The sequence below is a fragment of the Loxodonta africana genome, chromosome 9 (genome assembly GCF_030014295.1).
Source record: "Loxodonta africana isolate mLoxAfr1 chromosome 9, mLoxAfr1.hap2, whole genome shotgun sequence".
NCBI lineage: Eukaryota > Metazoa > Chordata > Mammalia > Proboscidea > Elephantidae > Loxodonta > Loxodonta africana.
This window is the reverse complement of record NC_087350.1, coordinates 12,140,628-12,284,806: the sequence shown is the minus strand read 5'-3', so window position 1 is coordinate 12,284,806 and position 144,179 is coordinate 12,140,628. Positions and strand designations below refer to the sequence as shown.

Sequence of the window (144,179 nt, the reverse complement as noted above, 5' to 3'; positions counted from 1 at the left end):
AATTTGGAGCTTCCTTCAAAGGTAGAAATAGAACTGCCATTTGACCCACCAATTCCACTCCTTGGAATACGTCCTAGAGAAATAAGAGCTCTCACACAGAGACACATGCACACTCATGTTCATGGCAGCAAAAACATGGAAATGGCACAGAGGTAGGGTCAAGATGGCGAAAGAGCCAGATGCTTCTGGTGATCCCTCTTACAACAAAGACCTGAAAAATCTAGTGAAATGAGTATATTTATCAGAAGCTAGGAGCCCTGAACATCAAAGGCAAAGTTAGAAAATGGACTAAGTGGCACGGGAAGAGTGAGACCATTCAGAAACAGAGAGAAGTTGCAGGACTTGAATCGCTGAGATTCCTCAGGCACAATTCCTGGAAGTGGCTGCAGCGGGCTGGTGGTAGCGTTTGGCCACGGTTTTCTTAGGGAGAAGCAGCCAGCCACAAAACCTGCTCACACCTCTGAAATCAGAGAAGAACAGCACTCTCGGCAAAGGCTAAATACTTGTGTATATTTTACCACGGCCTCTGACCCCAAGCCGGCTTCAGTGGCTGTAAATTTCCCTGGGCCTGATATAGGCCCATTTGAGTACTCTGAGCCATATTCCCGGTTTTGAAAAAAAAAAAAAAGGAAGAAGGTATATATTCACAACAGGCGGAAAAGATAATTTGCCAGCTCTGCTAACCTGGGGAGCTCAGGACAGAAGCAGCTCCTGTCCAGGAGTATATAGTCCGTGGACTTTGAACACCTTTCCCCCCTGCATGGGCCAGTCTGGGCCTATTCCAGAAGAATATGCCCTTGTTGGCAGACAGCGGCTGTTTAAGCTGTGCAGTGGAAAAGTGGGTGTTTGATATTTGACACAGCTTTGCACATTAAACAGAGTCCTCATGTACCCACATTAGGGACCTAAGCACTGGTGGCTCCTCTCAGGACACACAGCCCCCAAAACAGGGGTCCAAGGATAACTGATACCTTCCAGTCCTTACTACTGAAAGCACTGGGTGCCCATGGTCTATCTGCAGAACCCACCCACCTGCACGCTCTAGGGAACAGGGTCACGCTTTCCTCAGATACGTTTGGAGGATGGTTCTCAACCCTCTGCCTTATTCACAGAGTGACCCCCTGCTGCAACCAGATACTGGCACCTACACCAAACACCCCTGCCCTTCTCAGACTATAGCACAGAACCTGTATCACACACTTGATGTCCTGGACACCTGAGCAGACTATAGCACAGAACCTGTATCACACACTTGATGTCCTGGACACCTGAGCTGAATCCACACAAGAAAAATTAATGGACTCATAAGCTCATATACATGACAACAGCTCTAGCCATCTGGTGACAGGACGTCAGAGGACCAAAGGCAAAAACAATCAAGCTAGCTCACTCAAACAACCCATTTGGGCATATCAAAACAAAACAAAGCCAGAAACTAGGATATAGTGAGCAAACATAAAATAAACTAACACAGTAACTTAGAGATGGCTGGGAGAAAACAGTCAATATCAAACCACATAAAGAAACAGACCATGACTATCTCAACAAGCTCTCAACACAAAGAATCAAAGGATCCTCTGGATGAAAGTGTCTTCATGAAATTACCAGATGCAGAATTCAAAAGATTAATATACAGAATTCTTCAAGACATAAGGAAGGAGATCAGGCAATACGCAGAACAAGCCAAGGAACACACAGGTAAAACACTTGAAGAAATAAAAAAGGTTCTTCAGAAACATAATGAAAAATTTAATAAGCTGTGAGGATCCATAGAAAGACACCAATCAGGAATTCAGAAGATTAACAATAAAATTACGGAATTAGACAACTGAGTAGAGTCAGAGGAGCAGAATCGAGCAAGTGGAAGGCAGAACTGGGGACCATGAAGACAAAGCACTTGGCACCACTACATTTGAAGAAAAATCAGATAAAAGAATTAAAAAAAAATGAACGAACCTTAAGAATCATGTGGGACTTTATCAGGAGAAATAACCTACGAGTGATCGGTGTACCAGAACAGGGAGGGATAACAGAGAATACAGAGAGAATTGTTGGAGATTTGTTGGCAGAAAACTTCCCTGATGTCGTGAAAGATGAGAAGATATCAATCCAAGTTGCTCATCAAACTGCATATAAGATAGATTTTAAAAGAATGTCACCAAGACATATTATAATCCAACTTGCGAAAACCAAAGATAAAGAGAGAAATTTAGAGCAGCTAAGGATAAATGAAACGTCACATACAAAGAAGAGTCAATGAGAATAAGCTCAGACTACTTGGCAGAAACCATGCAGGCAAGAAGGCAATGGCATGACTTATATAAAGTTTGGAAGAAAAAAAATTGCCAGCCAAGAATATATCCAGCAATACTGTCTCTCAAATATGAAGGTGAAATTAGGACATTTCCAGATAAATAGAAGTTTAGGGATTTCGTAAAAACCAAACCAAAACTACAAGAAACACCAAAGGGAGTTCTTTGGTTAGAAAATCAATAATATCAGGTATCAACCCAAGACTAGAACACTGGACAGAGCAGTCAGATATTAACCCAGACAGGGAAATCACAAAAATAAATCAAGATAAAAAATGCTCACAATGGGGAAACAGCAATGTCATTATGTAAAAGAAGACAACATAGAAATAATAAAGAGGGAAAAGGAAATGTTGTCATAGCTCTTTCATATGAAGAGGAAGAAAAGGCAATAAGAGGAAATAAAAGTAATGACAAAGGAGACTAACTATCCTTCTCATAAAACTAAAATACAAGAAAAAAATAGAGACTCAGCAGAAAAAAAATCAACAACAACAAATAAGAGGAAAAGACAACGTATAAAGATCAACTGCTCAGCACAAAAACCTAAGTAGGAAAAAGAAACTGTCAATAACACACAAAAAAATACATCAAAGTGACAGCACTACGCTCATACCTATCCATAATTACGCCGAATGTTAATGGACTAAACATACTTATAAAGAGACAGAGTGGCAGAATGGTTAAAAAAACACAATTCATCTATATGCTGCCTACAAGAGACACACCTTACACTTAAGCGACACAAATAAACTAAAACTCAAACAATGGAAAAAAAATATAACAAGCAAAAAACAATCAAGAAAGAGCGGGAGTGGCAATATTAATTTCTGACAAAATAGACTTCAAAGTTAAATCCACCACAGAGGATAAGGAAGGACACTATCTACTGATTAAAGGGACAATATACCAGGAGGACATAAATATATTAAATATTGATGCACCCAATGACAGGGCTGCAAGATACATAAAACAAACTCTAAAAGCATTGAAAACTGAGACAGACAGCTCCACAATTATAATAGGAAACTGCAACACACCACTTTCGGTGAAGGACAGGACATCCAGAAAGAAGCTCAATAAAGACAGGGAACATCTATGTGTCACAATCAACCAACTCGACCTTATACACATATACAGAACACTCCACCCAACAGCAGCCAAGTATACTTTCTTTTCTAGTGCACATGGAACATTCTCTAGAATAGACCACATATGAGGTCATAAAGCAAGTCTTAGCAGAATCCAAAACATCGAAATATTACAAAGCATCTTCTCTGACGATAATGCCATGAAAGCAGAAATCAACAACAGAAAAAGGAGGGAAAAGAAATCAAACACTTGCCATCGGAACAAGAACCTGCTCAAAAAGGACTGGGTTATAGAAGAAATTAAGGATGGAATAAAGAAATTCATAGAATACAATGAGAATGAAAACGCTTCCTATCAGAACCTTTGGGACACAGCGAAAGCAGTGCTCAGAGGTCAACTGATAACAAGAAATGCACGCATCCAAAAAGAAGAAAGGGCCAAAATCAAAGAATTATCCCTACAACTTGAACAAACAAAGAGAGCAACAAAAGAAACCTTCAAGCTCTAGAAGAAAGGAAATAATAAAAATTAGAGCAGAACTAAATGAAATAGAAAACAGAAAAACAATTGAAAGAATTAACAAGACCAAAAGCTGATTCTTTGAAAAAATTAACAAAATTGATTGACCATTGCCAAAACCAACAAAAGAAAAACAGGAAAGGAAGCAAATAACCCGAATAAGAAATGAGATGGGCCATATTACAACAAACCCAACTGAAATTAAAAGAATCATATCCGATTGCCATGAAAAATTGTACTCTAACAAACTTGAAAACCTAGAAAAAAGGAACGAATTCCTAGAAACACACTACCTACCTAAACTAACACAAACAGAGGTAGAACAACTAAATAGACCCATAGAAAAAGAAGAGACTGAAAAAGTATTCAAAAAACTCCCAGTACAAAAAAAAAAAACCAAGCCGGGACGGCTTTACCGCAGAGGTCTAAAAACTTTCAGAGATGCATTGACACCACTACTACTAGAGGCATTTCAGAGCACAGAAAAGGACGGAATACTCCCAGACTTATTTTATGAAGCCAGAATATTCCTGATACCAAAAAGGGTAAAGCCACCACAAAAAAAGAAAATTAAAGACCTATATCCCTCATGAACTTAGATGCAAAGATCCTCACCAAAATTCTAGCCAATAGAATTCAACAACATATCAAAAATAATTCACCATGAGCAAGTGGGATTCATACCAGGTATGCAGTGATGGTTCAACACTAGAAAAAGCATTAATGTAATCCATCATATAACTAAAACAGAAGACAAAAACCACATAATTTTATCAATCGATGGAGAAAAGGCATTTGACAAAGTTCAACACCCATTCATGATAAGAAAAAAAAAAACTCTCAGCAAAATAGGAAAGAAGGAAAAATCCCTCAACAAAATAAAGGGCATTTACACAAAGCCAACAGCAACATCATCCTAAATTGACAGAGTGTGAAAGCATTCCCCTTGAGATCAGGAACCAGACAAGGACACCCTTCATCGCCACTTTTATTCAACATTCTGCTGGAGGTCCTAGCCAGAGCAATTAGGCTAGATGAAGATTAAAGAGCATCCAGATTGATAAGGACGAAGTAAAAGTATCTGTACTTGCAAATGACATGATCTTGTACACAGAACACCCAAAAGAATCCTCAAGAAAACTACTGAAACTAGTAGAAGAGTTCAGCAGAGGATCAGGATACAAGAAAAACACACAAAAATCAGTTGGATTCCTCCACACCAACAAAAACAGCATCGAAGAGGAAATCACCAAGTCAATACTATTTACAGTAGCCCCCAAGAACATAAAATACTTAGGAATAAATCTTACCAGAGATGTAAAAGAGTTATACAACAAAAACTACAAGACACTACCATAAAAAACCAAAAGAGACCTACATAAGGGGAAAAACATACCTCTATATTTTTTATCATGGATACCCAGAAACCCAGTGCCGTCGAGTTGATTCTGACTCATAGCGACCCTATAGCACAAAGTAGAACTGCCCCATAGCATTTCCAAGGAGCACCTAGTGGATTCGAACTGCCAACCCTTTGGTTAGCAGCCGTAGCACTTGACCACTATGCCACCAGGGCTTCCTGCTCATGCATAGGAAGACTTAACATTGTAAAAATGTCTGTTCTACCAAAAGCCATCTATACATTCAATGCAATACCCATCCAAATTCCAATGACATTTTTTGATGAGATGGAGAAAGAAATCACCAACTTCATATGGAGGGAAAGAACTGCCAGATAAGTAAACCATTACTGAAAAAGAAGGACAAAGTCTCGGAGCCCTCACCCCATCTGATTTTAGAACCTATTATACCACCACAGTAGGTAAAACAGCCTGATACTGATACAACAGCAGATACATAGATCAATGGAACAGAATTGAAAATCCAGACATAAATCCATCCACATATGAGCAGCTGATATTTAACAAAGGCCCGAAGTCAGTTAAATGGGGAAAAGGCAGTCTTTTTAACAAATGGTGCTGGCATAACTGGATATCCATTTCTAAAAAAATTAAACAAGACCCATACCTCACACCATGCACAAAACTAACTCAAAGTGGATCAAAGACGACCTAAATATAAAATCTAAAGGATAAAGATCACGGAAGAAAAAATAGGGACAGTGCCAGGAACCCTAATACATGGCAGAAACAGTATACAAAACATCACTAACAATGCAGAAAAGAAACTAGATAACTGGGAGTTCCTAAAAATCAAACACCTATGCTCATCCAAAGACTCCACCAAAAGAGCAAAAAGGCTACCCTCCCCACTGGGAAAAAGTTTTTAGCTTTGACATTTCAGATCAGCACCAGATCTCTAAAATCTACGTGATGCTACAAAAACTACAAAAATATTCTGAAGGGTTATTTTGTAATAAAATATGTTTTAAGTCATAATAAAAAGAAACAAAGACAAAACTTTCTCATCTCCTCAAGGACACACACTGACCCCGACGGCCTGATAATATACACACGTACCTCACATTCCAAATGCACCCACTGACACTCCCTCCACTCCTCCAGGATAGAAACACACATAAGCACCTTACAGCCTCAAGTGCACACGCAGTTGTGAGCTGGCAAAGGATTACACACCCACACTGGCTTTCTGCAGAATTAGAAATACATGTAAAATGTCCCAGATACAAATGGAGGAGTGGCACACAAGTTAATGATCTCGTTCAAACATGTAATACTCGTGACTGGAAATTGTATATACACACAGATCATTAGCAGGATGGTTCTGTAGATCTTGGCAAATCTCTTGCATCCTCAACCTATCATGCTTGCAAATCAATCATGATTTCATGACAGGACACTACAAATAAACGGTTGGTTTTTAGTCAATTCAGCAAAGTCACTCACTTCCTGGACGAATGAGTGCCATTGCAACTTGAATGTTGGTTGACATGTTTCTTATGTTAACAAGGAGGACCTAAGAGAAGCGAGCTCGGAGGTTGGAACTTGACTGAATTTTCCTTGACAGGAGATCTTTCTGTGCTTAAACGGAGAGTACTTTTCAAATTCTTAAGAATCGTTCAGAATTAGGTATTATTCAGAATGTAACAGATAATGACTTGACACACTTGTCAGTTTAAGGTGGCGTTATTGAAATTTCCCCCCTCATTTTAAGTCCACCAGTTAGGAAAACAGTCAGTGCAGTCCTGAGATGCAGCCTTTGCCATTTCCCGTGGTATAAATACTGCCAGCACAGGACAGGCTAGCAACCTGAGGGCACTGAATTCTACACCATGAAAGGGGATCTCCCAAAACAAAACCCACGCCTGCAAATAACCCAGGTTTTTCTATAGGAGGGTGAAGCACAGCAGCAACATTACTAAGGATGAGTGTGCGCGTCCATTACCTTCCTTTGTAATAGACCTGATCTATGAGAAAGAAAAGCGCTGCTCTCTGTGCTCAGGGTCTGAGGCCTCGCCCTGGCACAGCCCAGCACAGCCGCGAGACCTACCCTCAGGGACCCCGCCTTCCCTGCTCCTGCCCGCGCGCCTGCCTAAAGGGGACCTTCCACAACTGATGCCTGAAGCCGTTAGAGGGCGTCAGTTCGCGCGCCTGAGAGCCCTTTCCCGGGAGTTTGTGCGCATGCGTGAGCTCCTAAAGCAGGGCGGGAATAGAGTTCCCTGGGCCATGGCTGCAGAGTGGTTAAGAGTTGCTGCCTGCAAACCAAAAGGCCAGTTGTTCGAATCTACCATGCGCTCCTTGTAAAGTCCTATGGGGCAGTTCTACTCTGTCCTACAGGCTCATTACGGGTCAGAATTTACTGTAATGGGTTTAAGAAGAGCACTGCAGGAGCAGAAAACAAACCATCTGGGGTGAATTCTGAGGCTTCTTGGAAAGCAGGTGACACCTCCTCACCCAGAACCTCCACATCAGCCCTTCTGCCAAAAGAGTGGTCTGAAGCCACCACTCATGATTTGCAAAAATTGTGGTCATTGTTCTTTTGTGCCATGGAGTCAATCTCCCCTCATGGAGACCCTATATGACACAGGAGAACTGCCCCGTAGCGTTTCCTAGGCTGTAATCTTTATGGTGGCAGATTCCCTGCTGTTTTTCCTCTGCAGCCAGAGCCTTAGTCGCTGGGCCCAGTGCTTAACCTCGCACGGTCAGGGCTCCTTCCCTAAGCTTACCCTTTGCTATTGAGTGGATTCTGACTCACAGGGACCCTACCAGTCAGAGTAGAACTTACCCACAGGGCTTCCAAGGAGTGGTTGGTGGATTTAAACTGCCACCTTTTGGTTAGCAGCAGGGCTCTTAACCACTTTGCAACCAGGGCTCCACTTAAAATACAGTATCCTGGAATGGGGAAGAGTGCTTTTCCACATTTAGATACACTTTGGACCACATTCATTTCTTCTTATGAATAGGCTTTCAAAAAATACTGTTTCTTTTTTCTATTCACTTTGAAAGTTCCATGACAGAACTGCACAACCAAGGAATTTTAGACCTGGAAATGCTGTAAGACATACTTTCTCCTGATGCCATTCCAAAAGTTTTCCGTACTATATTTACTGTCATACAGTGTTTCTTGCTGCATTTATTTAATATATAGACATTTCACAATAAATGTTGAGGCACCAATGTTTTGTCTCGAATTTACTTGTTCGCTTGACCAGGACAGTTGAGAACCAGGTCACAGAAAGTAGCTCCTTGCTGTCCCTAGGTTCTTGCTCCACACAGGTGGAATGGCTTAAGCTGCACCCTTAGAATTTATGAAATCGAATAAAAATTTACGAAATTTTTATTCCAAAATTAATATTTATGGAAGGAAAGCAAGTCCTTTTACAATACCATTTAAGAAAATAAAACATATAGGAATAAATGTACCCATTGATACGAAAGCCTTATACAACGAAAATTATAAAACCCTACTGAAAGATCTTAAAGAAGACCTAGATAGATGGAAAGAAATTCTGTGGTCATGGATTGGAAGACTTAATATAGTCAAGATGTCAATAATACACAAAGTGACCTACAGATAGAACACAATCCTAATCAAAATTCCTATAGTATTCATTACAAAAATGGAAAAAGAATCCTTCTTTTTCTATGGGAAGACGAGAGAACTGAAATAGTTAAAGCAATTTGAAAAATAACAAAGTAGCAGGCCTCATACTTCCTCACTTCAAAACAGATTACACAGCTACAGTAAATCAAAAGAGCCTAGTACTTGTTTAAGTGCAGACACACAGGCCAATGGAACAGAATTGAAAATCCAGCAATAAATCCAAACATCTATGGTCAATTGGTTTTCAATAAGGGAGCCAAATTCATTCACTGGCAAAAGAATAGTCTCTCCAACAAATGGTGCAGGCTAAATTGGATTTCCAGAAACAGAAAGATGAAACAAGATCCATGCCTCACACCATACACAAAAACTAAATCAATATGGATCCAGGAGCTAAATTTAAATTTAGAATCATGCAGTTCTATGAAAAAAATAGAGGAGCAAACCTTTCGGACCTAATTAGTTTTCAAATGATAGATTATCAAACACAATAATGAATGCACAAGCTGATGAAAGCAAAATAGATAACTCGGACCTCATAAGATTTAAATACTTAATAAAAATAGGGAAGAGACAGCCTACAGACTGGGAAAAATTCTTTGGCAATTATATAAGTGATTAGAGTCTAATATCTAAAATGTATAAAACTTCTACAGCTTAATAACCAAAAAAAAATTATATCAAGAAGTGGGCAAAGAACGTAAACAGACATTTCACCAATAAGAATATTCACATGGCCAACGGACACGTGAAGAGATGCTCAACGTCATTAGGCACCAGGGAAATGCAAACCAATATCAACTTGAGAAACAATTTCACTCCCACTGTGATGGCTACAATAAAAAAAAACAAAAACTAAAAAAAAGGGAAAGTAACAAGCATTGGAGAGGATTTGAATAAATTGGAACCCTCATCCGCTGCTGGTAAAAACTCAAAATGATATAGCCATTTTCAAAACAGTCTGGTGGTTCCTCAAAAAACTGCTGGCACAGCTGCCATATACCCCAGCAATTCCACTCAGCTATTTGCCCTAGGGATCTGACAGAAGTGACAGGAACTGACATATGCACACCTATTTTCATCACAGCACTATTCACAAGACCAAAAACATGGGAACAACCTAACTGCCCATCAATCGATGAATGGATAAGTAAAATGTGGTGCATACATACAATGAGATACTACTCAGCAATAGAGAAATATGAGTTCCCTAAGCTCCCTGGAACATGAAAGAACCTGGAGGACATTATCTCGAGCGAAATAAGTCTGTCACAATAAAAGAAATATTCTATGTTATCACATTTATGAAATGATACGAACTAATAAAAATACACAGAAAATAATGGGTGTGCCAGAGTCGGGGTGGAGTGAAACAGAAATTCACTCTCTAGAGAGTACACACTGGTTACTTTTGGTGATGGCAAAGGCAATGCCAAATGCGAGTGAAGTGCACATAGTTTGATGAAGGCAAACCATGTGAGTAAAATGTACACAAGGAAAAAGAACTTGTTGGTAAGAGCAGGATGGCAACATTCATCTCTGACACATTAGACTTTAAAGCAAAATCCACCACAAAGGATAAGAAAGGTCACTGTCTAATGATTAAACGGTCAATACCCCAGGACGACATAACCATAATAAGTATTTACGTACCCAATGACAGAGCTCTAAAATACATAAAACAAACTTTAACAGCATTGAAAAGAGATATAGACAGCTCCACAAGTAGAAGGAGACTTCAACAGACCACTTTCGGTTAAAGGACAGAACATTTAGAAAGAAGTTCAGTAAAGACATGGAAGATCTAAATGCCACAATCAACCAACTTGATCTCATAGACATATACACAGCACTCCACCCAACAGCAGCCAAGTGTACTTTGTTTTCCAATGCACATGGAACATTCTCCAGAATTGACCACATACTAGGCAAAGCAAGCCTTAACAGAATCCAAAGCATAGAAATATTACAAAGCATCTTTTCTGACCATAAAGCCATAAAAGTAGAAATCAATAACAGAAAAGGCAAGGGAAAAAAAAATAACATACATATAAACTAAACAATGCCTTGCTCAAAAATGGCTGAGTTATAGAAGAAGTCAAAGACAGAATAAAGAAAATCATACAGTCAAGTGAAAATTAAAACATATTCTACTGGAATCTTTGGAACACAGCAAAAACAGTGCTCAGAGGTCGATTTATAGCAATAAATGCAGACATCCAAAAAAGAAGAAAGGGCCAAAATCAAAACATTAACCCTACAACTTGAAAAAATAGAAAGAAAGCAAGCAGCAAAAGAAGCCCTTGGAAAGCAAAGAAAAATTAGAGCAGAACTGAAAAAGAAGAAGAAAGTGGGAGGCCTCACTCTACCTGATTTTAGAACATATTATACAGCCACAGTAGTCAAAACAGCCTGGTACTGGTACAACAACAGGCACATAGACCAATGGAACAGAATTGAGAACCCAGATATAAATCCATCCACATATGAGCAGCTGATATTTGACAAAGGCCCAGTGTCAGTTAATTGGGGAAAAGATAGTCTTTTTAACAAATGGTGCTGGCATAACTGGATATCCATTTGCAAAAAAATGAAACAGGACCCATACCTCACACCATGCACAAAAACTAACTCCAAGTGGATCAAAGACCTAAACATAAAGACTAAAACGATAAAGATCATGGAAGAAAAAATACGGACAACATTAGGAGCCCTAATACAAGCCACAAACAGAGTACAAAACATTACTAAAAATCACGAAGAGAAACCAGATAACTGGGAGCTCCTAAAAATCAAACACCTATGCTCATCTAAAGATTTCACCAAAAGAGTAAAAAGACCACCTACAGATTGGGAAAGAATTTTCAGCTATGACATCTCTGACCAGCGCCTGATCTCTAAAATCTATATGATTCTCTTAAAACTCAACCACAAAAAGACAAACAACCCAATCAAAAAGTGGGCAAAGGATATGAACACACACTTCACTAAAGAAGATATTCAGGTAGCTAACAGATACATGAGAAAATGCTCTCGATCATTAGCCATTAGAGAAATGCAAATTAAAACTACGATGAGATTCCATCTCACTCCAACAAGGCTGGCATGAATCCAAAAAACACAAAATAATAAATGTTGGAAAGGCTGCGGAGAGATTGGAACTCTTATACACTGCTGGTGGGAGTGTAAAATGCTACAACCACTTTGGAAATCTATCTGGCGTTTTCTTAAAAAGTCAGAAATAGAATTACCATACAACCCAGAAATCCCACTCCTTGGGATATACCCTAGAGAAATGAAAGCCTTTACACGAAAAGATATATGCACACCCATGTTTATTGCAGCACTGTTTACAATAGCAAAAAGCTGGAAGCAACCAAGGTGTCCATCAAAGGATGAATGGTTAAATAAATTATGGTATATTCACAAAATGGAATACTACGCATCGATAAAGAACAGTGATGAATCTGTGAAAAATGTTATAACATGGAGGAACCTGGAAGGCATTATGCTGAGTGAAATTAGTCAGATGCGAAAGGACAAATATTGTATAAGACAATTATAATAAGATCTTGAGAAATAGTGCAAACTGAGAAAAACACATTCTTTTGTGGTTATGAGAGGGGGGAGGGAGGGGAGGTGGGAGAGGGTTATTTACTGATTAGATAGTAGATAAGAACTACTTTAGCTGACGGGAAGGACAGTACTCAACACAGGGAAGGTCAGCTCAACTGGACTGGACCAAAACCAAAGAAGTTTCCGGGATATACTGAATGCTTCTAAGGTCAGCGGAGCAAGGGCAGGGGTTTGGGGACTATGGCTTAAGGGGACTTCTAAGTCAATTGGCAAAATAAATTCTATTAAGAAAACATTCTGCATCCCAATTTGAAGTGTGGCATCTGGGGTCTTAAATGCTAACAAGCAGCCATCTAAGATGCAGCAATTGGTCTCAACCCATCTGGATCAAAGAGAATGAAGAACACTAAGGTCACACGATAACTATGAACCCAAGAGACACAAAGGGCCACATGAACTAGAGACTTACAACATCCTGAGACCAGAAGAACTAGATGGTGCCCAGCCACAACTGATGACTGCCCTGACAGGGAGCACAACAGAGAACCCCTGAGAGAGCACAACAGTGGGATGCAGACCCCAAATTCTCATAAAAAGACCAGACTTAATGGTCTGACTGAGACTAGAAGAATTCAGGCAGTCATGGTCCCCAAACCTTCCATTGGCCCAGGACAGGAACCATTCCCGAAGTCAACTCATCAGACATGGAAGGGACTGGACAATGGGTTGGAGAGAGATGCTGATGAAGAGTGAGCTACTTGTATCAGGTGGACACTTGAGACTGTATTGGCATCTCCTGTCTGGAGGGGAGATGGGAGGGAAGAGAGGGTTAGAAACTGTCAAAATGGTCATGAAAGGAGAGACTGGAAGGAAGGAGTGGGCTAACTCATTAGCAGGAGAGTACATGGGAGTATGTAGTAAGGTGTATATAACTTCATATGTGACAGACTGACTTGATTTGTAAACTTTCACTTAAAGCACAATAAAAATTATTTTTAAAATTTAGAGCAGAATTAGAGAGCAGAAAAACAATTTAAAGAGTCAACGAGGCCAAAAGCTGGTTCTCTGAAAAGATCGACAAAATCAATAAGCCACTGGCCAGACTGACAAAAGAAAAACACGAGAGGAAGCAAATAACTCAAATAAGAAATGAGACAGGCAATATCACAACAGACCCAACTGAAATTAAAAGAATCATAAGAGAATGTTATCAAAAATTCTACTCCAACAAATTTGAAAACCTAGAGGAAATGGACAAATTTCTAGAAACACACAACCTATGTAAACTAACACAAACTGAGGCAGAAAAACTAAATAAACCTATAACAACAACAAAAAGATTGTAGAGGTAATTAAAAAAAACTCCCAACAAAATAAAGCCCTGGCCCTGACAGCTTCACTGGAGAATTCTACCATACTTTCAGAGAAGAGTTAACACCAGTACTACTAATGGTATTTCAGAGCATAGAAAAGGATGGAATACTACAAAACTCATTCTATGAAGCCAGCATAACCATGATGCCAAAACCAGGTAAAGGCAGTACGAAAAAATTACAGACCCATATACCTCATGAACATAGATGCAAAAATCCTCAACAAAATTTTAGCTAATGGAAATCAACAGTACATCAAATATAGAATTCATCATGATCAAGCGGGATTCATACCAGGAATGCAGAGATGGTTCAACATTAGAAAAACGATCAATGTAATCCACCACATAAATAAAACAAAGGATAAGAACCATGTGTTGTTATCAATCGATTCAGAAAACTCATTTCACAAAGTCCAACACCTGTTACTGATAAAAACTCTCATCAAAATAGCAATAGAAGGGAAGTTCCTTAAAAATAAAGGGCATTTATGCAAAGCCAACAGCCAACATCATTCTAAAGACAGAGAGACTGAAAGCATTCCCCTTGAGATCAGAAAGCAGACAAGGATGCCCTTTATCACCATGCTTATTCAACATTGTCCTGGAGGTCCGAGCCAGAGCACTGAGACAAGAAAAAGAAATAAAGGCATCCAAATGGTAAGAAAGAAGTAAAAGTATCCCTTTGCAGATGGTACGATCTTATACACAGAAGGTCTAAGGAAAAACTACTGGAACTAATAGAAGATTTCAGCAAAGCATCAGGATAGAAGACAAACATACAAAAATCAGTTTGATTCCACTAACCAACAAAGAGAATTTCAAAAAGGAAATCACCAGATCAATACCAGTTAGAATAGCCCCCAAGAAGATAAAATACTTAGGAATAAATCTAAAAGAGATGTAAAAGACCTATATAAAGAAAGCCTACAAAACACTACTGCAAGAGACCAAAAGAGACTTACATAAGTGGGAGAACATACCACATTCATAGATCAGAAGATGAACATGTGAAAATGTCAGTTCCACCCAAAGCGTTCTACAGATACAGTGCAATCCCAACCCAAATTCCAATGACATTTTTTATCAAGATGGAGAAACAAATCATCAACTTCACACGGAAAGGGAAGAGGCCCAGAGTAAGTAAAGCATTACTGAAGAAGAAGGAAGTCAGAACAGCCTGGTACTGATACAACAACAGATACACAGACCAAAGGAACAGAATTGAGAATTCAGATGTAAATTTATCCACCTATGAGCAGCTGGTCTTTGACAAAGGCCCAAAGTCTGTTTGCTGGGTAACAACCCTGTGGCACCTGAACCCAAGGTCTGCGGCATCTCCAAGAGACCGAAGAAAGACTCCAGAACCAGCGATCATGACACATGTATGGTTTATTCGGGAAGCTTACTTACAGGACCGTGGCCCAGGGTGGCGGCTGGACCAGTTTAGTGCTCCGCAACCACCTAGCAAGGGACACAAGCTTATATACCATTCCAGCTGGGACCAATGTTCATTGTTTTTCTCCCACGTCCTTGGGCAGGCAGTGTTCCCAGGGACTTCATGTCCAGTCCCAGATGTTTTCCTTCCTGTTGCTAACAAATTCCTCGGCCTTGGCCACTGACCCAGTCACACCACTCCCGGCCTTGTACCTTAGCCTGAGTCCATGCCAAATTCATCCCCAGCATGCTTTAGGGAAGAGCAAAGCTCATTCCATTAGGAGGGGATGCATATAGCTGAATAGCATTACCCTACACTGTTAAATTGGGAAAAGGTAGTCTCTTTACCAAATGGTGCTGGTATAACTGGATATCCATCTGCAAAAAAAATGAAAAAAGAGCCATACCTCACACCATGTACAAAAACTAACTCAAAATGGATCAACGACCAAAATATAAAATCTAAAGGGATAAAGATCGTGGAAGAAAAAATAGGGACAGTGCTAGGAGCCCTAATATATAGCATAAATAGAATACCAACCATAAGTAATAATGCACAGACACCAGAAGAGAAACTAGATGACTGGAAGCTTCTAAAAATCAAATACTTATGCTCATCAAAAGACTTCACCAAAAGAGTAAAAACACAACCTAAAGATTGAGAAAAAAAATTTTGCTGACGACATATTTGATAAGGGTCTAATCTCTAAAATCTACAAGATACTGCAACACCTCAACAACAAAAAGACAAAATAACCCTAATTAAAAATGGGCAAAGGCTATGAATAAACACTTTGCCAAAGGAGACATTCAGGTGGCTAAGAGACACATGTGAAAATGCTCATGATCATTAGCCATCAGAGAAATGTAAATCAAAACCACAATGAGATACCATCTCCCCCCAACAAAGCTGGCACTAACCCAAAAAACACAAAATAATCAATGTTGGGGAGGTTGTGGAGAGACTGGGACACTTATGCACTGCTGGTGGGAATGTCAAATGGTACAACTGCCTTGGAAATCAATTTGGCGCTTCCTTAAAAAGCTTTTTTTTTAAAAAAAAAAAAAAAAAGCTAGAAATAGAAGTACCATAAGATCCAGTAATCCCACTCCTTGGAATATATCCTAGAGAAATAAAAGCTGTCACAAGAATAGGTATATGTACACCTATGTTCATTGCAGCATTGTTCACAACAGCAAAGAGATGGAAACAACCTAGGTGCCCATCAACAGATGAATGGATAAACAAACGATGGTCCATACACACAATGGAATACTATACAATGATAGAGAACAATGAAGAATCAGGGAAACATCTCACAATATGGATGAATCTGGAGGGCATGATACTGACTGAAACGAGTTGCAAAAGGACAAATATTGTATGAGACCACTATAATTAGAACTCAGGAAAAGGTTTAAACACAGAAGAAAGCATTCTTTGATGGTTCCAAGGGGAGGGAGGGAGGGAGAGGGGACTTCACTAACAAGATGGTAGGTAAGAATCACCTTGTGTAAAGGGAAGGACAACACACAATACAGGGGAAGTCAGCACAGCTGGACTAAACCAAAAGCTAAGATGTTTCCTGAACACAACCAAACAGTTCGAGGGACAGAGCAGCGGGGGCTGGGGTCTGGGCACCACGGTTTCAGGGGACATCTAGGTACTGGCATAACAAAGACTATTAAGAAAATGTTCTGCATCCCACTTTGGTCAGTGGCATCTGTGGTCTTAAAAGCTTATGAGCAGAGAGGCGGAGCCAAGATGGCGGACTAGGCAGACGTTACCTCGGATCCCTCTTACAACAAAGACACGGAAAAACAAGTGAATCGATCACATACATAACAATCTACGAACCCTGAACAACAAACACAGATTTAGAGACGGAGAACGAACTAATACGGGGAAGCAGCGATAGTTTCCAGAGCCTGGAGCCAGAGTACCAGTCAGGTACGGCACAAGCACAGAGACCTGCTCCACCCCCCTGAACTAACCCCGGGAGGGGGACCAGCCGGTTCCACGGGCGGCGTGGGACGCAGCCGGTAGGAGAAGTCCCCGGGAGGCAGTGACTGATCTTGGAGCAGAAAGAGTAGCATCCGAGCCGGAGAACCGTCCCGCAGGCGGCTTCATTAACATCTGAATAGCCTGAGCCAGAGGGAGAACTCTGATAGGGATCTGACTGCAGTTTATTTTTAGCGGATTTTCTGGAAAAACTAGTTTCCCAGTGATGGCTCGGAGACAACAATCCATATCAAACCACTTAAAGAAGCAGACCGTGACAGCTTCTCCAACCCCCCAAACAAAAGAATCAAAATCTTTCCCAAATGAAGATACAATTTTGGAATTATCAGATACAGAATATAAAAAACTAATTTACAGAATGCTTAATGATATCACAAATGAAATTAGGATATCTGCAGAAAAAGCCAAGGAACACACTGATAAAACTGTTGAAGAACTCAAAAAGATTATTCAAGAACATACTGGTAAAATTAATAAGTTGTAAGAATCCATAGAGAGACAACATGTAGAAATCCAAAAGATTAACAATAAAATAACAGAATTAGACAACACACTAGGAAGTCAGAGGAGCAGACTCGAGCAATTAGAATGCAGACTGGGACATCTGGAGGACCAGGGAATCAACACCAACATAGCTGAAAAAAAATCAGATAAAAGAATTTAAAAAAATGAAGAAACCCTAAGAATTATGTGGGACTCTATCAAGAAGGATAACCTGCGGGTGATTGGAGTCCCAGAACAGGGAGGGGGGACAGAAAACACAGAGAAAATAGTTGAAGAACTTCTGACAGAAAACTTCCCTGACATCATGAAAGACGAAAGGATATCTATCCAAGATGCTCATCGAACCCCATTTAAGATTGATACAAAAAGAAAAACACCAAGACATATTATCATCAAACTCACCAAAACCAAAGATAAACAGAAAATTTTAAAAGCAGCCAGGGAGAAAAGAAAGGTTTCCTTCAAGGGAGAATCAATAAGAATATGTTCTGACTACTCAGCAGAAACCCTGCAGGCAAGAAGGGAATGGGACGACATATACAGAACACTGAAGGAGAAAAACTGCCAACCAAGGATCATATATCCAGCAAAACTCTCTCTGAAATATGAAGGCGAAATTAAGATATTTACAGACAAACACAAGTTTAGAGAATTTGCAAAAACCAAACCAAAGCTACAAGAAATACTAAAGGATATTGTTTGGTCACAGAACCAATAATATCAGATATCAGCACAACACAAGGTCACAAAACAGAACGTCCTGATATCAACTCAAATAGGGAAATCACAAAAACAAACAAATTAAGATTAATTAAAAAAAAAAAATACACATAACAGGGAATCATGGAAGTCAATAGGTAAAAGATCACAATAATCAAAAAGAGGGACTAAATACAGGAGGCATTGAACTGCCATATGGAGAGTGATACAAGGCGATATAGAACAATACAAGTTAGGTTTTTACTTAGTAAAATAGGGGTATATAATGAGGTAACCATAAAAAGGTATAACAACTCTATAACTCAAGATAAAAGCCAAGAAAAACGTAACGACTCAACTAACATAAAGTCAAACACTATGAAAATGAGGATCTCACAATTTACTAAGAAAAACGCCTCAGCACAAAAAAGTATGTGGAAAAATGAAATTGTCAACAACACACATAAAAAGGCATCAAAATGACAGCACTAAAAACTTATTTATCTATAATTACCCTGAATGTAAATGGATTAAATGCACCAATAAAGAGACAGAGAGTCACAGACTGGATAAAGAAACACGATCCATCTACATGCTGCCTACAAGAGACACACCTTAGACTTAGAGACACAAACAAACTAAAGCTCAAAGGATGGAAAAAAGTATATCAAGCAAACAATAAGCAAAAAAGAAGAGGAGTAGCAATATTAATTTCTGACAAAATAGACTTTAGACTTAAATCAACCCCAAAGGATAAAGAAGGACACTATATAATGATAAAAGGGACAATTGATCAGGAAGACATAACCATATTAAATATTTACGCACCCAATGACAGGGCTGCAAGATACATAAATCAAATTTTAACAGAACTGAAAAGCGAGATAGATACCTCCACAATTATAGTAGGAGACTTCAACACACCACTGTCGGAGAAGGACAGGACATCCAGTAAGAAGCTCAACAGAGACACGGAAGATCTAATTACAACAATCAACCAACTTGACCTCATTGACTTATACAGAACTCTCCACCCAACTGTTGCAAAATATACTTTTTTTTCCAGCGCACATGGAACATTCTCTAGAATAGACCACATATTAGGTCATAAAACAAACCTTTGCAGAGTCCAAAACATCGAAATATTACAAAGCATCTTCTCAGACCACAAGGCAATAAAACTAGAGATCAATAACAGAAAAACGAGGGAAAAGAAATCAAATACTTGGAAAATGAACAATACCCTCCTGAAAAAAGACTGGGTTATAGAAGACATCAAGGAGGGAATAAGGAAATTCATAGAAAGCAACGAGAATGAAAATACTTCCTATCAAAACCTCTGGGACACAGCAAAAGCAGTACTCAGAGGCCAATTTATATCAATAAATGCACACATACAAAAAGAAGAAAGAGCCAAAATCAGAGAACTGTCCCTACAACTTGAACAAATAGAAAGTGAGCAACAAAAGAATCCATCAGGCACCAGAAGAAAACAAATAATAAAAATTAGAGCTGAACTAAATGAATTAGAGAACAGAAAAACAATCGAAAGAATTAACAAAGCCAAAAGCTGGTTCTTTGAAAAAATTAACAAAATTGATAAACCATTGGCTAGACTGACTAAAGAAATACAGGAAAGGAAACAAATAACCCGAATAAGAAATGAGAAGGACCACATCACAACAGAACCAAATGAAATTAAAAGAATCATTTCAGATTATTATGAAAAATTGTACTCTAACAAATTTGAAAACCTTGAAGAAATGGATGAATTCCTGGAAAAACACTATCTACCTAAACTAACACATTCAGAAGTAGAACAACTAAATAGACCCATAACAAAAAAAGAGATTGAAACGGTAATCAGAAAACTCCCAACAAAAAAAAGTCCTGGCCCGGACGGCTTCACTGCAGAGTTCTACCAAATTTTCAGAGAAGAGTTAACACCACTACTACTAAAGGTATTCCAAAGCATAGAAAATGACGGAATACTACCCAACTCATTCTATGAAGCCACCATCTCCCTGATACCAAAACCAGGTAAAGACATTACAAAAAAAGAAAATTATAGACCTATATCCCTCATGAACATTGATGCAAAAATCCTCAACAAAATTCTAGCCAATAGAATCCAACGACACATCAAAAAAATAATTCACCCTGATCAAGTGGGATTTATACCAGGTATGCAAGGCTGGTTTAATATCAGAAAAACCATTAATGTAATCCATCACATAAATAAATCAAAAGACAAAAACCACATGATCTTATCAATTGATGCAGAAAAGGCATTTGACAAAGTCCAACACCCATTCATGATAAAAACTCTTACCAAAATAGGAATTGAAGGAAAATTCCTCAACATAATAAAGGGCATCTATGCAAAGCCAACAGCCAATATCACTCTAAATGGAGAGAACCTGAAAGCATTTCCCTTGAGAACGGGAACCAGACAAGGATGCCCTTTATCACCGCTCTTATTCAACATCGTGCTGGAAGTCTTAGCCAGGGCAATCAGGCTAGACAAAGAAATAAAAGGTATCCGGATTGGCAAGGAAGAAGTAAAGTTATCACTATTTGCAGATGACATGATTATATACACAGAATACCCTAAGGAATCCTCCAGAAAACTACTGAAACTAATAGAAAAGTTTGGAAGAGTCTCAGGTTATAAAATAAACATACAAAAATCACTTGGATTCCTCTACATCAACAAAAAGAACACCGAAGAGGAAATTACCAAATCAATACCATTCACAATAGCCCCCAAGAAGATAAGATACTTAGGAATAAATCTTACCAAGGATGTAAAAGACCTATACAAAGAAAACTACAAAGCTCTACTACAAGGAATTCAAAAGGACATACTTAAGTGGAAAAACATACCTTGCTCATGGATAGGAAGACTTAACATAGTAAAAATGTCTATTCTACCAAAAGCCATCTATACATTTAACGCACTTCCGATCCAAATTCCAATGTCATATTTTAAGGGGATAGAGAAACAAATCACCAATTTCATATGGAACGGAAAGAAGCCCCGGATAAGCAAAGCACTACTGAAAAAGAAGAAGAAAGTGGGAGGCCTCACCTTACCTGACTTCAGAACCTATTATACAGCCACAGTAGTCAAAACAGCCTGGTATTGGTACAACAACAGACACATAGACCAATGGAACAGAATTGAGAACCCAGACATAGATCCATCCACGTATGAGCAGCTGATATTTGACAAAGGACCAGTGTCAATTAACTGGGGAAAAGATAGTCTTTTTAACAAATGGTGCTGGCATAACTGGATATCCATTTGCAAAAAAATGAAACAGGACCCATACCTCACACCATGCACAAAAACTAACTCCAAGTGGATCAAAGACCTAAACATAAAGACTAAAACGATAAAGATCATGGAAGAAAAAATTGGGACAACCCTAGGAGCCCTAATACAAGGTATAAACAGAATACAAAACATTACCAAAAATGATGAAGAGAAACCCGATAACTGGGAGCTCCTAAAAATCAAACACCTATGCTCATCTAAAGACTTCACCAAAAGAGTAAAAAGACCACCTACAGATTGGGAAAGAATTTTCAGCTATGACATCTCCGACCAGCGCCTGATCTCTAAAATCTACATGATTCTGTCAAAACTCAACCACAAAAAGACAAACAACCCAATCAAGAAGTGGGCAAAGGATATGAACACACATTTCTCTAAAGAAGATATTCAGGCAGCCAACAGATACATGAGAAAATGCTCTCGATCATTAGCCATTAGAGAAATGCAAATTAAAACTACGATGAGATTCCATCTCACACCAGCAAGGCTGGCATTAATCCAAAAAACACAAAATAATAAATGTTGGAGAGGCTGCGGAGAGATTGGAACTCTCATACACTGCTGGTGGGAATGTAAAATGGTACAACCACTTTGGAAATCTATCTGGCGTTATCTTAAACAGTTAGAAATAGAACTACCATACAACCCAGAAATCCCACTCCTAGGAATATACCCTAGAGATACAAGAGCCTTCCTACAAACAGATATATGCACACCCATGTTTATTGCAGCTCTGTTTACAATAGCAAAAAGTTGGAAGCAACCAAGGTGTCCATCAACGGATGAATGGGTAAATAAATTGTGGTATATTCACACAATGGAATACTACGCATCGATAAAGAACAGTGACGAATCTGTGAAACATTTCATAACATGGAGGAACCTGGAAGGCATTATGCTGAGCGAAATTAGTCAGAGGCAAAAGGACAAATATTGTATAAGACCACTATTATAAGATCTTGAGAAATAGTAAACCTGAGAAGAACACATACTTTTGTGGTTACGAGGGGGGGAGGGAGGGAGGGTGGGAGAGGGTTTTTTATTGATTAATCAGTAGATAAGAACTGCTTTAGGTGAAGGGAAAGACAACACTCAATACATGGAAGGTCAGCTCAATTGGACTGGACCAAAAGCAAAGAAGTTTCCGGGATAAAATAAATGCTTCAAAGGTCAGCGGAGCAAGCGCGGGGGTCTGGGGAACATGGTTTGCGGGGACTTCTAAGTCAATTGGCAAAATAATTCTATTATGAAACCATTCTGCATCCCACTTTGAAATGTGGCGTCTGGGGTCTTAAATGCTAACAAGCAGCCATCTAAGATGCAGCAATTGGTCTCAACCCACCTGGAGCAAAGGAAAATGAAGAACACCAAGCCCACATGACAACTAAAAGCCCAAGAGACAGAAAGGGCCACATGAACCAGAGACCTACATCATCCTGAGATCAGAAGAACTAGTTGGTGCCCGGCCACAATCGATGACTGCCCTGACAGGGAGCTCAGCAGAGGACCCCTGAGGGAGCAGGAGATCAGTGGGATGCAGACCCCAAATTCTCATAAGAAGACCAAACTTAATGGTCTGACTGAGACTGGAGGAATCCCGGCAGCCATGCTCCCCAGACCTTCTGTTGACACAGGACAGGAACCATCCCCGAAGACAACTCATCAGAAATGAAAGGGACTGGTCAGCGGGTGGGAGAGAGATGCTGATGAAGAGTGAGCTAATTATATCAGGTGGACACTTTAGATTGTGTTGGCAACTCTTGCCTGGAGGGGGGATGGGAGGATAGAGAGAGAGGGAAGCCGGCAAAATTGTCAAGAAAGGAGAGACTGAAAGGGCTGACTCAAGACGGGGAGAGTAAGTGGGAGTAGGGAGTGAGATGTATGTAAACTTATATGTGACAGACTGATTGGATTTGTAAACGTTCACTTGAAGCTTAATAAAAGTTATTATAAAAAAAAAAAAATTACATATATCCAAAAAAAAAAAAAAAAAGCTTATGAGCAGCTATCTCCTCTGAGCAAAGGAGAATGACAAACACCAGAGACACAAGGAAAATACTAGCCCAAGAGACAAAAGGGCCACATAAACCAGAGACTCCGTCAGCCTGAGACTGAGGAATGGGATGGTGCCTGGCTACCACCAATGACTGCCTGACAGGGAACACAAGAGAGAGTCCCTAAGGGAGCGGGAGCCAAGTGTGGAACAGTACTCAAATTCACGTAAAAAACCAGAGGTAATGGTCTCACTGAAACTGGAGGAACCCCGAAGCCATTGTCCCCAGACACTCTGTTAACCCAGAACTAAAACCATTCCCAAACACCACTCTTCAGGCAAAGATTAGACTGAACTAGAAAACATAAAATACTTGTGAAGAGTGTGCTTCTTAATTTAAGCAGATACGTGAGAGCAAATGGGGGGCTCCTGTCTGCAGGCAGGATGAGAGGGCAGGAAGGGACAGGAGCTGGCTGGATGCACACGGAAAACCTGGGGTAGGAAGCGGGAGTGTGCTGTCACATTGTAGGATTGGATCCAGGGTCACATTACAATACGTACATAAGATTTTGCGTGAGAGATTAATTTGAGGTGTAAACACTCACCTAAAGTACAATTTAAAAAGAAAAGAAACTTAGAAATGAGCAAGAAAAAAAACCAAAACCAAAGCATAATATACCACTTCACACACATACTAGGGTGGCTATTAGCAAACAAAAGGAAAATAAGAAGTGTTGGTGAGGATGTGGAAAAATTGGAACCCTCATGCATTGTTGAGGATTTGAGCAGCCGCTGTGGAAAAAAAGTTTTGTGGTTCCTCAGAAAGCTAAACACAGAGTTACCAACTGACCCAGCAACTCCACTCCTATTTATATACCCAAAAGAACTGAAAGCAGAGACATAAACAGATAGGTGTACACCAATGTTCACTGCATCACTCACAACAGCTGAACGGTGGAAATAGCCCTAGTGTCCACCAACAAATGAATGGATAAATAAAATGTGGTTGTAAAGTACCATGGAATATTACTCTGCCATAAACAAATGAAATTATGGTATGTGCTATGACATGGATGAACCTTGAAAACCTCCTAAGTGAAAAAAAAAAAAAAAAAAACCACTGCCGTCGAGTCGATTCCGACTCAATAAGTCAGAGACAAAAGGAGAAATATTATATGATTTCACTTACATGAAATGCGTAGAATAGGCAAATTCACAGAGACTGATAGTAGATTAGACGTTACTGGGCTGGGGGTGGGGAGAGTAGAGAGTTTTGGGATACAGAATTTCTGTTTAGGGTGATAAAACGTTTTGGAATTGGCACAACATTGTGAATGTAATGAATGGCACTGGGTTGTAAACTTAAAATGGTTACGATGGCAAATTTTATGTTTTAAGCACACACACAAAAATAAATTACACATGTGGTGTTCAGAAGTTGGCCAAACGACTCAGCTGACTGTCAGATCAATATGTCCAGAGCTCTGCACTCCCCCTGTTTTGATACCTGCTGTTCTCTGATGTACAGTGGTAACAGTGACTGAGGCCAGTTAGGCACCTATGTACTGGGCAAAGTCCTCAGTACATTTTCTTCCATCCTCACAACCACCCCATGAAATCAGTATTATTATCCCCACATTTGCACAAGGAAATTAGCACAGAAAAGCCAGGTAACTTGACCAGGGATGCAACGGTAGGAAGGGAGTGTTATGGATTGAATTGTGGCTCCCCAAAATATGTGTCGTAAATCCTAACCTCTCTGCCTGTAGTTATAAGACCATTTGGGAATGGGTTATCTTTGTTATGGTAATGAGGCTGGATGAGTGTAGACTGTATCTTGAGTCAGACTCTTTTGAGATATAAAAGAGATTAAACAAGCAAGTGAGAGAAGCAGACATGGGGAGAGAGATGCCAAACACTTGATTGCCCAGGAACAGAAGCTAAAAGAGACAAGGACCTTCCTCCAGAACCAACAGAAAGAAAGCATTCCCCTAGAGGCAGCACCCTGAATTTGGACTTCGAGCACCCTAAACTGTGAGAAAATAAATTTCAGTTTGTTAAAGCCACCCACTTGTGGTGTTTCTGTTACAGCAGTACGAGATAACCAAGACGGGGGAAGGGAGTGTTTGAATTTAGGTGGTTTGTTTTCGAGTCTATGCTCTCAAAGAACATGATACACAGAAGGCTGTCACAATGAGCTTAGCATTGAAGGGTCAGAGATGAGAGAAAGGGGACACTTTAGGAGATACGACATTGAGCGAAGGCCTTGACTATGCAGATTGGGCCCTGGGGACCTGAATGACTCAGAGGTAACAAGATGCTTTAAAGCTTGGAAAGTGTGGCAAGGGCATGTCGATGTGGGTGGGAGGGTGAGGAGGTGGGTAGAGGAAAAGCTAAATAGACGAGGCATTGGGTCTAGATCATGTGGGAACTTATGGCCTAATGAAGTGTTTTCAAAATGCAGTCAATGACCCAACTGCATGGAGTCAAACTTCAGATTCCAGCCTCACCCAGAACCTACTGGATCCTAAAGAAGTGAAGATTTCAGTGTTCTTGGCCTATACAACTGGAAGGATGGAGTTCCCATTTAATGTATGTACAAGTTTTTGGGTGAGGCAGACATGGGTGGATAGACAAAGCAGGAGAAGTCAAGATTGGTTTGAACATGCTGTTTTGAGATGTCTTTTAGACTAAAGAGAGATGACAAGTGGGCAGCCTGGAGCTCAAGGGGGAGACTGGAGCTGGAGATAAGAATTCAGGAGTGACCATCACAGGCCATGAAATGATAGAATGTCTAGGATATCCTGAGGGGGTATATGAAACAAGATTAGGCATACTTTGGTAACTGTTGACAACTGATACATGCATGATGGGTACTTAGGGGTTTCTGATACTATTCTGTTATAAAGACCTCTGACTTCCATGGTCTATCAAAAATTTATACTGGAGAAAAGAACACAGTGCTTCTGATTTAAGGTTTTCATTCATCAAGAACCTGTACTCATAATTACATATATGTTTCATGGTTCTTCAAGAAAGAACTAAAGTGGAAATTTTGACTACGGATAAATTCACCTTGTGTTGGTCTTTAGGTTTCATATTTATTCACCACAATTCAAAACACTTTGATGGCAACTGCTGCTTGAGAAAATGATCCCAGGGAAGGTGCTGCTGGCTGGGAAGTTGATTGACGCCTGAAATCATATTCAGATTTTTCTCTCAGTTAAAATTGAATAAGCTCATCAAACCTTGTTAAAGCTACTACAGCGACAGAGAAAATGCATACCCTGTGGTCTGCTTGTGCAAATGTCCCAGTTGCACTTGCTATATCAATGAACAAGGCAAGTTCACATTTTCAAAAGATGGCAGGAACAGATAAAAAGTTCCACTGGAGAGCAAGTTATCTTTCAAATCATGGAGAGGGGTCAAGAGTTTTCAGCAGAACAATCAGGAAGATATCTTGAATCACTGCTGCACTTACAGTTTGGGGTCCTTTGACCCGTCAAGTGCTGACATTAAAGAAAAACTGCACCTGATCCTAGCAGGGCAATTTTCACCATACTTGGCTGATCATAGGAAGTGCTCGGAGTTGTTTATGGAAACTGCAGATTTCTGGGGCCCCCGCTAAGTCTGAATCTTCCTGGAAAGGCTTGGTGGTAGTGAGTTGCAGGTGTAGCAGGTTTTGCTTATGAACACTGAAAAAGGACGCAAGTAGCCTGGCTGCCAACCTCCTGAACAGCATCAATACCTGTGTCCACATACTGACAGCCACCTTGTGTGACACAGAGCTCATGCTGACTCTCCTTGTCTTAAATCTTGGAAAGACTGCACATATAGAGCTGTGAGTCAGTCACATCACTCATAATATGTCTGGAAAGGCTAGCAGGCACTTAAGTTTATTTTTCTTGAGGGAGTCTATGTTAGTACGTGAAGGGAAAAGAATCTAAGACTCAGAGAATGTGAACCAGGGCTGGATTACCCAATAAGGAAGGTGCACATGGGCTCAGTTGTGCCTTCCCACCAATTTGCAGTGCACAATTTCACCTGTCCCCCACCACGTCAACGATGTGGCTAAACCTATGTGAAATTGTTCACCACAGGTTAGCAAGTAAATACAATTAAGCCCTTGTGTACCTTGCTGGTTAATCTGCTCTGATGTGAACCCACATGACAAAAAACCAAACAGTTCTGAATTTATCATGACAACACAAAGAGGTGGACTCGCAGTAGGAGCTAGGGTTGTTTGTGTGGGGGGGATATCATCTGTTTCTAACATAAGACCCTTTGCCACTCCATTCAGCCCAGCAACACCTTGCTCAGCCCTGCTCGTTCTATCATATAACCTGAAGTGTCCCGCTCAGCAGTTTCTGGGAGGTAGGGTTGCCAGATAAAATTCAAGATGCCAGTCCAATGTGAATTTGAATGAACATGAATAGGTTTTAGCTTGAGTATGTCCATGTGGTATTTGGGGCATATTTATACTAAAATATATATATTTTTATTCTTTTTTAAGCCAAGTGTGGCAACCCTCCTGTGAGGGAGGGCCTGAGTACAGACTATGGGTCTCATTCTTCGGAGGACCCAGAGCGGCAGGCAACTCTGAAAAGGAAGCTAAAGATTACAGTGGCTCAAATTCTTATTTTCTTAGAAAAATTTAACAGGAGAAGGCTTGAATCACTTTTTAAAGAAAGAGATTTAAAAGCTTAGAGTTTATTTTTTTCATATATCCTGATGGAGTAAATGGAGATGTAACAGACATAAACTGAACTTTAGAAGTTGATCAAGTGCAACACAAGTAAATATAATGTGTGGTCCTTGATTGGACTCTGAAGAGAAACAGAGTGAGGAAGATAGAGGAAAAACTGTCCTAAAGATTGGTGGACTGTACTTTCGATCACAGTATTATAACATTGTTAAATTCTCTGAGTATCACAATGTTATGGGAATTATGGAGGGAAATTAAACAAGTGTTCTCTCTATAACACCAATAAAATTACCATACTGGTAAAAATTAACCAGCTGTTTTTCTGGGGCTGAGAGCCATCCCTTAGGAAGGTAATCATCAAGGAAGATATAACCTCTACTTCCCCTGTCACCGTGGGAATTTAGTCCAGGCAGCCTGTTCTAAGCTGTCACACTTGCTTGTCAAATAGATACATGAAGTTTTATTTCTCCTTTAAATAAAGGCACTTAACGAACACGGTGGCACTCCAATTATCAATTGAACTTAGGATGAGGAATGTATGGCAAAGAGTCCTCTCACATGAAAACGTGTGATCGTTTATCTCGAGAACATGTAAGTAATGGATTGTATCTTCCTGACTACATCAAATGGTGAAATTTCTTTCTTTTTTGCAATCCTTTTTGTGGTGTGGTATGCATCACAGCCTAGTTTAATTCCTATTCAGTAAAAAACTAATTCCTTTCTTTTTCTGCATTCATGGAAGTGATTTTCTGAGTCAGCAGACTTATTTCTTAATTTTCCCGCAATAATATATACAAATATACCTATTTTTGAAGTATAAAAAGGATTTATACCTAAGTATTAACAGTGTTTATCCCAAGGTCCACCACCCTTCTACTGGTTTGTTGTGCTATAATGGCTTACGTGTTGCTGTAGTGCTGGAATCTATGCCACCAGTATTTCAAATACCAGCAGGGTCATCCACGGTGGACAAGTTTCAGCGCAGCTTCCAAACTAAGACAAGGAAAAAGGCCTGGAGGTCTACTTCTGAAAATTAGTCAATGTAAACCTTTTGGATCACAATAGAACATTTTCTGACTCACTTGCGTTGGACACATGATCAGGAGGGATCAATTCTAGAGGAGAACATTGTGTTTGGTGAAGTAGAGGGCCAGTGAGGGGTGAGATGGACTGGCACAAGAGCCATAGCAATGGACTCGAATATGCAGGAGATTGTGAGGATGAGGCCGGACCAGGAAATGTTTTGTTTTGTTGTACATAAGGTCACCAAGACTCAGCGTTAACTCAGCTCCATCCCTCCCTCCCTCCCTCCCTCCCTCCCTCCCTCCCAAGGTGGCAGGGATTACTTGTATTTTATGATTTTAATCTATGCTTTTTCCCCCATGATTTTCTACATCGGAGCAATTACTCTGCGTTCTGTGAGAATCAACTAAACCAACAAAGGAAAAGTTAGTTTTATTTTAAGAAAAAGGAAAACTTGTAGCAGGTTACAAAGAATTTGAATCAGGGTCTTGGCCAAGCAGGCCAGCTAATGGAAGATAAGCTGTGAAAGAGCTGGACCACAGAGCCACCTTATGAGATTTGTGGGCCCTAGGTACTTTTGCTTTCATGGGCCCCTTCTTCCAAAAAGCATATTAAACTCATATTTTTATTACTGTGTTGGCATAAAGATGAATATATTAATATTACATATTAAAACATTTTGTTCTACCTAAAAGTCCATCTTATTTCTTCTTATCGTAAAAGAATGTAAAACGTTTTCTTGGTCCCTTAAAAGTATGGGGGGTCTTTGGCACTGTGCCTGCTATACCTAATAAATAAGTTGGCTCATTTGGTACTTCCCCAGAGGGTGTGGCCCCAGGTGTGAGGGCATTGCCTGGTTTTGCCATATGGGTGTGTGCGTGTGTGCGCGCGCGTGTGTAGTTGGCTAGGCTGTTCTGTCCTGGCCACCTCACAGCATGTGGGGGAGATGAATGGTCGTAAATCTATTATTGCAAGGTTAGGATGCAGTGAGGTGCATAGTATAGAATGCTAGGGAAAAGGATGGAAGCAGAGAAAGTAGGTAGGAGGTATTGAAATAACCCAGGAAGGTAAAAAGATCCTTAAACTTAGAATATTCTGTATTACTGCAATAGCTTCTTAACAGTCTCCGTGCTATTCCCTTTGCCTTCTTACTATCTAGTCTAAGCACAGTGACAGAGCTCTCTTGGAAAAAGAGAGCCACATCATGTCACTGGAAGTTCTATCCAGGGAAACGAGGCAGGTAAAAGAAACACAAGGCATTCAGATTGGAAAGGAAGAAGTAGATCTCTGTTTGCAGATAACATGATCTTGTGTATAATAGGCCCTAAAGAATCCTCAAAAGCAAAGTAAAAACTAAAACAAAACCATTAGGGTTAATAAACAAGTTCAGCACAGTTGCAGGATATAAGATCATTATATAATATACAATATATGAATAATTCGTATCTTTAAACATGAAGTTGGTAGGTAAGTCATCACTAAATAGGAATAGATATCTAAGTCATTTCACATACTGTGCATATGTTATCAGGAGGGACCAGTCCCTGAAGAAGGACATCATTCTTGGCAAAGTAGAGGGTCAGCGAAAAAGAGGAATACCCTCAAGAAGATGGCCTGACACAGTGGCTGCAACAACGAACTCAAGCATAACAATTTGTGAGGATGGCCCAGGACCGGGCGGTGTTTCATTCTGTTGTACATGGGGTCACTGTGAGTCGGAACAGACTCCATGGCAGGCACCTAACAACAATAACAACCAAGTCACCTTTGTGTGCATTCTGATTGCTGAATCCTTTCTCTAGGATGGCACAAACACATTTCAGAGTAGAACCATGCAGCGTTAATAGCAAAGAGCTTAAAGCCAGAAGGGCATGTGGAGATCATCTAGTTCGATTCTCACATTATATAAAAAAAAAAGAACCCACTGCCATAGGGCTTATAAATGGAAACTAACTTTCCCAGAGACCATTGAATGTCAGTGGGAGAGATGGGAACAGAACTCAAACTACCTGAGTTCTATTACACAATAATAAAAATAAAGTTAAAAGCAATAGCGATTACAATGATAGCTCTCACCATTGTGGAGATGTCTGCAATGTGCCCTGTGTGTATGTTATCTTACTTAATCCTTAAAACGACCTTTGATATAGGTACCATTATCCCTTGATGAAGAGTTTCTAAGTCCAGGATAACACAAGTAACACATGAAAAAACCTAAATTTGAATCAGATTCTCTCGTAGACCCGAGTCAATGTTTTTCTTACTACTATATTTTCATCTTAATTTTAGCATAAACTTGTATTTATTCATGCTGTTAAAACTATAGATAAATAACTGAAAATGGTATCAGTGAGAAAAAAACAGAATTAAGGTAAATATGCATTCCATGATCAAAACCAGGAAGATCTCTATAAAATGGATAAGGTTTATTTTTGTCTCAAGGAAAGTTTGAAAGAGTAATAATGCATGCAGTGCGTATTTCCACTTCCTGTTGTAAATAAAATAGAATCATCTGGAAAATAACAATGCCTTAGTATCCCTTTTGTAGGATATATCTGCTGATTCTCTTGTAGGGGTTCCATTTGTGTCTTCAATTGTATAGTCTTTTTTTTTTTTTTTTTGACTTGTCTCCGTGGTTTCTTACGCAGCTTTCTTGGGTCACATACAGTTAACAGGAGACTCCAGATGTTTCCATATTCAAACTGTTAGATGAACTGCCTTATCCATAGTACCATTGTTCACCAGAAGGGCCCTCGAGGAAAATAACCAGTTGTCTGGTGAAGCTTTCTCATAAATGTCTTCAGGGCCTCTTTTTCCTTATCAATCTCCCTGCACCGGGTATTTAAAGCCTTCTGGAGTTTGAGAATATGCATCTTGGTCTTCTTTTCCTCTGCCAGGTTGTTCACATGGGCCCTCCGCAGTTTTGTGGAGTCTGCTGCTTTTAAGGTGATGTTCTTATTTACTGTGTAGCTCTTTCCTGCCATGTTCACACTTCAGTAGAGGAAGTTCAAGACAGGAGAGTGAAGCTGCCTGTAAGTGCCTCAGCGAATGATTCTCCTGGGGTTTGGGATATTAGAACAATAGCACCATGGGAACAGAGCAAACAGAATCTTAGAGCTGAGTGGCACCAGAAATCTATTTAGTACAAACCTTAAATTTAATGATCAGAAGGAGCTCTAAGCTTGAAGATATTCTCAGTTTAGAAATATAGAGCAGTGTACTGACAGACAAAAATAGCAATCAGAATATCTGCTTCCATTTTGTGCTTATACTTATGTTGAATGGTTAAGTGCCTTTAGGTGTTCACAATCAGGATGAGAGTGTTTATGGATAGAGAAAAATAGACAGCTGATTCAATATCATGGTTTAGTTTTAGAAGCTGTTCCTCATTCCCCTGTGTAATCCTTTGAAGCTGCTATATAACTGAGATTGTGTCATTGGTCTAGGTTTAGGGTTGTACTTAAAGATAAAAACTTCTTCATGAAATATCTGTATTCACAAATAGCTATTTTCACATAAGAAGGGGAAACAGAAAAAATACATGTATCTACTTACTTGTAAAAAAAATATGGGTAAGATAAGCTAAAAACTAATGAGATTATAGAGATGGGAAAGACAGAGTAGAAAAGACGGGGAAACGGAAATGAAAAGATGGGAAGATGATAAAAGGTGTGGGAAGAGTAGTACTCCTTCGAGTGTTCTTACATTTAGAAATATGTTAAAGTTTCATATGCTCAAAAAATTATCAACAAGGATTGAAGGGCAGTACCCCAAACTACTTTGTGTGTATTATGGGAATAAGTAAATATATTCTGAAGAGTGAGATCCCCGGTTCTTTTTGTTGGAGAAGGATGCTATAGATAAGGAAAAGAAGAAGGCTATAATATACCCTGTGGTGCTGGATTGGATTTGGAGATACCAATATTAATTCATGGTTATGTGAATCAGCACCAATTCTTGTGAAGAATGGTCCACTAGAAACTCTGATCTTCAAAGATCCATTAAAGACTTGGGACTTCGTGGCTCTCCCTAACAAGGTTAGAGGTCCCTTCATTCCTGGCATCAAAAATTGTCTTTCTGGAATGGAGAGAAGACAGGTTTCACATCACCCTTTTTGGGTTTAAGCTCCGACTTTCAACGAAGCCTTGATTCCATTACTTTATTCCTCTTTAAAATCATCACAGGGTCCCTGGGTGGTGCAAATGGTAAATGCGCTGAGCTGCCAACTGAAAAGCTGGAGGTTAAAGTCCACCCAGAGATGCCTCAGAGAAAAGACCTGGCCATCTACTTTTGAAAACTCAGCCACTGAAAACGCTGTGGAGCACAGTTCCACTCTGACACACATGGGGTCACCAAGACTCAGAGTCGACTATTCAGCAACTGGTAACTGGTCAAAGTAATCATGACGAGGCCCATGTATCTGATTCTTCCAGGCTTCTTAAACCAGAAGCAGAAACCCTGAGCAATGTGAAATGTTCCTAATATTTAGGAAAGCACATTTTTCTTTTGACAGGAAAATTTTCATAATTTTCAACTTTAAACCATGGGCTTTGGAAGCCATCAAAAGATTTAGCAAACTTTCTTCATATTATCGCCATCTACTAATTAAAGCAATTACTGATAACCCAAAAAGACCATACTCTGAGGGAGTATAACTCTGGTCCTCAAACTCAAGCGAGGTGCAAAGAGACCTTATATATAAATAGCACACACAAGATCAGGTTGGCAAGAAGTGTGGAAATGCCATGTTCCTGTACTTGAAGAACTAATATTGTTAAAATGTCAATACTACCCAAAGCGATCTATAGATTCAATGCAATCCAAATCAAATTATCAACAGCCTTCTTCAGAGAAATAGAAAAATCAATTCTCAACTTTATATGGAATGGCAAGAGGCCCTGAATAGTTAAAACAATGTTGAAAGAGAATAACAAAGTACATGCACAACAGAATGAAACACTGCCTAGTCCTGTGCCATTCTCACAACCTTGCTATGTTTGAGCCCATTATAGCAGCTACTGTGTCAATCCGTCTCACTGAGGGTCTTCATTTTTCATTGACCCTTTACTTTACCAAGCATGATGTCCTTCTCAAGGTACTAGTCCCTCCTGATAACATGTCCAAAGTATGTGAGACGAAGTCTCACGATCCTCCTCTCTAAGGAACATTTGGGTTATTCTTCTTCCAAGACATATTTGTTTGTTTTTCCGGTAGTTCATGCAATAGTCAATATTCCTGGAGCGTTTTTTTTTTTTTTTCTTTTTTTTTGCCAATGCCTTCAGTGCAGCTTAGACTTCTTCCTTTAGTGCCATTGGTTCTTGATCATATGCTACCTCTTGAAATGGTTGAACGTAGACTAATTCTTTTTGATTCCGTGTATTCCTTCCATCTTCTTGATGCTTCCTGTGTCATTTAATATTTTCCCCATAGAAACTTTCACTATTGCAACTCAAGGTTTGATCTTTTTCATCAGTTTTTTCAGCTTCAGAAATGCCGAGTGTGTTCTTTCCTTTTGGTTTTCTATCTCCAGCTCTTTGCGTATGTCATTATAATTCTTTACTTTGTCTTCTCGAGCTGCCTTTTCAAATCTTTTATACAGTTCTTTTACTTCATCATTTCTTCCTTTTGCTTTAGCTGCTCGACATTCATAAGCAAGTTTCAGAGTCTCCTCTGACATCCATCTTGGTCTTGTCTTTCTTTCCTGTCTTTTCAACGACCTCTTCTTTCTTCATGGATGATGTCCTTGATGTGATTCCACAACTCGTCTGGTCTTTGGTCACTAGTGTTCAGTGTGTCAAATCTATTCTTTAGATGGTCTCCAAATTCAGGTGGGATATACTCAAGGTCATATTTTTTCTCTCGTAGACTTGCTCTGGTTTTCTTCAGTTTCAAGCTGAACTTGCATGTGAGCAATTTATGGTCTGTTCCACAGTCGGCCCCTGGCCTTGTTCTGATTGATGATATTGAGCTTTTCCATTATCTCTCTCCACAGATGTAGTCAATTTGATTCCTGTGTGCGCCATCTGGTGAGGTCTATGTGTACAGTCTCCGTTTATTTTGGTGAAAGAAGGTATTTTCAATGAAGAATTCGTTGGTCTTCCAAAATTCTATCATTCGATGTCCAGCATTGTTTCTATCACCAAAGCCATATTTTTCAACTCCCGATCCTTCTTCATTGTTTCCAACTTTCTCATTCCAACCACCAGTAATTATGGATGCATCTTCATTGCAAGCCCCCACGTGTCTGTCAGTTTTCCATACTGTGGGGGCTTATGCGAGTTGCTGTGATGCTGAAAGCTATGCCTCTTGTATTCAGATACAAGCAGGGTCACCCATGGAGGACAGATTTCAGCTGAGCTTCCAGACTAAGACAGACCAGGAAGAAGGACCCAGCAGTCCACTTCTGAAAAGCATTAGCCAGTGAAAACCTTATGAATAGCAGCACAATATTATCTGATATACTGCTGGAAGATGAACCACCCAGGTTGGAAGGTACTCAAAAGACGACTGGGGAAGAGCTGCCTCCTAAAAACAGAGTCAACTGTAATGATGTGGATTGAGTCTAGCTTTGGAGACCTTCATTTGCTGATGTGGCATGGCTCAAACTGAGAAGAAACAGCTGCAAACATCCATTAATAATAGGAACCTGGAATGTACAAAGCATAAATACAGGAAAATTGGAAATAATCAAAAATGAAATGGAACACATAAACATCAATATCCTAGGCATTAGTGAGCTGAAATGGACTGGTATTGACCATTTTGAATCTGATGATCATATAGTCTACTATGCTGGGAATGACAACTGGAAGAGGAATGGTGTTCCATTCATCATCAAAATGAACATTTCAAGATCTTTCCTGAAGTACAACACTGTCAGTGATAGGATAATATCCACACGCCTACAAGGAAGACTAGTTAACGTGACTATTATTCAAATTTATGCACCAACCACTAAAGCCAAAATGAAGAAATAGATTTGTATTAGCTGTTACAGTCTGAAAAATTAATAAATGTGAAACCAACTTTAATCCAGCTATCAGAGCAGTAATGGTTTCTGGATGGCCAGGTGTAGGGGAAGCAGAGAGAGGCTGAAGAGGAGAGTTCCACACTGACGGCCTTCACTCAAAAGATGTCCTTACTGGCATTAACAACACTGGTGGTGTAGTGGTTAAGTGCTATTGCTGCTAACCAAGAGGTTGGCAGTATGAATCCTGCAGGTGCTCGTTGGAAACCCTAACGAGCTGTTCTACTCTGTTCTGTGGGTTCACTGTGAGTCAGATTCGACTCGAATGCAATGGGTTTGGGCACTAACATAGTTTCTTATCCCTGTAGAATGATATTTTCACTAAAGAGGAAATGTTGTAGAAAAATGCAACAGCAGTGATATTGTAGTGGGAAAGCAGAGAATTCATCCAGAGGAGACAAGGGTTCTTCTTTACTCTTTGCTACAATTATGTGAGAAAGTCATTTTATAACATGGTCCTCACGAATTGCCTCATGATTTCTGAGTGTTATCTGAATTATAATAAAACTGCTGGGACCCAATGAGTATTTCTATCTACAGTATCCACAGTGTTTGCCCAACCACTGTGAAAAGAGCACCTCCATGCAGCTTCTGCCTCTCTGGATATTACTCTGCAGGCAGGAAGTACTTTCTTTGTATTCTCTCTGGCAGCTACAATGGACAACTCTACGCACAGCTTAGATGATGCAGTTAGAGAGAGTCAAGAAAAACATCATAATATTTTTTAAAGCTACTCATTCTGATTGATAAATCTTGGTGACTTTTCTTGGGATTTGAACTTCTATCATAGGGCAACCTTAAAGGACGTTCAACCCAGACTTTCCTATTACGGGTATGGCCAGCCAAATTATTGTATCTAGGTACTCAAGAAAAGCAGGCTTGCTCCGTGATTCTTCTGCTTGTCAGTTAATCCATTGATTTTTTTCCCATGATATACACACAAGGATTTAGGGCCATTGGATTTGAATGAGTGAACTCAAGGCCAGTGATTCAAACATTGCATTCTGGAGAAACAATCATGTCCAACTCTGCAATTTCTTTTTCTATATTGAAAATCTTCGACCCTGGAAGTGTATGTGATTAAATTAGCCCATACGAAACTTACCAAGATTGGCCATGAAAGGGCGAAGCCAAAAGTCCTTTGGACCCGACTCCCTGACCATTCTTGTGCAAAGGTCTAAAGCAGGCATTGCCCACTGATAAAAATCATCTCCTATCTCCCAGCTCTGTACATCATCAGCCCTTGCAGCAATTTCCTTCATGCAGTCTTGCTGTGGGATTTTCATTCCTGGGTCAAGATGCTGAGACTCTCCTATTCCTCTCTCCTAAATCTCAGTATCCATGTCTTAACACTTACAAATTAAATAAAGCAGAGAAAATCAAGCACACAAGAACCAAGAAAATATACCACCTATGTATAATTTATATATTGCAACCCCCGAAGTGTTCTTAATATGCAAAACAATCTTGAAAAAAGAACAAGCTTTAGGACACACACTTCAAGATTTAAAATAGCACTACGCACATGCAGTACACCAAACATTCTGTTTCTGGCATAAGAATAGACATAGAGACCAAAGAAATAGAACTGAGGGTCCAGAAATGAATTTGTACACCTTTGCTGAAATTGTTTCAACAATGATGCTATGTCCATTCAATGTGCAAAGAATGGCCTCTTTAACAAATGATGTTCGGACAACTGGATCTCCACACAGAAAAGCATGAAAGTGGACACGTACTCCACACCATATACAAAAATTTTTGACCTAAATATGAGAACTAAAACCATAAAACCCTTAAAGTAAGCATCAGAGTTATATTTCATGTTTTTCCCCCCACACTTTCGTAGATATGACATAAGAAACAAAACAAAGAAATAGGTAAATTTCTCTTGGTGAAATTTAAATCTTTTGTGCATCAGTGAGCACTATCAAGAAAGTGAAGACAACTACATGTTGCGAGAGCACACTTGGAATCTCCACATTCCTTAAGGGTTTCACATTCAGAAATATAAGGAGTGTCTAGAACTAAACACAGAAGCACAAACTACCAAACTTAAAAAATGGGCAAAGGGCATAAGTAGGCATTATTCCAAAGAAAATTCAAATGGCCAGTATGCACATGAAAAGAGACATCATCAGTGATTAGGGAAATGCAAATGAAAATCACAATGAGGTATCACTCCACGTCCCACTCATGGCTATTGCCAGAAAAAAACAAAAACAGAAGAGCGTTAGTTAGAATGGAAGAAACTGGGACCATGTGCATTGCTACTGCGCGTCTGAGGTGCTGTAGCCACTGTAGTGCACAGTTTGGTGGCTCCTCAAATAATCTAACAAAGAATTGCCATATGACCCTGTCATTCCACTCCTAGGCAAACACACAAAAGAACTGAAGGTACGAAAACATATACATGGACACTGACATTTACTGCAACATTATTCACTGAACCAAAAAGGTGGAAACAACCCCAGTGTACCTTAACGATGATTGGATACACAAAACGTGACATATAGATACATGCAATATTATGCAGCCATAAAGAGCAAGAAGATTCTGTTATTTTCAATAAGTGGATGAACCTTGAAAAAAACCCTGTTCTGAATGAAATAACTGAAATCCCAAGAACAATTATTACGTGAGCCCACTTACATGAAAGTCTACAATATGCAAAGACATAGAGCAGTTTAATGGCTGGGAGGGCTGGAGGTAGAAAGCATGGGGGTGATTTCTAAAAACAAAGGAACAAAGCCAACAAAAAGAATATTCAAAACCAAATGAAAAGAAACCTATGAAATCCTAGCATGTATTATTGATCATATATTATATTTCAAATATGTGATGCTTTACAATATAAAAGAAGGCCAACCACTATTCTGCCAACAAAAGAGTACATATAGTACCAAGTACAGTCATCATGTTGGGAATAACATATGAAGCAGGCTGGCCAGGCTACAGGGAATCCATTTGTACTACAAAGAAGCAGTTACTGGAGCATTCCACAAAGAGATATCAGTACACTTTTGGGCAGTAGAATCCACCAACATGAAGGACACTCACCAGAAGGTGCAGAAGTCCTTGGGTGGGTCCAAGTGAGGTAGGAGGCGTGTGTGCAGTCACCTGGCATCTACCATGGTCATCTGACATCATGTGGTGTGTCTGAAGCTGCACATGACATGTGGGAAAATAAAGAAGATCAGGTCACCCTATCAGAAAAATAGGACGCTGAGATGAGGCTCCCAGTGCTAGCAACATCCTGAGGCTTCAGAAAAGAAAGGACTCGGAAGTAAGAGCCATGTCTATTCACAGGTGGGCTTACCTATGCTCTCTAGATCCACCCTCCCTACCCTCCCTCAGGGACAGGGCTTCCCCACGGCCTCCCCTGTCACTTACCTGACCCAAACCCCTGTGTTGCTTCTGCCACTCCCACTGAACTGGCACCACACCTGCCTGGGAAGGTGGGGATCTGAACCAACTGATCAGACACACCAGAGGAAACCATTCCATTCTGTCTTTTGGATCCTGAGGCCACCTATGACAGAAGAGATAAGGGGTGAGGCTGGGAAGCCCTACTATAAGAGTGGAACTGTCATCTTCCTCCAGATTGTTCAAGGAACACAGACCCAGTTCCTTATCTCCCTTACCTGTCAACTCGCCTGAGCCAACAAAGCTAGAATAGGCCACACACACCTGCACAGGTGTGACTGAGACCTTCACCTGCATCTCACGCTTCTCAGCATAGGGTCACATCAGAAGGTTCACCCTACCCACAACCAAGGCTGGAGGTCTTCTGGCTGTGCAAGTCTGCATCTGGCTGTTTTTCAGCTAACTGAGGTCCTGTTTTTTTTTTTTTTTTTTTTTGAGGTCCTGTCATCTCAGGGTTCTTGCAGTCCTCTCTTCCCAGGTCCAGGTGCTAACACTGTGTTTTCCCTCCCTCCTGTTTACTGGTGCTGTTTGACTCTAGAAAGGCTCCCAAGCTCTGAGGGGCAGACTTTTGGTGGGACTGGCAAGCCAGGCTTGGTCAGGTGCACCTTTCTTATCAAAGTGACATCTTGCATTTTTACAACTGTAAGGACATCGTTTGCAGCAGATTTGCTCAAGGCAAAAGTCCTTTGATGTCCTGACTACTGTTTTCATGGTTGTTGACTGTTGATTCAAGGGGCATGAAATTCTGGACAACTTCAAATATATCTCTGCTTACTTTGATTGTCCAGTGTGAAGATTTTCATTTTCATTATGTTCAAGTGTAATCCACACTGAAGGCTGTGGTCTCTGACCTTCATCAAGTAGTTATTCAAGTTTTCTTCATTTTCAGCATGCAAGTGTCATCTGCGTATCCCAGGTTGTCAGTGACATTCCTCCAATGCTGATGCCCCATTCTTCTTCATATATTCTGGCTTCTCAGGTTATTTGTTAGGCATAGAGATTGAAAAATGAGATGAAAGGATACAATATTGCCACGCCTCTTTTCCAGAGACACATAGAAGGGCCTAAGTCCCCTAAATGCTCCACTCACAATCTCCAGTAGAGTACCCCAAGGATGTCTATATGTTCTTGCTTAACACATTCGATTGACACACAGGCACATAGAGAGACAGAAAGACACACACACACACACACACACACACACACACACACACTGACCAATGATGTGTTGGTAAATATTTATCCATTCACTCTCCATTGCGAGTGCTGCAAGTCTGCTTTGTAAAGACTGACAACTCACCTGATAGAAGTAATCCTGCCACGGCTGATTTCAAGGTACCAGCCTGATGTCACTGACCCCCAGTGGGCAGAGATGAGCACCACCTAGTATCCCAAGTTAAAACCTGATCCACTTTCCTATTAACATGTACACACATTCCGCCTGCACCATGATAAGGACCTTTAACTCCCACCCATAATATGTAAACCAAATCTCACTATATATCTCCAGGACACACAGCTCACAACTCCTGAACACATACATGTAACTAGGACCCACAACCTGAATATACAAACATACCACATCTTGCTGCTTATAGTTTTACAACAAAAACCCTACGGACCATGAACACTCACAGTCATTACTACGACGATGTATATACTCTCCACACGTGCCTGAACACACTCATGTACAACAAACACTACACACAGTCTAGCTCTCTGAGACCACCATGTTCAAAATCTCACTTCATAAGCCACACTACTACAGACACACACTAAAAGCCACATCTCTAAAACACTTATAGTACACAATTCCAAAATGCATGCACAATTTATATAAACCCTCTCAGTTTCCAAAGGTACATCCGGAATCTCCCACATCCTCCAGAACAAACACCCCTGAAAACTAGTGAAACCAAATAAACACACAACCGCATACGACCCTTAGTATTAATATATGTAAGTACACCACATGAACACTGAAAATGTACATACAAGCTATACCACCAAATTCTGCAAGAATTAGACTAGAATAGGCACAAAGAGAAATGCCAGCTGCTTTCATACAGACACAAACCCCCCACACACTCACCCAAAACCCAACCATGTATATATACCCCACACATGTATAGAGGCAGATAAAACTCCAAAACACCAATAATCCTTGCACTCTAGCTAATACACGCACACAAACCACGCCCCTAAGTGCCCACGTGTTCACACATGCCAGACAGAACACACACAGACACACACACGCAAATAGCTTCAATTTCTCAAAGTATACATCACCCAAAACACTATAGATTATCACACGTCTCTAGAATACAGCCGCACTTCCCCAACCTCCGAACATGCCCAAACACATACATCTAGAAACACCCTAACATTCTCCAAAGAAACACATGTAGAATACTCCAAGAATAATACACCCACCCACTCGTGACTTACACACACCAATATATACTCCCCATTCACAATGAAATATCTCTTGCACATCCTGAATAAATACACCGGAACCCCGTTCCAGGTCCGTATCTCATGTTCCAAAGCTGCCACATTCGCAGTATCTCACACGTAACCATATCAACATGCCTCTACTACATGTAAACACAATTCTCCCACACCCTGTGCAAACACACAGCCCCATATTCTCATCAGACACACTGTCCTCATTTTCCAGGATACACCGTACTCTCTACTGAAAAAAGAGTACACATAGCCCTGGAAAATATTCATCGAAACTGCCATGCCTCTTCATGAAACACACAAATTCTTTACTCATACCCTAAATCTAACCTAAATTATCCAGGGTACTGAAAGTATGCAACAATGACCCTGTATCTTCCAATACTAGTAAGACCACACAATGCCTGCCTACACATAATCCAACAACCCAAAATACTCAAACAGAAATCAATTTCAAAGTTTGTGGTGTACAGAATCACACAAACCCCAGACCGAACATGGAAGAATGCATGTACAGCTCCAGAAAAGCACCTAAAGCAACACAAATGTACAACATGCCCTGACTACACACCAGTGATCCTCTCTAGTCCCCAAATATAAAAAAGGACAGGCCCTACACCCAAACTAATACACACAGGCACACTCCCTCAGATGCCCAAACGTACAGCAGAGAAACCCATTCCACGGCAGGAGAGCCACGCCCTAAGTATTCCCTCGAGCCACAAATTGTAAAGGGCTCACCTCTGAGTCTTTGAGTGCACACGCCTATATCTCATGCCCTGCACATTTCCACAAAACACACTCATACTGAACCACAAATATTCATACAGACACCTCCAAGCCACACATACAAATATCACTTTCCCAAGAACCCATTCACACATACACAACCCCCAAACTGTGAATTCCCAAATAGCAGTCACAGAAGTACCCACACCCCTCAATTTTCACAATCCCTACGAAGCTCACAACTACATCTCTGTCCTATTTCAAGTTACACACATCACCACACAAGTATTCACCCTCAAAAAACAAACACAAAACTTTCCCATCTCCTCAAGTACAAACACTGACCCCCGATAGGCTCTTAATATATACACACATGCCTCACATTCCAAATGCACCCACTGACACTCTCTCCACTCCTCCAGGATGGAAACACAAATACAACAACTTACAGCCTCAAATGCACACACAGGTGTGTGCTGGCAAAGGATTACACACTCACACTGGCTTTCTGCAAAATTATACATATAAAATGTCCCAGATACACATGGAGGAGTGGCACACAATTTACTGATCTCAACTGAACATGCAGTACTCGTGACTGGAAATCTTTTATACACACATCATCAGCAGGATGCTTTTGTAGATCTTGACAAACCTCTTGCATCCTTAACCCATCATGCTTGCAAGTCAATCATGATTCCATGCAGGACACTGCAAATAAATGCCTGATTTTTAGTCAACTCAGCAAAGTCACTCACTTCCTGAGGAAATCAGTGTCATTTGAACATGAATGTTGGTTCATATGTTTCTTATGTTAACAAGGAAAACCTAAGAGAAACGAGGTCATACACTGGAACTTGACTGAATTTTCCTTGACACGAGCTCTTTCTGTGCTTAAACAGAGAGTGCTTCTCAAATCCTTAAAGACTGTTCAAAATTAGGTATTCTTCAGAACGCAACAGATAATGACTTGACACACTTGTCAGTTTAAAGAGGCATTATTGAAATTTCCCCCCTCATTTTCTGTCCACCAATTAGGAAAACAATCACTGCAGTCCTGAGGTGCAGCCTTTGTCATTTCCCGTGGTATAAATACTGCCAGCACAGGACAAGCTGGCAACCTGAGAGCGCTGAATTCTACACCATGAAAGGGGGTCTCCCAATACAAAACCCACGCCTGCGAATAACCCAAGAGCCTACAGGAGGGTAAAGCATAGCAGCAACATTACCAAGGATGTTTGCGTGTCCCTTACCTTCCTTTGTAATAGAACTGACCTATGGGAAAGCGGAAGAGCGGTGCGCTCCTGTGTGCAGGGTCTGAGGCCTCCCCTGGCACAGCCCCGCCCAGCCGCGAGCCCTACCCTTAGGGACCCTGCCTTCACTGCTCCTGCCGCGCGCCTCGGTGAAGGTGACCCTCTGCAACTGACGCCTGAGGCCGTTAGAGGGCGGCAGTTCGCGCGCCCCAGAGCCCTGTCCCGGGAGGTTGCGCGCATGCATGAGCTCCTAGAGCAGGGCGGGCTGAGCCTTGCACCTTGAGGGCTCCTTACCTAAGGCCAACTCTTTGTTGTGAGTGCTTTCTGACTCACAGCGACCCCAAAGGACAGAACTCTATCATCCAGGGGCCGTTTTTGCCTCAGGCAGCCCTGCTGATAATTCAAACCTCCCAGACTGCCTTGCATTAAGAAATGCTTGATTTTCACATCACCTGCCTCTGCGGTTCCTACTACATTATATATGCGTTTTTACATGCACTATTTTTTTTTATACCGTACTCTCACTGTCCCTGGCTCTAAAAATCTTCTAGGAATGCATGCTAAGTGATCTCTTAAGGGAAAACTCCTCAAAATGTGTACTTCAGTTTACTTTTCTCTGGTTTTGTGATTAGGAATACTTCACAGCCAGTGTTACTTCCTATCTACATAGCAAGCACTGTGGGAAAAAAAGAAATTATTCCTTTTTTTTTACAATATAAATTAATTATTCCTGTTAGCCCTTAAAATATCCGCACCAGAATTGCATCATTGTATTGCTTTTTTTTTTTTTTTTTTTAAGAAAAAGTTCGATAATCTGATACCCTTTTTCTGGAAATTGCAAGATTTTTATGATTTCTCACTCCTTGGATGACTCTCTGCATGACCCTACAGAGTCAACACATGGAGCCTCCAAGCGCACCGGCTGAGAGAGGAATCACTGCAGCTGAATAAGACTCAGTCATCACATTTTATCATTTCCTCCAATGCTCTGAGGTTGGCTGGAAGATCATCTGTCGTCTGTGTTCCCTGACCCAAGAACAGAGATGATTTTTTTCAGTGGTCAGTGCAGGTCTTAGAGTTTTTCTACAGGGATGGTCAGAGAGCCAGTTACAAAGGACTTTTGGCTTTGCGCTTTCACAGCCAGTAGTAGCAAATTTCCTATGGGCTAATTTAATCACATATGTTTCCATGGTTGAACATTTTCAGGCAGTAGAAACGGACATTGCAGAATGTGGACATTAATGTTCCTCCACAATGCAATGTTTCAATCATTGGCTCTGGGCTCACTCATTCAAATCCAATGGTCCTAAATCCAAATAAGTATGTACAATGGGAAAAAAATTGATGGACTAACTGGCAAGCGGAAGTATCAAAGAGCAAGTCTGCTTTTCTTGAAGGACTAGATGCACTGATTTGCCCCACCATCAGCCTGGATTGAAAAGCAGTTAAGGTTGCTCCGCGGTAGAAGCTCAAGTCCTAAGAAAAGTCGCCAAGATTTTACTTTTCTCGATCCCCATGACTAGCTTTTAAAAATATCAGGGCAGCTTTATTGAATCTGACTTCATCATCTAAGCTAAGGCATGAGTAGAGCTGTTCATTGTAGGTGCCAGAGAAAATACAAAGATGGATGCACGCAAGAAGCTACGACCTGGTTGCAGAGAATTAAGGTGTTGGCAATTTCCAGACAGGCAGAAGCTGCTTGGAGGTGCTCTTTTCACAGTGGTTGGGCAAACACTGTGGATGGGGAAGATGGAAATATTCTTCAGGTCTTATCAGGTTTATATTTCAGGTAAAACTCAGACAACAAGAGGCAATTCATGAGGTCCACATTCTGAAATGACTTTGTCACATAATTGTAGCAAAGGAGGGAGAAGAACCCTTCTCTCCTCTGAGCTTCCAATTCTCTGCTTCTCTGCTTCTCTACTACAATACGACTGCTATTGCCATGTTCTACATTACCCTCTTGAGTCAAAATATCTTCCCCAGGGACAAGAATCTAAGTTAGTGCCAGCAGAGAAGTTTTCTGAGTGAGGGCTATCAGTGTGGAACACTCCTCCTTCATGCCTCTCTCCTTCCCTTACACCCTCCCATCTGAAGGCCACTACTGCTGTGAGAGCAGGATTAAAGTTGGTCTCACATTACTTTTCTCATTGCAACTACTAGGGGTCAGCACCCTTCATCACCCATGACTAATTTTGCTTCAAGTGTCTCTTCCTGAAATGACAATAAAACGAGTGCTCTTCAACTCATTTTAATACACTGAAAATTACGTTCATGATTAAAAAAAAGTCAAATATATTTTATTGAATGAACATTCTACCATGACTCCCACAAAGAAATGAGCAAATACCTCGATGAGCCTGGATTCCAAAGAGGAAGGGTGTGTGTAGGGCTTCATGGCTCAGAATGGCCAGCTAGGGGTTAGATGGGAGCAAGTGTGTGTGTGATTTGACATTGGTGAGTAGAATCCTGTTTTGGCCTCAAGATACCCACCCACTTTACGGCCATGAGGCTCTATCTAACACCTGAAAAAGCCAGGGCTGTTGGCAAAAAAAAAAAAAAAAAAAAAACACCCATTGCCATCGAGTTGATTCCTAAGCTCATTTAGTTTCAGAGAAATAGATTTTCTTCTCCCTCGTCCTTATATCTGCTCCCATGCCCACTAAGCCCAAGAGCTCCAGGGCATTTGATGACCATTCAGTATCCCAGATGATCAAAATGACCTGTAAGATTCTGAATAATTGGCATGCTGGTTTGGTTTGGGCTCTGTGTTTTATGTTTATGAAACCAAGATTCCAACTCTTATCTTCTGACTGCAAATTCAGTTCCGTTCTCATAGGGTGAGTAAGACATAATAGCTAAGGTTTTTTTTTTTTTTAACCTCTGTAGGTTTGCCAGATAAAATACAGGCCACTTGTCAACTTCAAAGTTTTGAGAAACAACGACTAATGTTTTTGTGGAATCCTGTTGCTGCGGCGTTCTTGGAAGCATGTCCCCATCTTACACAGGGATTCCTTGGAGTCCTGTATTTTACTTGCTGAATCCAACAAGCCTATTTCTTGGTAATTTGAAGCTTACGAAAATGTTAAAGTTCTCATTGCACAATCTAGGGTGTATGTAAGAATACAAATAGGATCATTGATCCAGAAAGGAAAAAAAAACTATAAACATACAAGCTTGCATTAATTTTAACGGAAAATATATATACAGCACGGGGTATATATATATATATATAGGAACACACCTTAATTGTATAATGAAAAAAAAGGCAACTGAAAGCACTTTTGGTAAATGAGCATAGCTTCTGTTAGTTACCCTCAGTCACATACAATATTTTTGGAAAGAGGAAAAAGAAATAGAAAATATCATCGATTTCCACTCAGATGGAGAATCTGGTTGCCAAGAAAAGGTGTGGGGGCGGGGGGAGGCGTTGCCACTGTACAATCTATCTGGAACTGTTTGACTTTTCAGAGGTATCTTTCTTTAATTACTTAATTACAGTCATTGCTAGGAATAAGATACTTGAATATGAATGTACAATATAATAACCTGAGAAACAACAGGAATCTACTTCTGGTCATGGAATTAGAGGCTGTTGGCCTTCCTTTAATACAGTGGGACTTTCCAGGAAAAAGGATCACGGGTAAGGCTGGTCATGCTGCAGCCCCCAGAGTTTTCAGTAAGGAATGGGAGTTCAGGGACACAAGGACTGCTTCCTAAACAATAATGGATACACTAATGTATGCACACACACACCAAACACAATGGAACTTCTCAGAAAACCCTAATTTCAAACACTCAGATTTCTTGTCTCTATAAGGACCCCACCTTCCATTAGACAAAGTGTCCTGAATTTTGCTCATGAAGTACTGGTGACCTTGTAATAATTCAAGAACCTACCACCTAGAGTTGGGGAACAGGGTGGGTGTAGGGGCACAAAGCTAGGTATGTTGATAAGAATTGAAGTCTAGAGTAGAGCCTTTGTGCTCTGGATCTAAGAAAGAACCGACAAATGGCCATAAGAGGTTCACATGATTTGTGTTGTCAACTGTAATTTGAAGGAAACAGGTAGCTTTTGCCTACCTGTCAGATATCTTTCATGGAATATCTCCTCATCCCAACCTGCCCTCCACCCCTCCCCCACTGTAAAATGTCTGGAGTCCTACATTCTACTCCTGTTTAGATTCAAACTTTTCCCTCCTTTTCTTGGATCCATGAGCATCTGTTGGAGTCAGATCATGCTGAGTCCAGGACGTGGCGATTTCACATGCTGAAGGCTGCCAGACAGCTGTGGTCAGGGCCCAAGCCTGTGGAGATGTCTTCAGAAGGAGGTAGGCCAGGAGGTGAGAGGGTGTGTTATTAGATTCCTGCCACCCGTCCAATTCTTGGGAATTCAAATTTGACACTTCCCCTGGGGACAAGCTGTCTGAGGAGGAAAAAGGAGTGGACTCTTAACACCACCCGGAATATCCCACCTAGGAAGGCTTGAAGAGACAGATTGGAAAAAATGAGACAGGGTGCTGGGGAAAGAAGGAAAGAGGTTTTGTAGCAGACATCATGAAAAGAAACGCTCAGGAGGAGATGGGGAAAACACTCACTTAAAGACTCACTCCTTCAAGAAAATCTAGAGGACACTTTCTACTTCAGAAAGTCCCTTCCCTGCTAGTGAGCCTGCTGGGGCATTTCGGACAGAGTGGATGTCAACCCTTTTCCATGGGTTGGAAACAGCTTATGAGAGTGGCAGCCTGTCTGCCTGGGATTCCTGATACAGGTTCTGTGAGTCAGTCATAGCTTGGGCCTCTTACTTCTTGGTAGACAGAGGCCTGGGAGTCTGGTTGAACTCCTCACAAGTTCTCTATCAGTAAACTTCTCAACTGGAAGGAAGGAACATCTAATTCAATCTCAGGATTTTTTGCAGTCTTCACCAGTTCCCCCTTCCATACTGCTGCCCATCACTTGAGATTCATTGTGCTGATTCCCAGTGACCAGGCAGGGAATTCGGATGACCTAACACTTGGTTGCCTTTCCTCCACCTCCATTTACCCTTTTCCTTTGTCTCAACAGCAACTCCAGTGCTGGGACCAGATATGACCATGAATCCTGGTGCCTCCATGTCTCCTTTCACTGCACTGCCCTTTCCCCCACACACTGCTGGACCTCCACAGCAAACACCCTGGATGCAGCACCCACTGCCCCTCATGACTTCATCATGCCTTCCAGGCACCCCTCTTGGGCTCTCTGCTTTCCCCAGGACACTTCTTGTGCCAAGCGCTGGGGATTCTGGCCCCAGTGGGGCCAGGCCTGGCAAGGTCATTTTTCAAGTGAGGACAAAACAGAGTTCAGCAGAGCTGCCTGGAATTCAGACCTTTGTCATGGGGCAGACCCCACTTAATTGGAGTGCCCCAGGGGCTCCCAGTGGCGCAGTTGAGCATGCCCCACCCCCTTTTGGGGAAGCCTCTGCTGTGATCCCTGCCACTTCTGTTGTGGCTACTCAGGCTTGTAGGGGAGTTTGGTCCCCAGCTCTTTCTCTTCAAGCTCCACCACCAGCTGCCCAGCTGGCTTCCATTTTCCCCCAAGTGAAGGCTTGCTCAGGCCAACGTGCTTCTTCTGGGGAGAAAAGCCTGGCCATCACACAATCCAGGCCTTCGCTGAATGACTCCTCCTGTAATCCCCAGAGTGTTTACCAGAACTACCGACGTTGGCAATGCTTGAAGTCTCTGGCCTGGAGGTACCATCCCCAAAGCCCTGATACAGAAGCTCTTTTCTGCTTTCTCATGTGAGTACCCTAATCAGTGGGGACAGCTGAGATTATCCTGCAGCTTTCAAACAAAGAGATCTTGGGGAGACACAATGGAGGTTAGGATCTTTAATAACATTTGAGAGAAGGTCATGAGGGTGATGGGATATGTTATGAGAAGCTGTATTCCCAATAATATTATTATACACACCTCCCTGTGTACAACATATCCAGGTATCTTGTCTCAATTGATGCTGACCACCTTGTATGTGAAGTCAATCTTTATATTGGAATCGTTACCTTAACAATTCCTTACAAGAGACTAAACACCGCGGTAGAAACCCTGGTAGCATAGTAGTTAAGTTCTATGGCTGCTAACCACATCGTCAGCAGTTCGAATCCGCCACCCCTCCTCGGAAACTCTATGGGGCAGTTCTACTCTGTCGTGTAGTGTCACTATGAGTTGGGATATACCCAATGGCAAAGGGTTTGGTTTTTTTAAACGCTGTGGTAAAGTGAGGAGGCATGATGTGAGTTTTGATCTCAGATCACAAACAACTTTGTTCCACTGGTCTTTACCTTCCAACGTAGGAGCTGAGCGTATTTTGGCCATTGCCTCAGGAGACGTGAAACGGGCAAGGCCTAGGACAACCACTTTAAGTTTACTCCCACCCTCATTCCTCTGGAGAATTCCAGTTACAACAGGGAGGTGGTAGAGTATGCATAGTGGTGAAAGGCTTGGGCTCTGTCCTCCTTAGATTTGTAATCCTGAGCAGGGCATTGTACATCTTCACCCTAGAGTATCTCATCAAATAAGGAGACAATTTCAGTTCATTAAGAGGAGAGCTAAGAAGACGATATGACCTAATATATGAAGTGTACTCCATAAAAAGTACCCACAAGAGCAAAACTGTCCTAGCTACAGTGTGTGTGAATGGAAATTGGCAATGAGGTGCAGGGTCATGGGCTTCTGTGAATGAAAGGCAGAGTGATTAGTCATGTGGGAAGCTTTGTCTTTTCAGAGCAGAGCCATCTCTATCAACCCTGAGCTTCCCAACAGGTCAATCAATATGGAACTCTGATCATATTCACAGGATGTTTTTCCACATACATGTTGCTCTCATTGGCTGAAAGACTGAAGGCATCTTCTTCCTTTCCCCACTCCCCAGCACTCACCCAGGAATAAAGACACAGTCCACTAAACCCAAATTTCCAGCAGTCTTAGGGATTCCCTGGATTCCAAAATAGTTAATGGTATCCTGGAGGCAAAAGCATTTGAAATCTAAAACACTGGAAGAGGGACTGTCACGGACAAATAGCAAGATAGATGTGATGATGGGCAGGGGATGTGTGTAGGGATGGGGTCAAGATGGGGATGGAATATGTATTTGCCGAAAGTTACTGACACGCATGGGTATTTAGCCCAGTCCTGCGATCCTTGGCTAGACTGAAGCCCACCATGATCCTGGAGGAGGGACTCTGGTGGTCTGTACAGGAATGGCGGCGCAAAAGCAATTTTGACCGGATCATCTTCTATGAGATGGCAGAAAAGTGAGTCCATGGCATCCTGGCCCGGTTGGGACTGAGTGATGAGGTGTGAATGAAGAGGGAGAGTTGGTACAAATCACAGAGGCTGTGTGAGGAGGAGGTGTACACGTGGAGAGGGCTCCTGGTTCCCTGATGATCCCGCTCTACCCTCAGACAACTTCTACCACCACATTCACTGCTTGGAGTTTTCTGTTCTACGTTCCTTAAGAAATTCACCCCTTCTGCATGTTGGATTTGTGGATGGCCTGAAACTGGAGTGTTAAGACAGAATGGGGATAAACACTGTGGATGCCCATGGAGATACAGTCCAATCTGTGGACACTCTGCAGTGAGGGGATATGCTGTACCAGACAGGTTCCTGCTTGCCTCAATGTCCATATAGATAACAGGGAATTTGGGGCCACTCTTCCTCATGACAACTGGTACAAAACTGTTCTACAACCATCCAAGAATGGCCCAGGCTGGAAAGGTGAGTTCAGGGGAAGGCAGCATCTCAGTCACCCTGTTGGACGTGTTTCTGTCCCTCATTGCCTTTCCTCCCTCGGTTTAAAAAAAAATCATCAAAGGAGCCTGAGGCTTTTGGGAAACCTCACATTCCACCTTTTTCCAAATCTCTCTTGGACCTCTTGCCCGCCTGGTTTATATCTCAAGGCCTCAAAGCTTGAGACTAGGACCCGGACTCTAGGAACTAGTCCTTGGTGTTATCTGCAATCAACTTCATCCCATTCAAGGTTCAGGCTATTACCTCTACCATGTGCGTTTTAGGCAAGGGCAGGAGAGGCTTGGAGAACGGTGCGCATGAGTGGTTCCTCCTGTGTGTCATGTAGGTCTGATTCAATTCAACCAACCAGTGTCAGTGTTGTGGTGTGCTATCAGGTGCTAAGGGTATGGAAAAGTAGTGAGCACTATGGCTGCGTCAGGAGGAGCTTCCAAGAAGGCATGGCTCATTTCCTTCGCAACCTTCCTATGTTATGATGAGTTGTGCTGAACGTGAAGGGATGATGTGGTGAACATGTAAGGGACCCATATCTTGTTTTTTCCTCCTGGGAAATGGACTTACTGGCCACTTGGACAGGTCATTAAAGGCACATTTTTCTCCACTGCCCCCAAATTGGCTGTTGCCTGGTCCTGGGGCTCCTGGTGCATCTTGCCTTCTCCTTAGCACAGCCTGTGCCTCCCTCACCCTTGTCAGGTTCATGGAGTTTGAGGCAGAGGAGGAGTTAGAGATTCAGATGTTGCAGCAGAGGAATGTGTCTGTCTGCCTGCCTCCTCCAGCTCCACGCAATGTTGATCCTCAGGGGCCTTCATCCACTATGGTTGTCCAGCGTCCAGGTATGGCTAAGCAAGGTCAACAGGAGCTACGGGCCCGGGGTCAAAGGAGGCATGTAGGGACTGGTTATGTTGGGAGAAGGCATTGTCTTCACATGTGGTACTTTTCTTTCAAGAGGGGGCAATGGCTATTTCTATTAGCAGAGACTGCCAGATGCCTGGGATCTCCACTACTCTTCATTACATGCTAGTAGTGAGGTGGTTCCGTTTTATAACTACAGTCTCACATGGATTATCAAAAGTGGGCTCCAATATCTGATCAGCTTTAAATGTGGGTGTCAGTGAGACTTCTTGTAAAAGAAGTAGTTTCGAGTTTCCCCACAAGCTGACTGTCTTAGAGTGTCTGCCTCTTACATCTTCTCCTCTCACAGTGTTTGTGACTTCAGGTGTGCCTGCCCTACCAAGAACGATGACAGTGTCCCCATAATTCTGCCTTTACAACATGGGGTTGGGTGGTGACTTAGTTATCTTGTGTTGCTAGAACAGAAATACCACAGTGGATGGACTTACCAAACACAAATTTATTCTCTCACAGTCTAGGAGGGTAGTAGTCTGAATTCAGGGTACCAGCTCTTGGAGAATGCTTTTACTCTCTGTTGGTTCTGGGGGAAGGTCCTTGTCATCAATCTTCCCCAGGTCTAGGAGCTCCCCAGCACAGGGACCTCGAGTCCAGAGGACTAGATTCACTCTGGGCACTACTTTCCTGGTGGTATGAAGTTCCTCTCCTCTCTGTTTGTTTCTCTGTTTTCCATTTCAAAAGAGATTGACTCAAGATACAATCAAATCCTGTAGACTGAGGCCTGCCTCATTAACACAACTGCCTATAATCCTGCTTCATTAACATCATGCAGGTTAGGATTTACAACACATAGGATAATCACATCAGGTCCCCAAATGGTGGACAACCACAAAATACTGGGCGTCATGGACTAGCCACGTTGACAACCATTTGGGGGACACAATTCAATATGTAACAAGTGGAAAGAGCCGGAATTTGCTGCCACATAAACATGCTCTTTCCACCCCCTCCTACGGTGTTCATTCCAAAGAAGGGAGTTTCCATGGCACAGCCCCCTAAGCAACATCGACACAGAACCGAGCACCCTTGGGAGCCCAAGCGGTCCCATGAAATCCCTCCCGAAGCCGTCAAAGAGTATGTTGAGATCATGGAAGATCTCCTTGGAACTGCCCATTCAGCCACTGTGGAGCCAGATGGAAAATATGAAGAAGAAGAAGAAAATGAGCAACAACAGGAAGAGGATGAGCTGTATCCAGACCCGGGACTCCTGAGCTACATTGACAAGCTGTGTGCACAGGAAGCACTTATCACCAAGGTGGGCCAGGACCTGAGGTTTGGTGTCTGTGGGCTCTGTACTTTTGGTGTTCCAGCCACCAAACATCTGGAGTTTTACCCCAGACATTGTAATTAAGCTCAGTTCCTTCCTCCATGATCAATGTGTGTGTCCTTTTCTTGTGTGTATATGTGTGTGTGTATGAGTGTCTGCGTATGTGTAGGTTGGGGTGGTGATATTTTAATACAATACTGGATGCAAATTCGAGAGGGAGATTATTCCTTGTCTTCTAGAACCTCTAAATCAGGGTTACTCCTTGTCAAGGATTTTCACAGGCCTCCTCGTTCCGTTAACAGGTGGAAGCAGTTATTCACCCTCAATTCCTGGAAATGTTACTATCACCAGAATCACAGGTAGATCCCCTGTCCTTAAGGCAGGAGCTGGATGAAGAGGAAAGACTCACTCTCACTCAGGTAAACCAGAGGAGGAAGGGAGAATCATAACATGAAACCCACAGGATTTCATCTAACCCGACAGTGCCTTGGCTGTCATGGCTTCTGGGGAAGGCCAGCTCCAGGTGTGGGAGCAGGTACAGAATGAGGAGGTAAGAGATAATGCAGTGGCCAAGAATAGGAGTGGAGTGGTAAGGCATTGTGGTTGGGAAAACCACACAAGAGGATGGAGAGGCAGAGCTGCAGTACTAGTTATTGAAGGACGCTCATGTGACTGACTTCCCTAAATCCTGCCCCAATACTATGGTCTCCACCACCCACTCAGCCATGTGTTCTCACAATCTGTATAGAATTAGTAATTATCCATTTTCCTTCCTTGCAGCTGGTAGAGAAAAGAATGCTGGAATTGAAAGGAAACGTGGGTGTGGAGGCATCCCCAACTTACGGTGTGCCAACCAGGGAGTCACCGTGTACAGAGTCTGGGAGCAGTCAAAATGCAGGGAGCACAGATAACCACAACAGCCAACTACAGATGAGCAAGAAAACGAGCACAAAAAAGTTGGATGCAGATGACCTGCCAAAAGATGGCAGCAGGTACAGTCATCTGTCTACGTCAAAAGAACTTGCTCTCTTTACATGGAGTCCCATGTCACAGGAACTTAAATCTGAACAATCAACTTCTCCTCAACGGCACCCTAGTCGCACCTACCCTAGATTGGGAAACAGAGGAACCTTAATGTCCTTAGAAGCCTCTTGTATTAGTGAAACACCTGGGAAAGGAGAAGGGTGCAGTGAAGAAGAAAAGGAAGAGGAGGAACTCCCCAGCCTTGACTTCCTCTTGGCATCTCAAGAAAGCCTACTGCCCTGGAGTCTTTCCAAGAGTCCTCTCCCTGCCTCCAGCATTCTGCACCATGGAGTTCGGGGTACCTGGGGAGCATCCCAGCTCCGATCTCCGGAGACAGTGAGTCTTAGCTAACCTGCACATACAGCTGCCAAGTGTAAGATCCCAGCTCAAGTCAGAACTCCACCACTTGCTGCAAAGCGGCCCTACTCAGGGGCTGACCTTGGAGTCTCTGGGAGGCAACCCTTGACTGTGGGAGAGGTCCAACCCTCACTGCCTCTAAAAAGAAAGTGTGACCCTTCCACACATGGAAAAAGGAAGAAGCATCTTCTTAGCCAGTAGTGAGCTCTCCTCTTGTATATGTCAGACCCTCAAGTTGGGGTCCCCTAAATAGATTAGGGTTGTCAACTCCTCCCCCATACTTATTAGGCTAATGCTCCTCCCCTATCCTAGTGGTACTTCTTGGCTGTTATACAGATACGGTGAGGGCAGAGAGGGAGGCCAAAGCCTGGGCAGGGTGCACATGTATTTCCATGGTGGGAGATGAAGCACAGTAGCTTTACTTTTACTTTGAAGAATAGTGCTCTGTAAATTGAGATTAAAGATAGTTTTGTTGGCAGAAATTCTCATTGACTCTTTTTTCTGTTCCTCCTCTACTGCTGGATGGACTGTGGTGCTGTGAAAAGAAAAAGATACAGGTGACCCCCGTTTTCCACATCCACATGTGACTGACTTAGCTCTTTCCTCCAGCTTTACCTGATGTCCTCAGAATGCTCCTGGGGACAGTCTGGCTGCGGCCTCTCACAGCTCATTGATAAATCTCCAGTGATCACTGTCATCACCCATTTTTCACAAGCTGTGGCTTGGTTTGGGAGCTTTCTGTGGGTATCCTATCAATATCTCTGTCTCTTAACCATCTATTAATGAAATTTGCATTTCAACCTTTCAGCCTTCTTGGCCATTAACTAATGTTTCTATAATTGAGCCTGGAGGCTGCACTTTTCTTTAAGGTGCTTTTTTTTGTTTGTTTGCTAGGAAGATGTCGGACAATAGATCTAAAATGATCCTCAGCACACCCAGGGATTTTCCTGTGTGGTTTATTTGACTTGACAGGATCAAGACTTGGCTTCTTGGGGACATGGCTTTCTGTTTCTCTGCATTTACTCTAATAAGTGGTATCATGAATTCTCAAGAGGACTTCTAAATAAGCAATGGTAGTATCCTATTTCTGGTGAGGACAGGGCGAGACAGAATATGTTAGAAATATATTTATGAGGATTTCTTTTGATAGTGTGTATATGGGCTATGAAGGTAGACAGAGAAGTAAGGAAGTCCCTTTGCCTTATTTCTGGATGGGAAAGAATCTCATTTAACTCAATTGGGAAGGTCCATCCTGCTGTGGTCAAGGGGACTGACCTCAGGTAACTTTGGAATCTTCCAGGGAGCATCCTATAAGTATTCTTCCCTTTCTTTTCCAAACAATGACTGAAATTCCAGGGTTAAATTGATGTAGATTTAGTCTTACACTTACATTGAAATAGTTCCTTACAAACAAGAGGAAACCTACCTTACAGAACAACAATACAGCCCAGGAAAAGCGGAGACTTGATGATGTTTATGGCAGACCTGGATGCCTGGAGTATGCAGGGCTAGATGTGGGCAGGGTTGGTACACAGGGCTAAGAAGCACTGAGGCATTAGTAGTCTGATTCTTCGGGCACTTGCATAGACCCCATGTTCAGAGCAGTGGGTGTTTCAGTGTTTTGGCATTTGGTGCCTGTGAGCTGCTGCATTTGTTGGGAAGTTCCTAACTGGGATCTGAATGGAGACATCCACAAGTAAGATTCTGTTGGGGAAAAAATCAAGACAAAGAGATGAGATATCAAACATATCAAACATTGAAAGACAATAATGGTAAGTGAAGGACAGAGCCCTGGCTCCTCCATTCCCTGGTGTTTGACTTTAGAAAACTTCTGTAAGTCCTCTACATTTCAGGATCTTCGCTGGGAAAATAGCATAACACTGTACAGGTCTCAGGATGCTTGGGATATTAAAGAAGTCATGCAGCTAGTCCTTGGCACCCAATGCTGTTGGCTCTAGGGAGTGGGAGGCACTGTATATTCTCTGACCCCTGTCTTGGGTGGCTAGATGGATTTGGGTAATAACCAACAGCCCTCAGGCCCCTGATGTGTGTGGATGAGGTCCCTGTTTAATGAGCAGGGCGACATCAAATGTCACGATTCTGCAACTACCCCTTGGCTGTTGCAGTTGAAAACAGGCTTCAAGTATATGCCCTCATGGTGTTGAATTGGCCCACACAGGTACAGGCAGGGTAGAAGGGAGCGACATGTCCTCAGACCCTTTATACCAGTGCCCAGGCAAAGGGGTAGCTCCTGGCCTGACTTCCCAGCTGAGGGGGCATGGTGAATTTTTATAGCCAAGAGACTAGTTTCAGTGCAGACAGCCCTGAGATCTGGGTTAGAGGCCTGGCAGTTGTTGAATACTGCCTGACTGGTGTCAGAGTGGACAGCGGGGAGCCGGAGGTGGGTGCAGGTAGGGAAAACAGGCACTTCCCCCTGTTAGCATCTTGGAGGGGGAGGGCTTGTTTTGACTCCCACACAATAGGCAGTAGGTTAGAACCTTGCACTTAACTTTCTCAGGTCCAGTACCATTTCCATCCTGATCCGGAGGCTTCTGCAGACTCTCCGCTGCCCAGCCTCTCCTGACATGGTGAAACCTGTCCTGAATGCTACTGCTCTCCTCAGCCTGCCATGCACCAGCTGACCCAGCCAGCAGTGTGCTGACAACCTCAAAACTGGCATTTTTTACTGCTTCTGAACTGTCTCTCCTGCATCCTGCTGCTCAGTCCAACTCCTCAGCTTTGTCTTTGATGATCTGGGCTCCTACATTGTCATATAAAATCCATTCACTTCTCTTTCATGTCTTGGATATAAGAGGAACAACAGGAAGCGTCTGATTATTTTCCCATCTTGGCCCTGCCTCCTCCTTTTTTTCTCTTTATAAATTTAAGATGTATTCCTATATATACATATATTTGTTCCATTAGAACAATAAATTGAAATAAAGTCAATGTCCCCAGCCTGGGTTCAATGATCCCATTTGTATTTCTTTAGTCTAGAGTCTACAATGTTAACTTTAACATTCCCTTCAACTTCAAAGTCCCCCCAAGAATAGGTTTGCCAGTTTTAAGCAAAGAAAATAAAGGCCTCCAAGGATTCCTCACATAATAATGGGGATATATTTACAACAATATTACTCCTTGTTTAACAGACATTTGAAGTCAACAAGTGGCTTGTATTTTATCTAGAAAAACTACCAAGAGGCAGAAAATAATAAGCTGTTATGACTTACCCTCAGAAGAACAGACCTGAATTTGCAGTCAAAAGGCCTGAGCTTAAATCTTGGCTCCATCCACATGAAACACAGCACCCAAACCAAACCAGCATACCGATTTCACAAAATCTCTACAGGACATTTTGATTATCTGGCATATTGAATAGTCACTAAACACTCTTGAGCACCTAGGCTTAGTGGGCAGAGAGCAGATGTAAGGGCGAGGAAGGCAGAAAACCTTTTTCTCTGAAGAAAAAGTGCTTACAATGCTACGGCCCTCGGATCTTCACTTGTTAGTTAGGGCCCCATGGCCCTGAAATGGGTGGGTATCGTGAGACCAATGCAAGATTCTACTCACTCAAGTCAAATCCCCATGCACACACACACTAGCTCCCATCTTTCTCCTAGCTGGCCTTTCTGGGTCATGAAGCACTACTCCTCAGCTTCAGCTTCACATGTCTCCATCACACACTCTTGCTTTTTGGAATCCAGGCTCAGCAATGAATGTCCTAAATCATTGTAGGAACCATGGTGTTATCATCTTTAAAGAAAGAACGTTTGTCTTTTTACTCACCGTGAACACAATTTTCAGTGTATTATAGTGAAAATGATTTGAAAAAGTATTCATTTAGTTTTTTCCAGAGCCTTGGTAGAAAAACTGGTCTTGTGAGATGAGGGTGCTGACCCCAAGCGGTTGCAAAAAGAAAAGTCACGTGAGAACAACTTTAAACCTGCTCTCACAGCAGCAGTGGTTTTTGGATGGGAGGGTATGGCAGAAGGAGAGAGGCAGAGGAGAAGTGTTCCACACGGACAGCCTTCACACAACAAAATGTCCCTACTGGCACTAACAACCCTGGTGGTATAGTGGGTAAGAGCTATGGCTGCTAATCAAAAGCTTGGCAGTTTGAATGCACCAGGCACTCCTTAGAAACCTTATGAGGCAGTTCTGCTTTGTCCTGTAGGGTCACTATGAGTAGGAATCCACTCAAAGGCAAGGGTTTTGGGACTAACATAGTATCTTGTCCCTGTAGGAAGACATTTTGACTCAAGAAGGAAATGCTGCAGGAAAATGCAACAGCAGTCATGTTGTAGTGGAAAAGCAGAGACTTCCTCCAGAGAGGACAAGGGCTCTTCTCCCCCCGTCGCTACAATTATGTGAGAAAGTCATTTCATAATGTGGTCCTCTTGAATTGCCTCATGATTTCTGAGTTTTAGCTGAACTATAAACCTGATAAGACCCAAAGAATATTTCTATTTACAGCATCTACAGTGTTTTCCCAGTCACCGTGAAAAGAGCACCTGCAGGCAGTTTCTGCCTCTCTGGAAACTGCCCACCCCTTTATTCTCTGCAGCCAGGAAATAGTTTCTTGATGTGCCTTTCTTGGTATTCTCTCTGGCAGCTACAGTGTACAACTCTACTTACATCTCAGCTTAGATGATGAAGTTAGAGAGATTCAAGAAAACCACCTTAACTTTTTTTAAAGCTACTTACTGTGACTGATAAAAGCAAAATCTTGTCAACTTTTCTTAGCATTTCAGCTTGCATCATAGGGCAACCTTACATGATTTTCAATCCAGTCCTTCCTATTATGGGAATGGTGATGCAAATCATAGTATCTAGGCACTCAGGAAAAGCAGGCTTGCTCCTTGATTCTTCTGCTTGTCAGTGAGTCCATCGACTTTTTCCCCTGATGCACACAATGGATTTAGGGCCATTGGATTTGACTGAGTGAGCTCAGTGCCCATGATTTAAACATTGCATTGTGCAGGAACAATCGGGTCCAAATTCTGCAATCTTTTTTTCTACTACATGAAAATCTTTGACCCTGGAAGCATATGTGATTAAATTAGCCCATATGAAGTTGACCAAGACTGTCCATGAAAGGGTGAGACCAAAAGTCCCTTGGACCCAGTTCTCTGACCATCGCTGTGGGAAAGTGTAAGGAAGGCCTTGTCCACTGATAAAAATCATCTCCATTCTTGGGTGACAGGACGCAGAAGATAGGTGATCTGCCACCCAATCTCAGAGCATTAGAGGAAATGACAAGGTGTGATGATTGAGCCTTATTCAGCTACCCTGCTTTCTCTCTCAGCCTGTGCACTTGCGGGCTGCACGTGTTGGCTCTGTAGGGTCTTAAAGAGTCATCATCCAAGGAAGTGAGAAATAATGCAAATATCGCAATTTCCAGAAAAAGAGTATCAGATTATTGAAATTAAAAAAAAAGAAAAAGAAATACAGTGACATAATTCTAGAACGGATTATTTAAGGGCTGACTGAAATTATGAATTTAGTTTAACCCACCCAGTGCTGTCGAGTCGATTCCGACTCATAGCGACCATATAGGACAGAGTAGAACTGCCCGGTAGAGTTTCCAAGGAGCGCCTGTTTACACACTAAAAAATAAATAAGTCGTTCCCACAGTAACTGCTGTGTAGACAGGAAGGAAGTAACACTGGCTGAGATGGTTTCCTAATCACAACACAGGAGAAAAAGTAAACTGAAGGATACATATTGAGGACTTTTCCTTAAGAGATCTCTTATCCCGTATTCCTAGATGTGGAGACCCAGAGGACAGTGAGAGAATGTGGCAGTGCATGTAAAAACGCAAATACAATGTAGTGGGAAGTGCAGAGGCAGGTAAGGTGAAAATCAAGTGTTTCTCATTGCAAGGCAGTCCAGGAGGTTTGAATGACCAGCAGGGCTGCCTGAGGCAAAACTAACCTTTGGGTGATGAATTCCTTGCTTTCTAAGGACAGCACTGCTGCCTGCCTTGTCCAGTAGGAAAGCTGGGAGGTGGAGTCCTGAATTAGAGGCTTTGAAGAGCAAGCTTGAGAGTGTTTGCACTTCAAATGACTTTATTTCTCATGTTATTAACTGCCTCTTAAGCAGCAATGTTTGAATTTTGGACTGAGTGCACATTTCTTAAAGGGAGTGAATTTGCTTAGGTCTTATAGAACAGAAAGTATAATGAATCCTGGAGTTTTATTCGATTTCCACAATGTTTTTTATTTTCTTTTTATTGTGGTAAATATATATGTAACAAAAGACTTGTCATTTGAACATTCTTCACGTGCACAATTCAAGTTTCTTCTCTTAGCCTTTGGTTTCCTACATTCCCTTTTGGTCCTGATGAGTAGAGACCAATAGTTGCATTTTAGTAGGCCGCTCACAAGCTTTTAAAACCACAAACACTACTCAGCAAACTAGGACATAAAACATAATTTTATGAACCATATCAGCCCAACTGACCAAGATGTTCCACAAGACTCTAGTTCTAATATTTCAAATCCAGAAAACTAATCCAACAGGGTATTTGGTTATGGCTCAGAAATATTCACAACTCTTCCCTCTATGTGCTTTATTATATGTATTAACATGTGTGCATACAGTCACATAGATGCATATATGTATTCCTACACATACACCTGTATACACACACATACACACTCATGGAAACATGCCTATACACATATATGCCTAATATATATATTTTTTCCTTGTGTATATTTTACTGATGTGGTTTACCTTCACCAGGCTTTGTATAATTCACTCTCATTCAGTGTTACCTCTCCATCATGAAAAATAACAAGTATCTACTAACTAGAGAGGAAATTCCCCTTTCCCCCTACCCCATCTCTGGTAAACACTAATGAACATTATTTTCTCCATATTTTTATTTTTCATGTCATTTCATAACTGTGATAACATACAATATCTGTTTTTTTGTGACTGATGCATTTTACTTGTTCATGTCCTACAGGTTCTTCCATGTTCCAAGGTGTTTGTGGAACTCATTTTTCTTTATTGCTTAGTAGTATTCCCCTGTATGTATACAGCACATTTTAGTTATCCATTCATCCGTTGTTGGGCGGTTAGGTTGTTTCTATCTTTTTGCTATTGTGAATAGTGCTGTAGTGAACATAGGTTTGCATATGTCTGTTCATATCACTTCTTTTAGACCCCAAGGGCATACACCTGGAGTGGAATTCCTGGGTCATACGGCAGGTATATCTCCAGGTTTTTGAGAAATTGCCAGAGTGTTTCCAAAATAGCTGTATCATTTTGCATTTTCACAAGCAACGGATGAAGTTTCCAATTTCCCCACATCCCCTCTAACACTTGTCATTTTTCCCTTTTCTCATTTTTATCTTACCCATTGTAGTGGCTGTGAAATGGTATCTCATTGTGGTTTCTATTTGCATTTCTCTGATGCCTAATGACAGTGAGCATCTTTTCACGTGTCTGTTGGCCATTTGAATATTCTCTTTGGTGAAATGTCTCAAGTGTAGTAAAGATGGATTGAGATGTATGCCAGGCTTGGCCTCTGCTCTGACAGTCCATTCCCTGTCTATAAATTCACCTCTCTTTCCCTTGTGCACAATTTGTATTGCTGCCATGCTATGTGGGCATGGGAAGGAGCAGATATCACTCTCCTGGTTCCAAGAAAGAATATAGGGTGAGATTCAATGGAACTTGGTTGCATAGTGAGTCACAGCTGCTGACAACGAGTAACCAGGCCTTCAGAGTCATCCAAAGGAACATAGAATAGAGCCTAGACTGATGGTCCAGGTCTTTTTCCGTGTTTGGTGTGGTCTTGCACACCAGTTTTCCCTGAATTTCTCCTCACCTCTTAACACTTCATCATCACTTGAAGAATTCCCTCCCTTCCCCACAACTGAGAGTGAGTGTCAGCCAAGTTGAACAATGTGCCCAGAAGAAGAAAGAGGAAAAAGGCCATAGAAAGGCTGGATTTGGGGTCAGCCAGAGCAGAGTTTCAACCTCAGCTCTGTCTCTTGCTGGCTGTGTGACCACCGGTGTCTGAACAGCAGCTTTCTGACCAGTAAGACATGCATAATCACATTTTATTTGGATCGCTCTTGCAAGGATAGAGAGAGAGTGTGTGGAATATGCTTTCCCAGAATAGGGCCTAAATGAAGCTTTCTGCTATTTCTTCTGTGATAGTGTTCAAGTGGGGAAGGCTGGAGTGGTCTAGAGAAGATTCTATAAGAATATTGGAGTAGACTCAGGTCTGGATGAGTAGAGAGGTCAAGGAAGTCCCTGGGCTTATCCATTTCTATTCCTGAGATTGTGCCCAGCTTCACTTTCACTTTACCCTGTCACAGCCCCCTCACCATGCACCGCATGTCGCTGTTCCCGTGTTCTTACACCCTGTCGACTGTGCTTTTCTAAAGGCAGGAAGCTTGTCCTTGTCTTCACTTGAACTAGGACATTAACATAAAACAATAATAATGGTCGTATCTGCTATTATTTGCTGAATATGTTTCACGTGAGATATTGCTCAGTGCTTGTGACAGATACACATAAAAGTCAAAGCCATCTCATGATTTACAGGCCATTCCCACTGTACATACTGGACACAATTGATCCAAGATCACAGAATCAGTAAGAGGCAGCCAGGTTGGTTCCAAAAGAAAAACCAAACCAGTGCCGTTGGGTCAGTTCTAACTCATCGCGACCCCACGCGTTTCACAACAGAACTGTGCTCCATAGAGTATTCTCTGGTTGAATTTCCAAAGGAGATCACCAGGCATTTGTTCCTAGGAGCCTCTTGGTGGCCGTGAACGATCAACCTTTCCATCACCAGCCAGCTCCTTAATCCTTTCTGCCAGGAGCTTCAAACAGCCTTAAATCTTCCAAACTTTTACTGTTACAAATCAGGCACCAATACAGTTAGGGAAAAAAATATCTTTCTGTTAAACTCAGCTCTCAGAGTTATATAATTTCCGTGCAATCAAACTCCCCCATTTGATTTATAGTTTTGTGAGCTTCAGCAATTTTAAATATCGTGGTGTAACCATCGTCTCAATCAACATCAAGACCATAGATTTAGATTCTCCATCACCCGACAATTGTCTTACGGATACTTATTATGAATAGCTTGAGACTCTGGTATTTTGGCAGTCACCATTTGGAGGCCACAGGGTAGAGCTGGTGTAAAGCCCTAAGAACTTCTTTCATCTGGGAACAGGAAGAAGACTGGCATCTGCCTTTATGGTGAGACCTCCTTGCTTATGGTCTCATTAAATGGGTGTGTGGAGAGTTCTCACTAGAAAAATAAATGCATATACTACTAGTGATAAAACATATCTACATACTGTGATGTTGGGAAAAGAAGCTCCATCCAGAGAACACACCTGTCCTGCCCGTCTCCTAAAACTATGATGATCAGGACTCTGCCTCCTTGAACCTCCTTATGCCCTTGATGGCAGCCAGGGCACAGCCCAGCAAGCTTCACTTTTCTTCTTCAGGGTAAACTCTCTCTTCATCTCATGACATATACCTCTAAAAAAAAAAAAAAAATGGCCCCATATCTCCCAGCTCTGTACATCATCAGCCCTTCTGGAAATTTCCTTCATGCAATCTTGGTGTGGGATTTTCATTCCTGGGGCAAGATGCTGAGGCTCTCCTATTCCTCTCTCCTAAACCTCAGGATCCATGTCTTACCACTTACAAATCATATAAAGGAGAGAAAATCAAATACACAAGAACACAGACAATTTATATACTGCAAACACAAAGGCTCTAAATATACAAAACCATCTTGGAAAAGAAGAACAAAGTACGGCATGCAAACTTGAAGATATAAAATAGCACTACACACATGTAATAAAGGAAACAGTCTGGTTCTGGCATAAGAACAGACGTAGAGGCCAACAGTATAGTACTGAGACATGAATTTGTACATCTTTGCCCAATTTGTTTCAACATTGAAGCTAAGCTCATTCAATGTGCAAAGAATACCTCTTCAACAAATGATGCTGAGACAACATGATCTCCACATGGAAAAGGATTGGGCTGGATACGTTACACCATATAAAAAAATTAACTCTAATTGCATCGATGACCTAAATATGAGAGATAAAATCATAAAACTCTTAAAAGTAAACATCAGGGTTATGTTTTCAGAATTTTTTTTTTCCCCCACATCGTCATACATATGACAGAAGAAACAAAAGAAACAGATAAATTTGTCTTGGTGAAAATTTAAATCTTTTCTGCATCAACGAGCACAATCAAGAAAATGAAGACTACTACTCATTGTGACAATACACTTGGAATCTGTACTTGCTTAAGGGTTTCATATACAATGATATAAAGAGTGCCTAAAACTAAACACATACACAAAAAAAATGCCCAACTGAAAAAAAGGGCAGAAGACATAAATCAACATTATTCCACAGAAAATATACAAGTGGCCAGTAGGCAAGGGAGAAGATGCTCAACATCATCAGTCATTAGGGAAATGCAAATCAAAATCACAAAGAGGTCTCACTCCACACCACACCAATGGCTATTGACAGAAAAAAAACCAAAACAAACAGGCAAACATAGAAACCGGGCACCATGTCCATTGAAAACAGTAGAATACACTTTGATGGCGCCTCAAATGCTTTCACAAAGAATTATCATAGACACTCGTAGGCACATAAACTAAAGAATTGAAAGCAAGAAAGCAGATACTTGGACACTGACGTTTACTGCACAATTATTCATTGAATCAAAAAGGTGGAAACAACCCAGTGTCCACGAAAAGATGACTGGATACACAAAATGTGCCATACAGATACATGCAATATTATGCAGCCATAAAGAGCAAAGAAATTCTCTTACTTGCAATAAATGGATGAACCTTGACACCACTGGCCTCAGTGAAATAACTGAAATCTCAAGAACAATTATTGCATGATCCCACTTACATGAAAATCTACAATATGCACACATAGAGCAGATTGATGGCTAGGAGGGCTGTAGGTGGAAAACATGAGGAGTGATTGCTAAACCCAAGGCAACAACAACGAAAAGAATATTCAAAACCAAATGATAAGATTCTACAAAACCCTCCCATGTATTATCGATCAAATATTGTATTTAAAATATCTGCCAACAAAATACAACATAATTACTACAAAGTATGGACATCATGTTCAACCGGACATCACGAAGGCGCAGAAGTCCTTGGGTAGGTCCAAGAGAGGTAGGAGGCATGTGTGGAGGCAACTGGGGTCCATCGTGGTCACTGGACACCATCTGATGTGTCTGAAGTTGCACTTATCATGGGGGAAAATAAAGAAGGTCAGATCACCCTATCAGAAAAACAGGACGCTGAGATGAGACTCCCAGGGCTAGCAGCATGGTGAGGCTTCAGAAAAGAAAGGACTCAGGAAAGAAACAGTCATGTCTATTCACAGGAAGCCTTCTTTGTGCTCTCTAGATCCATCCTCCTAGTCCTTCCTCTAGGACAGGGCTTTCCCATGCCCTCCCCTGTCACTTATCTGACTCCAACCCCTGCCTTGCTAATCCCACTCCCACTGAACTGGCATCAAGCCTGCCTGGGAAGAACCAAGTGATGAGATACACCAGAGAAAACACAATCCATTCTCTCTTTGGGGTCCTGAAGCCTCCCGTGACAGGAGAGTCGAGGGCTGTGGCTGGGAAGCTCTATTGTAAGAGGGGATGTGTCATCTTCTTCCAGATTGTTCAAGGAACACAGACCCAGTATCTAATCTCCTTTACCTGTCAGCTCCTCTGAGTCAACAGAGCTAGGCCAGGCCCCACATACTTACTCGGGTATGACTGAGACTTTTACCTGCATCCTTACACATCTCAACACAGGGACACACAGAAGGTTCAGCGTACCCACACCCAAGGTTGGAGGGGTTCCAGCTGTGGAAGCCTGTATCTGGCAGTTTTTCAGCTAACTGAGGTCCCATCAACTCAGGGTTCTTGGGACTCTCTCTTCCCAGGCCCAGGTGCTAAGACATGTTTTCCCTATTTCCTGGTTACTGGTGCTCTTTGAGTCTAGAAGGGTTACCAAGCTCTGAGGGGCAGCCTTTTGGTGGGACTGCCATGCCAGGCTTGGGACAGGTGCACCTTTTTTTATCAAAATGACATCTTCCATTTTTATAACTTTAAGGGAGTCTTTTGTAGCAGATTCGCCCATAGCAAACCATCCTTTGAAGTCCTGCTGCAGCTTCAATTGTCTTTGATTGTTGATTAAAGGGGCATGAAATCCTTGACAACTTCACATATGTCTCTATTTACTTTGCTTGTCCAGTGTGAGGATTTCATTTTCTTTATGTTCAGGTGTAATCCATGCTGAAGACTGTGGTCTTTGGTCTTCATCAGGTATTTCTTCAAGTTTCCTTCATTTGCAGCATGGAAGGTTGTCATGTGCATATCCCAGGTTGTCAGTGACATTCCTCCAATGCTGATGCCCATTCTTCTTCATATATTTTGCCTTCTCAGATTATTTGTTAAGCTAAGAGATTGAACAGTGAGATGAAAGGATACAATACTGTCACACGTCTTTTCCATGGAGACATAGAAGGGCATAAGTCCTCCAAATGCCCCACTCACACTACCTGATAGGTACCCAAGTGATGCCTAAATTAGCACGTTCTAATGACACACACACACACACACACACACACAGTGACCAATGTTATCAATTCAGTCTCCATTGCGAGCGTTGCAAGTCTTGATTTGTAAACACTGACAATTTACCTGATATAAATAATCCTGCCATTGCTAATTTCAAGGTACCATCTGATGTCACTGACCCATGTTTGGGCAGAGATATGCACCATCTACTATCTCAAATTAACTGGAGCTGATTCCAGCATAACTGATCCACTTTCCTGTGAGTATGTACACACACTGCGTCTGTACCATGAGAAGAACCCTTAACTCCCAACCCTAATATATAAACCAAATATCGCTATATGTTTCCAGAACACACAATTCCTCACAACTCCTGAACACACACATAAACTACTACCCACACTCTAAATACACAAACATAACTTCTTGTACTGCGTATAGTTTTATGAGAAAACCCTAGAGCATGAATACACACAGTAATTCCTACAACTATATATACTCTCAACATGGGCCTGAAGATGTACATGGACAACCAATAGTACCCATATATACTCACTGAACACTGTACACGCAATCAAGCTCTCTAACACCACCAAGTTAAAAATCTAACCTCAAAGGCCACCCTAATACACGTCCACAAGAAATCATACATCTCTAGAACACATACAATAGACAATTCCCAAATGAATGCACAATTTATGCAAGGCCTCTCAGTTTCCAAATATACATACTGAACCCCCCAATCCTCCAGAATACACTCCAGAAAGCCAATGAAACCAAACACACACACAACCACATACAACCTGTATTACTAATATATACAAGTACAGGCAATGAACACCGAAAATGCACATATAAGCTAAGCCACCAAATTCTCCAAGAATTAGACAAGAATAGGCACAAAGAGAATCCCTGACTGTTTTCATACAGACACAAACACCCTATACGCTAACCCAAAACACAACCATGAGTACCAAAAAACAAAACCAGACTCTCTGCCGTCGATTCGATTCCAAATCGTAGCAACGCCCACATATTCAGGGATGCAAATAAAACTCCAAAACATCAACACTTCCAGCACTCTAGCTAATAGACACACACACAGGACCACCCTACTTGCCCACACATACCAGACACACACACACACACACAGATTCCCAATCACTTCAAGTGTACAGCACCCAGAACACCATAGATTGTCACATATCTCTAGAAATTGGTCTTGATTCCCCTACCTCCAAACATGCCCAGACAAAATTACAAACACCCTATCATTCTCCAAAGAAACACATGCAGAACACTCCAAGGAAAATTCACCCACTGACTCACGATTACACATACCAGTATATCCTCTCAGTCAATGAAATATCTCTTGCACATGCTATATAAATACAAGGAAACCCCATTTCAGGCCCTCTATCCTATGTTTCGAAACTGCCACATTCTCAAAATCTCATACATAACCATGTCAACGTGCTTCCAGTACATACACAAATTCAATTCTCCCACAACCTGTGCAAATGCACAATCTCATTTTTTCATCAGATACCCACCTCCTCATTTCCCAGAATATACACATACTCCCTACTGAAACTTATTGCACATAACCGTAGAAAATATTCATCCCAACTGCCATGCCCCTTCATGAAACAAACTCATTACGAATACAACTGTCCTCATACCCTGAATATAACCGAAATTATTCATGACACCAAAGATATACAAAATATGACCCTATATCTTCAAATACTAATATAACTCACAATGCCTGCCTTTACATAATCAAACAATCCATAATACACAAACAGGAATCAATCCCCAATTTTCTTGAATGCACAATCATACAAACCCCAGACCAAACATGGAAGATGCATGTGCAACTCCAGGAAAGCATCCAGGCAACACAACCATACAACATGCCCTGAGTACATACCAGTGATCCTTCCTCATTCCCAAAATATACAAAACCAAAAGGCCTTACATGCAAGCTAATACACACAGGCACACTCCCTCACATGCCCAAAGAAACTCATTTCAAACCTGCCATTAGATACACAGGAAGACCCAAAATTCATGGCAGAACAGCCACACCCAAAGTATTCCCCTGAGCCACAAATTGCATACCGCTCACCTCCAAGTGCTTGAGTGTACATGCCTATATCTCATGACGTGCACACTCCCACAAAAACTCACTTATATTGAATCACTAAGGTTCATGGAAACACCACCAACTCACACATTTCAATACAAATATGAACTTCCAGGAACCCATTCAACACATACACAATCCCCACACTATGAATTCACATAAACACATTTCCAACAAAGTCCCAAATAACAGGCACAAAAGCACCCACACCTCTCAATTCTCCCAATCCCTACAAGGCTTGCAACTAAATCTCCATACTATTTCCAGATATAAGCAACACTTCACAAGCACTCCACCCTCAGAAATCAAACACAGAGGTGGTGGGGCCAAGACGGTGGAGTAGTCAGATGCTTCCTGTGGTCTCTCTTACAACAAACACGTGAAAAAATATGTGAATCGATTATATATGACAATCTAGGACCCCTGGACCTCTAAGGCATAGGTGAGGAATTGGACTGAGTGGCAGGCAGAAGGAGAGACAGTTAGGAAGCAGTGAGGAGTTGCCAGATCTGACCCAGCAGGAACCACCACCCTGCAGGCCAGGATCAGGTGGTGTCAGCGGTGAGGCAAGCAACGGCGTTTGGGACATGTTTTCCAAATCGGGAGAGACGGAGGGATGGAGATTCCACTCCCACCTCCAGAATCAGTGAAAAGTGGTGCTCCATTGGCAAAAGCTATGTACATGCGTCTAATGTATCCTGCAGATCAAAAACTGCCCCTTTGGGAAAAGCCTCTCTCCCATCTACCTGCCCCCTTCCTGCTCTACACTCGGTCCAAGCCAGCTTCAGAGACTGCCACATCCCCTGGGCTGAAAGAAAGATTCATCAAGCTCTCTGAGCCATTCTCCCAGCATTGGAGAGGGAACGATTTCACAAACTGGGAAAAATGATCTGCTGGATCCTTTAAGCTAAGAAAACTCAGGGCAGAAACAGCTCCTTTGCCTAGGCACAGGCATAAGAGGTGCACAGACTTTGATGTCTTTCACCTCTGCATAGATGTGTGTGGGCCCATTTCAACAGTGTACGCCCTCATTAGCACAGTACAACAGGTTACACACATGAACCCTCACTTCAACTCTTTCAACTATATGGTGGAGAGGAAGGTTCATGACATTTGACATGACTCTGTCTATTAAGCAGGGTCGTCACCTACCCACATCAGGGGCCTGAGGACTGGTGTCTCCACCCATGACACCTAGCCACCCATGCCAGGGGTTGAAGAATAAGTGGCTCCTACTCCTTATAGCCAATAGCACTGGGTGCCCATAATCTGGCTGGGGGTGGGGGCGGGATGAACACAAGGAGAACTGTGGAAGATTTGTTGGAAGGAAACTTCCCTGATATTGTGAAAGATGAGAAGATATCCATTCAAGATGCTCATTGAACCTCATACAAGGTAGATCCCAAAAGAATGTCACCATGATATATCATAATCAAACCTGTCCAAAACAAAGATAAAGAAAGAATTTTAAGAGTGGCTAGGGATAAATGAAACGCCACCTACAAATGAGAGTCAACAAGACTAAGCTCATACTACTCAGCAGAAACCATGCAGGCAAGAAGGCAATGGGCTTTATATAAAGCCTTGAAGGTCAAAACTGCCAGCCAAGAATATATATCCAACAAAACCGTCTCACAAAAATGATGGCGAAGTTAGGACATTTCTATAAAAAAAAGTTTAGGGAATTTGCAAAAACCCAAGCCAAAATTATAAGAAATATGAAAGGGAGACTTCAGGTTAGAAAATCTGTAACATCAGACAATAACCCAAGACTGGAACACAAGACAGAGCAACCAGATGTCAACCCAGATAGGGAAATCTCAAAAATAAATGAAAGCTAAATTGCTCAAAACAGGAAAATAGTGACATCATTAGTTAAAGATGACAACATTAAAACAAAAAAGAGAGAATAAATAATGTAGTCATAGATCTTTCACATGGAGAGGAAGTCAAGGAGATATAAAGAAATAAAAGATTGCTTTAAATGTAGAAAAATTGGAGTAAAGAGTAAGTTAACCAAAAAGCAAACTAACAATCCTACACATCAAAGTAAAAAACAAGAGAAACATAATGGTTCCACAAATACAAAATCGACAACAATGAAAAAGGTGAAAATACACACACAAAAAGACCCAGCACAGAAAATTACATGGAATGAAGAAACTGTCAACAGCGCACAAAAAAACACATTGGAATGGCTGCACTAAGCTCATACCTAAGAGCAAGTACACTGAACCTAAATGGAGTAAATGTGCCAAAAGAGACAGACAGTGGCAGAATGGATAAAAAGACATAATCTGTCTCTTTGCTGCCTACAAGAGGTACGGATTAGACTCAAAGAAACAAACAAAAACTCAAAGGATGGAAATATGTATATATATCTATGTAGATATATATCTCAAGAAAAGAAATATCAAAACAGAGCAAGAGTGCAAATATTAATTTCTAACAAAAGAGACTTTAAAGCAAAATCTACCACAAAGGATAAGGAAGGACACTATATAATGATTAAAGGGTCAATGCACCAAAAATCAAAGCATTAACCCTACAGCTTGAACAAATAAAGAGCAGCAAAAGAAGCCCTCACACACCAGAAGAAAGCAAATAATAAAAGTCAGAGCAGAATTAAATGAAGAAGAGAATTGAAAAACAATTGAAAGAGCTAAGGAGAACAAAAGCTGTTTCTTCAAAAAGACTAACAGAATTGATAAACCGCTTGCCAAACAGACAAAGAAAAACAGGAGGGGAAGCAAATAATGCAAATTAGAAACATGATGAGCAGTATCATAACAGACCCAACTGAAATTAAATAATCATAACACAATATTATGAAAAATTGTACTCTAATTTGAAAATCTCGAGGAAATGGAAAAATTTCTAGAAACACAGTACCTATCTAAACTAACACAAACAGAGGTAGAACAACTCAATAAATGATAACAAAAGGAGAGATGAAAAACGTAATTTAAAAACACCCAACAACAACAAAAAAAAACCCTGGCCCTGATGGCCTCAATTGAGAATTCTACCAACTTTCAGAAAGAGTTAACACCACTACTACTAAAGGTATTTCAGAGCATAAAAAAGGATGGAATACTGTCAAACTCATTCTATGAAGCCAGCATAACCCTGATACCAAAACCAGGTCAAAACACCACAAAAAAGAAAACTATAGACCAGTGGACCTCATGAAATTAGACCCAATAATCCTCAACAAAAATCTAACCAATAAAATTCAAGAATATATAAATAAATAAATAAACTCACCATGCCCAGTGGTATTCATACCAGGTATGCAGGGATGGTTCAACATTAGAAAAAAAAAAAATCAATGTAATCAACCACATTAAAAAAAAAAAAAAGTGATCTTATCAATTTCTGCAGAAAAGGCATTGACAAAGTCCAACACCCACTCATGATAAAATCACTCAGCAATATAGGAATAGAAGGTAAATTACTCAACATAATAAAGGACATTTATACAAACTCAACAGCCAATCTCATCCTAAACAGAGACAGTCTGAAAGCATTCTGTTTGAGAACTGGAACCAGAAAAAGATGCCCTTTATCACCACTCTTATTCAACTTTGTGCTGGAAGTCTTAGCCAGAGCAATTAGGCTAGAAAAAGAAATATAGGGCATCCAAATTGATAAGGAAGACATAAAAGTATCTCTATTTTCAGATAATATGATCTTATACACAGAAAACCCTAAAGAATAGACAAGAAAACTACCAGAACTAATAGAAGAGTTCAGCAAAGTATCAGGATACAAGATAAACATAGGAAAAACAGCTGTATTCCTCTACACCAAAAAAGAGAACATCAAAGAGGAAATCACCAATCCATACCATTCACTATAGCCCCCAAGAAGATAAAATACGTAGGAATAAATCTAACCAGAGATATAAAAGAGCCATACAAAGAAAACTACAAAACACTACTGCTAGAAACCAAAAGAGACCTACATAAGTGGAAAAACATACCTTACTCATGAATAGGAAGACTCAACATTGTGAAAATGTCTATTCTACCCAAAGTGATCTATATAGATGCAAGGATTCATGACACCTATTTCAATGGTATCTTTTAATGAGATAGAGAACAAATCACTAATTTCACATGGAAAGGGCAGAGGCCCCAGATAGGTAAAGCCTTACTGAAAAAAAAGAACAAAGTGGGAGACCTCATACTTCCTGATTTTAGAATCTTTATACCACCATTGTAGTCAAAACACCCTGGTACTGGTACAACAACAGATACAAAGACCAACGGAACAGAACTGAGAATCCAGAAATAAATCCATATACGTATGAGTAGCTGATATTTGACAAAGGCCCAATGTCTATTAATTAGAGAAAAGACAGCCTCTTTAACAAATGGTGCTCGCATAACTGAGTGTTCACCTGCAAAAAAAAAGAAACAAGAACCATATTTTACACCATGCACAAAAAGTAACTCAAAATGGATCAAAGACCTAAATATAAAATCTAAAACAATAAAGATCATGGAATAAAAAATAGGGACAACACTAGGACCCCTAATACAGGACATAAACAGTACACAAAACATTACTTACACACAAACGCCAGAAGAGAAACTAGATAACTCGGTGCTCCTAAAAAATCAAACACTTATGCTCATCCAAACACTTCACCAAAACAGTAATAAGACAACCTACAGAGTGGGAAAAAATTTTGGTTTCAAGAAATATGATCAGCATCTCATCTTTAAAATCTGCAAGATACTGCAAAACCTCAACAACAAAAAAACAAATAACCCAATTAAAAAGTGGGCAAGTTACATGAACAGTCACTTCACCAAAGACATTCAGGAAGTTACATACCTGAGGAAAAGCTCATGATCATTAGCCTTCAGAAAAATGCAAATCAAACTACAATGAGATACCATCTCACCCCAACCAGGACAGCAGTAATCCAAAAAACACAAAATAATCAATGTAGGAGAGGTTGTGGAGAGACTGGAACACTTATACACTGCTGGTGGGAATGTGAAATGGTAAAACCACTTTGAAAATCGATTTGGGACCTCCTTAAAATGTAGAAATAGAACTGTCATATGATCCACAAATTGTGCTCCTTGAAATATATCTTGGAGACATAAGAGCTCTCACACAAATAGATACATGCACACCCATGTTCACTGCAGCAGTGTTCACAACAGCAAAAAGATGGAAACGGCATAGAGGCGGGGCCAAGATGGCAAAATAGCCAGATGCTTCTGGTGATGCCTCTTAAAACAAAGACCTGAAAAATCAAGTGAAATGAGTATATTTACGACAAGCTAGGTGCCCTGAACATCAAAGGCAAAGTTAGAAAATGGACTAAGTGGCATGGGGAGAGAGAGATCGTTCAGAAACAGAGAGGAGTTGCAGGACCTGAATCGCTGAGATCCCTCAAGCACCATTTCCTGAAGTGGCTGCAGTGGATTGGTGGTAGCGTTTGGCTGCAGCTTTCTCAGGGAGAAGCAGCCAGCCACACAGCCTACTCACACCTCTGGAAACAGAGAAGAATGGCGCTCTTGACAAAAGCTAAGTACTTGCGTATATTTTACTGCACCTTCCGCCCCGAAACTGGCTTCGGTGGCTGTTGATTTCCCTGGGACTGAGATAGGCCCATTTGAGGACTCTGACCCATGCTCCCAGATTTGGAAAGATTTGGAGAAGATATAAATTCATAACAGGGGGAAAAGATAATTTGCCAGCTCCACTAACCTGGGGAGCTCAGGACAGAAGCAGCTCCTGTCCTGGCGTAAACAGTCCGTGGACTTTGAATAACTTTCCCCTCTGCATGGACCAGTCTGGGCCTATTCCAGAAGAATACGCCCTTGTTGGCAGACTGTATCACACACTTGATGACCAGCTACCTGGACACCTGAATTGAATCCACACAAGAAAAATGAATGGACTCATAAGCTCATACACATGACAACAGCTCTAGCCATCTGGTGACAGGATGTTAGAGCCCCAAAACTGAAAATAATCAAGCTAGCTCACTCAAGCAACCTATTTGGGCCTATCAAAACAAAACAAAGCCAGAAACTAGGATATGATAAGCAAACATAAAATAAACTAATATGATAACTCAGAGATGGCTAGGAGACAGCAGTCAATATCAAACCACATAATGAAACGGACCATGATCACTTCAACAAGTTCCCAAAACAGAGAATTAAAAGATCTTCTGGATAAGAGTGCCTTCCGGAAATTAGTGGATCCAGAATGCAAAAGATTAATATACAGAACTCTTCAAGATGTAAGGAAGGAGATCAGGCAATACGCAGAACAAGCCAAGGAACACACAGATAAAACAGGTGAAGAAATTAAAAACATTCTTCAAGAATATAATGAAAAATTTAATAAGCTGGGAAAATCCACAAAGAGACACCAGTCAGAAATTCAGAAGATTAACAATAAAATTAGAAAATTCGAAAACTCAATAAAAAGTCAGAGGAGCAGAATCAAGCAACTGGAAGGCAGAATTGAGGACCTTAAAGATAAAACACTTAGCACCAATATATTTGAAGAATAATGAGATAAAACAATTAAAAAAAATAAAGAAACCTTAAGAATCATGTGGGACTCTATCAGGACAAATAACCTACGAGTGATCAGAGTACCAGAACAGGGAGGGATAACAGAAAATACAGAGAGAATTGTTGAAGATTTGTGGGCAGAAAACTTCCCTGATATCATGAAAGTTGAGAAGATATCAATCCAGATGCTCATCAAACTCCACATAAGGTAGATTTTAAAAGAAAGTCACCAAGGCATATTATAATCCAACTTGCCAAAACCAAAGATAAAGAGAGAATTTGAAGAGAAGCTCAACTCGATGGCACCGGGTTGGGTAAGGATAAATGAAAAGTCACGTACAAAGGAGACTCTGAGAATGAGATCGGACTACTTGGCAGAAGCCATGCAGGCAAGAAGGCAATGCTTGGAAGAAAAAAAATTGCCAGCCAAGAATCCTATATCGAGCAAAACTGTCACTCAAACATGAAGGTGAAATTAGGACGTTTCCAGATAAACACAAGTTTAGGGATTTTGTTAAAACCAAACCAAAACTATAAGAAATACTAAAGGGAGCTCTTTGGTTAGAAAATCAATAATATCAGGTATCAGCCCAAGACTAGAACAGTGGAAAGTGCAATGAGATGTTAACTCAGACAGGGAAATCACAAAAATTATTCAACATAGAAAAATGCTCACAATGGGGAAACAGCGATGTCATTATGTAAAAGAACACAACATTAAATAATAAAGAGGAACAAACAAATGTTGTCATAGCTGTTCCATATGCACAGGAAGACAAGGCAATATAAAGAAATAAAAGTTAGGTTTAAACTCAGAAAATCAGGGGTAAATATTAAGGTAACCACAAACGAGACTAACTATTTTACTCAACAAAATAAAACACATGAAAAAAAAATAGAGACTCAACAGAAACAAAATCAACAACAAGGAATAAGAGGAAAAGACAATGTATAAAGATAAACTACTCACCACAAAAAATTAAGTAGGAAAAAGCTGTAAACAACACACAAAACAAGACATCAAAGTGACAGCACTACACTCACACCTATCCATAATTACGCTGAATGTTAAAGCACTAAATGCACCGGTACAGAGACAGAGAGTGGCAGAATGGTTAAAGAACATGATCCGTCTGTGTGCTGCCTACGAGAGACACACCTTAGACGCAGAGACACAAATAAACTAAAACTCAACGGATGGAAAAAATATATCAAGCAAACAACAATCAAAAAAGAGCAGGAGGGGCAATATTCCTGAAAAAATAGACTTCAAAGGAACAAATCACCAACTTGAGAAAAAAATCACCAACTTCATATGGAAGGGCAAGTGGCCCCGGATAAATAAGGCATTACTGAAAAAGAAGAACAAACTGGGAGGCCTTACTTTACCTGATTTTAGAACCTATTATACAGCCACAGTAGTCAAAACAGCCTGGTCCTGGTACAACAACAGACACATGGGCCAATGGAACAGAATTGAGAATCCAGTCTTAAATCCATCCACATATGAGCAGTTGATATTTGACAAAGGCCCCAAAACAGTTAAATGGGGAAAAGACAGTCTTTTTAACAAATGGTGCTAGCATAACTGGATATCCATCTGCAAAAAAATGAAGCACGACCCATACCTCACTCCATGCACAAAAACTAACTCAAAATGGATCAAAGAACTAAATATAAAAACTAAAACGATAAAGATCATGGAAAAAAAATGGGGACAATGTTAGGAGCCCTAATACATGGCATAAACAATATACAAAACATTATTAAGAATACAGAAGAAAAACTAGATAACTGGGAGCTCCTAAAAATCAAACACCTATGCTCATCCAAAGACTTCACCAAAAGAGTAAAAGGACTACCTACAGATTGGGAAAAAGTATTTAGCTATGACATTTCTGATCAGCGCCTGATCTCTAAAATCTACATGATACTGCAAAAACTCAATTACAAAAACACAAATAACCCAATTAAAATATGGGCAAAAGATATGAACAGACACTTCACTAAAGAAGACATTCAGGTAGCTAACAGATATATGAGGAAATGTTCACGATCATTAGCCATTAGAGAAATGCAGGTCAAAAATAGAACGAGATTTCATCTCACTCCAACAAGGCTGGCATTAATCCAAAAAACACAACATAATAAATGTTGGAGAGGTTGTGGAGATATTGGAACACCTATACACTGCTTGTGGGAATGTCAAATGGTACAACTAGTTTGGAAATTGATTTGGCGCTTCCTTAAAAAGCTAGAAATAGAACTACCATATGATCCAGCAATCCCACTCCTTGGAACATATCCTAGAGAAATAAGAGCCTTTACATGAACAGACATATGTACACCCATATTTACTGCAGCACTGTTTATAATAGCAAAAACATGGAAGCAACCAAGGTGCCCATCAGTGGACGAATGGATAAATAAATTGTGGTATATTGACAATGAGGAATCTGTGAAACATTTCATAACATGGAGGAACCTGGAAGGCATTGTGCTGAGTGAAATTAGCTGAAAAAGGACAAATATTGTATAAGACCACTATTATAAGAACTTGAGAAATAGCTTAAACTGAGAAGAAAACATTCTTTTGTGGTTACGAGAAGTGGGAGGGAGGGAGGTTGGGAGAGGGGCATTCACTAATTACATAGTAGATAGGAACTACTTTAGGTGAAGGGAAAGACAACACACAATACAGGGGCGGGGCGTCAGCACAATTGGACTAAACCAAAAGCAAAGAAGTTTCCTGAATAAACTGAATGCTTTGAAGGCCAGCATAGCAGGGGCAGGGTTTTGGGGACCATGGTTTCAGGGGACATCTAAGTCAATGGGAATAATAAAATCTATTAAGAAAACATTCTGCATCCCACTTTGAAGAGTGGAGTCTGTGGTCTTAAACGCTAGCAAGCAGCCATCTAAGATGCATCAATTGGTGTCAACCCACCTGGATCAAAGGAGAATGAAGAACACCAAGGACACAAGGTGATTAGGAGCCCAAGAGACAGAAAGGGCCACATGAACCAGGGACTACATCATCCTGAGACCAGAAGAACTAGTTGGTGTCCAGCTACAACCGATGACTGCCTTGACAGGGAACACAACAGAGAACCCCTGAGGGAGCAGGAGAGCAGTGGGATGCAGACCCCAAATTCTCATAAGACCAGATTTAACGGTCTGACTGAGACTAGAAGGACCCCAGTGGTCATGACCCCCAGACCTTCTGTTGCCCTAGGACAGTAACAATTCCTGAAGCCAACTCTTCAGACATGGATTGGACTGGACAATGGCTTGGAGAGGGATGCTGGTGAGGAGTGAGCTTCTTGGATCAGGTGGACACTTGAGACTCTGTTGGCATCTTCTGCCTGGAGGGGAGATGAGAGGGTGGAGGGGGTTGGAAGCTGGTGAAATGGACACAAAAAGAGAGAGTGAAGGGAGAGAGCGGGCTGTCTCATTAGGGGAAGAGTAATTGGGAGTGTGTAGCAAGGTGTATATGGGTTTTTGTGTGAGAGACTAATTTGCTTTGTAAACTTTCACTTAAAGCACAATAAAACTTATAAAAAAAACGAAAAAATAACTTAAATAAATTGAATATATAATACAATAAAAAAAATAGACTTCAAAGTTAAATCTACCACAAAAGGTAAGGATATAACCATATTATATTAAATATTTTTGTACCCAGTGACAGGGCTGCAACATACATGAAACAAAGTCTAATAGCATTGAAAACTGAGATACACAGCTCCACAATTAAAGTAGGAAACTTCAACACACCACTCTCCGTGAAGGACAGGACATCCAGAAAGAAGCTCAATAAAGACATGGAAGATCTAAATGCCGCAATCAATGAACTCGACCTTACAGGTATATACAGAACATTCCATCCAACAGCAGCCAAATATACTTTCTTTTCTAGTGCAAATGGATCATTCTTTAGAATAGACGACACATTAGGTCATAAAGCAAGCCTTAGCAGAATCCAAAACATCAAAATATTACAAAGCATCTTCTCTGACCATAAGGCCATAAAAGTAGAAATCAATAACAGAAAAAGCAGGGAAAAGAAATCAAACACTTGCAAACTGAACAATACCCTGCTCAAAAAAGATTGGGTTTATACAAGAAATTATGGATGCAATAAAGAAATTCGTAGAATACAATGAAAATGAAAATGCTTCCTATCAGAACCATTGGGACACAGTGAAAGCAGTGCTCAGAGGTCAATTGATATCAATAAATGCACACATACAAAAAGAAGAAAGGGCCAAAACCAAAGAATTATCCCTACAACTTGAACAAATAGAAAGAGGGCAACAAAAGAGACCTTCAAGCACTAGAAGAAAGGAAATAATAAAAATTGGAGCAGAACTAAGGGAAATAGAAAACAGAAAAACAATTGAAAGAATTAACAAGACCAAAAGCTGGTTCTTTGAAAAAATTAGCAAAATTGATAAACCATTGGTCAAACTGACAAAAGAAAAACAGGAGAGGAAGCAAATAACCCGAATAAGAAATGAGATTGGCCATATTACAACAAACAACAACAAAAAAACCAAACCCAGTGCCATCGAGTCGATTCTGAAACATAGCGACCCTTTAAGACAGAGTAGAACTGCCCCGTAGAGTTCCCAAGGAGCGCCTGGTGGATTCGAACTCCCGACCCTTTGGTTAGCAGCTGTAGTACTTAACCACTACGCCACCAGGGTTTCCAATATTACAACAGACCAAACTGAATTTAAAACAGTCCTATCAGATTATTCTGAAAAATTGTGTTCTAACAAATTCGAAAACCTAGAAGAAATGGATGAATTCCTAGAAAAACACTACCTACCTAAACTAACGCAAACAGAGGTAGAACAACTAAATAGCCCCATAACAAAAGAAGAGAATGAAAAGGTAATCAAAAAACTCCCAACAACAACAACAACAAAAAGCCCTGGCCCGGATGGCTTCACTGCAGTGCGCTACCAAACTTTCAGAGAAGAATTACACCACTACTACTAAAGGTAGAGCACAGAAAAGGATGGAATACCCCCAAACTCATTTTATGAGGCCAGCATTTCCCTGATACCCAAACCAGGTAAAGACACTAAAAAAAACAAAATCATATCCCTCATGAACTTAGATCCAAAAATCCTCAACAAAATTCCAGCCAATAAAATTCAACAACATATCAAAAAAATAATCCACCATGACCAAGCAGGATTCATACCAGGTATGCAGGGATGGTTCAACATTAGAAAAAGAATCAATGTAATCCATCATATAACTAAAACAAAAGACAAGAACCACATGATTTTATCAATCGATGCAGAAAAGGCATTTGACAAAGTTCAACACCCATTCATGATAAAAAAAAAAAAAAAACTCTCAGCAAAATAGGAATAGAAGGAAAATTCCTCAACATGATAAAGGGCATTTAAACAAAGCCAACAGCAACGTCATCCTAAATGGAGACAGTCTGAAAGCATTCCCCTTGAGATCGGGAACCAGACAAGGATGCCTTTTATTACCACTCTCATTCAACATTCTGCTGGAGATCCTAGCCAGAGCAATTAGGGTAGATAAAGAAATAAAGGGCATCCAGATTGATAAGGAAGAACTAAAAGTATCTCTGTTTGCAAATGACATGATCACATACACAGAAAACCCTAAAGAATTCTCAAGAAAAATACTGAAGCTAATAGTTCAGCAGAGTTTCAGGATACAAGATAAACAGACAAAAATCAGTTGGATTCCTCTACACCAACAGAAACAACATCGAAGAGGAAATCACCAAATCAATACATTTTACATTAGTCCCCAAGAAGATAAAATACTTAGGAATAAATCTTACCAGAGATGTAAAAGACTTATACAAGAAAAACTACAAGACACAACCGCAAAAAACCAAAAGAGACCTACATAATTGGAAAAAGATACCTTGGTCACGGATAGGAAAGTGCCACATTGTAAAAATGTCTATTCTACCAAAAGCCATCTATAGATTCAATGCAATACCCATCCAAATTCCACTGATGCTTTTTCTTGAGATAGAGAAAAAAATCACCAACTTCCTATGGAGGGAAAGAATCCCAGGAGAAGTAAAGCATTACAGAAAAAAAAAAGAAAAAAGTGGGAGGCCTCCCTCTACCTGACTTTAGAAACCATTATACTGCCACAGTAGATAAAACTGTGTGATACTGGTACAACAACAGATACATAGACCAATGGAACAGAACTGAGAATCCAGGCATAAATCTATCCACATACAAGCAGGTGATATTTGAAAGAGGCCCAAAATCAGTTAAATGGGGAAAAGACAATCTTTTTAACAAGTGGTGCTGGCATAACTGGATATCCATTTGCAAAAAAAATTAAACAAGACCCATACCTCACACCATGCACAAAACGAACTCAAAGTGGATCAAAGACTACCTAAACATAAAATCTAAATGATAAAGATCATGGAAGAGAAAATAGGAGCAGCGCTAGGAGCGCTTATACATGGCATAAACAGTATAAAAAACATTATAAACAATGCAGAAGAGAAACTAGATAACTGGGAGCTCCTTAAAATCAAACAACTATGCCTATCCAAAGACTTCACCAAAAGAGTAAAAAACTACCTACACAGACTGGGAAAAAGTTTTTAGCTATGACATTTCCGATTAGCTTCTGATCTCTAAAATCCATGACACTGCAAAAAGACAAATAACCCAATTAAAAAATGGGCAAAATATGAACAGACACTTCACTGAAGAAGACATTCTGGTGGCTAACAGATGCATGAGGAAATGCTCACAATCATTAGCCATTAAAAAAAAAAATTTTTTTTTTGAGAAATGGAAATCAAAACTACGATGAGATTCCATCTCACTGCAACAAGACTGGCATTAATCCAAAAAACCCAAAATAATAAATGTTGGTGAGGTTGTGGAGAGACTCGAACACTTCTACACTGCTGGTGGGAATGTAAAATGGTACAATCACTTTGAAAATTTATTTGGCTCTTCCTTAAAAAACTAAATATAGAACTACCACATGATTCAGCAATCCCACTACTTGGAATATATCCTAGAGAAATAAGAGACTTCACACAAATACATATAAGCACAACCATGTTCACTGCAGCACTATTTACAATAGCAAAAAGTTGAAAGCAACCAAAGTGTCCATCAACAGATGAATGGATAAATAGATTATGGTATATGTACACAAAAGGACACGGATGAATCCGTGAAACATTTCGTAACATGGAGGAATCTGGAAGGCATTATGCTGGGTGAAATTAGTCAGCTGCAAAAGGACAAATACTGTATGAGACCACTATTATAAGAACTCAAGAAATAGTTTAAACACATAAGAGAATATTCTTTGATGGTTACTAGAGGGGAGAGGGAGAGAGGGACGCAGACAGGTTTTCAGTAATTTGGGTGAAGGGAAAGACAACGCACAACACAGGAGAGGTCAGCACAACTGGACTAAACCAAAAGCAAAGAAGTTTCCTGAATAAACTGAATGCTTTGAAGGCCAGCATAGCAGGGGCAGGGGTTTGGGGACCATGGTTTCAGGGGACATCTAAGTCAATTGGCATAATAAAATCTATTAAGAAAAAAAAAAGCGATGGGAACAACCTAGGTGCCCATCAATGGATGAATGAATAAACTAATTATGGTATATTCACACAATGGAATTGTACACAATAATAAAGAACAATGATAAATCTGTGAAACATAGCATTGATGAATCTGGAAGGCATTATGCTGAGTGAAATTAGTCAGTCACAAAAGGACAAATGTTGTATGAGACCACTATTATAAGAACTGAAGAAAAGGTTTACACACAGAAGAAAACATTCTTTGCTGGTTATGAGGGCAGAAGGAGGAAGAGGGGTATTCACTAACTAGATGGTAGACAAGAATTATTTTAGGTGAAGGGAAGGGCAACACACAATACAGGGGAAGTCAGCGCAACTGGACTAAACCCAAAACTAAGAAGTTTCCTGAATACGACCAAACCCTTCGAGGGACAGAGAATCAGGAGGAGGGACCTGGGAACCATGGTTTCAGGGGAAATCTAAGTCATTTGGCATAATGAAGTTTATTAAAAAAATGTTCTGCATCCCACTTTGGTAAGTAGCCTCTGGGGTCTTTAAAGCTAGCAATAGGCCACCTAATATGCATCAATTGGTCCCAACCCACTTGGAACAAAGGAGAATGAAGAACACCAAAGTACAAGGAAAATAGGAGTCCAGGAGACAGAAAAGGCCACATAAACCAGAGACTTCATCAGGAGAACTAAACGGTGCCTGACTACCACCAATGACCACCCTGACAGGGAACATGACAGAAGTCCCTAACGGAGCAATAGAAAAGTGGGGTGTAGAACTCAGATTCTAGTAAATAGAACAGACTTAATGGTCTAACTGAGACTGGAGGGGCCCCAGAAGACATGGCCCCCAGACACTCTGTTAGCCTAAAACTAAAACCATTCCCTAAGCCAACTCTTCAGCCAAAGGTTAGACTGCTGTATAAGACATAAGTCGGTACTGGTGAGGAGTGTGCTTCTTAGCTCAAGTACATACTTGAGACTAAGTGGATGGCTTGTGTTCGGAGGTGAGATGAGAGGGCAGAGGGGAATAGGAGCTGGTTGAATGGACACGGGAAAAACACGGTGGAGGGGAGGAGTGTGCTGCCACATTATACGGAGGGCAGCTTGGGTAACAAAGCAAAGTGTGTAAGTTTTTCTATGGGAAACTGACTTGAACTGTAACTTTCACTTAAAGCACACTAATTTTTTTTTTCCAAATAAAAAGCAAAATAATTTTTTGTTGATTTAAGCCAAAAAGAAATTGCATCGAAAACCTATGTGAATAGACCTGCATTTACTGACATGCAAAAAGTTGGCAGTGTTTGTTCTTAATCCAGAAAACTGGTTATAGAACGATGTTTCTCATGCTCTGGAATAAACAAGAGTGCTTACATGTTTATATGTGCAAGTGAACAAAAATATTCTGAAGGGTTCTTTTGTAATAAAATATGTTTTAAGTCATAATAATAAAAACAAACACAAAACTTTCTCATTTCCTCAAGTACACACAGTGACCCCGACGGCCTGATAATATACACACGTACCTCACATTCCAAATGCACCCACTGACACTGCCTCCACTCCTCCAGGATGGAAACACACATACAGCACCTTACAGTCTCAAATGGACACGCAGTTGTGTGCTGGCAAAGGATTACACACCCACACTGGCTTTCTGCAGAATTAGAAATACCTGTAAATTTTCCCAGATACAAATGGAGGGGTGGCACACAAGTTAACGATCTCAATCAAACATGTAATACTCGTGACTGGAATTTTTATACACACAGATCAGTAGAAGGATGCTTTTCCTGATCTTGGCAAATCTCTTGCATCCTCAACCTATCATGCTTGCAAGTCAGTCATGATTTCATGACACGACACTACAAATAAACGGTTGGTTTTTAGTCAATTCAGCAAAGTCACTCAATTCCTGGACTAATGAGTGCCATCGCAACATGAATGTTGGTTGGCACGTTTGTTAACAAGGAAGACCTAAGAGAAGTGAGCTCAGAGGTTGGAACTTGACTGAAGTTTCCTTGACAGGAGATCTTTCTGTGCTTAAACAGAAAGTGATTTTCAAATCCTGAAGAATTGTTCAAAATTAGGTATTATTCAGAATGTAACAGATAATGACTTGACACACTTGTCAGTTTAAAGAAGCATTATAGAAATTTCCCCCCTAATTTTCAGTCCACCAATTAGGAAAACAATCAATGCAGTCCTGAGATGCAGCGTTTGCCATTTCACGTGGTATAAACACTGCCAGCTCAGGACAAGCTAGCAACCCCAGGGCACTGAATTCTACACCATGAAAGGGGATCGCCCAATACAAAACCCACGCCTGCAAATAACCCAAGAGCCTATAGGTGGGTAAAGTATAGCAGCAACATTACTAAGGCTGAGTTTGCGTGTCCATTACCTTCCTTTGTAATAACTGATCTATGAGAAAGAAAGGCGCTGCTCTCTGTGCTCAGGGTCTGAGGCCTCCCCTGGCACAGCCCAGCCCAGGACAGCCGCGAGACCTACCCTCAGGGACCCTGCCTTCCCTGTTCCTGCCGCGCGCCTCAGTGAAGGTGACCTTCTGCAACTGAGGCCTGAGGCCTTTAGAGGGCGGCAGTTCGCGCGCCCCAGAGCCTTGTCCCAGGAGGGCGTGCACGTGCGTCAGCTCCTAAAGCAGGGCGGGAATGGGGTTCCCTGAGCCATGGTTGCAGAGTGGTTAAGAGCTACTGCCTCCTAACCAAAAGGCTGGTAGTTCAAATCTACCATCCATTCCTTGGAAGTCCTATGGGGCAGTTCTACTGTGTCCTACAGGATCATTAGGGGTCAGAATCGACTCTACTGTAATGGGTTTATGAAGAGCACTGCAGGAGCAGAAAACAAAGCATCTGGGGTGAATTCTGAGGCTTCTTGGAAGGCAAGCGACACCTTCTCACCCAGAACCTCCACATCAACCCTTCTGCCAAAAGAGCGTGTCTGAAGCCACCACTCATGATTTGTAAAAATTGTGGTCATTGTTTTTGTGCCATGGAGTCAATCTCCCCTCATGGAGACCCTATATGACACAGTAGAACTGTCCCATAGCGTTCCCTAGGCTGTAATCTTTATGGTGGCAGATTCCCTGGTGTTTCTCCTCTGCAGCCAGAGCCTTATTCCCTGGGTATGTGCTTAGCAACCCAGCGCTTAACCTCACACAGTCAGGGCTCCTTCCCTAAGCTTACCTTTTGCTATTGAGTGGATTCTGACTCACAGGGACCCTACCAGTCAGAGTAGAACTTACCCATACGGTTTCCAAGGAGTGGTTGGTGGATTTAAACTGCCACCTTTTGGTTAGCAGCGGGGCTCTTAACCACTTTGCAACCAGGGCTCCACTTAAAACACAGTATCCTGGAATGGGGAAGAGTGCTCTTCCACATTTAGATACACTTTGGACCACGTTCATTTCTTCTTCTGAATAGGCTTTCAAAAAATTTTTTTTCTTTTTCCTATTCTCTTTGAAAGTTCCATTACAGAATTGCACACCCAGAGAATTTTAGACCTGGAAATGCTGTAAGACATACTTTCTCCTGATGCCATTCCAAAAGTCTTCCCTACTATGTTTACTGTCATACAGTTTTTCTTGCTGCATTTATTTAATATATAGACATTTCACAATAAATGTAGAGGCACCAATGTTTTGTCTGAAATTTACTTGTTTCCTTGACCAGGACAGTTGAGAACCAGGTCACAGAAAGTAGCTCCTTGCTTTCCCTAGGTTCTTGCTCCTCACAGGTGGAATGGCTTAAGCTGCACCCTTAGGGTTTATGAAATTGAATAAAAATGTATGAAATTTTTATTCCAAAATAAATATTTATGGAATGAAAACAAGTACTTTTACAATACCACTTAAGAAAATAAAACCTATAAGAATAAATGTACCCATTGATACTAAAGCCTTATGCAATGAAAATTACAAAACACTGCTGAACGATCTTAAAGAAGACCTAGATAGATGGAAAGAAATTCTATGCTCATGGATTGGAAGACTTAATATAGTGAACATGTCAATAATACACAAAGTGACCTACAGATAGAACACAATCCTAATCAGAATTCCTACAGTTTTCTTCACAAAAATGGAAAAAGAATCCTCCTTTTTCTATGGAAGACGAGAGAACTGAAAGAGTCACACATTTGAAAAATAACAAAGTAGCAGGCCTCATAGTTGCTCACTTGAAAACAGATTACACAGCTACAGTAAATCAAAGCAGCCTAGTACTTGTTTAAACATACACACAAAGGCCAATGGAACAGAATTGAAAATCCAGCAATAAATCCAAACATCTATGGTCAATTGGTTTTCGACAAGAGGGCCAAATTCTTTCATTGGCAAAAGAATAGTCTCCTCAACAAATGGTGCAGGTGAAATTGGATTTCCACAAACAGAAAAATGAAACAAGATCCATACCTCACGCCATGCAGAAAAACTAAATCAATATGGATCAAGGAGCTAGATTTAAATTTAGAACCATACAGTTCTACAAAAAGAATATAGGAACAAACCTTTTGGACCTACTTAGTTTTCAAATGATAGATTATCAAACATAATAATGAATGCACAAGCATCAGAAAACAAAATAGATAACTCAGACCTCCTGAGAGTTAAATACTTACGCTCATCAAAAGACTTAATAAAAACAGGGAAGAGACAGCCTACAGACTGGGAAAAATTCTTTGGCAATTATATAAGTGATTGGAGTCTACTATCTAAAATATGTAAAACTTCTACAACTTAATAAGCAAAAGACAATCATATCAAGAAATAGGCAAAGAACATGAACAGACATTTCACCAATGAGAATATTTCCATGGCCAACAGACACGTGAAGAGATGCTCAACATCATTAGGCACCAGGGAAATGCAAATCAATACCAACATGGGATACCATTTCACTCCCACTGTGAATGGCTAGAATAAAAAAATCAAAAACTAAAAAAAGGGAAAATAACAAGTGTTGGAGAGGATTTGGATGAATTGGAACCCTCATCCGTTGCTGGTGAAAATTCAAAATAATACAGCCATTTTCAAAACAGTCTTGCGGTTCCTCAAAAAACTGCTGGTAGAGCTGCCATATAACCCAGCAATTCCACTCCAGCTATTTGCCCTAGGGATCTGACAGAAGTGACAGGAACAGACATATGCACACCTGTTTTCATCGCAGCACTATTCACAATAGCAAAAACATGGAAAGAACCTAACTGCCCATCAACCGATGAATGGATAAGTAAAATGTGGTACATACATACAATGAAATACTACTCAGCAACACAGAAATATGAGTTCCCTAAACTCCTTGGAACATGGAAGAACCTGGAGAACATTATCTCAAGTGAAAATTTCTGTCACAATAAAATAAATATTCTATGTTATCACATTTATGAAATGATACGCACTAATAAAAATATGCAGAAAATGTGTTTACCAGAGACGGGGTGGAGTGAAACAGAAATTCACTCTCTAGAGAGCACACACTGGTTACTTTTGGTAATGGGAAAGGTACCACCAAATGAGAGTAAAGTACACACAGCATGACAAAGGCAAACCATATGAGTAAAATGTACACAAGGAAAAAGAATTTGTTGGTAATAGCATGTAACGTATAATTTTCAAACACAAGCAAAAACGACCAAAAATATATGTGCGGGTATATATATATATGTACATATATATATATATATGTTACACATATATATATGTATTCAGGTAGGCATTTACATGTATAAGTACACATAAGTGTATATATACGTGAGTAGGTTTATGCATATACATGTATGGGAGTTTATGCACACATAGTCATATATATAATAAATCATATAGAGGGCAGATTTGTGACTATTTCTTATACATAACCAAACACCTCGTGGGATTGGTTTTCCGGATTTGAAGTATTAGGACCAGAGTCTAGTGGAACATCTGGGTACACGGGCACAATGTTGTTGCTGTTGTTAGGTGCCATCGAGTCGGTTCTGACTCATAGCGACCCTATGCACAACAAAACGAAACGCTGCCCGGGCCTGAGCCATCCTTACAATCATTGTTATGTTTGAGTTCATTGTTGCAGCCACTGTGTCAATCCACCTCGTTGAGGGTCTTCCTCTTTTGTACTGACCCTGTACTCTGCCAAGCATTTTGTCCTTCTTCAGGGACTGATCCCTCCTGACAACATGTCCAAAGTATGTAAGACGCAGTCTCGCCATCCTTGCTTCTAAGGAGCATTCTGGTTGCACTTCTTCTAAGACAGATTTGTTTGTTCTTTTGGCAGTCCATGGTATATTGAATAGTCTTTGCCAACACCACAATTCAAAGGTGTCAACTCTTCTTTGGTCTTCCTTACTCACTGTCCAGCTTTCACATGCATATGATGCGATTGAAAATACCATGGCTTGGGTCAGGTGCACCTTAGTCTTCAGGGTGACATCTTTGCTCTTCAACACTTTGAAGAGGTCCTTTCCTAAAGTTATACTTGACGTCCTAGTTTGCTGAGTAGTGCCTGGGATTTTAAAAGCTTGACAGTGGCCTTCTAAGATACAACTATTGCTCTCTGTTTATCTACAGCCAAAGAGAATGTAGGAAATGAAAGACACAAAAAAGAAACTTGGGGGGCAAGGTCAAGACGGCAGAATAGACAGATGGTTCTGGTAAACCCTCTTACAACAAAGACCCCCCCAAAAAAGTGAAACCAGTGTATTTATAACAAGCTAGCAGTCTGAACATCAAGGTCAAGGTTAGAAAATGAACTCAGGGGCAGGTGGAGGAAGAGACGGTTCAGAAGCAGAGAGGAGTTACCAGACCTGAATCTCCAGGAGCCCTCAGGCACCATTCCTGGGAGTGGCGCCATGGGCTGGTACAAGCATTCAGCTGCACTTTAGTTTCCCCATGGAGAAGCAGCCAGCGACACGGCTTACGCACACCTCCGGAATCAGAAAAGAACGGTGCTCTCAGCAAAAGCTAAGTACTTGCGTATGTTTTACCATCCCCGCCCCCCAAGCTGGCTTCAGTGGCTGATTTCCCTCGGCCTGAGATAAGCCCTGTTCAGCACCTAGAGCCATTTTCCTAGCCTTGGAAAAGGAATAAATTTGCAGTTGGGGGAAAGAAAATTTACAGCTCCACTAACTGGGTGAACTCAGGACAGAAGCAGGTCCTGTCCAGGAATAAACAGTCCGTGGACTTTGAGTACTTTTCCCCTGTGAATGGACCTATATGGGCCTACTTCAGGAGAATAGGCTCTTCTTGACAGACTACAACTGTTTCAGCTGTGCGGTGGAGAGGGGGGTAACTGATGTTTGACATTGCTTTGTCTATCAAACAGGGTCCTCACCTACCCACATCAGGGGCCAAAGGACTGGTGGCTCCATTCATGTCACCCAGCCACCCACGACAAGGCTCCAAGGATAACTCATACCTCTCACTTATTACAACCAAAAACATTGGGTGCCCATTGTCCATCTGCAGAACTCACCTACCTGTATGCTATAGGGAACAGGGACACGCTTTCCTCAGAGACATTTGGGGGACAATTTTCTCAGCCCCCTGCCTTGTTCAGAGCATGAACCCTCCTGCAGCCAGATACCGGTACCGACACCAATCATCCCTGCCCCTCTAAACTGTAGAACTGAGTCTGTACCACGCACTTGATGATCATCTACCTGGACACCTGGGTTGCATTCATACAATAAAAGTGAATGGACTCCTAGACTGATATACCTGATAACAGCTCTAGCCATCTGGGGACAGGACGTCAGAGTTCCAAAGACAAAAATAGTCAAGCTAGCTCACTCAAGCAACCCATTTGGGCATATTAAAACAAAACAAAGCAAGGAGCTATGACACAGTAAACAAACATAAACTAATACAATAACTTAGAGATGGCTCAGAGACAACAGTCAATATCAATTGACATAAAGACACAGAGCACGGTTGCCTCAACAGGCTCTCAAAACAAAGAATCAAGGGATCTCTTAGAAGAAAGTGCCTTCCTGGAATTACCAGAGGCAGAATACAAAAGATTAATATACAGAATCCTTCAAGACATCAGGAAGGAAATCAGGCAATATGCAGAACAAGCCAAGGAACACACAGATAAAGAAACTGAAGAAATTAAAAAGATTATTCAGGAACATAATGAAAAATTTAATAAACTGAAAAAATCCATAGACAGACAGCAATCAGAAATTCAGAAGATTACCAATAAGATCACAGAAGTAGACAACTCGATACAAAGTCAGAGGAGCAGAATTGAGCAAGCAGAAGGCAGAATTTGTGAACTTGAAGATAAAGCACTTGGCACCAACATATTTGAAGAAAAATCAGATAAAAGAATTTTAAAAAATGAAGAAACCTTAAGAATCATGTGCGACCCTATCAAGAGGGATAACCTACAAGTGATTGGAGAACCAGGACAGGCAGGGATAACAGAAAATACAGAGAGAATTGTTGAAGATTTGTGGGCAGAAAACTTCCCTGATATCATGACAGATGAGAAGATATCTATCCAAGATGCTCATTGAACTCCACATAAGGTAGATTTTAAAAGAAAGTCACCCAGACAATTATAATGTAACTTGCAAAAACCAAAGATAAAGAGAGAATTTTAAGAGCAGCTACGGATAAATGAAAAGTCACCTAAAAAGAAGGGTGAACAAGAATAAGGTCTGACCACCCGGCAGAAACCATGTGGGCAAGAAGGCAGTGGGATGACTTATATAAAAAAAAAGAAGGAAAAAAAAGGCCAGCCAATAATCATATATCTACCAAACTGTCTCTCAAACGTGAAGGTGAAATCAGGACATTTCCAGATAAGCAGAAGTTTTCGGATTTCATAAAAACCAAACCAAAACTAGAAGAGATACTACAGGGAGTTCTTTGGTTAGAAAAGCAATAATATCAGGTATCAACCCAAGACTAGAACACTGGGCAGAGCAATCAGAAGTCAACCCAGACAGGGAAACCACAAAAATAAATCAAGATTAAAAATCAAAACAGGGAAACACCAATGTATTATGTAAAAGAAGACAACATTAAATCAATAAAGAGGGACAAAGAAATGTAGTCATGTATCTCCCATATGGAGAGCAAGGCAAGGTGGTGCAAGCAATAAAAGTTAAGTTAAAATTCAGAAAAATAGGGGTAAATAATAAGGTAAGCACAATGTAGACAAATTATCCTACACATCAAAATAAAATGCAAGAAAAAATAGAGACTCAGCAGAAACAAAATGAGCAACAACAGATATGAGGAACGGAGAATATATACAGATAATCTACTCAGCACATAAAATTAAGTGGGAAAAAGAAACTGTCAAAATACACTAAAAAACACATCAAAATGATAGCACTAAATTTATACCTATCTGTAATTATGCTGAATGTAAATGGACTCAATGCACCAATAAAGACACACAGAGTGGCAGAATGGATTAAAAAACACAATCCGTCTATATGCTGCCTACAAGAGACACACCTTAGTCTCAGGGACACAGAGTAAAACGCAAAGGATAGAAAAAAATATATATCAAGCAAACAACAACCAAAGAAGAGCGAGAGTGGCAATATTAATTTCTGACAAAAAGACTATAAAGTTAAATCCATCATCAAAGATAGGGAAGGACACTATATAATCATTAAAAGGACAATATACAAAGAAGATATAACCATATTAAATATTTATGCACCCAATGACAGGGCTGCAAGATACATAAAACAAACTCTAACAGCATTGAACTGTGAGACAGACAGCTCCACAGTAATAGTTGGAGAGTTCAACTCACCACTTTCGGTGAAGGACAGGACATCCAGAAAGAAGCTCAATAAAGACACGGAATATCGAAATGCCACAATAAACCAACTTGACCTCATAGACATATACAGAATGCTCCACCCAACAGCAGCCAGTTATACTTTATTTCTAGCGCACATGGAATATTCTCTAGAATAGACCACATATCAGGTTATAAAGCAAGCCTTAGCAGAATCCAAAACATTGAAATATTACAAAGCATCTTCTCTGACCTTAAGGCCATAAAAGTAGAAACCGATAACAGAAAAATCAGGGAAAAGAAATCAAACACTTGGAAACTGAACGATACGCTGCTCAAAAAAGACTGGATTATAGAAGACATTAAGGATGGAATAAAGAAATTCATAGAATACAACGAGAATGAAAACACTTCTTATCAGAACCTTTGGGACACAGCGAAAGCAGTGCTCAGAGGTCAATTGATATCAATAAATGCACACATCCAAAAAGAAGAAAGGGCCAAAATCAAAGTATTACCCCTACAACTTGAACAAATTGAAAGAGAGCAACAGAAGAAACCCTCAGGTGCCAGAAGAAAGCAAATTATAAAAATTAGAAGAGGAGGGAGGCCAAGATGGCTGACTAGGTAGAAGCTACCGCGGATCCGTCTTGCAACAAAGACTTGGAAAAACAAGTGAATCAATCATATACATGACAACCTACAAACTCCAACCATCAAGCACAGAACTAAAGAGTTGACCTGAGTGACAGAGGAGTGAAAACCACATCCTGAAGCAGCGACCGCTTCTGGAACCGGTGTCCTGCGCCACAGCCTTGAGCCTTCGTGGTTGCCTGGTGCCAGAGTGGTGGGGCTGATTGTGGCTTACTGAGACGGGGCAAGCACGGGACACAGCCATAACCCCTAACCCCTAACCCCCTGGAGTAACCTTGGTAGACACTCAGCCAGTGCAAGCAGGCTGCACACCGATGCCGCTGACAAGAGAATGAGCAACCACCGGGAAGAAGTGACTGTTTTTGGAGGCTGGAGCCAGCATCCCAGTCAGAAAACCTTGGAGCTGGGCTTTGGACTAAGCGCAGAGGAGCTGAGCATGGCTTCCTGAGATGGTGCAAGCACGGGACAGGACGCAGGCCTGACCCTTGGGAGCAATCTCGACCCAGCCAGTGCACACAGGCTACATGCTCCTCTGGAATCTCAGATAAAACAGTCATCACCAAGCAAGATAAGTAAACTTTGTCTATATTGCCCTGCGCTACTGTCTCCTATCTATCTGATCCCTCCCCTCTCTGCCCCAGGTGGCTTCATTAACTTTGGAATTTCCTGGGCCAGGGAGTGAAGTGCTCCGAGGGTTTTTTTTTTCCTAACCCATTCTCCTGGTCTGAGAGAAGCAGCAACTAACAACCCGGGGGAAAAACTCCTTCCCTGATTTCCCTAAATTGGAATAAAAAGACAGAACCAGCTCCAGCCAAGCATATGAGATTCACAGTCCTTGGCTTTCATTCCTTCAGGGAACAAGGTGGCTATTATACTGCAAAGGCAATTCAGATAAAGATCGGACTGTAATTGTTGTAGCAGAGCAGTGGAAAGACAAGTTTTCAAGGTCTGATGCCTCTCTACCTATTAAACAGAACCCTCACTGATCCACAGCAGGGAACTGAGGGCTAAAGCTCCACCCAAACCACCTAGCCACCTGCTAAAGGGGTCTGAGGATAGTGACGCCTACCAAACTTTAGAGGTACAAGCATTGGGTGCCTAAGGTACAGCTGCAGAGCCCACCCACCAAAGTGCTCTAGGAATAGAGACACTCCTACCTCACTGGCACGTGGGGGAATGCTGTCAGCATCCTGCCCTCCTTGGAGTGTGACCCCTTGCCGCTACTAGAATCTGGCGCACACAACTATCACCACTACTCCTCTAAGTTAATAGGTGATAATCTAAACTACACACTTGGTAACCCAACATCAGAAGACTTTAGCTGATTCTATTCAAGAATAGTGAATGGGCTCTTAGCCTTATATATCTGGTAACAGCTCAAACCAGCTGGTAATAGGACGTAAACGATTCAAAGGCTACAACAATCAAGACAGTGCAATCGAGTAGCCCATCTGGGTATGTTGAAACAAAACAAAACAAGAAGATAAGACTTAGTGAGCAAATATAAAATAAATCATTACAATATCTTACAGATTGTTTGGAGACAGCAGTTTATATCAAATCACATAAAGAAGCAGACCATGATTGCTTCTACAAATCCCCATATTAAAGATTCAAAATCTTTCCCAAATGAAGATACAATCCTGGAATTGCCAGATGCAGAATATAAAAAACTAATATACGGTGTGCTTGAAGACATCAGGGATGACCTTGGAAATAAAATAAGGAAATCTGCAGAAAAAGCCAAGGAACACATTGATAAAGCAGTTGAAGAAACCAAAAAGATTATTCAAGAACATAGTGGAAAAATTAATAAGCTACAAGAATCCATAGAGAGACAGCATTCAGAAATCCAAAAGATTAACAGTAAAATTACAGAATGAGACAACTCAATATGAAGTCAGAGGAGCAGAATCAAGGGATTGAAATACAGAGTGGGGGAGTTGGTGGATAAGGCAATTGACACCTATATAGTTGAAGAAAATCACATAAAAGAAATAAAAAAAATGAAGAAACCCTAAGAATCATGTGAGACTCTATCAAGAAGAATAACTTGCATGTGATTGGAGTTCCAGAACAGGGAGAGATAACAGAAAATACAGAGACAATAGTTGAATCCCTGTTGGCAGAAAACTTCCCTGGCATCACGAAAGATGAAAGAATATCTATCGAAGGTGCTCATTGAACCCCATACAAGATTGATCCAAAAAGAAAGTCACCAAGGCATATTATAACCAAACTTGCCAAAACCAAAGATAAAGAGAATTTTTAAAAGCAGCCAGGGATAAAAGAAGTCACCTACAAACGAGAATCAGTAAGTTCAGACTACTCAGCAGAAACAATGCAGGCAAGGAGGCAATGGGATGACATATACAGAGTGCACTGAAGGACAAAAACTGCCAGCCAAGGATCATATATCCAGCAAAACTCTCTCTCAAATATGAAGGCGAAAGTAAAACATTTACAGATAAACACAAGCTTAGAGAATTTGCAAAAACCAAACCAAAGCTACAAGAATTACTAAAGGAAATTCTTTGGTCAGAAAATCAATAATATCAGGTACCAACACAACACAAGGTCACAGAACAGAACATCCTGGTATCAACTCAAATAGGGAAATCACAAAAACAATATAAGATCAATTTTAAAAAGAAAAAATGCTCAAAACAGGGAATCATTGAAGTCATTATGTAAAAGATTACAATAATCAAAAAAGAGGGACTAAATACAGGAGGCATAGGTCTTCCATATCAAGAGGAAAACAAGGTGATACAGGGTGATACAAGTTAGGTTTTTGCTTAGAAAAATAGGGGTATATATTAAGGTAACCACAAAGAAGTCTAACAATTCCATAATTCAAAATAAAAACCAAGAAAAACATAATGACTCATAAAAATAAATTGCACTTATGAAAATAAGGAACACACAATTTACAAAGAAAAACTTCCCAGCACAAAGAAGTGGAAAAATGAAATTGTCCACAACACACACAAAAAGGCATCAAAATGACAACACTAAACTCACATTAATCTATAATTACACTGAATGTAAATGGACTAAATGCACCAATAAAGAGACAGAGAGTCTCAGACTGGATAAGAAAACACGATCCGTCTATATGCTGCCTACAAGAGACACACCTTAGAGACACAAACAAACTAAAACTCAAAGGAAGGAAAAAAATATATCAAGCAAAAACAATCAAAAAAGAGCAGGAGTGGCAATATTAATTTCTGACAAAATAGACTTTAAAGTTAAATCCACCACAAAGGATAAAGAAGGACACTACATAATGATTAAAGGGACAATTGACCAGGAAGATATAACCATATTAAATATTTATGCACCCAATGACAGGGCTGAAAGATACATAAAACAAACTTCAACAGAATTGAAAAGTGAGAAAAACACCTCCACAATTACAGTAGGAGACTTCAACACACCACTTTCGGAGAAGGATAGGACTTCCAGGAAGAAGCTCACTAGAGACACGGAAGATCTAATTGCTACAATCAACGAACTTGACCTCATAGACTTATACAGAACTCTCCACCCAACAGCTGCAAAGTATACTTTTTTTTTTTTAGTGCACATGGAAGAAGATTCTCTAGAATAGATCACATATTAGGTCATAAAACAAACCTTTGCAGATTCAAAACACTGAACTATTACAAAGCATTTTCTCAGACCTTAAGGCGATAAAAGCAGAACTCAATAACAAAAAATCAGGGAAAAGAAATCGAATCCTTGGAAACTGAACAGTACCCTGCTCGAAAAAGACTGGGTTATAGAAGACATTAAGGAGGAAATAAAGAAATTCATAGAATGCAACGAGAATGAAAACACTTCCTATCAAAACCTCTGGGACACAACAAAAGCAGTGCTCAGAGGCCAATTTATATTGATAAATGCACACATACATAAAGAAGAAAGAGTCAAAATCAGAAAACTGTTCCTACAACTTGAACAAGCAGAAAGCGAGCAACAAAAGAAGCCATCAGGCACCAGAAGAAAACAAATAATAAGAATTAGAGCAGTATTAAATGAATTAGAGAACAGAAAAACAATTGAAAGAATTAATAAAGCCAAAATTGCTTCTTTGGAAAAATTGATAAACCATTGGCCAGACTGACTAAAGAAATACAGAAAGGAAACAAATAACATGAATCAGAAATGAGATGGGCCGTATCACAACAGACCCAACTGAAATTAAAAGAATCATATCAGATTACTACGAAAAATTGTACTCTAACAAATTTGAAAGCCTAGAGGAAATGGATGAATTCCTAGAAACACACTACCTACCTAAAATAACACAATCAGAAGTAGAACAACTAAATAGACACATAACAAAAAAAAAAAAAAAAGAGAGAGAGATTAAAAAGGTAATTTAAAAAATTCCCAACAACAACAAAAAAAAAAGCCCTGGCCTGGACAGCTTCACTGCGGAGTTCTACCAAACTTTCAGAGAAGAGTTAACACCACTACTACTAAAGGTATTTCAAAGCATAGAAAAGGATGGAATACTACCTAACTCATTCTATGAATACAGCATATCTCTGATACCAAAACCAGGTAAAGACACCACAAAAAAAGAAAATTACAGACCTATATCCCTCATGAACATAGATGCAAAAATCCTCAACAAAATTCTAGCCAATAGAATTCAACAACATATCCAAAAAATAATCCACCACGACTAAGTGGGATTTATACCAGGTATGCTGTGTCATGCAAGGTTGGCTCAATATCAGAAAAACAATGAACGTAATCCACCACGTAAATAAAACAAAAGACAAAAACCACATGATCTTATCAATTGATGCAGAAAAGTCATTTGAAAAAGTCCAACACCCATTCATGATAAAAACTCTCAGCAAAATAAGAATTGAAGGAAAATTCCTCAACATAATAAAGGGCATCTATACAAAGCAAACAGCCAACATCATTCTAAAGGGAGAGAGCCTGAAAGCATTTCCCTTGAGAATGGGATCCAGACAAGAATGCTCTTTATCACCGCTCTTATTCAACATTGTGCTGGAGGTCCTAGCCAGAGCAATTAGGCTAGACCAAGAAATAAAGGGCATCTGGATTTGCAAGGAAGAAGTAAAATTACCTCTATTTACAGATGACATGATTTTATACGCAGAAAACCCTAAGGAATCCTCCAGAAAACTACTGAAACTAATAGAAGAGTTCGGCAGAGTTTCAGGTTACAAGATAAACATACAAAAATCACTTGGATTCCTCTACATCAACAAAAAGAACATCAAAGAGGAAATCACCAAATCAATACCATTCACAGTAGCCCCCAAGAAGATAAAATACTTAGGAATAAATCTTACCAAAGATGTAAAAGACCTACACAAAGAAAACTACGAAGTACTACTGCAAGAAACTAAAAGGGACCTACATAAGTGGAAAAACATACCTCACTCAGGGATAGGAAGACTTAACATAGTAAAAATGTCTATTCTACCAAAAGCCATCTATATATACAATGCATTTCCGATCCAAATTCCAAGGACATTTTTTAATGTGATGGAGAAACAAATCACCAACTTCACAGGGAAGGGAAAGAAGGCCCTGATAAGTAAAGTATTACTAAAAAAGAAGAACTAAGTGAGAAGCCTCACTCTACCTGATTTTAGAACATATTATACCGCCACGGTATCAAAACAGCCTGGTACTGGTACAACAACAGGCACACAGACCAATGGAACAGAATTGAGGAACCAGATAGAAACCCACCCACATATGAGCAGCTGATATTTGACAAAGGCCCCAAAGCAGTTAAACTGGGAAAAGACAGTCTATTTAACAAATGGTCCTGGCATAACTGGATATCCATTTGCAAAGATGAATTAGGACCCATACCTCACACCATGCACAAAAACTAACTCCAAATGGATCAAAGACCTAAACACAAAGACTAAAACGATAAAGATCAAGGAAGAAAAAATAGGGACAACGTTAGGAGCCCTAATACTAGGCATAAACAGAATACAAAACATTACCAAAAATGACAAAGAGAAACCAAATAACTGGGAGCTCCTAAAAATCAAACACCTATGCTCATCTAAAGACTTCACCAAAAGAGTAAAAAGACCACCTACAGATTGGGAAAGAATTTTCAGCTATGACATCTCCAACCAGCGCCTGATCTCTGAAATCTATATGAGTCTGTTAAAACTCAACCACAAAAAGACAAACAACCCATTTAAAAATTGGGCAAAGGATATGAACACGCACTTCACTAAAGAAGATATTCAGGTGGCTAACAGATACACAAGGAAATGGTCTCAATCTTTAGCCATTAGAGAAATGCAAATTAAAACTATGATGAGATTCCATCTCACTCCAACAAGGCGAGCATTAATCCAAAAAACACAAAATAATAAATGTTGGAGAGGCTGTGGAGAGACTGGAACACTTATACACTGCTTGTGGGACTGCAAAATGGTACATCCACTTTGGAAATCGATCTGGCATTTCCTTAAAAACGTAGAAATAGAACTACCATACGACCCAGAAATCCCACTCCTTGGAATATATGCTAGAGAAATAAGAGCCTTTACATGAACAGATACATTCAGAGCCATGTTTATTGCAGCACTGTTTAGCAAAAAGATGGAACCAACCAAGGTGTCCATCAACGGAGGAATGGATAAATTATGGTATATTCACACAATGGAATACTACGCATCGATAAAGAACAAGGATGAATCTGAAATATTTCATAACATGGAGGCACCTGGAAGGCATTATGCTGAGTGAAATTAGTCAGATCCAAAAGGACAAATATTGTATAAGACCACTATTATAAGATCTTGAGAAATAGTTTAAACTGAGAAGAATACATTCTTTTGTGGTTACGAGAGGGGGGAGGGAAGGAGGGTGGGAGAGGGTTATTTACTGACAGTAGATAAGAACTACTTTAGGTGAAGGGAAGGACAACACTCAATACAGGGGAGGTCAGTATGACTGGACTGGACCAAAAGCAAAGAAGTTTTCTGAATAAACTGAATGCTTTGAAGGTCAGCGGAGCAAGGGCAGGGATTTGGGGACCATGGTTTAAGGGGACTTTTAAGTCAATTGGCAAAATAAATTCTATTAAGAAAACATTCTGCACCCCACTTTGAAATGTGGAGTCTGGGGTCTTAAATGCTAACAAGCAGCCATCGAAGATGCATCAATTGGTCTCAACCCACCTGGATCAAAGGAGAATGAAGAACACCAAGGTCACAAGGTAATTATGAGCCCAAGAAACAGAAAGGGCCACATGAACTAGAGACTACATCATCCTGAGACCAGAAGAACTAGATGGTTCCCGGCCACAACCGATGACTACCCTAACAGGGAGCACAACAGAGAAACCCTGAGGGAGCCGAAGAACAGTGGGATGCAGTCCCCAAATTCTCATAAAAAGACCAAACTTAATGTTCTGACTAAGACAAGAAGAATCCCGGCAGTCATGGTCCTCAAACGTTCTGTTGGCCCAGGACAGGAACCATTCCCAAAGACAACTCATCAGACATGGATTGGACTGAACAATTGGTTCGAGAGAGATGCTGATGAGGAGTGAGCTACTTGCATCAGGTGGACACGTCAGACAATGTTTGCATCTCCTGTCTGGAGGGGAGATGGGAGGGTAAAGGGAGTTAGTAACTGGCAAAACGGTCACGAAAGGAGAGACTGGAAGGAGGGAGCGGGCTGACTCATTAGGTGGACAGTAAGTGGGAGTATGTAGTAAGGTGTATATAAGTTTATATGTGAGAGACTGACTTTATTTGTAAACTTCCACTTAAGGCACAATAAAATTACTAAAAAAAATTAGAGAACTAAATAAAATAGAAAACAGAAAAACAATTGTATGAATTAACAGACCAAAAGCTGGTTTTTTGAAAAAATTAACAAAATTGTTAAACCACTGGCCAGACTGACAAAAGAAAAACAGGACAGGAAGAAAATAACCTGAACAAGAAATGAGATGGGTGATATTACAACAGACCTAACTGAAATTAAAAGAATCATATCAGACTACTATGAAAAAATTGTACTCTAACAAACTTGAAAACCTAGAAGAAATGTACGAATTCCTAGAAACACACTACCTACCTAAACTAACATAAAAAGAGGTAGAAAAATAGACCCATAACAAAAGAAGAGATTGAAAAGGTAATCAAAAAATTACCAACAACAACAACAAAAAAGTCCTGGCCCAGATGGCTTCGCTGGAGAATTCTACCAAACTTTCAGAGAAGAGTTAACACCACTACTACTAAAGGTATTTCAGAGCATAGAAAAGGACGGAATACTTCCAAACTCATTCTATGAAACCAGCATATCCCTGATGCCAAAACCACTTACAGAAACCACAAAAAAAAAAAAAAAGAAAGAAAGAAAATTATAGACCTATATCCCTCATGACAATGTTCTGCTGCTATTCATAAAGTTTTCACTGGCTAATGGTTTTCAGAAGTAGGGTGCCCTTTATCACTGCTCTTATTCCACATTGTGCTGGAGGTCCTAACCAGAGCAATTAGGCTAGATAAAGAAATAAAGGGCATCCAGATTGGTAAAGAAGAAGTCAAAGTGTTTGCAGATGACATGATCTTATACACAGAAAACCATAAGGAATCCTCAAGACAACTACTGAAACAAATAGAACAGTTCAGCAGAGTATCAGGATACAAGATAATCATAAAAAAAATCAGTTGGATTCCTCTACACCAACAAAAAGAACATCAAAGTGGAAATCACCAAATCAATACTATTTACAGTAGCCCCCAAGACGATAAAGTACTTAGGAATAAATCTTACCAGAGATGTAAAAGACTTATACAAAGAAAACTACAAAACACTTCTGCTAGAAACCAAAAGAGACCCACATAAGTGGAAAAGCATAACTTGTTCATGGATATAGGAAGGCTTAATTATACAAATCTCTATTCTACCAAAAGTGATCTATAGATTTAATGCAATTCTGATTCAAATTCCAATGACATTTTTTAATGAGATGGAGAAACAAATCACCAACTTGATGAGGAAGAGAAAAAGGTCCCAGATAAGTAAAGCATTACTGAAAAAGAACAAAGTGGGAGGCCTCACTCTACCTGACATTAGAACCTATTATACCACTACAGTAGTCAAAACAGCCTGGTTCTGGTACAACAACAGATACATAGACTAATGGAACAGAATTGAGAATCCAGACATAAATCCATCCACATATGAGCAGCTGATATTTGACAAAGGCCCCAAAGCATTTAAACTGGGAAAAGACAGTCTTTTTAACAAATGGCACTGGCACAACTGGATATCCATCTGCAAAAAAAGGAAGATGGCCTATATCTCACAGCATGCACAAAAATAAGCTCAAAATGGATCAAACTCCAAAATATAAAATCTGAACAATAAAGATCATGGAAGAAAAATAGGAACAACATTAGGAGCCCTAATACATGCTATCAACAGTATACAAACATTCCTAACAATGCAGAAGAAAAAGTAGATAACTGGGAGCTCCTAAAAATCAAATATTGATGCTCATCCAAAGACTTCACCAAAAGAGTAAAAAGATTACCTACAGACTGGGAAAACGTTTTTAGGTATGACATTTCCGATTAGCGCCTCATCTCTAAAATCTACATGATACTGCAAAAACTCAACCGCAAAAAGACAATGCAATTAAAGCATGGGCAAAAGATATGACAGACACTTCCCTAAAGAAGACATTCAGGTGGCTAACAGATACATGAGGAAATGCTCACGATCATTAGCCATCAGAGAAATGTAAATGAAAACTACAATGAGATTCCATCTCACTCCAACAAGGCTGGCATTAATCTGAAAAATCCAAAATAATAAATTTTGGAGAGGTTGTGGAGAGACTGGAACACTTCTACACTGCTGGTGGGAATGTAAAATGGTACATCACTTTGGTAATCGATTTGACGCTTACCAAGGTCACAAGGTAATTATGAGCCCAAGAGACAGAAAGGGCCAAATGAGCTAGAGACTACATCATCCTGAGACCAGAAGAACTAGATGGTGCCTCGCCACAACCAATAACTGCCCTGACAGGGAGCACAACAGAGAAGCCCTGAGGGACCAGGAGAACAGTGGGATGCAGGCCCCAAATTCTCATAAAAAGACCAGACTTAATGGTCTGACTAAGCCAAGAAAAATCCTGGCGGTCATGGTCCCCAAACCTTCTGTTGGCCCAGGACAGGAAACATTCCCAAAGCCAACTCATCAGACATGGATTGGACTGGATAATGGGATGAAGAGGGATGCTGGTGAGGAGTGAACTTCTTGGATCAGGTGGGCATTTGAGACTAGAGGAGATGAGAGGGTAGAGGGGTTTAGAAGCTGGCGGAATGGACACAAAAAGAGAGAGTGGAGAGAGAGAGAGTGCCATCTCAGTAGGGGGAGAGCTATTGAGAGTACATAACAAAGTGTGTATAAGTTTATATGTAAGAAACCGACTTGATTTGTAAACTTTCACTTAAGGTACAGGAAAAATTAAAAAAAAAAAAGGTCAGCAGTTCAAATCCACCAGGCGCTCCTTGGAAACACTATGGGGCAGTTCTACTCTGAACCATAGGGTCGCTATGAGTCAGAATGGACTTGACATCAATGGGTTTGGTTACGGATTTTGGTGGTCTTTCAGAAGTAGATTGCCAGGCCTTTCTTCTGAGACACTTCTCGATGGACTTGAACCTCCAGCCTTCTGATTAGTAGCCAACATGTAAGCATTTGCATCTCCCAGGGACTCCAATTTTTTCTTACAGGAACTGGATTTCCCTGCAAATGGCAACGCTATGAAGTCAAAGCTCCATTTGTCTGTGCTCTGTCCGTCAGGAGAGCAGACAGAATCTTGTAGGACTGATGAGAAAGAATTATTTAATTAAAATCATGGCAACTGATTAAAAACAACAAAGTTGTCATTGACCAGCAAGGATAAGCTCAAAAGTTTTAGTTGAAAGTTTTCCAAGCTAAACACACCAACTGATGAAATTTTCACTGAAACAGTTAATTCAGGCTGATAATTTCAAGGCAAAACTAATGGGAATAGGACAAATCACTGGTAATTCTAAGAAAATATTTATCTTTGGAATGCAGTATATACGAAGGCAACATTTCACAGCAAATGCTAAACGAGTTTGCCAATTAAACCAACTGATCCAAAACCCACTGCCGCTGCTTCAATTCTGACTCATAGTGGCCCCGCGGGACAGAGTGGAACTGCCCCACAGGGTTTCCAAGGAGCAGCTAGTGAATCTGAACTGCTGGTGTTTTGGTTTGCAGCTAAGCCCTTAACCAGCCTTTAGCCAGTAGGCCATCAGGGCTCGGGCTCAGGAATAAGATGCAGTCCACATGGTATTTGTTTACAAGTGGATAATCACAATACATGCGCAATAGACATTTACTCAGTAGACCTTTACTAGGAGCAAAGCAATGCCCCTTAATCTGGAGAAGACAAGGGTAGGCATATTGAGATGCATCTGAAATACTTCCTGCTCTCAGTGAGTTTAGAATCAAATATCCAAGTTTAGACTGTCATTCAAGTCAGAACACCAATTCCGCATGAAAGTAGCAGGCAAAAAGCAGTGGATTGTGGGGGGAGTCAGGAACGACTTTATTACACATGTAACAGGAAGGTGAAACGTGAAGCCTGGGCAGAAGGAATAACTGGCATATTTGCATTTATTTGTTCATGTGTATACTTATGAGTGGGTATTAGTTCACTTACTGTAAATGTTCAGAGTTACTTCATAAGCTGATCATAGCTCATATTTAAAAGCATCATAAAAAGAACTGTATTCAAGCCTGGTTCACACGTGTTAACACAGATAAACTACAGAAGAGACGATGAACACAGTCTAAACACAAGGAGGTAAAGGAGCTGCACGCTGGGTTGGCCCAGTGGAACCCTGTCAGGGGATGCTTTTGAGAGAACACGATTGTTTTTCCGGGTGTTTTCCCAAAGCCTTGGAATATACCCCAATCTTCTATCGTTTTCTCTAGTACCTTGCTACTCACTAATTTCCCTGAAATCTTTAATAAAGGTCATTGCTACCTATAAAAAAATAAATAAACTTGTCTAGAAGACAAATAGTCTACATAAACCATGACCTCATCTGCCCTGAGACCAGAAGAACTAGATGACGCCCAGCTACAACTACCATCCCTTGTGATTAGGGCCACAATAGATGGATTCTGAGAGAATGGGACAAAAATGTGGAACAGAGCCTCGAATTCATTTCAAAGAAAAAAAAAAACGGCCTTATTGGACTGGTTCAGACTTGAGTACACCCTTAGAAGCACTGCTCTGAAATACTCCTCAAATCTTGAACTGAAACTAGCCCCTGAGGTCACCTTATACCTAAATAACAGATTGGCTCCCAAAATAATGAATATCACCACTAAGTACTGTGCTCCTTTGGTTCAAATTCCAAAGATGGCTGCTTAAAAAGAGTCAGTTAACAAAATGAAAAATAAACTCAATTGAAATGTGAACCCTCTTAAACTTGCTCTTTTAAAGCCAATAATTCCAGATTCAACCTCCCAGCTTTCCTAGGAGACAAGTCACACAGTGGTGCTGCTCTTAGAAAGCAAGAAATCCATCACCATGCTGGTCATTCAAACCTCCCAGACGGCCTTGCAATAAGAAATGCTTGATTTTCACATCACCTGCCTCTGCATTTCCTACTACACTGTATTTGAGTTTTTGCACGCACCGCATCGTACTCTCCCTGTCCCCTGGCTTCACACATCTTCTAGGGATGCATGTTAGGAGATCTCTTAAGGAAAAGGTCCTCAGTACGTGTAATTCAGTTTACGTTTCCTCCCGTGTTGTGATTAGGAATACATCGCAGCCAGTGTTGCTTCCTCCCTGTTTACATAGCAAGTACTGTGGGAACAAAAGTATCCCTTTTTCTTTTTGTAATATAACTTTATTTATTTTCAGTTGGTCCTTAAAACATCAGTATCAGAATTGCATCGCTATATTGTTTTTAAGTGTTTTTTGGAAAACTTTCAGTAATCAGATACTCTGTTTCTGGAAATTGCAAGATTTGTATTATTTCTCACTCCCTTGGTTGACTGCCTTGGATGATCCTACAGAAGTAACACATGGAGCCTCCAAGTACACACGCTGAGAGAGAAACCACAGTAGCTGAATAACCCTCAGTCATCACATCTTGTCATTTCCTCCAATGCTCTGAGATTGAGTGGAAGATCGTCTGTTTTCTGTGTACTGTGACCCAAGAACAGAGATGACGTCTATCAGTAGTCAATGCCCGCCCTAGACCTTTTCCAAAGGGATGGCCAGAGAGCCGAGTTCAAAGTACTTTTGGCCTCTCCTTTTCATGGCCAATCTTAGTAAATTGCATATGGGCTAATTTAATCACATATGCTTCCAGGGTCGAAGATTTTCATGGAGTAGAAAAAGGTATTGCAGAATTTGAACATGATTGTCACTCCATAATGCAATTACTGGCCCTGAGCTCACTCATTCAAATCCAATGGCCTAAATCCATAAGTATGCATTCTGGGAAAAAATGGATGGACTGACAAGCAGAAGAATCAAGGAGCAAGCCTGCTTTTCTTGAGTGCTAGATGCAATAATTTGACCTACCATCCATCTGGATTAAAACTATTTAAGGTTGCTCCATGATAGAAGCTCAAGCCCTAAGAAAAGCTGCAAAGATTTTGCTTTAATCAATCACCATGATGAGTAGCTTTAAAAAATATCAGGACGATTTTTCTTGAACCTCTCTAACTTCATTATCTAAGCTAAGATGTGAGTAGAGTTGTACATTGTAGCTGCCAGAGAAAACACAAAGATAGGCACATGCAGGAAGGTACTTCCTGGTTGCAGAGGATGAAGGCGTGGGCAATGTCCAGGGAGGCAGAAGCGTTCTTTTCACTGGATGGGCAAACACTGTGGATGCTGAAGATAGAAATATTCATCGGATCCTATCAAGTTTATAGTTCAGATAAAAATCAGAAATCACAAGGCAATTCATGAGGGCAACATTATGAAATGACTTTGTCACATAATTGTAGCAAAGAGGGGAGAAGAGCCCTTGCCTCTTCTAGGCTTGCAATTCGCTGCTTCTCCACTACAATACGACTGCTATTGCCTTTTTCTACATTACACTCTTGAGTCAAAATATCTTCCCCAGTGACAAGAAACTATGTTAGTGCCAGCAGGGAAATGTTCTGAGTGAAGTCTCTCAGTGTGGAACACTCCTCCTCAGTGTCTCTCTCCTTCCCTTACACCCTCCCATCTGAAGATCACTACTGCTGTGAGAGCAGGATTAAAGTTGGTCTCACATTTCTTTTCTTATTGCAACCACTTGGGGTCGGTACCCTTCATCTCCAATGACCAATTTTCCTACCAAGCCTCTCTTCTTGGAACAACAACACCATGAGTGCTCATTCAACTCATTTTCATATTAATACATTGAAAATTATGCTCATGATGGAAAAAAAAGTCAAACATACTGTACTTAATGAACATTCTACCTTGACTCCCACAAAGATATGAGCACGTGCCTTGATGAGACTGGATTCCAAAGAGCAAGGGTGTGTGTAGGGCTTCATGGCTCAGAATGGCCAGCTAGGAGTTAGATGGGAGCAAGTGTGTGTGTGATTTGACTTCCGTGAGCAGAGTCCTGTTTTGGTCTCGAGATACCCACCCATTTCAGGGCCATGGGGCTCTATCTAACACCTAAAGAGACCAGGGCTGTAGCACATTAAGCCCAATAGCTTCAGAAAAATAGTATTTTCTTCTTCCTTGCCCTTATATCTGCTCCCATGCCCACTAAGTGTACGTGCACAAGAGAGTCTGATGATTATTCAATCTCCAGGTAATCAAAATGACCTACTTTCAAGCTCTATAATGTGACAGGACAGTCCCCATTTCCATCCCAGATTTCCCGTGTCCATTCAACCAGCCCCTGGGCAGGATTTGCCCATTTAGTCTCATGCATCTACTTCAACTAAGAAGTATACTCTTGACGAGTATTATTTCATATTTTGTATTCCACTCTAATCTTGTCTGAAGTGTTGCCTTCAGGAATGGTTTTAGTTATGGGTTAACAGAGAGTCTGGGGCCATGTCCTCTGGAGTTTCTTTAGTCTCTGTCTGACCATTAAGTCTGGTCTTTTTAGGAGAATTTGAGTTCTGCTCTACACTTCCTCCCGCTTCATCTTGGACCCTCTGTTGTGTTCCCTATCAAGCTGGTCTTTAGTGGTAGCCAGGCACCATCTAGTTCTTCTGGACTCAGGCTGGTAGAGTCCCTGGTTTATGCGGACCTTTAGTCTCTCGGGCTATTATTCTGCCTGTGTCTTTGGTGTGCTTCATTCTCCTTTAATCCAAGTGTGTTGGGACCAACTGATGCATCTTAGATGGCCACTCACAAGCTTTTAAGACCCCACAGGCCACTCACCAAAGTGGGATGCAGAACATTTTCCTAATAAACTTTGTTACGCCAATTGACATAGATGTCCCCAAAAACTGTGCCCTCCAGGTCCCAGCCCCAGCTACTCTGTCTGTCAAAGTGTTTGGATGTGTTCAGGAAACTCTTTAGCTTTTGCTTTCGTCCTGTTATGCTGACTTATCCTGTATTCTGTGTTGTCCTTCCTTTCACCAAAGATGATCCTTGTCTATGAACTGGTTAGTGAATTCCCCTATCCCTTCCTCCCGACACTCCTAACCATCAAAGAATGCTTTCTTTTGTGTTTAAACCTTTGCCTGAATTCTTATAATAGTGGTCTCATACAATATTTGTCCTTTTGTGACTGATGAGTTTCACTCAGCATAATGCCCTCCACAGTCATCCATGTTGTAAGATGTCTCGAGGATTCATCATTGTTCTTTATTGTTGCATAGTATTCCATTGTGTGTATGTACCATAATTTGTTTATCTGTTCTGTTGATGGGCACCTAGGTTGTTTCCATTTTTTGCTATTGTGAAAAATGATGCAATGAACATGTGTGTGCATGTCTATTTGTGTGACACCTCTTATTTCTCTAGGATATATTCCAAGGAGTGGGATTGCTGGAGCATATCGTAATTCTATTTCTAGCTTTTTAAGGAAGTGCCAAATCTATTTCCAAAGTGGTTGTACCATTTTACATTCCCACCAGCAGTGTATAAGTGTTCAAGTCTCTCCATAACCTCTCCAACACTTATTATTTCATGTCTTTTGGATTAGCCTTGCTGGGGAGAGAGGGTTTCTCATCCTAGTTTTAATTTGCATTTCTCTAATGGCTAATAATAGTGAGCATTTCCTTATGTGTCTGTTAGGCACCTGAATGTCTCCTGTGATGAAGTGTCTGTTCGTATCCTCTGCCTATTTTTTAAATGGGTTATTTGTCTTTTTGTTGTTGAGGTGTTGCAGCAGTTTGTAGATTTTAGAGATTAGACCCTTATTGGATATGACGTAGTCAAATTTTTTCCCCAGCCTGTAGGTTCTCTTTTGAGCCTTTGGTGAAGTCTTTGGATGAGTATAAGTGTTTGAGCATAAGTGTGAAGAGCTCCCAGTTATCTGGTTTCTCTCCTGGCATTTGTGCATTGTTAGTTATGGTTCGTATAATATTTATGCAATGTATTAGGGTTTCCAGCATTGTCCCTAAAATGTGGTCTATTCTGGAGAATGTTCCTTGTGCACTGAAAAAGAATGTATAATTGGCTGCTATTGGGTGGAGTGTTCTGTATACATGTCTATGAGGTCAAGTGGGTTGATTTTGGCATTTAGATCTGTGTCTTTATATTCTTTCTAGATTTTTTGTCCTTCACTGAAAGTGGTGTGTTGAAGTCTCCTACTATTATTGTGGTGCTGTCTATTTCTCTCTTCAGTGTTGTTAGAGTTTGTTTTACATATTTTGGAGCTCTGTCATTGGGTGTGTATGTATTTCTTATGATATGCCCTCCTCGTGTATTGACCCTTTAATCATTATATAGTATCCTTCCTTATCCTTTGTGGTGGATTTTGCTTTAAATCCTATTTTGTCAGAGATTAATATTGCCACTTCTGCTCTTTTTTGGTTGTTCTTCGCTTGACATATTTTTCTTGCATCCTTTGAACTTTAGTTCATTTGTGACTTTGAGTCTAATGTGTGTCTCTTGTAGGCAGCATATTGATGGATGTTGTTTTTTTTTGTTTTTTAAACCATTCTGCCACTCTGTCCCTTTACTGGTACATTTAGTCCATTTATATTCAGTGTAATTATTGATAGAGTTTAGTGTTGTCATTTTGAATTTTTTATGTTGTTGTTGTGTTGACAGTTTCTTCGTTCCACTTAATTCTCTGTGCTGAGTCATTTTTCTTTATGTATTATCTTTAAATGTTTTTCATTACTATTGATTTTGTGTTTCCTGAGTCTATATGTTTTTCTTTTTTTTTTAATTTTGCTGGGTAGATTTATTAGCTTCCTTTGTGGTTACCTTCAGATTTACCTTTATTTTCTAAGTTGAAAGCAACCTTTTATTTCTTGACATCGCCTTGACTTCCTCTTCCTATGGAAGTTCTGTGATTACACTATTCCCTCTTTTTTATTTTTATGTTGTCATTTACATATTGACAGCTCTGTTTCCCTATTTCAATCTTTTAGCTTTGACTTACTTTTGATACTTCCCAATCTAGGTTAATATCTGGTTGTTCTGTCCTGTGGTCTACTCTTGGGTTGTTGTCTGATATTGTTTGTTCTCTAACCTGAGTGCTCCCTTTAATATTGCTTGTAATTTTGGTTTGTTTTTTACAAGTTCCGTTAACTTCTGTTTATCTGAAAATGCCCTAATTTTGCCATGATACTTGAGGGACAGTTTTGCTGGATATATCATTCTCAGTAGGCATTTTTTTTTTCCTTCAAGGCTTCATATGTGTCCCCCCATTGCCTTCTTACCTTTAGAGTTTCTGCTGAGTACTCAGAGCTTATTCTTATGGATTCTCCCTTGTAGGTGGTTATTTATTTATCCCTAGCCAGTCTCAAGATTCCACCTTGAGCGTTGGTTTTGGCAAGTTCAATTATAATATCTGCTGGTGACTTTTCTGGGGGGGAATCTACCGTGTGTGGGGTTCATTGAGCTTCTTGGGTAGACATCTTCTCATCTTTCAGGACACCAGGAAAGTTTTCTGCCACGAAATCTTTAACAATTCTCTCTGTATTTCCTGTTATCCCCCTCCTCTTCTGGTACTCCAATCACTGATAGCTTTTTCCTCTTGATAGTGTCCCGCATAATTCTTATATATGTATTTTTTATTCTTTTCACTGATGTTTACTCAAATAAATTAGTGTCAAATAATTTATCTTCTATCTCACTAATTCTGACTTCCATTGCATCAGTCCTGCTCCTATCAGCTTTTACTAAGTTCTCTAAATCCAAAATTTTATTGTTAATCATTGGATTTCTAGTTACTGTCTATGATTTCTGGCAACCTGTTAAATTTGTCAATCTGTTCTTACATTGTTTTCCTGAATTCATCCAGTGCTTTTTCTGTATGTTCCTTTGCTTGGTCTGAGTTTGCCTGGTCTCTTTCCTGATATCTTGAAGAGCTCTGTATATTAATCTTTTGAATTCTAACTCCAGTAATTCTAAGACCTTAACTTCCTCTGAAAGGTTTCCTGATTCTTTATTTTGGTTGCTTGCTCAAGCCATTTTGAACTGCTTTCTTAAGTGATTTGACATTTACTCTTTTCTACGACCCATCAATAAGTTATTATATTATTCATTGTATGTTTGTTTACTGTGTCCTAGCTTTTTGTTTTCTTTTCTCTATATATGCCCAAGAGGCTGGGTGTGTGAGTTGCTTTGGATATTAGCATCTTTGAAGCCCTCACATCCTATCTCCAGGTGGTTAGAGTAGCTACTAGGTGTGAAAGCTCAGGAATATGTTCACTTTTCTTGTGCAGATGCAGCTCAGGTGTCCAGGTTGTTGGTCACTGAGTGCGTGGTACAGACACTCACCTACAGTCCTCGACAGGCAAGGCTGTTTAAGGGTGTTGGGAGCAGGCACAGGTATCTGGCTGTAGTAGGGGTCTATCTGTGCTGGGCAATGCAGGTGGCTGATGGCTGACCCCAAGTGCTTGGGTGGACGGTGTGTCCCTGTCTCCTAGAGTGCGTAGCGTGGTGGGTTTTGAAGCCAGTGCTTGGGCGCCCAATGCTGTTGGCTGTAGGTACTGGGAGGTATTGTATATTCTCAGATTGCTGACATGACTGGATGGATGGAATAAATGATATCACCAACCCTCAGGCCCCTGATGTGAGTGGGTGAAGTCCCTGCTTAATGGGCAGGACGTTGTCAATTGTCACAAATCTGCAACTCCCCCTTGGCTCTGCAGTTGAAAACAAGCTTCAGGTGTAGGCCCTCTTGTTTTATGCTAATGACAGCATGTGTTGCTGAACTGGTCCACACAGATATAGTCAGGGGAGAAGGGAGCTACATGCCCTTGGTCCCCTTAGGCCAGTGCCCAGGCAAAGGGACAGTGCCTGGCCTGAGTTCTCAGTTTAGGGGACATGGTGAGCTTTGAATACTGTGAGACTGGATTGGGCATGGATAGCCCTGAGTTCTGGCTTAGTGGGCATGGCAGTTGTTGAATACTGCAGGACTGGTGTTGGAACAGAGCTGGGTAGGGGACGGGTGAGGATAAAGAGGCAAGTGTCCTCTGTGAAATTCCTAGAGGGGGAAAGGTTATTTTGACCCTTAACAGTAGATGAGACACTTACACTTAGCTTCCGCAGTTCCAGTACCGTTTTCATCCCAATCCAGAGGCTTGTGTAGACTCTCCGCTGCCTGGCCTCTCCTGACGTGGTGATACATGTCCTGAACACTACTACTTGCCTCAGCCTGCATACACCATCTGACCCAGCCAGCACTGTGCTGGCAACCTCACAACTGGCACATCTTCACTGCTTCTGAACAGTCTCTCCTTCACCTTTCCACTCAGTCCAATTCCTAAGCTTTTTCTTTGATGATCAGGACTCCTAGACTATCAGATATAATCGATTCGCTTGATTTTTCGATCTTTGTTGTAAGAGCAATAACAGGAAGCATCTGATTATTCCATCATCTTGGCCATGCCTCCTCCTGTTTTCTCTTTACACAATTAAGGTGTGTTCCAAAATATATATATTTTGCACTAAAATAATGTCAATGTTTCCCCACCTCACTCTGGGATCAGCAATCCTATTTGTGTTTCTTTAGTCTGTTTCTACAATGAGAACTTTAACATTCTCCTCAACATCAAAGTCCCCCTAAGAACAGGCTTGCCAGGTTTAGCAAACAAAATTCAGGAATTTCCCATGGAATACTGGGGATATATTTACAATAATATTAGTCCTTGTTTAACAGAAATTTGAAGTCAACAAGTGGCTTGTATTTTATCTGGCAAAACTACCAAGAGGTATAAAACATTAAGCTGTTATGACTTACTCACCTTCAGAAAAACAGAACTGAATTTGCAGTCATAAGGCCTGAGACTGAATCTTCATTTCATAAACATAAAACGCAGCATCCAAACCAAACCAGCACACCAATTTCACAACATCATTAGAGGTCATTTTGATTATCTGGGATAATAAATACTCATCAAACACTCTTGAGCACCTAGGCTTAATGGGCTTGGGAGAAGATGTAAGGACAAGGAAGGCACAAAATCTTTTACTCTGAAGGAAAAGGGCCTACTATGCTACAGCCCTAGGCTCTCCAGGTGTTAGACAGGGCCCCATGGCCCTGAAATGAGGGCATATCTTGAGACCAAGGCAGGATTCTACTCACCAAAGTCAAATCCCCATCCACACACACTTGCTCCCATCTAAATTCTAGCTGGCCATTCTGAGCCATGAAGTCCTACTTCTCAGCTTCAGCTTCACATGTTTCCATCACAAACCCTTGGTCTCGGAATCCAGGCTCATCTAGGTATGTGCCCATATCTTTGTGGGAATCGTCGTATTATCATCTTTAAATGAGAGTATTTTTGACTTATTTTTCATCACGAACATAATTTTCACTGTATTAAAGTCAAAATGAGTTGAAAGAGCATTCATTTTGTTGTTGTTTCAACAAGAGAGGCTTGGTAGAAAAATTGGTCACGGGAGATAAGGTTGCTGATCCCAAGTGGCTGCAGTAAGAAAAGAAATGTGTTGCCGTTATTGCTTTTAGGTGGGGTCGAGTCGGTTCCGACTCATAGCAAAACTATGCAGAACAGAATGAAAGACCGCCTGGTCCTGGGCCATCCTTACAATCATTGCTATGCTTGAGCTCATTCTTTCAGCCACTGTGTCAATCCACCTCATCGAGGGTCTTCCTTTTTTCCACTGACCTTGTACTTTGCTAAGCATGAACTCCTTCTCCAGAGACTGATCCCTCCTGACAACATGTCCAAAGTATGTAAGAGGCAATCTCGCCATCCTTGCTTCTAAGGAGCATTCTGGTTCCACTTCTTCCAAGACAGATTTGTTCGTTCTTTTGGCAGTCCATGGTATATTCAATATTCTTCACCAACGCTGCAATTCAAAAGCGTCAATTCTTCTTTGGTCTTCCTTATTCATTGTCCACCTTTCACATGCATGTGATGCTGCTGAAAATGCCATGGCTTGGCTCAGGCTCACCTTAGTTGTCAAGGTGACATCTTTGCTTTTCAACACGTTAATGGGGTCCTTTGCAGCATATTTACCCAGTGCAATGCGCCTTTTGATTTCTTGATTGCTGCTTCCATGGCTGTAGATGGTGGATCCAAGTAAAATGAAATCCTTGACAACTTCAATCTCTTCTACATTTATCATGATGTTGCTTATTGGTCCAGTTGTGAGGATTTTTGTTTTCTTTAATTTGAGGTGCAATCGATACTGAAGGCTGTGGCCTCTGATCTTCATTAGTAAATGCTTGAAGTCCTCTTCACTTTCAGCAAGCATGGTTGCGTCATCTGCATAATGCAGGTTGTTAAAGAGTCTTACCCCAATCCTGATGCCTCGTTTTGTCTTCATACAGTCCAGCTTCTCTGATTATTTGCTCAGCATACAGATTGAATAGGTATGGTGAAAGGATACAACCCTAAAGCACACCTTTCCTGACTTTAAACCAGTGAGTATCCTCTTGTTCTGTCTGAACAACTGCCTCTTGATCTATGTAAAAGTTCCTCATGAACACAATTAAGTGTTCTGAAATTCTTATTCTTCTCAATGTTATCCATAATTTGTTATGATCCACACAGTCAAATGCCTTTACATAGTCAATAAAACACAGGTAAACATCCTTCTAGTATTCGCTGCTTTCATCCATGATGCATCTGACATCAGCAATGATATCCCTGGTTCCACGTCCTCTTCTGAAACCAGCCTCAATTTCTGGCAGTTCTGTGTCCATATACTGCTGCAGCCATTTTTGAATGATCTTTAGCAAAATTTTGCTTGCATGTGATATTAATGATATAGTTCGATAATATCTGCATTCAGTTGGATCACCTTTCTTGGGAATAGACATAAATAGTCAATTGGCCAGGAAGTTGTCTTCCATATTTGTTGACATAGACAAGTGTGCATCTCCAGCGCTGCTTCTGTCTGTGAACACATCTCAGTTGATATGCCGTCAATCCCTGGAGCCTTGTTTTTTGCCAGTGCCTTCAGTCCAGCTTAGACTTCTTCCTTTAGTGCCATTGGTTCCTGATCATATGCTACCTCTTGAAATGGTTGAACATAGACTAATTCTTTTTGATTCTGTGTATTCCTTCCATGTTCTTGATGCTTCCTGTGTCATTTAATATTTTCCCCATAGAATCCTTCACTATTGCAACTCAAGCCTTGATTTTTTTCATCAGTTTTTTCAGCTTCAGAAATGCTGAGTGTGTTCCTTCCCTTTGGTTTTCTATCTCCAGCTCTTTGCATATGTCATTATAATACTTTACTTTGTCTTCTCGAGCTGCCTTTTCAAATCTTTTATACACTTCTTTTGCTTTATCATTTCTTCCTTTCGCTGCTCGACATTCATCAGCAAGTTTCAGAGTCTCCTCTGACATCCATCTTTGTCTTGTCTTTCTTTCCTGTCTTTTCAATGACCTCTTGCTTTCTTCAAGGATGATGTCCTTGATGTCATTCCACAACTCATCTGGTGTTTGGTCACTAGAGTTCAGTGTGTCAAATCTGTTCTTTAGATGGTCTCCAGATTCAGGTGGGATATACTCAAGGTTATATTTTGGCTCTCGTGGACTTTCTCTGATTTTCCTCAGTTTCAGCTTGAATTTGCATATGAGCAATTCACGGTCTGTTCCACAGTCAGCCCCTGGCCTTGTTCTGATTGATGATAGTGGCCTTTTCCATTGTCACTTTCTGCAGATGTAGTCAATTTGATTCCTGTGTGTTCCATCTGGTGAGGTCCATGTGTATAAATAGTCTCCGTTTATGATGGTGAAAGAAGGTATTTTCAATGAAGAAGTCATTGGTCTTGCAAAATTCTATCAGTCGATGTCCAGCATTGTTTCTATCACCAAGGCCATATTTTTCAACTACTGATCCTTCTTCTTTGTTTCCAACTTTCGCATTCCAATCACCAGTAATTATCGATGCATCTTCATTGCAAGCCCCCATATGTCTGTCAGTTTTTCATACTGTGGGGGCTTGCACGAGTTGTTGTGATGCTGGAAGCTATGCCTCCAGTATTCAGATACAAGTAGGGTCACCCATGGAGGACATATTTCAGCTGAGCTTCCTGACTAAGACGGACTAGGAAGAAGGACCCAGCAGTCTACTTCTGAAAAGCATTAGACATTGAAACCTTATGAATAACAGCACAACATTGTCTGCTGGAAGATGAACCACCCAGGTTGGAAGGCACTCAAAAGACGACTGGGGAAGAGCTGCCTCCTAAAAAGAAAAAAAAAGAGTCAACCTTAATGATGTGGATGGAGTCTAGCTTTCGGGACCTTCATTTGCTCATGTGGCACGGCTCAAAATGAGAAGAAACAGCTACAAACATCCATTAATAATAGGAACCTGGAATGTACAAAGCATAAATCTAGGAAAATTGGAAATAATCAAAAATGAAATGGAACACATAAACATCAATATCCTAGGCATTAGTGAGCTGAAATGGACTGGTATTGACCATTTTGAATCTGATGATCATATAGTCTACTATGCTGGGAATGACAACTTGAAGAGGAATGCTGCTGCATTCATCATCAAAATGAACATTTCAAGACCTTTCCTGAAGTACAACGCTGTCAGTGATAGGATAATATCCACACGCCTACAAGGAAGGCTATTTAATATGACTATCATTCAAATCTACGTGCCAAGCACTAAAGCCAAAGATGAAGAAATGCAAGATTTGTATCCGCTGTTGCAGTCTGAAAAATTAAGAAATGTGAGACCAACTTTAATCCAGCTGTCAGAGCAGTAGTGGTTTCTGGATGGGCAGGTGTAGGGGAAGGAGAGAGAGGCTGAGGAGGAGAGTTCCACAATGATGGCCTCCACTCAAAAAATGTCCTTACTGGCATTAACAACACTGGTGGTGTAGTGGTTAAGTGCTATCGCTGCTAATCAAAAGGTTGGCAGTATGAATCCTGCAAGCACTCGTTGGAAAGCCTAACGAGCTGTTCTACTCTGTCCTGTGGGTTCACTGTGAGTCAGATTCGACTTGAATGCAATGGGTTTTGGCACTAACATAGTTTCTTATCACTGTAGAAAGATATTTTGACTCAAGAGGAAATGTTGTAGAAAAATGCAACAGCAGTGATATTGTAGTGGGAAAGCAGAGAATTCATCCAGAGGAGACAAGGGTTCTTCTTTCCTCTTTGCTACAATTATGTGAGAAAGTCATTTTATAACGTGGTCCTCATGAATTGCCTGATGATTTCTGAGTGTTATCTGAATTATAACAAAACTGATGGGACCCAGTGAATATTTCTATCTACAGCATCCATAGTGTTTGCCCAACCACTGTGAAAAAGCGCCTCCATGCAGATTCTGCCTCTCTGGATATTATTCTGCAGCCAGGAAGTACTTCCTTTGTATTCTCTCTGGCAGCTACAATGGACAACTCTACTCACAGCTTAGATGATGCACTTAGAGAGAGTCAAGAAAATCATCCTAGTATTTTTTAAAGCTACTCATTCTGATTGATAAATATTGGTGACTTTTCTTGGGATGTGAACTTCTATCATAGGGCAACATTAAAGGATGTTCAATCCAGACTTTCCTATTACGCGAATGGCCAGGCAAATCATTGTATCTAGGTACTCAAGAAAAGCAGGACTGCTCCGTGATTCTTCCGCTTGTCAGTTAGTCAATCGATTTTTTTCCCATGATATACGCTCAAGGATTTAGGGCCATTGGATTTCAATGAGTCAACTCAAGGCCAATGATTCAAACATTGCATGCTGGAGAAACAATCATGTCCAATTCTGCAATTTCTTTTTCGAAATTGAAAATCTCTGAACCTGGAAGCATACGTGATTAAATTAGCCCATATGAAACTTACCAAGATTGGCCATGAAAGGGCGAAGCCAAAAGTCCTTTGGACCCGGCTCCCTGACCATTCTTGTGGAAAGGTCTAAAGCAGACATTGCCCACTGATAAAAATCATCTCATATCTCCCAGCTCTGTACATCATCAGCCCTTGCAGCAATTTCCTTCATGCAGTCTTGCTGTGGGATTTTCATTCCTGGGTCAGGATGCTGAGACTCTCCTATTCCTCTCTCCTAAATCTCAGTATCCATGTCTTACCACTTACAAGTTAAATAGAGCAGAGAAAATCAAGCACACAGAACCAAGAAAATATACCACCTATGTATAATTTATATATTACAGTCCACAAAGTGTTCTCAATATACAAAACAATCTTGAAAAAGAAGAACAAACTATAGGACACACACTTCAAGACTTAAAATAGCACTACACACATGCAGTACACTAACCATTCTGGTTCTGCCATAAGAATAGACATAGAGACTAAAGAAAGTATTGAGGTTCCAGAAATGAATTTTTATATCTTTGCTCAATTTGTTTCAACAACGATGCTATGTCCATTCAGTGTGTAAAGAACGGTCTCTTTAACAAATGATGTTCAGACAACTGGATCTCCACACAGAAAACCATGAAGGTGAACACGTACTCCACACCATATACAAAAATTTACTCTAAATGGATAAAATGGATAGATGACCTAAATATGAGAACCAAAATCACAAAACCCTTAAAAGTAAGCATCAGAGTTATATTTCATGTTTTTTTCCCCCACACTTTCGTAGATATGACATAAGAAACAAATAGATAAATTTCTCTTGGTGCAATTTAAATCTTTTGTGCATCAGTGAGCACTATCAAGAAAGTGAAGACAACTACAGATTGTGAGAGCATACTTGGAATTCCTTAAGGGTTTCTTATTCAGAAATATAAGGAGTGCCTAGAACTAAACACAGAAACACAAACTACCGAATTTAAAAAAAATGGCGAAAGGCATAAACAGGCATTATTCCAAAGAAAATACAAATGACCAGTATGCACATGAAAAGAGGCATCATCAGTCATTAGGGAAATGCAAATGAAAATCACAATGAGGTATCACTCCTTGTCCCACTGATGACTATTGCCAGAAAAAAAAACAAGCAGAAGAGCTTTAGTGAGAATGGAAGAAGCTGGGAGCCATGTGCATTGCTAGTGGGCATCTGAGGTGCTGCAGCCACTGTAGTACACAGTTTGGTGGCTCCTCAAATAATCTAACAAAGAACTGCCATATGACCCTGTCATTCCACTCTAGGCATATACACAGAAGAATTGAAAGTACGAAAACACATACTTGGGCACTGACGTTTACTGCACCATTATTCACTGAATCAAAAAGGTGGAAATAAGCCCAATGTCCATCAAAAGATGACTGAATACACAAAATGTGACAGATAGATACATGCAATATTATGTAGTCATAAAGAGCAAGAAGATTGTACTTTGCAAGAAGCGGATGAATGTTGAAAACACTGTTCTGGATGAAATAACTGAAATCCCAAGAACAATTATTGCATGATCCCACTTACATGAAAGTCTACAATATGCAAAGACATAGAGCAGTTTAATGGCTAGGAGGGCTGGAGGCAGAAAGCATGGGGGGTGATTTCTAAAAACAAAAGAACAAAAGCAACAAAAAGAATATTCAAAACCAAATGAAAAGAAACCTACGAAATCCTAGCATGTATTATTGATCAAATATTATATTTAAAATATGTGATGTTTTACAATATAAAAGAAGGCCAACCACCATTCTGTCAACAAAAGAGTACATATAGTACCAACTACAGTCATCATGTTGGGAATAACATATGAAGCAGGCTGGCCAGGCTACAGGGAATCCATTTGTATTACAGAGAAGCAGTTACTGCATCATTCCACAAAGAGGTATCAGTACACTTCTGGGCAGCAGAATACACCATCATGAAGGACACTCACCATAAGGTACACAAGTCCTTGGGTGGGTCCGAGTGAGGTAGGAGGTGTGTGTGCAGTCACCTGGGGTCCGCCATGGTCATTTGACATCATGTGGTATGTTTGAAGCTGCACATGACATGGGGGAAAATAAAGAAGGTCAGGACACCCTGTCAGAAAAACAGGATGCTGAGATGAGGCTCCTAGTGCTAGCAACATCCTGAGGCTTCAGAAAAGAAAGAACTGAGGGAAGTAAGAGCCATGTGTATTCACAGGTGGGCTTCCCCAAGCTCTGTAGATCTACCCTCCCTCAGGGACAGAGCTTCCCCATGGCCTCCCCTGTCACCTACCTGACCTAAACCACTGCATTGCTTCTGCCACTCCCACTGAACTGGCACCACGCCTGCCTGGGAAGGTGGGGATCCAAACCAAGTGATCAGACACACTGGAGGAAACCATTCCATTCTATCTTTTGGATTCTGAGGCCACCTGTGACAGAAGAGACAAGGGGTGTGGTTGGGAAGCCCTACTGTAAGAGTGGAACTGTCATCTTCCTCCAGATTGTTCAAGGAACACAGACCAGTTCCTCATCTCCCTTACCTGTCAGCTCCCCTGAGGCAACAAAGCTAGACCAGGCCACACATACCTGCACAGGTGTGACTGAGACCTTCACCTGCATCTCACGCTTCTCAGCACAGGGGCACATCAGAAGGTTCACCCTACCCACAACCAAGGCTGGAGGGATTCTGGCTGTGCAAGTCTGTATCTGGCTGTTTTTCAGCTAACTGGGGTCCTGTCATCTCAGAGTTCTTGCAGTCCTCTTTTCCCAGCCCAGGTGCTAACACTGTGTTTTCCCTACCTTCTGCTTACTGGTGCTCTTTGACTTTAGAAAGGCTCCCAAGCTCTGAGGGGCAGACTTTTGGTGGGACTGGAAGCCAGGATTGGTCAGGTGCACCTTTCTTATCAAAGTGACATCTTGCATTTTTACAACTGTAAGGACATCGTTTGCAGCAGATTTGCTCAAGGCAAAAGTCCTTTGATGTCCTGACTACTGTTTTCATGATTGTGGACTGTTGATTCAAGGGGCATGAAATCCTTGACAACTTCAAATATGTCTCTATTTACTTTGTTTTTCCAGTGTGAAGATTTTCATTTTCATTATGTTCAAGTGTAATCCACACTGAAGGCTGTGGTCTCTGACCTTCATCAGGTAGTTCTTCAATGTTTCTTCATTGTCAGCATGCAAGTGTCATCTGCTTATACTAGGTTGTCAGTGACATTCCTCCAATGCTGATGCCCCATTCTTCTTCATATATTCTGGTTTCTCAGGTTATTTGTTAGGGATAGAGTTTGAAAAATGAGATGAAAGGATACAATATTGCCATGCCTCTTTCCCATGGACATATAGAAGGGCCTAAGTCCCCCAAATGGTCCACTCACAATCTCTAATAGAGTACCCCTACGATGTCTATATGTTCTTCCTTAACACATTCTAACGATACACAGGCAGACACACAGACAGAAAGACACACACATGTGCGCACACACACACACACACACACACACACTGACCAATGATGTGTTGGTAAATATTTATCAATTCACTCTCCATTGCGAGTGTTGCAAGTCTGCTTTGTAAAGACTGACAACTTACCTGATAGAAGTAATCCTGCCACGGCTGATTTCAAGGTACCAGCCTGATGTCACTGACCTCTAGTGGGCAGAGATAAGCACCACCTACTATCCCAAGTTAATAGGAGCCAATGCCAGCATACCTGATCCACTTTCCTATTAACATGTACACACATTCCACCTGTGCCATGAGAAGGACCTTTAACTCCCACCCATAATATGTAAACCAAACGTCACTATATATCTCCAGGACACACAGCTCACAACTCCTGCACACACACATACACCTAGGACCCACAACCTGAATATACGAACATACCACACCTTACTGCTTTTTATAGTTTTACAACAAAAACCCTACGGACCACGAACACTCACAGTCATTACTACGACGATGTATATACTCTCCACACGTGCCTGAACACACACATGTACAATAAACAGTACACATATATACTCACTGAACACCGTACACACAATCTAGCTCTCTAACACCACCAAGTTCAAAATCTCACTTCATAAGCCACGTTAATCAGACACACACCAAAACCCACATCTCCAAACACTAATAATACACAATTCCAAAATGCGGGCACCATTTATATAAACCCTCTCAGTTTCCAAAGGTACATCCTGAATCTCCCACATCCTCCAGAACAAACACCCCTGAAAACTAGTGAAACCAAATAAACACACAACCGCATACGACCTTTAGTATTAACATATTTAAGTATACCACATGAACACTGAAAATGCACGTTCAAGCTATACCACAAAATTCTGCAAGAATTAGACCAGAATAGGCACAAAGAGGAATGCTGTCTGCTTTCATACAGACACAAATCCCCCACACACTCACCTAAAACCCAACCATGTGTATACAGCCCACACATTCAAGGATGCAGATAAAACTCCAAAATACCAACAATCCTTGCACTCTAGCTAGTATGCACACACAACCCATGCCCCTAAGTGGCCACGTGTTCATACATGCCAGACACAACATACACAGACACATACGCACACACATATAGCCTCAATTTCTCAAAGTATACATCACCCAAAACACTGTAGATTATCACACGTCTCTAGAATATAGCCTCACTTCCCCAACCTCCAAACGTGCCCAAACACACCTAGAAACACCCTGACATTCTCCAAAGAAACACTTGTAGAATACTCCAAGAATAATTCACCCACCCACTCATGACTTACACACGCCAGTATATACTCCCCACTCACAATGAAATATTTCTTGCACATCCTGAATAAATACACCGGAACCCCGTTCCAGGGCCGTATCTCATGTTCCAAAGCTGCCACATTCTCAGTATCTCCCACATAACCATATCAACATGCCTCCACTACATGTAAACACAATTCTCCCACACCCTATACAAACACACAGCCCCATATTCTCATCAGACACACTGTCCTCATTTTCCAGAATACACCATACTCTCTACTGAAAAAGAGTACACACAGCCCTGGAAAATATTCATCCAAACTGCCATGACCCTTCATGAAACACACAAGTTCTTTACCCATACAACTGGCCTCATACCCTAAATCTAACCTAAATTATCCAGGGTACTGAAAGTATGCAAAAACAACCCTGTATCTTCCAACACCAATATAACCTCATGATGTGCACCCACACATAATCCAACAATCCAAAATACTCAAACAGAAATCAATTTCAAATTTTCTAGTGTACAGAATCGCACAAACCCCAGACCGAACATACAAGAATGCATGTGCAACTCCAGAAAAGCACCCAAAGCAACACAACTGTACAACATACCCTGACTACATACCAGCGATCCTCGCTCACTCCCCAAATATACAAACAGAGCAGGCCCTACACCCAAACTAATACACACAGGCACACTCCCTCAGATGCCCAAATGTACAGCAGAGAAACCCATTCCAAACCTGCTGTTAGGTACACAGGATGACCCAAAATTCATGGCAAGAGGGCCACACCGTAAATATTCCCTCGAGCCACAAATTGTAAAGAGCTCACCTCCAAGTCTCTAAGTACACATGCCTGTATTCATGCCCTGCACATTCCCACAAAACACACTCATACTGAGCCACGAATATTCATACAGACACCGCCAACCCACACATACAAATATCAGTTTTGCAAGAACCCATTCACACATACACAACCCCCAAACTGTGAATTCACGGAAACACATGGCCAACAGAGTCCCAAATAACAGGCACAGAAGCACCCACACCCCTCAATTCTCACAATCCCTAGGAAGCTCACAACTACATCTCTGTCCAATATCAAGATATACACAACACCACACAAGTATCCACCCTCAGAAATCAAACACAAAACTCTCTCATCTCCTCAAGTACAAACACTGACCCCCGACGGCCTCTTAATATACACATGTGCCTCACATTCCAAATGCACCCACTGACACTCACTCCACTCCTCCAGGATAGAAACACAAATACAGTAACTTACAGCCTCAAATGCACACACAGTTGTGTGCTGGCAAAGGATTACACACCCGCGCCGGCTTTCTGCAGAATTATACACACATACAAAATGTCCCAGAAACAAATGGAGGAGTGACACACAATTTACTGGTCTCAATCAAACATGCAATACTTCTGAGTGGAAATCTTTTATACACACAGCATTAGCAGGATGCTTTTGTGGATCTTGGCAAACCTGTTGCATCCTTAATCCACCACGCTTGCAAGTCAATCATGACTCCACGCACGACACTACAAATAAATGTCTGATTTTTAGTCAACTCAGCAAAGTCACTCACTTCCTGAGCAAATCAGTGTCATTTGAACATGAAGGTTGGTTGACATGTTTCTTGCGTTAACAAGGAAAACCTAAGAGAAGCGAGGTCGTAGGCTGGAACTTGATTGAATTTTCTTTGACAGGAGATCTTTCTTTGCTTAAACAGACAGTGATTTTCAAATCCCGAAAAATTGTTCAAAATTAGGTATTGCTCACAATGTAACAGATAATGACTTGACACACTTGTCAGTTTAAAGAGGCATTATTGAAATTTCCCCCCTCATTTTAACTCCGCCAATTAGGAAAACAATCACTGCGGTCCTGACGTGCAGCCTTTGTCATTCCCGTGGTATAAATACTGCTGGCACAGGGCACGCTAGCAACCTGAGGGCGCTGAATTCTACACGGTGAAAGGGGGTCTCCCAATGCAAAGCCCACCTGCAAATAAGCCAAGAGCCTACAGGAGGGTAAAGCATAGCAGCAACATTACCAAGCATGTTTGCCTGTCCCTTACCTTCCTTTGTAATAGAAATGACCTATGAGAAAGCGGAAGAGCGGTGCGCTCCTGTGTGCAGGGTCTGAGGCCTCCCCTGGCACAGCCCAGCCCAGCCGCGAGACCTACCCTTAGAGACCCTGCCCTCCCTGCTCCTGCCGCGCGCCTCCCTGAAGGTGACCTTCTGCAACTGACGCCTGAGGCCGTTAGAGGGCGGCAGTTCGCGCGCCCCAGAGCCCTGTCCCGGGAGGTGGTGCGCATGCGTGAGCTCCTAAAGCAGGGCGGGCTTAGCCTTGCACCTTGAGGGTTTCTTACCTAAAGCAAACCGTTTGTTGTGAGTGCGTTCTAACTCACAGCGACCTCGTAGGACAGAACTCCATCATCCAAGGCCATTTTTGCCTCAGGCAGCCCTGCTGATAATTCAAGCCTCCCAGACTGTCTTGCAATAAGAAATGCTTGATTTTCACATCACCTGCTTCTGTGCTTCCAGCTACATTGTATTTGCATTTTTACATGCACTACACCGTACTCTCACTGTCCCTGGCTCTACAAATCTTCTAGGAATGCATGCTAACAGAACTGTTATGGGAACGGTCCTCAAGATGTGTACTTCAGTTTACTTTTCTCCTGTTTTGTGATTAGGAATTCGTTTCAGCCAGTGTTACTTCCTTCCTGTCTACATAGCAGGTAATGTGGGGGAAAAGAAAAATTCATTTTTTTCATAATATAATTATTCCTGTTAGCCCTTTAAAAAATCCTCACCAGAATTGCATCATTGTATTCCTTTTCAAGGTTTTTTGTTTTTAAGAAAAATTTCAATAATCAGATACTCTTTTTCTGGAAATTGCAGGATTTGTATTATTTCTCACTCCCTTGGATGACTCCCTGCATGACCCTACAGAGCCAACACATGGAGCCTCCAAGTGCACAGGCTGAGAGAGAAATCACAGTAGCTGAATAAGACTCAGTCATCACATTTTGTCATTTCCTCCAATGCTCTGAAGTTGGGTGGAAGATCGTCTGTTGTCTGTGCTCTATGACCCAAAAACAGAGATGATTTTTATCAGTGGTCAGTGCAGAACTTAGAGTTTTTCTGCAGGGATGGTCAGAGAGCCAGTTCCAAAGGACTTTGGGCTTTGTGATTTCATGGCCAATATTACTAAATTTCATGTGGGCTAATTTAATCACACATGCTTCCATGGTCAAATATTTTCAGGCAGTAGAAAAGGAAATTGGAGAATGTGGACGTTAATGTTCCTCCACAATGCAAAGTTTAAATCATTGGCTCTGGGCTCACTCATTCAAATCCAAAGGTCCTAAATCTAAGTAAGTATTTACAGTGGGAAAAACTGATGGACTAACTGGCAAGCGGAAGTATCAAAGAGCAAGTCTGCTTTTCTTGAAGGGCTAGATGCACTGATTTGCCCCACCGTCAGCCTAGCCTGAAAATCATTTAAGGTTGCTCCATGATAGAAGCTCAAGTCCTAAGAAAAGTTGCCAAGATTTTAATTTTCTCAAGCACCATGACTAGCTTTTAAAAATATCAGGGCGGTTTTTCCTGAATCTCTCTAACTTTATCATATAAGCTAAGACATGAGTAGAGTTGTTCATTGTAGGTGACAGAGAAAATACAAAGATAGATGCACGCAAGAAGCTACTCCCTGGTTGCACGGAATTAAGCCCGAGCAATTTCCAGAGAGGCAGAAGCTGCGTGTAGTCGCTTTTTTCACAGTGGTTGGGCAAGCACTGTGGATGCTGAAGATAGAAATATTCATTGGATCTTATCATGTTTATATATCAGATAAAACTCAGACATCACAAGGCAATTCATGAGGACCATCTTATGAAATGACTTTGTCAAATAATTGTAGTAAAGAGGGGAAAAGAACCCTTGTCTCCTCTGGGCTTCCAATTCTCTGCTTCTCCACTACAATACAACTACTACTGTCTTTTTCTACATTACCCTCGAGTCAAAATATCTTCCCCAGTGACAAGAATCTAAGTTAGTGCCAGCAGGGAAATTTTCTGAGTGAAGGCTGTCATTGTGGAATACTCCTCCTCAATGTCTCTCGCCCTCCTTTACAGCCTCCCATCTGAAGGCCACTACTGCTGTGAGAGCAGGATTAAAGTTGGTCTCATGTTACATTTCTCACTGCAACCACGTGGGTTCAGCACCCTTCACATCCCATGACCAATTTTCCATCAAGCTTCTCTTCCTGAAACAAAATGAGTGCTCTTCAACTCATTTTAATACACTGAAAATTATGCTCATGATGGAAAAAAAAGTCAGATACTTTATTTAATGAACATTCTGCCATGACTCCCACAACAATATGAGCACATACCTTGAGGAGCCTGGTTTCCGAAGAGGAAGGGTGTGTGTAGGGCTTCATGGCCCAGAATGGCTAGGTAAGGGTTAGATGGGAGCAAGTGTGTGTGTGATTTGACTTTGGTGAGTAGAATCTTGTTTTGGTCTCAAGATACCCAGCCATTTTAGGGCCATGGGGCTCTATCTAACACCTGAAGAACCAAGGGCTGTTGGGGAAAAAAAAAAAAACTCCTTACCCTCGAGTCGATTCCTAAGCTCTTTTAGTTTCAGAGAAATAGATTTTCTTCTTCATCGTCCTTGTATCTGCTCCCATTCCCACTGAGCCTACAGGTTCCAGAGCATTTGATGACCATTCAATATCCCAGATGATCAAAATGACCTTTAAGGCTCTGTATAATTGTTGCGTTGGTTTGGTGTGGGTGCTGTGTTTTGTGTTTGTGGAACCAAGATTCCAACTCTGACCTTCTGACTACAAATTCAGTTCTGTTCTTATGAGGGTGAGTAAGTCATAACAATAAAAAAAAAAACCCAGTGCCGTCGAGTCGATTCCAACTCACAATAGCTAAGGTTTTTTGTTTTTTTTTTTTAAACTTAGGTAGGTTTGCCAGATAAAATACAAGCCCCTTGTCAACTTCAAATTTCTGAAAAACAAGAACTGATGTTTTTGTGCAGTCCTCGTGGTGCAGTATTCTTCAAAGCATGTCCCCATATTACACAGGGATTCTTTGGAGTCCTGTATTTTACTTGCTAAATCCGGCAAGCCTATTCTTGGGGTAACTTTGAAGTTTACGAGAGTGTTAAAGTTCTCATTGTAGAATCTAGGGTATATATAAGAATATAAATAAGATCATTAATTCACAAAGGAAAAAAAAGCATAAATGCACAAGACTGCATTAATTTTAAGGGAAAATACATATTATATATAAGTATATAGGAACACAACTTAAATGTATAATGAGAAAAAAGGAAATTGAAAGCACTTTTGATAAAAGAGCATAGCTTGTATTAGTTACCCTCAGTCACATACAATATTTTTGGAAAGAGGAAAAACAAATAGAAAATATCATTGATTTCCACTCAGATGGAGAATTTGGTTGCCAAGAAAAGGTATGGAGGGATGAGTTGTCACTGTACAATCTATCTGAACTGTTTGACTTTTCCACTATGCAGAGGTATCTTTCTTTAATTACTGAATTACAGTCATTGTTAGGAATAAGATACTTAAATATGAATGTACAACATAATAATCTAAGAAACAACAGGAATCTACTTCTGGTCATGGAATTAGAGACTGTTGGCTTTCCTTTGATACAGAGGGACTTTCCAGGAAAAAGGATCATGAGTGAGGCTGGCCATGCTGCAGCCCCCAGAGTTTTCAGGAATGAACGGGAGTTCAGGGACACAAGGACTGCTTCCTAAACAATAATGCATACAATACTGTATGCACACACACCAAACACAATGTAACTTCTCAGAAAAACCTAATTTCAAACACTCGGATGCCTTGTCTCTATAAGTACCCCATCTTCCACTAGACAAAGTGTCCTGAATTTTGCGGTGCCCTTGTAATAATTCAAGAACCTACCACTTAGAGTTAGGGAACAGGTGGCTGTAGGGGCACAAAAGTAGGTATGTTGATAAGAACTGAAGTCTAGAGTAGAGCCTTTGTGCTCTGGATCTGAGAAAGAACCCACAAATGGCCCTAAGAGGTTCACACGATTTGTGCTGTCAACCATAATTTGAAGGAAATGTAGCTTTTGCCTACCTGTCAGATCCCTTTCATGGAATGTCTCCTCATCCCAACCTGCCCTACCCCCGCCCCCACTGTAAAATGTCTGGAGTCCTACATTCTACTCCTGTTTAGATTCAAACTTTTCCCTCCTTTTCTTGGATCCATGAGCATCTGTTGGAGTCAAATCACGCTCTGAGTCCAGGCCGTGGTGATTTCACGTGCTGAAGGCTGCCAGACAGCTGTGGTCAGGGCCCAATCCTGTGGAGATGTCTTCAGAAGGATGTAGGACTGGAGGGGAGGGGGTGTGTTATCAGATTCCTGCCACCCCTCCAACCCTTGGGAATTCAAATTGAAACTTCCCCTGGGGACAAGCTGTCTGAGCAGGAGTAAGGAGTGGACCATCAACACCACCCGGAATATCCCACCTAGGGAGCCTAAAGAGGAAGATTGGAAAATAGACACAGGGTGTTGGGGAAAGAGGAAAGGGGTTTTGTAGTGTCCATCATGAAAAGAAACGCTCAGGAGGAGATGGGGAAACCACTCTTTTGAAGACTCACTCCTTCAAGGAAGTCCGGAGGACACTTTCTACTTCAGAAAGTCCCTTCCCTGCTAGTGAGCCTGCTGGGGGCATATCGGACAGAGTGGATGTCAACCCTGTTCCATGGGTTGGAAACAGCTTATGAGAGTGGCAGCCTGTCTGCCTGGGATTCCTGATACAGGTCCTATGAGTCATTGATAGCTTGGGCCTCTTACTTCTTGGTAGACAGAGGCCTGGGGGTCTGGTTGAACTGCTTACAACTTCTCTAGCAGAAAACTTCTCAACTGGAAGGAAGGAACACCTAAATCACTCCAGGGACTTTTCGCAGTCTTCTCCAGTTCTCCCTTCCATACTGCTACCCATCAGTTGAGATTCATTTTGCTGATTTCCAATGACCAGGCAGGGAATTCAGATGACCTAACACTTGGTTGCCTTTCCTTCACCTCCGTTTACTCTTTTCCTTTGTGTCAATAGCAGCTCCAGTGCTGGGACCAGATATGACCATGAATCCTGGTGCCTCCATGTCTCCTTTCACTGCACTGCCCTTTCCCCCACACACTCATGGACCCCCACACCGAACACCCTGGGAGCAGCACCCGCTGCCACTCATGACTTCATCAAGCCCTCCACGCACACCTCTGGGGCTCTCTACTTTCCCCATGACACTTCTGGCACCAAGTGTTGGGGATTCTGGACGGATTTGGGCCAGGCCTGGCAAGGTCATTTTTCAAGTGAGGACAGAAGGGAGATCAGGAGAGCTCCCTGGAATGCAGACCTTTGTCATGGCACAGACCCCACTTAATTGGAGTGCCCCAGGGGCTCCCAGTGGGGCAGTTGAGCATGCTCTACCCCCTTTTGGGGAAGTCTCTGCTGTGATCCCTGCCACTTCTGTTGTGGGTACTCCGGCTTGCAGGAGAGCTTGCACCCCAGCTCTTTCTCTTCAAGCTCCACCACCAGCTGCCCAGCTGGCCTCCATTTTCCCCCAAGTGAAGGCTTGCTCAGGCCAACATGCTTCTTCTGGGGAGGGAAGCCTGGCCACCACACAATCTAGGCCTTCGCTGGATGACTTCTCCTGTAATCCCCAGAACTACCGACGTTGGCAATGCTTCAAGTCTCTGGCTGGGAGGCACCATCCCCAAAGCCCTGATACAGAAGCTCTTTCCTGCTGTCTCATGTGAGTGCCCAGTCAGTAGGGGCAACTGAGATTATCTTGCAGCTTTCAAACAAAGAGATCTTGGGGAGACACAATGGAGGTTAGGCTCTTTTAGGAACACTTGAGTGAAGGTCATGAGGGTGATGAGATATGTTCTGAGAAGATATATTCCTGATAATATTAACCACACCTCCCCATGTACAACACATTCAGGTGCTTTGTCTCAATTGATGTTGACCACCTTGTACATGAAGCCAATCTTTATACTGGAATCATTACCCTAATAATTATTTACAGGAGACTAAACACCATGTTTTTTTTTTTTTAAACACCATGGTAGTTGCTAACCAAAAAGTCAGCAGTTCGAATCCACCAACCCTCCTTGGAAACTCTATGGGGCAGTTCTACTCTGTCCTATAGTGTCGCTAAGAGTCAGGATCAACTCAATGGCAAAGGGTTTGGTTTCGGTTTTTTAAACACTGTGCTATATATTTTTTTTTTATAGTAAGGAGACATGTGATTTTGGTCTCAGACCACGAACACTATGTTCCTTCCCTGGTCTTTACTTTCCTAAATAGGAGTTGAGCATATGTTGGCCAGTGCCGTATCACATCCAAAGGAGAGAGGAAACAGGCAAGGCCTAGGACAACCACTTTAAGTTTACTCCCACCCTCATTCCTTGGGAGAATTCCAGTTACTACAGGGACGTGGTAGTGTATGCATAGTGATGAAGGGCTTGGGCTCTGTCCTCCCCAGATTTGTAATCCTGAGCAGGGCATTGTACATCTTCACCCTAGAGTATCTCATCAAATAAGGAGACAATTACAGTTAATTAATAGTATAGCTTAGAAGATGATATGAGCTAATATATGAAGTGTAGTCCAGAAAAAGTACCCACAAGAGTGAAATTGTCCTAGCTACAGTGTGTGTGAGCGGAAGCTGGCAATGAAGTGCAGGGACATGGGCTTCTGTGAATGAAAGGCAGAGTGATTACTCTTGTGGGAAGCTTTGTCTTTTAACAGCAGACCCTACATCTCTCTTGACCCTGAGCTTCCCAACAGGTCAATCAATACACAACTCTTATCACATTCCACGGGATGTTTTTCCACATACACTCTGCTCTCATTGGCTGAAAGATTGAAGGCATCTTCTTCCCTCCCCCACTCCCCACCTCACACCCAGGAATAAACAGGCAGTCCACTAATCCCAAATTTCAAGCGGTCTTAGGGATTCCCTGGATTCCGAAATAGCGAGTGGTATCTGGAGGCAAAAGCACTTGAAATCTAAAACACTGGAAGAGGGACTGTCAAGGACAAATAGCAAGATAGATGTGATGATGGGCAGGGGATGTGTGTAGGGGTTGGGTTAAGATGGGGATGGAATATGTACTTGTCGAAAGATACTGACATGCATGGCTATTTACCCCAGTCCTGCAATCCCTGGCTAGAATGAAGCCCACCATGACCCTGGAGGAGGGACTCCGGAGTTCTGTACAGGAATGGCAGCGCAAAAGCAATTTTGACCAGATGATGTTCTATGAGATGGCAGAAAAGTGAGTCCATGGCATCCTGGCCCTGTTGGGACTGAGTGATGAGGTGTGAATGAAGAGGGAGGGTTGGCACAAATCACAGGGTCTGTCTGAGGAGGAGATGTACACTTGGAGAGGGCTCCTGGTTCCCTGATGATCCCGCTCTACCCTCAGACAGCTTCTACCACCACATTCACTGCTTGGAGTTTTCTGTTCTACATTCTTTAAGAAATTCACCCCTTCTACATGTTGGATTTGTGGATGGCCTGAAACGGGAGTGTTAAGACAGAATGGGGATAAACACTGTGGATACCCATGGAGATACAGTCCAAGCTGTGGACACTCTGCAGTGAGGGGATATGCTGTACCAGACAAGTTCCTGCTTGCCTCAATGTCCATATAGATAACAGGGAATTTGAGGCCACTCTTCCTCATGACAACTGGTACAAAAGTGTTCTACAACCATTCCAGAATGGCCCAGGCTGGAAAAGATGTGTTCAGGGGAAGGCAGCTTCTCAGTCACCTCGTTGGACGTGTTTCTGTCCCTCATTGCCTTTCCTTCCTTGGTAAATTAAAAAAATCATCAGAGGAGCCTGAGGCTTTTGGGAAACCTCACATTCCACCTTTTTCCAAATGTCTCTTGGACCACTTGCCCACCTGGTTTATTTCCCAAGGCCTCAAAGCTTGAGACTAGGACCGGGACTCTAGGAACTACTCCTTGGTGTTATCTGCAATCACCTTCATCCCATTCCAGATTCAAGCTCTCACCTCTACCGTGGGCCTTTTAGGCAAGGGCAGGAGAGGCTTGGAGAACGGTGTGCATGAGTGAGTCCTGCTGTGTGTCATGTAGGTCTGATTCAATTCAACCAATCTGTGTCAGCGTTGTGGTGTGCCATCAGGTGCTAAGGGTATGGAAAGGTAGTGAGCACTATGGCTGTGTCAGGAGGAGCTTCCAAGAGGGCATGGCTCATTTCCTTCACAACCTTCCTATGCTTTGATGAGTTGTGCTGAAGGTGAAGGGATGAAGTGGTGAACATGTAAAGGACCCAAACCTTGTTCATGCCTCCTGGGAAATGGACTTACTGGGCACCTGGACAGGTCATCGAAGGCACATCTTTCTCCACTGCCCCATAATTGGCTGTTGCCTGGTCCTGGGGCTCCTGGTGCATCTTGCCTTCTCTTCAGCACAGCCTGTGCCTCCCTCACCCTTGTCAGGTTCATGGAGTTTGAGGCAGAGGAGGAGTTAGAGATTCAGATGTTGAAGCAGAGGAATGCGTCTGTCTGCCTGCCTCCTCCAGCTCCACGCAATGTTGATCCTCACAGGCCTTCATCCACTGTGGCTGGCCAGCATCCAGGTATGGCTAAGCAAGTTCAACAGAGCTACGGGCCAGGGGTCAAAAGAGGTATGTAGGGACTGGTTATGTTGGGAGCAGGCATTGTCTTCACATGTGGTACTTTTCTTTCAAGAGGGGGCAATGGTTATTTCTATCAGCAGAGACTGCCAGATGCCTGAGGTCTCTGCTACACTTCATTACACACTAGTAGTGAGGTGGTCAAGTTGTATAACTACTGTATCACATGGATTATCAAAGGTGGGCTCCAATATCTAATCACCTTTAAATGTGAGTCTCACTGAGAAGACTTTTTGAAAAAGAAGTAGTTTCAAGTTTCCCCACAAGATGACTCTCTTGGACCGTCTGCTTCTTACATCTCTCACAGTGTTTGTGGCTTCAGGTGTGCGTGCCCTAACAGGAACCTCTTCGGTGTCTCCATAATTCTGCCTTTACAGCATGGGGTTGGGTGGTGACTTAGTTATCTAGTGTTGCTATAACAGAAATACCACAAGTGGATGGACATGCCAATCAAAAATGTATTCTCTCACAGTCTAGGAGGCTAGAAGTCTAAATTTAGGGTACCAGCTCTCAGGGAATGCTTTTACTCTGTGTTGGTTCTGGGGGAAGGTCCTTGTCATCAATCTTCCCCAGGTCTAGGAGCTTCTCAGCACAGGGACCTCGAGTCCAGAGGACGGGCTTCAGTCTGCGCACTTCTTTCTTGGTGGCATGAAGTTCCTCTCCTCTTTGCTGGTTTCTCTCTTTTCTATCTCAAAAGATATTGACTCAGGTACAATCAAATCCTGTAGACTGAGGCCTGCCTCATTAATACAACTTCCTATAATCCTGCTTCCTTAACACCAGAGAGGTTAGGATTTATAACACATAGGATAATCACATCAGATCCCAAAATGATAGACAACCACACAATACTGGGCGTCATGGACTAGCCAAGTTGACACGCATTTTGTGGGGACACAATTCAATCCATAACAGGTGGAAAGAGCCCGAATTTGCTGCAACATAAACATCCTCTTTCCAACCCCCTCCTATAGTGTTCACGCCAAAGAAGGGAGGTTCCATGGCACAGCCCCTCAGCCAACATCAACACAGACCCCAGCACACTTGGGAGCCCAAGCGGCCCAATGAGATCCCTCCTGAAGCCGTCAAAGAGTATATTGAAATCATGGAAGATGTTCTCAGAACTGCCCATTCAGCCACTGTGGAGCCAGATGGAAAATATGAAGAAGAAAATGAGCAACACCACGAAGAGAATGAGCTCTACCCAGACCCGGGACTCCTGAGCTATATTGACAAGCTGTGTGCACAGGAAGCATTTATCACCAAGGTGGGCCAGGACCTGAGATTTGGTGTCTGTGGGTTCTGTACTTTTGGCATTCCAGCCACCAAACATCTGGGGTTTTACCCCAGACGTCGTAACTAAGCTCAGTTCCTTCCTCCATGATCAATTTGTGTGTCCTTTTCTTGTGTGTATATGTGAGTGTGTATGAGTGTCTCCGTATGTGTAGGTTGGGGTGGTGATAATTTAATACAATACTGGATGCAAATTTGAGAGGGAGATTATTGTCTTCTAGAACCTCTAAATCAGTGGTTACTCCTTATCAAGGATGTTCACACGCCGCCTCCTTCCATTATCAGGTGGAAACAGTTATTCACCCTCAATTCCTGGAAATGTTACTATCACAGAATCACAGGTAGATCCCATGTCCTTAAGGCAGGAGCTGGAGGAAGAGGAAAGACTCACTCTCACTCAGGTAAACCAGAGGAGGAAGGGAGAATCATAACATGAAACCCACAGGATTTCATCTAACCTGACAGTGCTTGGCTGTCATGGCTTCTGGGGAAGGCCAGCTCCAGGTGTGGGAGCAGGTACAGAATGAGGAGGTAAGAGATAATGGAGTGGCCAAGAAGAGGAGTGGAGTGGTAAGGCATTGCGTTTGGGAAAACCACAGAAGAAGACGGAGAGGCAGAGCTGCAGTACTAGTTATTGAAGGACACTCATGTGACTGACTTCCCTAAATCCTGTCACAATACTATGGTCTCCACCACCCACTCAGCCATGTGTTCTCACAACCTGTACAGAATCAGTAATTATCCATTTTCCTTCCTTGCAGCTGGTAGAGAAGCGACTGCTGGAATTGAAAGGAAAAGCGGGTGTGGAGGCACCCCCAACTTATGCTGTGCCAACCAGGGAGTCACCTTGTACAGAGTCTGGGACCAGTCAAGACCCAGGGAGCACAGATAACCACAACATCCAACTACAGATGAGCGAGAAAATGAGTACGAAAAAGTTGCATGTAGATGACCTGCCAAAAATGGCAGCAGATACAGTAATCTGTCCAAGTCAAAAGAATTTGCTCTCTTTACGTGGAGTCCAATGTCACAGGAATTTAAGTCTAAACAATCAGCTTCTCCTCAACGGGGTGCTAGTCACACCTCCCCTATATCGGGAAACAGAGAAACATTAATGTCCTTAGAAACCTCTTGTATTAGTGAAACACCTGGGAAAGGAGAAAGGTCCAGCAAAGAAGAAGAGGAAGAGGAGGAACTCCCCAGCCTTGACTTCCTCTTGGCATCTCAAGAAAGCCTACTGCCCTGGAGTCTTTCCAGAGTCCTCTGCCTGCCTCCAACACTCTGCACCATGGAGTTCGGGGTACCTGGGGAGCATCCCAGTTCTGATCTCCAGAGACAGTGAGTCTTAGCCAGCCTGGACATACAGGTGCCAAGTGTAAGATCCCAGCAAAGTCAGAGCTCCATCACTTGCTGCAAACTGGCCCTACTCAGGGGCTGACCTTGGAATCTCTGGGAGGCAACCCTTGACTGTGGGAGAGGTCCAACCCTCACTGCCTCTAAAAAGAAAGTGTGACCCTTCCACACATGGAAAAAGGAAGAAGCATCTTCTTAGCCAGTAGTGAGCTCTCCTCTTGTATATGTCAGACCCTCAAGTTGGGGTCCCCTAAATAGATTAGGGTTGTCAACTCCTCGCCCATACTTATTAGGCTAATGCTCCTCTCCTGTCACAGTGGTGCCTCTTGGTTGTTGTGAGCTTGGGCAGGGTACACATGTACTTCCATGGTGGGAGATGAAGAACGGTAGATTTACTTTAAAGAACAATCCTCTGTAAATTGGGATTAAAGACAGTTTTGTTGGAAGAAATTCTCACTGACTCTGTTTTCTTCTGTTCCTTCTCTGCTGCTGGATGGAGTGTGGTACTGTGAAAAGAAAAAGATACAAGTGTCCACCGTTTTCCACATCCATATGTGACTGACCAGTTCTCTCCTCCAGCTTTACCTGATGTCCTCAGAATGCTCCTGGGGACAGTCTGGCTTTGGCCACCCACGGCTCACTGATAAATCTCCAGTGATCACTTTCATCATCCATTTCTCACAAGCTGTGGCTTGGTTTGGGGAGCTTTCTGTGGGTATCCTGTCAATATCTCTGTCTCTTAACCATCTCTTAATGGAATTTGCATTTCAACCTTTCAGCTTTCTTGGCTATTAACTACTGTTTCTGTAATTGAGCCTGGAGGTTGCACTTTTCTTTAAGGTGCTTCTTTAATGTTTCCTAGAAACATGCCAGAAAATATTTCTTAAATGATCCTCAGCACACCCAGGGATTTTCCTGTGTGGTCTATTTGACTTGACAGGATTAAGACTTGGCTTCTTGGGGGCATGGCTTTCTGTTCTCTGCATTTACTCTAAGAAGTGGTATCAGGAATTCTCAAGAGGACTTCTAAATAAGCAATGGTAGTATGCTGTTTCTGGTGAGGACAGAGCGAGACAGAAATGTGTTAGAAATATATTTATGAGGATTTCTTTTGATAGTGTGAATATGGGCTATGAAGGTAGACAGAGAAGTTAGGAAGTCCCTTTGCCTTATTTCTGGATGGGAAAGAATCTCATTTAACTCAATTGGGAAGGTCCATCCTGCTGTGGTCAAGGGGACTGACGTCAGGTAACTTTGGAATCTTCCAGGGAGCATCCTATAAGTACTCTTCCCTTTCTTTCACAAATGATGAATGAAATTCTAGGGTTAAATTGATGTAGATTTAGTCTTACACTTACATTGAAAATAGCTCCTTACAAACAAGAGGAATCCTACCTTACAAAACAATTCTGCACAGGAAAAGCGGAGATGTGATGATGTTTATGGCGGATCTGGATGCCTGGAGTGTGCAAGGCTAGATGTAAGCAGGAAGGGCTGAGAAGCATTGAGGTATTAGTAGTCTGATTCTTCGGGCAGTTGCATAGACCCCATGTTCAGAGCAGTGGGTGGGTGTTCCAGTGTTTTGGCATTTGGTGCCTGAGAGCTGCTTCATTTGTTGGGAAGTTCCTAATTGGGATCTGGATGGAGACCTCCGCAAATAAGATTCTGTTGGGGAAAAATATCAAGACAAAGAAATGAGAGTGAGGGGAGAGGACACCTCTGGTCTTTCCTCAGAATTCTAAAGTCCTTGCCCTCCAATCTGCACTCAACTCATCAAATCCAAGTGTCCATGGCCTCATTCTCCAGCCCATTCCCATCAGTAGCTCTGATTCTCAACTTGGAAGCTCCATGGAACTCAACAATGTTTCCTCCCAGCCTAATGCTTTTGACTCCAAGTCCCAAATTCTGATTTTATTCCAAGTGCCTGTGAATTTTCAGGAATCCCATGTCCCACATTGTTCCTGGCCAACACCATGCAGGCACCTCACAGAGTGTTCTCCTCAGCATAACCGGCAATCCTGGTGTATCCCAGGTATTTAGGGGAGTGTACATATCAAACATCAAAAGACAATGTGGTGAGTGAAGGACAGAGCCCTGGCTCCTCCATTCCCTGGTGTTTGACTTTAGAGAACTCCTGTAAGTCCTCTACATTTCAGGATCTTCACAGGGAAAATAGCATAATGTTGTACAGCTCTTAGGATGTTTGGGACATTAAAGAAGCGATGCAGCCGGTCCTTGGCACCCAGTGCTGCTGGCTGTAGGGACTAGGAGGCACTGTATATTCTCTGACCCCTGTCTTGGGTGGCTAGATCGCATTGGGTGATACCACCAGCCCTCAGGCCCCTGATGTGTGTGGATGAGGTCCCTGTTTAATGGGCAGAGCGACATCAAATGTTGTGATTCTGCAACTACCCCTTGGTTTTTGCAGGTGAAAACAGGGTTCAAGTGTATGGCTTCATGGTGTTGAATTGGACCACACAGGTACAGGCAGGGGTGAAGTGTACTACATGTCCTCAGACCCTTTATGCCAGTGCCCAGGCAAAGGGGAGCTCCTGGCCTGACTTCCCAGCTGAGGGGGCATGGTGAATTTTTATAGCCAAGAGACTAGTTTGATCTGCCACCCAATCTCAGAGCATTAGAAGAAATGACAAGGTGTGATGATTGCGCCTTATTCAGCTACCCTGCTTTCTCTCTCAGCCTGTGCACTTGCCGGCTCCACAGGTTGGCTCTGGAGGGTCTTAAAGAGTCATCATCCAAGGAAGTGAGAAATAAGGTAAATCTTGCAATTTCCAGAAAGAGTATCGGATTATTGAAATTTTCAAAAAAAAATATACAGTGACACCATTCTAGCACTGATTATTTAAGGGCTGACTGAAATTATGGATTTTGTTTACATACTAAAAAAGAAATAATTTGTTCCCACAGTAACTGCTGTGTAGACAGGAAGGAAGTAACACCGCCTGAGATGGTTTCCTAATCACAACAAGGGAGAAAAAGTAAACTGAAGTACACATATTGAGGACATTTCCTTAAGAGATCTCTTAACATGCATTCCTAGAAGATGTGGAGACCCAGAGGACAGTGAGAGAATGATGCAGTGCATGGAAAAATGCAAATACGATGTAGCAGGAAGTGCAGAGGCAGGTGATGTGAAAACCAAGTGTTTCTCATTGCAAGGCAGTCCAGGAGGTTTGGATGACCAGCAGGTCTGCCTGAGGCAAATACAACATTTAGGTGATGAATTCCTTGCTTTCTAAGGGCAGCACTGCTCTGTGCCTTGTCCAGTAGGAAAGCTGGGAGGTGGAGTCCTGAATTAGAGGCTTTGAAGAGCAAGCTTGAGAGTGTTCGCATTTCAAATGAGTTTATTTCTCATTTTATTAACTGCCTCTTCAGCAGCAATGTCTGGATTTTGGACTGAGTGTGCGTTTCTTAAAGGGAGTGCATTTGCTTAGGTCTTACAGAAGAGAAAGTATAATGAATCCTGGAGTCTTAATCGATTCCACAAATATTTTTTATTTTCTTTTTCTTGTGGTAAATATATGTGTAACAAAAGACTTGTCTTTTAACATTCTTCACGTACACAATTCAAGTTTCTTCTCTTAAGCTTTGGTTTCCTACATTCCCTTTTGGTCCTGATGAGTAGAGACCAATAGTTGCATTTTAGTAGGCCACTCACAAGCTTTAAAACCACAAACACTTACTTCTCAGCAGACTAGGACGTAAAACATAGATTTATGACTATATCAGGCCAACTGACCAAATGTTCCACGAGACTCTAGTTCTAAAATTTCAAATCCAGAAAACTAATCCATCAGGGTATTTGGTTATGTCTCAGAAATATTCACAACGCTTCCCTCTATGTGTTTTATTATAGGTATTAACATGTGTGCATACAGCCACATAGATGCATATACGTTTTCCTACACATACACCTGTATACACACACACACACACTCATGTAAACATGCCTATACACATATATGCCTACATATATATATTTTTTTCCTTGTGTATATTTTACTGATCTGGTTTGCCTTCATCAGGCTTTGTACAACTAACTCTCATTGTTACCTCTCCTTCATGAAAAATAACAAATATCTACTGACTAGAGAGGAAATTCCCCTTTCTTCCTCCCCATGTCTGGTAAATGCTACTGAACATTATTTTCTGTATATTTTTATTTTTCATATCATTTCATAAATGTGATAACATACAATATCTGTTTTTTTGTGACTGACTCATTTTACTTGTTCATGTCCTCCAGGTTCTTCCGTGTTCCAAGGTGTTTAGGGAACTCATTTTTCTTTATCGCTAAGTAGTATTCCACGGTATGTATACAGCATATTTTACTTACCCATTCGTCCGTTGATGGGCACTTAGGTTGTTTCTATCTTTTTGCTATTGTGAATAGTGCCGTGGTGAACATAGGTGTGCATATGCCTGTTCATATCACTTCTTTTAGATCCCAAGGGCATACACCTGGAGTGCAATTCCTGGGTCATACGGCAGGTATATCTCCAGGTTTTTGAGAAATTGCCAGAATGTTTTCAAAGCGGCTATATCATTTTGCATTTTCACAAGCAATGGGTGAGGTTTCCAATTTCTCCACATCCTCTCCAACACTTGTCATTTTTCCCGTTTTTTATTTTTCTCTTGGCCATCGTACTGGCTGTGAAACGGTATCTCATTGTGGTTTCTATTTGCATTTCTCTGATGCCTAATGACACTGAGCATCCTTTCATGTGTCTGTTGCCCATTCGAATATTCTCTTTGGTGAAATATCTCAACTGTAGAAAGGTGAATTGAGATGTATGCCAGGCTTGAGGGCTGCTCTGACAGTCCATGCCTTGTCCATTAATGGACTTCTCTTTTCCCTTGTGCACAATGTGTACTGGTGCCATGGTATGTGCACATGGGAAGGAGAAGATATCACTCTCCTGGTTCCAAGAAAGTATATAGGGTGAGAATCAATGGAACTTGGTTCCATAGTGGGTCACAGTTGGTGGCAATGTGTAACTAGGCCTTCAGGATCGCCCAAAGGAACACAGAATGGATCCTAGAATGATGGTCCAGGTCTTTTTCTGTGTTTGGTGTGGCCTAGAACCAACTTTCGTTGAATTTCTCCTCACCTCTTAACACTTCATCATCACTTGAAGAATTTCCTCCCTTCCCCACACCGGAGAGTGAGTGTTGGCCACAGAAGGTGCAAGTTGAACAAAGTGCCCAGAGGAATAAAGAGGAAAAAGGCTATAGAAAGGCTGGATTTGGGGTCTGCCACAGCAGACTTTCAATCTCAGCTCTGTCTCTT

The 144,179-nt window shown here is 41.3% G+C and overlaps 1 protein-coding gene across 1 annotated transcript; it reads left to right on the top strand.

Annotated features, from left to right (window-relative positions):
* The first annotated feature begins 48,788 nt into the window (after positions 1-48,788).
* On the top strand, positions 48,789-127,837 carry LOC135232403 (NUT family member 2D-like). The gene is made up of 8 exons (XM_064290960.1): positions 48,789-48,852; positions 50,057-50,297; positions 51,681-51,809; positions 52,999-53,135; positions 54,168-54,469; positions 54,784-54,900; positions 55,262-55,840; positions 127,616-127,837. Exons 1-8 carry the CDS (start codon positions 48,789-48,791, stop codon positions 127,835-127,837), a joined length of 1,791 nt encoding a protein of 596 aa, XP_064147030.1.
* Positions 127,838-144,179: the final 16,342 nt, after the last annotated feature.

Excerpts from the sequence above, each read along its gene's own strand:
- LOC135232403 (XM_064290960.1), top strand. The coding sequence starts at position 48,789 with ATGCTGAAGGCTGCCAGACAGCTGTGGTCAGGGCCCAAGCCTGTGGAG. Across the intron at positions 54,470-54,783 it reads AGGAAGCACTTATCACCAAG|GTGGAAGCAGTTATTCACCC; the intron begins GTGGGCCAGGAC and ends TTCCGTTAACAG. Across the intron at positions 55,841-127,615 it reads AGCTCCGATCTCCGGAGACA|GGTCTGAGGCCTCCCCTGGC; the intron begins GTGAGTCTTAGC and ends TCCTGTGTGCAG.